At 38.7% G+C, this 144,179-nt stretch overlaps 2 protein-coding genes and 1 pseudogene across 2 annotated transcripts; all 3 read left to right on the forward strand.

Moving 5' to 3' along the window:
* The first annotated feature begins 69,641 nt into the window (after positions 1–69,641).
* Positions 69,642–80,435, forward strand: LOC140798701 (filament-like plant protein 4). Its single transcript, XM_073152705.1, has 6 exons — positions 69,642–69,915; positions 71,699–71,820; positions 73,770–73,947; positions 74,121–76,551; positions 76,718–76,772; positions 79,499–80,435. Exons 2-6 carry the CDS (start codon positions 71,713–71,715, stop codon positions 79,964–79,966), a joined length of 3,240 nt encoding a protein of 1,079 aa, XP_073008806.1. The 5' UTR covers positions 69,642–69,915; positions 71,699–71,712; the 3' UTR covers positions 79,967–80,435.
* A 12,209-nt stretch (positions 80,436–92,644) lies between these two features.
* On the forward strand, positions 92,645–113,626 carry LOC140798926 (uncharacterized; annotated as a pseudogene).
* A 14,925-nt stretch (positions 113,627–128,551) lies between these two features.
* LOC140799099 (auxin-responsive protein SAUR50-like) lies at positions 128,552–129,208 on the forward strand. Its single transcript, XM_073153246.1, has one exon. It carries the CDS (start codon positions 128,690–128,692, stop codon positions 129,008–129,010), a length of 321 nt encoding a protein of 106 aa, XP_073009347.1. The 5' UTR covers positions 128,552–128,689; the 3' UTR covers positions 129,011–129,208.
* Positions 129,209–144,179: the final 14,971 nt, after the last annotated feature.

The raw sequence follows: 144,179 nt of genomic DNA on the forward strand, positions 1-144,179 counted from the left end.
TAAATTGTATTGAGGTTTGATAAATTATATGTAGGAATAAATTAGACACAGGGGTAATTTCTAATTTTGTTTATTACTTTTTTATATATTGCTTTTGAATGTAAATACATTATGGAGGAGTGGAGATGATATGTTGCTTTACAATCATATGCAATGAGTTGCTTTTGAATATTATAAACTTTGTTTATGTGACCTATTGTTTAGCACCACTTTGTAATGGTGAGGAGTTTTAATAAGTAAAATGTAGCTTCAATGTCTTATAAAATATTTTATTATATAAAAAGATTACAAAATTTTGTAGTGTTTGATGACTTTGTTGTTAGGCACTAATTTTTCAAGAATTTTGGTATAAACTTTTTTACAATAAATATGTTTTACATACCTACCAGCTCAAAATGCATATGTATGCTGTAGTGACAAATTAAGTAACATTCGCAAGTGCATGAATCTATAGAGTAGATCGGCAAGCAAGGTATTAATCCCACGATGACTTATTTGAAAACTTGAAGTATTTAAAAATCTTAAAAATAATTAACCTAGTTGGAAAATGAGTTTAGGAGATTTATAGAGAAAGAAAACCTTCTTGCAATTTCTTTTAATTAAGTATGAGAAATAAGGTCTTGGAATCCACTTGTAGATAACACATTTATATTAGATAATATAAATCTCTTCTTTTTTTACGATTCACCAAGAAATCAATCACTAGTGGATCGGAAGATTATCTTTGAATGAACAATTTAATTTTCATAAAAATTATGTTCTTCCTTCATTTTTAGAAAATATGGAGTAAGAATTTTAAATCACTAGATGTATCCTTTTTAAGAAAAATAACTAATATCTAAATTCTAAACAACAAATTTAAAGTAGAAGAAACAAAAACCTATTTAGCAATTAAGAACACATAAGAGATTTAGAATAAAAGAAATATGTTCTCAACAAGCTTCATCCTCAACCTTAAGAAAATTAGAAATTCATTTTAGTAATTAATAACACAACTTGAATGAAAATAAACATGAGATTTAGCACTAGAGAGTTGCAGAATACTTCTTCAAAAATAAAATCTAAATCCAAAAATAAGAGATTATGCTAAAAAAAATCAGAATATGAACTTTGCTGACTTACAAAGATTGAAACTTCTTCAAATGTGTTCTATTGTTGCTAATTGAATTGAAACAATTACAAGTTTGAATGTTGAATTTTAAACTACAACTTCTCAAAAAAAAATTTAACAGAAAATACACAAGAAAAGATATCCTCCTCTAGCTCTCAACCCCTATATTTATAGACTTCTTAGAGCATGAAAATCTGCTCCAAATCGGCTGGAAATCTGCTGTGATTGTGTTTGAAATCTGCTAAATATGTGCATGAAATCTGGTGAAAATTTGCATAAAATATGTTAGAAATCTGCTGCATTAAGTAGGAAATTTGCTTGGCTGGAATTGCTGCTCAAATAGGAATTTAAAATTTGTTTACTGCTGCAATTATTGCTGAAATTTTGCTTGAATTGGAGATGAAAATCTATTGTATTAGGTGAAGATTTATTGTTAAAATTCTACAACTTAATAGAGATTTGATTACTCAAAATATGTTACTTGATAAAAATAAAAGGAATTTTGACTCATTCTGATTTAGATAAGGAAGAAAGTGATTAGTAGATCATGGTTTGACTTAAGCATGACTTGAAAGATGAGAGGTAGATTTAGTTGGTTAGTAGTGACTAAGCCTAATTCTGGCTTGAGCCCAAATTTGACCATTTTTAGTGATTAAATGAGATTTAATTGATCGAAGGTCTACATATAACTAAAATACATTAGTTAGTTAAAATAAAATATTAATATTTAATAATTTGGGCATAACAAATATTATAATTATGAATTTAACATATGCTCCCACCATAGTAATGGGGACTGGTAGGGGTAAAGCATGATAATACTTGATATTGTTTAGCAACAGTAATATATTACATATCTACCAGTGCATAATGCATATGTACGCTATCACCATAGTAATGAGTGCTCGTAAATACGTAAAGCATGATAATGCTTAATATTACTTGCCAAAGGTAATGCATTACATACATATGGGTACCCATTATATATGTACGCTCCTACCATAGTAATGGGCGCTAGTAGATTAGTAAATCATAGTAATGCTTAATATTGCTTGCCAAAAAGTAAATGCATTACATATGTACTAGCGCATAATGCATATGTACGTAATGGGCGCTTAATGCTTGATATTGCTTGCCAAAAGGTAAATACATTTATTACATACATACTAGCGCCCATTGCATATTTATGCTCCCACCATAGTAATGGGTGCTTGTAGATAGGTAAAGAATGGTAATACTTCATATTGCTTATCAAAAGGTGATGCATTACCTACGTATCAGCACCTATTATATACGTACGCTCCCACCAAAGTAATGTATGCTGTTAAGTGCGTAAAGCATAATTATGCATGATAATACAATATTTTAGGCATGCATTGCATAACTATAATAGTATAAGCTTCTCTCCCTCTATCCCATCAATCTATTTTACATCAAATCTAAGGGTATTATAGTAATTTTCCCTATCATTTCATTCACTTTATATCACATCAACAATAATTATTATACCTTTATTCCAGAATGCAGGTAAACATAGGAATAACTATTCCGAGAATACAACCATCATTTTAGGAATAACAAATTAGGTTTTGCTATTCCTATTCTTCCTTATTTGAGATGTGAAAAAGGCCTAAAATTTTTCACTTAAATTATTATTAGAGTTCTATGTTTTTGTTTCTATTATGCAATGAAGATTTTCTAGTTTGTAAAGATTTGTGGGGCCATTTATTGAGAAAACCTTCTTAATTTTGTGATACCATTGTTTTCTTAGAGAATATAAGAAGATATGAATAGTTGTGATGTAATGTTGATGCTGCTTTCTTAATTAAATTACCAAAGTTTATTTAGAAAATTCATACTTATTGACAAAATTCGTCTTTGTTGTTATTTTGGTTTCACAGTATATTGAGAAAATTCGACGCGAGGTTGTTAATTAGGTTTCGTAGTTTATTGACAAAATTAATTCTTGTTGTTATTTAGGTTTCATAGTTTATTAACAAAATTTGTCCTTGTTGTTATTTAGGTTTCATAGTTTATTAACAAAATTCGTCTTTTTTATTTTAGTTTTTGCAGTTTATTTTTAAAATTCATACTTATTGTTATTTAGGTTTCGTAGTTTATTAACAACATATATCATTATTATTTTTAGTTCACATTTTATTGATAGCATTCATCTTTATTATTATGGTTTCAAAGTTGTTATTTTAGTTTCGTAGTTTATTGACAATATCTATAGTTATTATTTGGATTTTAATTATCATAATTATACATATATTTTGTGTGTCGTACACTTAAATACTTGCTAGCTGTTTGAAATATTATGTTCTTATGATTTGTGCAGATAATTTGAATAAATCTAATGACAGAGACTAGGAAGAGAGATTCCGCTAATCGAGGTGAATTGAAGGAACTTCAACCAAGTCAGACCCTTCTATCGAAGAGGAAGAGGGACTCTAATGATAATTTTTAAATCGGTTAGACCCCTCCATCAAAGAAGAAGATTGATAAGGTCATAGAGGGATCTAATTCTGAGAGTTGATAGAGAAAGTATAGGCTCTTTAAATCATGTCTGATTACTTCACAATGTTATATAAGTAAAATAAAGGAGATGTTCAAGTTCATTCGTGATCAACATATAGAGATTGCTTCCAAAAACACCTTTCAAGTATTTATTTGACTTTCCTAATGTCACACAAGATACACCACTCCTTCGAGAGGTAATTAAGGGATGGAGTGGATTAACATTTATTTTTGGAAAATTTAAGCTTTAGTTGAAGGCAATGGAAACTGCCGTAATTCTTAGATTACCTTTAAATAGTGAAAAGATAGTCTTCGACATGAGCAATCCGAAAGGAGGAAAAGTGAATGAGGAATGATACGACATTCCTTTTGTAAAGAGACACTTCATTCGTGGAATGGTAAAAATGAGAAAGCAAATGGAGATTGTGTTGTGGAAGTTGTCACTTTTGGATGATAAAGAGAGTGTCATTGATTTTGTTAAAGCGTGCATTTTGTTAATTTTTAATATTATTTTATTTCAGCGTAGTAATTATTCTTGCCCATCAGAGCTTATCCCGTATATTGAAAATCTTCAATATATTTGTAAATATAATTGGAGATTGGCTGTTCATGAGTTCCTCTTCCATTCCCTCCAATTTACAATTGAGAAGGTCAACTCCACGATGGCAACGGGGTGTGTGGCAAATGAAGTGTTCATGAATGGATGTACCGTTGTCTTGACGATAATCATGATTATATTGATGATTATAAACCTTTTTTACTTTGGATTTTTTAAATTATCTTTACTTTCCTCATCAAAAATTTGGTTCCTAGAGTGTTGCCAAAATTTAAAACCCAATTTCCCTAATATGACTCCTAGAATATTTCGATGGGCTGGTGTTATCAAGTTCCGGAAAGACACTCTCACAACTCTTATACCTCCATTGAGTGCTAAGAAGATAGGTCTAATTAGAAAGTTATTTATCACAGAGTTATTTAATTATGTCCATGATATGCTTATGTAAACTATATGTTTTGTAGATCCTTCCTCCCATTTAGCTTACTAAAGAGGAAAAAAAATGGTTAAAAGATTGGATCACGGCTTAGGTGAAATTCTAATGAGAATAAAATTTGTACGTGTTGAGAAAAGAAAAAGATACAGTCAAGTATAGATTGAGTTGTACACTTAATTATTTTTATTAGATTAGCAATAAGTTTATATATATGCCAACTTTATTTTCTTTAAGATAAATATATGTTATGACTCCCTTATGAGCAGGAATTATCCATCTACACAAGCCAAATGGAACAAGAATCATCCATCAGCAATTTATGTGTAGTTGTGGATAATTTGACGAGACGGATAAGCCAAATGAAACAAGAAATTATCGAATTGAAGGCTGAAAATGTCCAATTCAGGAGACGATTTTAGAAGATAAAAAATGAGGAGGCAGCTGGGACACTTATGAGTGGACTAGTTCGTATAGTGTGACATTTGTGGTAGACCTAAATGAGATGTTCAGATTTTGAAGAAGTCCTTACATGCTTCGTAGTAGATCCAACATTACTGAGCTGCCTAATGATCGTTTTATGTTAGTGGAAGATAGAGAAGAAGAAGAGTATGATGGTGAACGACATAAGGAAGATGAAGAGAAGGAAGACGAAGAGAAGGAACAGAAAAAAGGGGAAGAGGAGAAAGATGAAGAGAAGAAAGGGGAAGAGGAGAAAGAGACAGAAAAGAATGAAGGGGAAGGAGAAGAGGAGAAAGATAAGGATGATAATGGAGGGGAAGAGGAGATAGAATAGCTTGATCAACCATTCGTGGACCTAGAATATGGTGGCACAGTGAGGATAGTCGATGACATGTGCAAACTAGATCAATTACTTATTACCAAACTACTTAATTCGATAGAGAACATTCTCTCCGACAAATAGGAAATTCTTTTGGGAGACAAAGATGGCAAGAAAATAAAAGTCTATTTGAAAGGAAAAAAAGAAAAGTGTCACATTTGATTATCCTACAACACAATTGCTGATGGAAAAAGATAAACGTTTTATTTAATGGATGCTTTCATTTCCTAATACAGAGGTCCCTGTATGGAAAGATGATCACTAAGTGTTAACTTCTACTTCTATTAAGTAATTATGAACTAATTGATGATGAAGTGATTAATTATTTTAGCAGAATTTGTTTCTATCAACAATTAGAGGATCCTAGTTCGTACATCTATTGCATATTTTCATTGACATTTCTTGATCAAGGGGTTCAAATGCAAAATGACTCGATGGTTGTTGGATTGACTGAAAATTATTCTTTAAAATTTAATAATGCAAAGTTCTAATTTATCCCTCTTCATACTTACAACTATCAGCATCGTTTAGTGGTTGACATAAAGAACCAAAAGGGCATTCATTACAATTCTCTACTGAACCCTAAATATTTACAGGCTGCAAAGAAAATGGTAAATATTTTTTTACACGACATCATTTACTTAAGTGTTTGTAGTGAGATATGTGAATAAGTCAATTATATATGTAGATGAGATGGGTCAACAGATGGCTGCGTACATTTGCACTGCAAATATATGGTATCTTGCTTGGAGAGGTATTGAAGGAAGGAAATCGCACGAGGGACATAAAGCCGTTCAAAGCCAATTGCTCGAAATAGGTTGATTCGTAAGTCCATTTAGTAAATATGATGTAAGTTATTTTTGAATTTGTAACTAATTCATATTGCATTCTTATGCTGATTGTGCAATATTTATAATGTTATATATTGACTATATCCACAGAGGGCTGCATTTGATTTTCAACAGAAAGATATGTGCAGACTTAAGGCTTTCATGTGCGTTTCAATTATTAGGGACAGAATTTCCAGGGTGCTGTTAGTACTAAAATATTTAATTAAGTAAGAATCTCTCTCCATGATTCTTATTTGATCCTATCTGAATTGTAATAGTGGAGTTTGTGAATTCTACAGTGAATATTTGTGACAGCAGTTAATATTGTTTTGGAAATTATTAATATAGTTCTGAAAGTTATTAATATGTCATTAATAAAAGTTATTATTATATTTGCCAATGTTATGCAAGGAAAGTTGTTTATATAACTAGGCATTTTAAGGCAAGTTATTATTATATCTGCGAATATTGGTATATAATTACAAAATTTGTTTATATATTTGCAAAAGTTGTTACTATATTTGCAACATTTATTAATATAATTTCGAAAATTGTTAATATGTCACTAATGAAATTTGTTATTTATATTTGCAAAAATTTTTATATAACTATGAAATTTATTATTATATTTGTAAAATTTGTTATTATGACTAGCAGTTTTAAGGCAAGATATTATATTTGCGAACATTGGTATATAACTACAAAATTTCTTTATATATTTGTGAAAGTTGTTATTATATTGCGACAGTTATTAATATAGTTTAAAAAATTATTAATATATCATTAATAAAAGTTGTTATTAAAATTACTAACGTTGTTATATAACTACGAAAGTTATTATTATCTTTGTGAAATATGTTATTATGACTAGCCGTTTTAAGGCAAGTTGTTATTATATTTGCGAACGTTATTATATAATTACAAAATTTATTTATATATTTGCGAAAGTTATTATTATATTTGCGAAATATATTATTATCACTACTCGTTTTAAGGTAAGTTGTTATTATATTTGTGAAAGTTGTTATATAACTACGAAATTTGTTTATATGTTTGCAAAAGTTATTATCATATTTGCAATAGTTATTCATATAATTTAAAAAATTATTAATATAGTTTTAAAAGTTGTTAATATGTCATTAATGAAAGTTGCTATTATATTCGCGACAACAAAATACTCTATATTTATATTTTTAATGAATCATATAAGTATATAATTTATAGAGAGAAGAGAAATCACATTACGCATGTGGTCTATCAATGGGACTTGGAATATTAAGCCAAGGTAGTACATTATGCCTGGTCTGAATGGGAGTAATATCCGAATAATGGTCCTCGGATAGAGGGGCTACAACTTCCATAACTGAAGTCGCCAAAATAAGAAACGATTCAATAGTTATCTCTTCTGAAATCAGGTTATGTCATGCTGGAGATTCCTACTCTGAAATTGAGTTAGCCATTTTGGGCAACTCGATCCCATGCAGAAGCTCCGGCATGAACTCCTGAAATTATTGGATTAGAAAATATGGTTGGTAAAGGGGAAGTAGAATACCTTGCTCTACTTCAATCTTCTCTAACCCAATCGACAAGGCATTATTCCTGGCAAGATTTGAATGTTTATAATTTTCGTAGGTCTCCTTTCTCCAAAGAGACCAATCAATAGTGACATCATCTGACCAGGGAAGTTCGGGCTTCATAGAGCCCTTAATCCATCCTTGAATGGTTATGTCAATAGAAAACATATACCCACCAAATGATGATAATACCTTCTTAGAAATATTTTGGATAGATGAACAAGATATAATTGCACTGATGTATGATGAATTTCTACTCCATAATGCAGCAAAGCTGAAGACTTCCACACGACCAAAATGACTAACTATTTTCCTAATTGATCTCTCATTGCAACAAAAAAAGAACATTTGTAAGAAGGATCCAAACGTAGTATTGTAGTTCAGATTTCACTACATTATCACTCTTAAGATACCAAGACTTCAAGATGTAGGAGCCTCTAATCATCGAATAGCAGCCTTTTATGGCAGCATCAATGCTGCTATTGTAGGCGATGTTGTAAGACCACTCCGCTCATGGTAAGAACTCCAGCCATCATCTCAGTATCTCTCTAACAAAGCATCTCAAGTACTAGCCAATGCCTCGATTGACCACCTCGATTTGGCTGTCCATTTGTGGATAGTAGGCTGAACTGAAGTTCAATCGAGTCCCCTATAATCTCAAAAACTCCATCCAAAAGTTGCTCATAAATACACGATCACAATCGAAGACAATCGTGCATGGAATGCTATATAACCAAACAACATCTCTAACAAAAATTTTAGCTACTGACATGACTAAAAATGGATGTGACAATGTAGAAAAGTGCGCATAGTTGCTCAACATGTCAACGACCACAAAAATAACTAAATAACCACGTACCAGTAGAAGACCCTCTATGAAATTCATAAAAATATCTTCCAAAATATGGTCCAGTATTGGTAGAGGCTGTAGTAATCTGACCAGTTTCAATGTGGTTGCCTTAGCCCTTTGACAGACTTCAAAAGCACGAACAAAACTACTCACCTCTCGCCTCAATCCTGGCCACGTGCAACTCTAAGATATCCTCCTATAAGTCCTCAAGACATTCTCATGACCAGCCTCTAGAGTTTGGTGGAAGTGTTCTAACAATTTCTGCCGCAAGCCATCATTTGTGGGCACCCTAATTCATCCGCGGTCCAACAGCAAACCGCCTCGATTCTCCAACTCTGAATGGCGCTCTGGATCATTCAACACCTCCTATAACAATCTCAAAACATCGGGGTCAAATGTACATGCATACCTTAGCTCATCAAGAAAAGGAAAAGTGGGAGAAGAATAGGCTGCAAGCTCGACAGTATTGGGTTGGCAGGAAAGTGCATCCGCCGCTCTATTTTCCGTTCCTTTCTTATATTGAATTTCATAATCATACCCTAACAATTTTGTGACCCATCTCTGTTGTGCCAGAGTGTGAATACGTTGTCCCATAAAGTATGGAAGGCTCCTTTAATCGGTTCAGATAATAAATTGCCTACTGATCAAATAAGGCCTCCACTTTGTCACCGCATGCAGAATTGCCAACATTTCTCTCTCTCGTAAGTCAACAATTGCTGAGATTTTTGTGATAAAGCCATACTAAGAAAGACTATGGGACATCCTCCTTGCATTAGTACAACTCTTATGCCAACTCCCGATGCATCACATTTCACAAAGAACTCTTTTGTGAAGTCCGGTAGCAATAGAACGGGAGCCATTGTCATTGTTGTTTTTAGTTTTTTAAAGGCCGTAATGGCTTTATCCGTCCATCTAAACGAGTCCTTCTTCAATAAAAAAGTGAGAGGAGCACAGATCTTGCCATACCTAGCGATGAAGCGACGATAATATCCAGTCAGCCCCAAGAATTCTCGCAATCCTATGGTGGTAGTAGGAATCGGCCAATACTCCACTTGTGGTACTCCCCATAGGCACTTGGACTTCTTAATCTTCAGCTGGTTTTTCTTTAGTAAATTCAGCACATCCTCCAAATGCCGCCAATGCTCCATTTTAGTCCTGCTATACACCAAAATGTCGTCAAAGAATACCAATACATACCTTCACAGTAGAGGCCAAAAAATATCATTCATGAGGCTTTGAAAAGTAGCTGGAGCATTGGTGAGACCAAAAAGCATCACCTAGAACCCATAATGCCCGTTCGGAGTCCGAAATACACTCTTGTAAACATCCGCCGAGTGAACTCTAATTTGATGATACTTGGACCTCATGTCAAGCTTGTTGGATAGGGTCACCCTTGCAAGCTCATCCAGCAGCTCCTTTATAACCGGAATGGGATACCGGTACTTTATGGTAATAGCATTTAGTGCTCGATAGTCGACACAAAAACACCATGTCCCGTTGGAGATAGTTGACACAAAAGCATGGGCGATGAGTAAGAGCTATGACTTGGTTGTATGAGGTCTTGCTCCAAAATCTCGGCTACCATCTTGGAGATAACTTCCTTTTGCACATGTGGATACCGATATGGCCTCACATTCGTCGGTGCAGCCCCAAGCATAATCTCTATGCGATGGTCCGTCGTTCGCCTTGGTGGCAACTCCTTTGGTTCCGCAAACAGTCCAGCAAATTTGTCTAATAAATTAGACAACTCGACGATAGTATCTGGACTCATTTGAGGCTCGTCTCCTATTGGTCCTAACTAAAGAAGATAGGCCAAATCACTCGCACATGGCAACTCTACCATCGGTTGCATTGCTGGAATCGACAGAGAACGAATGCCATCAAGCCGCACCTCTTTGTTTACTTGGTTAAATTTCATCCACATGCTCCAAAAATTAAAAGTGACGGGTCCCAAGCTTTATAACCATTGTGTGCCTAAGACAATGTTAGCTTCTCACAGTGCCAACGGATACAAGTCCACTATGATGTCGTGTCCTTGCACCCTTATACCAACCTAGCGACACAAGCTCTCCACCTTAAGCTTGGTGTCGTCTCCAATAGCAACATCAAATACCGTGGTCGGTTTGGAATCCAAACCCAATCTCCTCACTAACCTCTCGTCTAGAAAGTTGTGTATACTCCCTGAATCGATAAAGATATGCACACAATGCTTTCTAACGAGTCTGCCTACCCGTAACATCCCTGGCGTGGAAGTATTCGAATATGCATGCATCGATATTTTAGCTTGGATATCTTCCTCCACGCCCTCCTCAATGGCCTACTCATGGACCTCCTCTGAACACTCTCCATCACCAACAACCTCATCATCCTCTTTGAGATCGTCGATGGGCATCACACTCCCGATCGATTTGGAACACCGATGACTCGAGGTGAAATGTTCATCACATCGAAAGCAAAGGCCCTTCGCTCTTCGCTCCTCCACCTAGGCAAGTATGAGAGTTCAAACCGAGGTGGGGGGGCTCTTGTGCCTCCTCTAACATCGAAAGAAGGTCTCAAAGGTGGTCATGGTCTCATACTAGCAGCCGCTATCTTTGAACTCGTAGAATTTCCAGTTGACATTCTAGGCACAAATAGCCCATCTCGGTTGCCCCAACTTGTTTTCACTGCCATCTTGAGAGCCTTATGCTTTTGCTCCATCCTCACGGTCTTCTTAGGGCCTCCTCAAGAGTGGTAAGACAAAGAGTACGAACATCCGCCTGTATCTCATCCCGCAGCCCTAAAATGAATGTGCTCATCAATATCAGTTCGGACCAAGATGGCTCACAATGACTACTAACTCTTTCAAATTCACCTTGATACTCCAAAATGGTCATCTTCTGAACCATCTTGCTTAAAGTGGCAGCAAAATCTTCATATGTCGTTGTCCCAAATCTCCGTGAAATCCTCCTACAAAATTTAGCCCAACCGATAAATCCTTCACCACGAATAGCTGATCTATTCCAATGCAATACCATTCCTTAGATGTGAAAGCTTGCCATTTGGACCTTTGACAATCAAAGTATTCTTCAACTTGAAGCACCCAATATGTCGGATCACTACCTTAGAATTTTAAGAAGTCCAAGCACTCGTCTCTCGGGTTCCACCACTGCCGGTCTTGTGTTTTATAACGGAGGTGGGGGAATGATGTGTAGGGATAGGTAAAAGAGGATCATTGACACTAACATGTCACACCTGGACCTATTTGGTATCGGTTCAGTGTGGTCCCATCGCTGGTCCTTCTTGAGGCATCGATCTTCGTCGAGGAGATGACGAAGCAGATCAGTTCATGACATATTCCTTTAAAGCATTATGATCATTTGCATTGCATCTACCTATGCTGCAATGTTTGGAATATGCCCCTAAGTTCATCCGCCAAGCCTATGTTCACACCCCACGACGTTGGTTGACTCGGTCTTATCGTGGTCACTCCAAAGGAATTAGCCTCACGGTTAGGGTTATCATGGATTGAGTCTTCCCTTGGCGGTATGCTCTCCATTGGTCTTCTTGTCGATGTCATCTTCCTTGTTTCAACTATTAATGGAGGTCTGAGGTTCGCCTGGCTTTGATACTAATGATAGGCTACGGAACAATTCTTTTAAGATCTGGATTTATTGTAGGAAGCAGTCTGCGTAACTGAGGGAAAATATTCACCAATTATTTTTTTGTAGTTAGAAAATTACGAAACTAAGGGAATCAATCTGTAACTTCCTGATCTATCTTTTTTGTATATGCCCTTCATAGATTTGAACTACAACTAAGACCAAAACACAATATAGTGTGGATGAAGGTGGTGGTGACGGGTGGAGTGGATGTTAGGGTTATGGAAGATAATGAAGATGAGAGTGGACGGTAGATGTTGTTTAAGTGATAAAGACGAAGGGAAAGAAGTGGTTGAGATGGCAAGGAAGAGGGAGATTAGAAGTTAGGAGAGACCTTACCAACGGTAAAGGTGGTAGGTTGGTGAAGAGGACTGAGGAAAATTAGGGTAGAGAGAAAATAGAGAGGCAAGAAAGCAGTAATAATTTTGGCTGCCATCCACACCTTTATAGAGGCTAGCCAACAAGCCAACATAACAATTATTAATCCTGATTCTAGAGAATTATCGTCGATTGCGTTCGAACGCACAAAAGGTGTTCTCTGTCGATGCGAACACGATGCAGGCATTCAAATGCCGTGTTTGAACACGCCCTCTTGCGTTCGAATGCGCATTTCACGTTCTCTATTTTTGCAAACCTGATGCAGGCGTTCACAAAGATTTTTTAACGCGGCCCCTTTCACATTCGAACGTGACCTACAGAAAAATTATTTTAATAAAAATAAATAACTAATACAATAAGAAAAGACCCTAAATAAGTGTATCATAGAATTTGGGTTGAATTTCAAGAGGGTGGAAGGAAGAGGGAGAAGATGGCTCAAGCCTAGATGAAAACAAATTCCAATGTCCAATAATCTAAACAGGTTACTTTTCTATATATTTGGACGCTAGCCAATCATCCAAAAATCCTAAATAAATCCTATTACGACTCAAGTTATCCATCGCGTGTTTGAACACACCCCTATCACGTTCGAACAGAAAAGACGTGTTTTCTGTATGTAGGAACGCGAGATCAGGCATTTGAATGACCCAAGCCCATTCTTTGTATGTGCGAAAGCAAATTAGGCGTTTGAACTCTATCCATTTGTGCTCAAATACACCTACTAGAAACTATCTTATTTTCTCAAAATATAAACAAAAATTGATACAAATTGAAGCGATTTAATCATGTTCACTATGCACCTAAATCAAGAACCACAATAATCCACCACGCTTCCCTCACATTGTCCTCAAGTTGCAAAGTGAGAAAAATGATCAATCAATTCATCCTCCAACTCCCATGTCGCCTCATAAGTGAGTCGACCCATCCACTCCACCAAAACCTCTGTCTCTAAGATCCTGTCATGTCGCTGCCTATGCTTGGCCAAGATCCGAACTGGCTCATTAATTTTCTGTTCTATAATCGACTCGAGCAAGTTAGTCCCCACTATGATATCAAGTCCAATCTTCATCTTCAAACTTGACAAATGAAACACCGGATGAACTCGTGTCCCCTCGGATAAGTCTAGTAACTATGCAATGGTCCCAACCCCGTGCCTTGGCCCTATAGCGTCCAAAATACTAAAAAGATAGCTTTTGGTTCATTATGAGCCTTATAGTAATCTGTCGATAAAGTTGTGCCCATATGTAAACCAAATAGTCCATAGCAAACTCTCGCTAGCAATGTCCTTAGTCAAAAACCTATTTCATGTGGTTTTGAGCTGCTGTGCGATGCTCCTTTAATCTCTTCAATGTCTCATCCCTATCAATCAACTCCAAGTCTACCTCCAATCGATATGCTATCGTCACTCTATCATATGTCTGCAATGTCGGCGCCATCCAACCATACACTGCCTCAAAAGGTGTCATCTGAATGGAATGATAGTATGCGATGTTATAGGACCACTCCGCCCATGGAAGATACCTCAACCACTTCTTTGGCATTTCCGCTACAAAACAACTCAAATACTGCTCCAACCCATGATTAACAACTTTCGTTTGGCCGTCGGTCTGCGATTGAAAGCCGAACTGAGTATCAACCGTGTACTCTACAATCTGCAAAATTATGACCAGAATTCACTGATGAAGATACGATCTTTGTCGAATACATTCGTCTTTGGCATCCCATATAATTTAGCAACATTCTGAATAAAAATTTTAGCAACCCTATTTACTAAGACGATCCACCACTACCAACACCACAGAATATCATTTAATTGGAAGTCCCTCAATGAAAACCATAGATATGTCCTCCCAAATCTGCTTTGGAATTGGAAGAGGTTGGAGTAGTCCAGCAGGTTTCATGGCTTCGGTTTTGGTGTGTTGGCAAATTTGGCATTCATTGACGTAGCGTCTCACTTCAACATTCATTCTTGCCAAGTGCAACTTTGGGACAGCTGCTTGTATGTTCTCAACACTCCTTCATATCCAATTGTAGTAGTGTCATCGAAGTACTCCAATAATCACCGTTGGAGCTCGGTATCGGCAGATACAAGAATGCGACCTAGAAAAATCAATAACCCTTCTCTCTCTTCGGTCTCTACATGTTGCCTTGGATCCACCTTTATTTCTTGTAACTTTGTCACATATGCAGGGTCAGCAATACCTACAAGTCTCAACTCTTCTAAAAATAGAAAAATAGGTGCAAAGTATGCCAGCAACTCTGCTAGTTTGGGGTTGCACAATAGGGCATCAGCGACGCTATTTTCTGTCCCCTTCTTCTACACCATTTCATAGTCATATCCCATGAGTTTTGACACCCATCTTTGATGCCGTGTTTATGTACTCACTGTTTCAAGAAGTAGAGTAAGCTTTGCTAGTCCATCCAGATCAAAAAGCGTCGACCAATGAGGTAAGGTCGCCACTTGGTGATCGCATGCAAAATTGCCAAAGTATCACGCTCATACGTCGACAAATGCCTCGAGCTATTGAATACGACCTTCCTAAGATAAGTAATAGGCCATCCCACCTGCATTAACACTGCTCCTACGCCAACCCTTGAAGTATCATATTGACCAAAAACTATTTGGTGAAGTCAGGCAATGGGAGTATGGGAGCTGAGGTCATGGCAGTCTTGAAGGCTTCAAAGTCTTCGTGGCCTTATCACTTCAGATGAAGCCGTCCTTTCTCAACAATGTGATCAATGGGGCAGCAATCTTTTCATAACCTGCTAAAAATGGTATGTTGTATCTTGTCAAACCCAAAAATTCTCACAGTTCCTTAGGGTTCTTTGGCGTCGGCCACTCTATCATGCAAGCTATCTTCCCTAGGTTAGCTGCAACGCCTTGGGCTGAATGATATGCCCAAGGTACTCCACTTGTTAACCCCGCCCTCCTCCCCTCTCCCCATAGATATTTGGATAGCTTGACCTTTAACTCATGTTGATGCAAATAAATTCAAGAGCTCTTTCAAGTGCTATAGATGATCCAGCCAAGTTTTGCTATAAACCAATATGTCATCAAAAAAATCAAGCACATACCAATGGAGGAGTGGTTGGAACACATTATTCATCAAGCCTTGGAACAGCAATGGAGCATTCGTCAAGCGAAAAGGGATAACCCATAACTCATAGTGGCCATCATAAGTCCGGAAGGCGATCTTGTGCACGTCTACCGAGCTCGAATTTGATGGTAGCCCACGTGTAAGTCGAGCTTGCTGAAAAATGTAGCCCTTACTAGCTCATCAAGAAACTCCTCAATAATTGAAATAGGATATCAGTCCTTGACAATAATGGTGTTCCGTGTCCTATAATCGACACAGAATCTCCAACTACCATCCTTCTTCTACACCAATAGAACGGGGGAAGAATATGCGCTGCGGTTAGGCTATATAATCCCTTGTGTAAGCATCTATTTTACCATTCATGTAATCTGCTCCTTTTGTATGTCCTATAAGGCCTCTCATTCTGTAACGCCCCCGTCCGGCATGGGCACGTGCACGCTCATGCACCCACACAACACGCGCGACGCACGCGACAGGTCAGACGGGGTCCGTCATGCACAGATACACTCCTGTGCTCAACATAATCCATCTCAGAGATAAATTATACTATTAACCAAATAAACCTGTTAACATATCAATATCTCAATCCACAACAACCATACTAGACAGCTACATAAATTGACAGGTTATAATCTGGCAGGGCCTACACAGGCTACAACAAACCATCAAGATACAACTTATAACTACTAAAACACGAGTATAATATAATCCGACCTATATTATATAAATAATTATCTAATACAATAGAGTACAAATATCTAATAATGGTACAACTCAATTTTTATATAAATTATCATCTATACCGTCTTGCATCTACAGCTCACCCTATCATTGCTCTAAATATCTTCTCAAGATATATCAAATCGTAATTATTTGAGAAGGTTAGAAAAGAAAATAAAGAGAGTCATGAGCAAAAGGCTCGGTTAATAAATCTTACTCAGATCAATAATGTCAAACAAAGAGTAAATCATGTACTAAATAATATGAATCACATAGGAGCATTATGTCATGAATGAGTATATGAATGTATCCTCAATAATATATAAATAAAATGTAGATATCATGTCATAGCTTATCAAAGTATATCATTCTCAATAATGTATAAACAAATCTCAATATCATACTATCATCATAACTCTCTCTCAAATATGACACATATGATGCATGCTGACTATGACCATGCTATGATATTAAATGTAATCACATTTGATATATATTGACAACTCGATAATCAAGTATATCAAATGATAATAAAATCATATGCATTTCTCAACATCACAATCATCAACAACATCTCAATATAATATCATTATACTAGACCGCTGTGCATAGTCAACACCCGATACCCGGTCTCATAAACATACTCAAAGGCTCAGAGCATACCGTGTCATCCATAAAGGGTATCTCAATTATAATCATACCCTGCCATCTGCAAAAGGTATCAATATCCATCCAGATCGAGCAACCTTCTAGTTGATAGAAACACATAAGGACAACTTGCCACATATGCCCTAGCGAATGATATGTGTCTGAATGTCTGCTGCATACACAGACTTACGACCTTAGACATAAGGCCACAGTTATCACGACTATGTTGAGCGATCAATCATCCACCAAGCGCATCCTAACCCTTGCACCCACTCTGGTATCCTCACGCTTTCTACCAACTATCCTATCAATCAGATTTTATGCTTTCTTTCTAAATGACATATCGTATGCATTTTATCCAGTATTATAACAAGTCAAGAATATTAGGAATTTGGTGGAAGAGGAGTTAAAAGAGATATAATGCAATGTAATCTTGAATCATACATCTATAGTATGCATACTCATACTAGTCTATCATATACATACTATGATACCCAACTCTAAACACGTGCATGGCACGAGCCCACACGGCACGTGCGTAGCACCTAACTATTTGGTTAGATACTAACAATCAAATAAACCTGTAGCAACATCATAATTTTATCCACAACCTCTAAATTAAGAATAACTCAAGTCTCACTGTCAACAGCATACAAATAACCCTACATGGGCCCTACATAGGCCACAACACATCATCAAGAGCTTTTCACAACTATATCTACACAACAGTAGTATATACATAATTATACAAGTACAATGTCACCTGCTAAAATATAAGGCAAGGATACAGATACACTTTGGAGGATGTCCACTAGTACATCGGATAAGATAACTCATTTGGCATATAACAATAATCCCACTCTACTCGACACTCACTAGCAAGACCTCTAAGGGAGTATCCTGCTCCTCTCGTTCACTTGGGTTTTTGGAAAGGAGAAAAATAAGAGTCATGAGCTAAAGGCTCAGTGAATAGACCTTACCCCGAATCAATGATGCCAAATAGAGAGTAAATCAAGTACTGAATAATATGAATCAGAAAGAGTATCATGTCATGAATGAGTAAATGAATGTGTCATCAATAATACATAAATGAAATATAGATAACATGTCTTAACTGATAAGAATACATAATCCTCCACAATGAGTAAATAGGTCACCACGTCATATGATCCTCATAACTCTCTCTCAAATATGATATATGATGCATGCCGACCATGACAATGCTATGATATCAAATGCACTCATATGTGATGTATATTGACCACTCAATAATCAGGTATGTCAGATAATAATGAAATCATATGCATTTCTCAACATCACGATCATCATCGACATCTCAATATAATATCATCATACTAGACCACTATGCACAGTCAATACCCGGTATCCGGTCTCAACATCATGTCCAAAGGCTCAGAGTATACTTTGCCACTCGCAAGAGTATCTCTAATATAACCATACCCCACCACCCGCTAAGGTATCAACATCCATCCAGACCGGGCACCCCCATAGTTGATAGAAACCTCGTGAGGATAACTCGCCATATATGCCCTGACGAACGGCATGTGTCCGAATGTCTGCTGCGCACACAGACTAACGACCTTAGACATAAGGCCAACAGGATCGCGACTACGTCAAGCGATCAATCATCTCCAAGCACGCCCTAACCCTCGCTCCCACTCGGGTATCCTTACGCTTTTTATCAACTATCCTATCAATCACATTTCATGCTTTCCTTCTAAATGACAAATCAAATGCATATATCCAGTACGATAACAATTCAATGCATAATAGAAATTTAGGTGGAATAGGAATCAAGAGAAAATGATGCAATGTAGTCTCCAACTGTATCGTCAACACATGCATACTCATGCTAATCTATCACATGCATACTCGTGCTACATATCAACTCGGTAAACAATCATAACAGTAGAATCATCTCTAATCATCTATATATATATCACCAATGTACTCATATCCTAAATCAGCATAATCGAATGCATGATAAAATATGCTCGACTGTAATCATCTTTATATAAAATCATATAATCATGCTGGAGGCCAAAACATGCGTGTACATAAGATATAATATATCATAATTTGAGAAAGGCATCTATGGGATAAGACTACTCACACCACTATAAATACCAAACCACCACTTATTCACGCTGCTACGATAACGATTAGGCCTCAATAGCTAGGTCCACAGGGTCTTGAACAGGGGGGTCGGGATCTGAAATTATTTATAACAAATATGTCAGTCTTTCTATTAATTAAAATTAACCCGACAAAAGGATAGTTTCTTATTGTAATTATGTACTCTTCATTTCTATATTTGTTTTCGTTATTTATTAATCATAATTATATTATTTAATTGTGTATTTAAAATATATTTTATCTGTCTATTATTCTCTTTGATAATTAAGAAAATAAGAATTAAGTTACTGCAATTAATTATGTAAGAATATATGTACATAACCCTAATAATTACTATTACCTACATAGGATTAAAATAATAATTTATATTGCAGGTATTTTGCTAAACATGATATAATTAGAATTATATACTAACTATGATACAATTATATTTAATTTGTATAACTTAAATACATTAAATTAACTAAGCTAAACTAATTGTGCATATATATATATATATATATATATAATATATAAATGTATATAGTGCTGGGCTCAGCCCAGCACCATGTACAGCAAGGCGCTAGGCCGAGCCCAGCGCCTGGTTCTGCAAGGGCGCTGGGCCAAGCCCAGCACCCCTTGCAGAGTGCAGCCAGGGAGAGAAGGGAAGAAGGAGGAGGAGAGGAAGAAGAAAGAGAAGAAGAAGAAGAAGAAGAAGAAGAAGGAGAAAATAAGAAGGTTGGGCCATGGGGGAGGGGTGCGGCCGCTAGTGGCCACTCAGCGGCCGGCCTCTCGCCAACGGCTCAACCCTCCGGCGGTCCGAGAGAAAGCCGACAAAGAGAGAAAGAGAGGTAGAGAGAGAGAGGGAGAGAGAGAGAGAGAGAAGGAGAAGGAGGGAAGCTCACCGGCATTAGTGGATGTGGTGGTGGTAGTTGGTAGAGAGAGAAGGAGTGTTAGAGAGAGAGAGAGAGAAAAAAAGAGAGGAAGATGAGAATGAATCCGAGAGAAAGAGAGAGAGAGAGAGAGAGAGAGAGAGAGAAACGGTGGAAAGGGGGCTGCAGCGGCGACGGCAGGGCCCACCGTGCTAGCTGGCTCGGCCAGGTTGGCCGAGCCGGCGCTTGGGGCGCGTGGTGCCCATCATCGCTACTGCATGGCACGAGTCGTGCCATGCAGTGCAGTTTTCAGCTTTTTTTTTCTTTTTCTTTTTTTTCTTTTTTTTTAACTTGGGCTTGGGTTATTACACATACTCATACTAGTCCATCACATGCATACTCATGGTATGGATCATCTCCAATCATCTCGATATATCACCAGCATACTTATATCCAAAATTAGCCTAATCGAATGAATGATAAAATATGCTCAATTGAAATTATCTCTAAATAAAGATCATATAAAACATGTTAGAGGCCAAAACATGCATATACATAAAAATATAATATATCCTAATTTGAGAAAGACGTCTAGTGAATAAGACTACTCACCATCTAATCAGAAGATACAAAACATGTATCCCTTATATCCGCCAACCCTCGAGGGTTAACTCATCGTTAACAGGGTCCACGGGGTCTCACATAAGGGTATCGAGATCTAAAAATATTTAGATAACATAAATTTAGTTGTTTATCTAATTAATTTTAAACCTAATAAAATATCATATTTTAATAGTGATAATATTAATATGCTATTACCATAATTTATAGTTATTTACTAAAAATCATAGTTTTTTAATTATAGAATAAGTAATAAGTACATAATAATTTATCTCCTTTTTGTAAATAACCAACAACGACTATATATATATATGATTTAATAAAAATATAATTATAAAAATAATATTGTTAATAATTATTTTGTAATGCCTACTCTTATTTAAAATATAAATATAATTATAATTATAAGATTATTATAAGACTACATATATTAATCTAATAAATAATAACTAAACCATAAATAAATTTATAGGCAATATTTATAATTATAATTAATAAATTATTATACTAAAAATACTTAGTAAAATCATATTCCTTTAGATTAGTGTGATCCTTTTGTATTGCATTAATTCTATGCTGCAATGTTTGGAACAAGCCCTTAAGTTCATCCGCCAAGCCTTTATTCACACCCATGGACGTTGGTTAACTTGGTCTTACCGTGGTCGCTCCAAAGAAATCGGCATCACAGTTAGGATTGTCGTGGGTTGAGTCTTCCCTTGTCGGTGTGCTCTCCATTGGTTTTCTTGTTGATGTCATCTTCCTTATTTTCACTATTAATAGAGGTCTGAGGTTCGCCTAGCTCTGATTCCAAATTGATGGGTTCTAGTACGAAAACATTACGATCTAAATTCATTATAGAAATCAGTCCGCGCAACTATAGAAAAATATTCATCAAATATTCTCTTGTAGTCAGAAAATTACCAGACTAAGTGGATTAGATTTATAATTTCCTAATCTACAAATTTTTTATTTACGTTCTTCACAGATTAAAACTGAAACTGGGACTAAAATATAGAATAACGTAGGTGATGGTGGTGGTGACGGGTGGAGTGGAAGTTAGGGTTATGGATGCGTATGAAGATGAGGGTGGATGGTGGATGTGATTAAGGGATATAGATGAAGGGAATGAAGTGGTGAGATCCAAAAGAAGAGGGGTGGCTCGACAGTCGAGGGAGATTAAAAGTTAGGAGAAGCCTTGCCAACGGTAGAGGTGGAAGGTTGGTGAAGAGGGAGGAGGGAGGGAGATTAGGCAGATAGATGATAGAGAGGCAAGATATTAGGGCGTTCGAACTCACCTAACCGCGTTCAAATGCACTTTTTGCATTCTCTATATTTGCGAACCTGATGCAGGCGTTCGAACGCTTCCCCCCATGTTGCCCTCAAGGTGAAAAGTCGGGGAAATGCTCCAAAATATCAGTCTCGAACTCCCATGTCACCTCATCGGATGGCTTGCCAAGCCACTCAACTAGAATCTCCATCTCTAATCTGGTACCATAACGTTGTTGGTGCCTAGCAGTATAAAAACTGGCTCTACGATCCCTATCTCTTCTAATGACTCTCGACCCCTCCGGCAGCTCCAAACAATATGCAACGAGACCAATAGACTCTAATACCTGAAATGGACCAAAGTAGTGAAGAGCTAACTTTTGGTTACGCATCGGACGTAAGGTCACCTGTCGATACAGTTGCACCCTCACAAACACCCAATTGTCGATGTCAAACTCCTATTCACAACCATGGACGTCGGTTGACTCGGTCCTGCCATGCTCGCTCGAAAGAAATCGGCCTCGCAGTTAGGATTGTTGTGAGTTGAGTCTTCCCTTGTCGGTGTGCTCTCCATTGGTCTTCTTGTTGACGTCATCTTCCTTATTTCCACCATTAATGGAGGTTTAAGGTTCGCCTGGCTCTCATACCAAATTGATGGGTTCTTGTACCAAAAGATATGCTACAGAATAATTTCTTAGGAGCTGAATTTATTATAGAAAGCAGTCTGCGCAATCGTGGAAAAATATTCGTCAAATATTCTTCTATAGTCAAAAACTTACTAGACTAAGTGGATTAGATTTATAACTTCCAGATATACAACTTTTGTATTTGCGTTCTTCACAGATTCGAACTACAACTGGGACTAAAACACGGAATAATGTGGGTGATGGTGCTGGTGACCGATGGAGTGGATGTTAGGGTTATGGATGGGTATGGAGATGAAGGTGGATGGTGGATGTGATTAAGGGATATAGACGAAGGGAACGAAGTGGTTAAGATCGCAAAGAAGAGGGGTGGCTCGATAGTTGAGGGAGATTAGAAGTTAGGAGAAACCTTGCCAACGGTAGAGGTGGAAGGTTGGCGAAGAGGGAGGAGGGAGAGAGATTAGAGAGATGATAGGAGGCAAAAAATTAATAATCAAATAGCATAATAAATTTGGCTGCTATCCACATATTTATAGAGGCTAGCCAATAAGTCCTAAAATAATAAGTAACCCTAATTCTAGAGGATTCCCGCCAATCGCATTCGAACGCACAAAATACGTTCTTTGTATGTGCGAACGCGATGTAGGTGTTCGAACACGGGCGTTCAAACTCGCTTGACCACGTTCGAACGCACTTTTCACGTTCTCTGTATTTGCGAACCTAATGTAGACATTCGCCAGGGTGTTCGAACGTGACCCCTCCTTTGTTCGAACGCGACCTACGGGAATTTTATTTTAATAAAAATAAATAACTAATGCAATAATAAAAGATCCTAACTAACTATATCACGAACACTGTTGCAGCAATAGAAGGAGAAGGAACCGGGAAGGGAGAAGAAGAAGAAAGAAAGAAGAAGGAAGGAGGAAGAAGAAAGAAGGAAGAAGAAGAAAGGAAGGCATCGACCGCTACTGGCCAGCCAGCGGCCGGCCTCTCCCCGGCGGTTCGACTCTGGTGAGCCCAAGCTTGGGTTTGTGCGAGAGAGAGAGAGAGAGAGAGAGAGAGAGAGAGAGAGAGAGAGAGAGAGATTTAGCGAGAGAGAGAGGCGGTTAAGGATCGAAAAGCAGCAATGCTGAGGCCCACCATAGCCAACTAACCTGGCCCAATTGGCTGGGCCAGTGGTTGTGGGCATACGTGGCGCCCTCAGTGTGTGCCCACCACCTGCATGGCACGAGCTCATGCCATGCAACACTAATTTTTTTAATTAACTTTTTTTTCTTTCTTTCTTTTTGTCTCTTTTTTTAATTTAATTTAATTTACTTTTTTAGATCTGGGTTATTACACGTTCGCTGGACCTGCTCCTGGTATAATCTCAATGTAGTGATCTACATCTCGTACCAACGGCAATCCCTTCAGCTCTTCAAAAATAGCCGCAAATTCCTACAACAAACCCCGCAATTTAGTTGGAGCACTCAATATTTGCAACTCGGATGGTTCAATAGGGGCAACTTGCATCATAAAAGCGCCATCATTGCGGCTAGGCAACCCCAAGAGAGGTTGCAAGGTGGCACTTGCTATGGACACGCTCCATCTAATCGTACCCATCTACCATTGTTCTTGAAGGTGAGGCATATCTCATAGAAATCAAAGGTCACGGGCACAAAAATCTACAACCATTATGTCCCTAATACGACGTCTGCACCGCGAAGTGCAATCGGATACAAATCCATGACAAAGGTATGGCCCTGAACTCGAATCTGAACTGTATAGCATATGTCGTCGGCTCTAAGTGTCATACCATATCCAATATTGATGTCAAACCCCACCGTCGACTTAGAAGTGAGTCCAATCTTCCTAACTAGCCACTCGTCAAGTAAGTTGTGCGTGCTCCATGTGTCAATGAGGATACGCACTATATGCTTCCTTATCAAACTGTCCACATGAAGAGTCTTCGGAGGTGTTGCAGATCCAGAGTAGGCGTGGAGAGAAATTCCCGCTCTAATCTCCTCAGCCTTAGTCTCCTCCACCTCGATTTGCTGCTGCTCATTTATCATGTCCTCCACAACACCCTCATCATTAATCGGATCGTCTTCCTCAACCTCCCCATCTATAAGCATCACTGATCCGGTTTGTCGTACACAGCGATGTCCCAGCGTGAACTTCTCATCGCAAACCCTAGGTCCTTCGCTGCTCCACCTAGGCAAGTGTGAGAGTCCATACAGGGGCTTTGTTACGGACTAGATCTGGAACGATCCATCCATTTGATGATTATGAAATTTTGTGGAGGTAGCCTTGTGAGTTAGGATTCTAATGGCTCTAGTTTCACCTAAATCAGAGGTCGGAATGAAAAGATAAAAATAAAATAGTGGAGATAGATCAGAGAGGGCAGAACGGTAATTTTCAACGTTGTGGCGGTCGTTGGAGGGTGGTGGATGGCCAAGGGTGGTGGTGGACGGCTGTGTGGTAGGGTGGCTGCTAGAGGTAGGAGGTGGCTAGGGTTTGAAAGCTTGAAGGGGATCTACGGTTATGATCTACTCTTATGAAGATAAAGGCAATCCAATGGTTAATGTAAAAAGATAAGGACGAGAATAATAACTGGCTAAACTCAGAATTCTCTCAATGATGATTTCATTCATAAAATTATCAATACATGTCCACTCCTATTTATAGAAGTAAAAATTCATAGCGGATCGGATCCACATGCGAATTATCCGATTTATTTGAAATTCAAACAACAAGATAAAGCTAGCTAACTAACTAAAGCAGCCGTCTTTATCTTCCACGGATTAATCCTTCGTTTCGCAATAGATAGATTCTGAATCTAGAGAAGTCATGAATACCAAAGTTGTAGATCTGGAGATTGGAGATCTTATCTAGCTGGTTTGATATTATTTTGACTTCTGTAGAATATTTCTGTGATTATTTTACCGAAATTGCGCATAGCTAGATTTATCTAATTAAATAAAATCCTAACCTTCTAACTAAACCAAATAAGCAAATAGGATAACTAGACTCAATCCATTGAGCCCAATCTCTCCTTGATGTGATCCGATCTGACCCGGTTCGCATCAGGCTCTAGGAGCTACCTTCACATCTAAAGTAGTGTGAAAAGTAGGTCGTTGTCTAGTTGTACTTAGGCGGGTCCTTAGCAGGTAAACTGAGCCATTGTGGTCGCCTAGTTTCATCTGCTGCTTGTTAACCCATGGTTGCTTCATATGCCCATTGAGTGCTCGATGTTTGTCTTCTATAAGCAAGGCATCCTCCACGGGTTGCCCTATTTCACAAGTCACAAGGCATGTACATCAGCCTGAATTTCTTCTCTCAATCCAATAATAAATGTGGCTTTGAGTTGTCGTCCGTCTAAGGTGGTACACAATGACTAGACACCCGTTCGGACTCTTCTTGGTAAGCTCTCACCATCGTTGTTTGGACCATCTTCGTGAAGAAAGCATCAAAATCCTTATACCCCAATGATCTTTGTAGATCAGACGATAGAACTTCGCCCAAGTTGCTATTCCTTAGTGCATTGTCGCTGAGCGATACCACAGCAATGCTATGTCCTCCAAATGAAAAGATGCAAGGAGCACCTTTTGATTTTCTTCGGTGCCATGGAAATCAAAAAATTGTTCAATGCGGTAAAGCCAATCCAGTGGGTCACCTCTTTTAAATTTATGGAATTCCAACCACACCGTTCGCTCGCAGATACCAATATCATGGTTTGGATTGAAGAGAGCTCCTTCTCTAATTGGGGAAGATGCTCCTCGGGCCATACCATCTCTCTATGGCATCCTCTCACTACAGCCGTGACATTATCTTCTTCTTTTTCCCTCTTAATCTAGAGATCATCATCTTCTTCGTCAACAAACCGTGCTCTCTAGCGAGGCTAATCTTTCTTCAGTTCGGGCATGGTCTCCCTCCATAGTCCTTGGTCGACCGGTGGAACCACCATGGGGGTTTTGAGGGTGGAAGACTTGGGTACTTCAGGTCCTTGATTTGACCCATCTTGGATCATGGTATATTTAGTTAGGATCTTTTCTTTCTACATTAGTTGTTTATTTTTATTAAAATAAAATTCTTGTAGGTCGCGTTCGAACGCCCTTGCGAACACCTACATCAGTTTGCAAATACAAAGAACGCATATAGTGCATTCTAACGCGATCGGCGAGTTTGAACACCTACATCAGGTTCGCACATACAGAGAACGTCTTTTGTGCATTCGAATGCGATCAGCGGGAATCCTCTAGAATTAGGGTTACCTATTGTTTTAGGACTTATTGTCTAGCATATATATATATATATATATATATATATATATATATATATATGGATGGCAGCCAAATTCATTATGCTATTAGAATATTAATTTCTTGCCTCTTTATCATTAATCTACCCTACCTCTACCATTGGCAAAGTTACTCCTAACTTCTAATCTCCCTCGACTATCGAGTCACCCATCTTCTTTGAGATCTCGACCACTTCGTTCCCTTCGTCTATATCCCTTAATCACATCCACTATCCACCGCCATCTCCATATCCATCCATAACCCTAACATCCACTCCACCCGTTAGCACCACCACTCACGTTATTCTATTTTTTGTCCTAGTTGTAGTTCGAATCTACAAAGGAATAAATACAATATATCAAGAAGTTAAGAATCGAATAAACTTAGTTTTGTAATTTTCGGACTATAGGAGAATATTTGACGAATATTTTCCCACTGTCGTGCGAACTGCTTCCTGCAATAAATTCAGATCTATCTTAAGGGAATTATTTCGTAGCCGACCTTTTGGTACTAGAACCCATCAATTTGGCACAAGAGCCTATTTAATTGGTATCAGAGCCTATCAAGTTGGTATTAGAGCAGGCAAACCTCAGACCTCCATTAATAGTTAAAATAAGAAAGATGACATCAACAAAGAGACCTATGGAAACCTGTGAATATGGGCTTGGCGGATGAACTTAGGGGCATGTTTCAAATATTGCTGCATAGAGTTGATGCAATTCAAAAAGATCACAATGATTTAAATGAATATGTCATGAACCGATTGGCTTTGTCATCTCCTCGACGACGATCGATGCCTCAAGAAGGACCAGCGGAGGGACCTCATTGAACCGATACCCCATAGGTTCAGGTGCGACATGTGAGTGTCAACGATCCCCTCTGGCTACACGTCATCCCCCACCTCCATTAGAAAACCACCGGCGGTGGTGGAACTCGAGAAGCGTGCGGCACTAGTGCACTTCGTTGAAGAGGAGGATTGACACTTTGACGATGAGGTTGATCCCTTCAGAGATGGTAATGGACGTGCTCGAGGATTTAAAGAAGGAAATCAACATGCACAAAGGTTCAGACCTGAACCAAGGATCTTTCACGAACCTGACAATGTTATTCGGGAGAGAACCCCACGCTTGGAGTTTCCAAAATTTCAAGGCGGTGATCCAATGGATTGGGTGTTTCAAGTTGAACAATATTTTGATTGTCAAGGGACGGCAAAGGATGCAAAGGTCCAGATGGCAAGCTTTCACCTCCAAGGAACGACATTGCATTGGTATCAATTGGTTATTAGTGGTGGAGGATCACCTCCATGGAATATGTCATTAACCGATTGGGTTCGGCATCTCCTCGACGACGATCAGAGCTTCAAGAAGGACCAGCGATGAAACCTCATCGAACCGATACCCCCACAGGTCCAAGTGCGTCATGTGAGTGTCAATGATCCACTCTTACCTATGCCTACACATTATCCCCCACCTCTGTTACAAAACCAAAGACCGTTAGTGGTGGAACCCGAGAGGCGTGCGGAGGATTGGCACTTTGAGGATGAGGTTGCTCCCTTTGGAGATGGTGATGGACGTGCTCGAGAATTTAGAGAAGGTGATCAACATGCACAAAGGTTTAGACCTGAACCAAGGATCTTTCGCGAACCCGACAATGCTATTCGAGGGAGAACTACACGCTGGACTTTCCAAAATTCCAAGGCGGTGGTCCAACGGATTGGGTGTTTCAAGTTGAACAATACTTCGGTTATCAAAGAATAACAGAGGACACAAAAGTCCAAATGGCAAGCTTTCACCTCCAAGGAACGCTATTGCATTGGTATAGATCAGTTATTCGTGGAGAAGGATTTATTGGTTTGGCTAATTTTTGTAAGAGGTGAAAAAACCCCTAGACACAAGTATGTATCTAAATACTAGGCAATGATATCACTCGTTCGCTTAAGTAAAAGTCCGTAGAAATATTAAGAACGAAAGCAGAGATGAACGCCAAGATTTTAACGTGGAAAAACCCAAACGGGAAAAAACCACGGATCCAAACTCGGATCAAAACCAATCACTAGAATAGTAGCAGTTACAAAACTAACTCTCAAAACAACCCGTCGATCCAAACGACTTTGTTCCTCTCAGTCTTGCTCGCTAGAACCCACGATTCACCGCTTCTCGTGATTGAAGTCCAATCTCAGTAACCCTCGAGATTGTTCTTTCGTCTAGATAGCCCTTAAGATGAAATATTAAGATTTATAGATCAGTGGAACCTTGTTAGTTGAAGAACCGATGTAGCCTCAAGAAGTCTCTTTCAATAATGCTTCTTCAACTACCCTAGAGATAGGGTTTCACAATCCTTATATATGATCTCCAAGATAGAGTCAAATCCAAATCTTATCCGTACTCATGAAAGTACAAGATAGAGCCAAATCATAATCTTATCCGTACTCACGAAAGTACAAGATAGAGCCAAATCCAAATCTTATCCGTACTCACGATCTTCAAGATAGAGCCAAATCCGAGTCTTATCCGTACTCACAAAAGTCCAATATTCTTAAACTTTGTTGGTGCGTTCGAACGGGCTTGAGTGCGTTCGAACACGACAGCTTGAATTCTTCAGGTTGCGTTCGAACGCGTTTGTGAACGCTGCTCTCGGTCTGTGTGAACGCAGTGCCCGCGTTCGAACGCGTTTGTGAACGCTGCTTTCGGTCTGTGTGAACGTAGTGCCCGCGTTCGAACGCGTTTGTGAACGCGGCTCTCGGTCTGTGTGAACGCAGATTTCGCGTTCGAACTCGTTTGTGAACGCGGCTCTCTGTCTGTGTGAACGCAGATTTCGCGTTCGAACTCGTTTGTGAACGCACTGCGTTCGAACGCGTTTGTGAACGCGGCTCTCTGTCTATGTGAACGCAGATTTTGCGTTCGAACTTGTTTGTGAACGCATCGCGTTCGAACGCGTTTGTGAACGCGGCTCTCTGTCTGTGTGAACGCAGTATCCGCGTTCGAACGCGTTTGTGAACGCGGCTCTCTGTCTGTGTGAACGCAGTATCCGCGTTCGAACGCGTTTGTGAACGCGGTGTGAACTCGACGGCTTTTCTCCAATAATCTTGCAATTCTTCAAACCAGAGATATTCTAGACTTGTGTAAAGCTCATATACATGAAAAAATATACTTAGAATATTTTGTACACAATTGCCAACAAATAAAAACCTAACAAGAGGATTATACGCAGATATGGGACAGCGACATATGAAGATTTTGCTGCCATATTAAGCAAGATGATTCAGAGGACGACCGTATTAGAGTACCAAGCTGAGTTTGAAAGAGTTAGTAGTCATTGTGAGCCACCTTGGCCCGAACTAACATTGATGAGCATATTTATTTTAGGGCTGCGAGATAAGATACAGGTAGATGTTCATGCTCTATGTCCTAACACTCTTGAGAAGGCCTTTGAGAAGGCCGTGAAGATGGAGCAAAAGCATAAGGCTCTAAAGATGGCAGCGAAAACTAATTAGAGCAACCGAGATGGGCGGTTTGCACCTAGAATGTCGGCTGAAAATTCTGTAAGTTCAAAAATAGCGGCTGCGAGCACTAGACCACGACCACCTTTGAGACCTTCTTTCGATGTTAGAGGAGGCACAAGACCCCCCGTTCGAAGTCTCACACCTACATAGGTGGAGGAGTGAAGAGAGGGCCTTTGCTTTTGATGTGATGAGCATTTCACCCCCGGTCATCGGTGTTCCAAACTGATTGGGAGTGTGATGCTCATCGATGGTCTCGAGGAGGATGATGAGGTTGTTAATGATGGAGAGTGTCCAGAGAAGGTCCATGAGGAGACTGTTGAGGTGGGTGCGAAGGAAGATATCTAAGCTAAAATATCAATGCATGCATATTCGAGTACTTACGCGCCGAGGACTTTATGGGTAGACAAACTCGTTAAAAAGCATTGTGTGCACATCCTCATCGATTCGAGGAGTACACACAACTTTTTAGATGAGAGGTTAGTGAGGAAATTGGGTTTGGATGCTGAACCAACCGTGGGATATGACGTTGCTATTGGAGACGGTACGAAGCTTAAGGCGGAGAGCTTGTGTTGCTAGGTCGATATACAGGTGTAAGGATACAACATCATTATGGACTTGTATCCATTGGCACTGCGAGGAGTAGACATTGTCCTTGGCACTTAGTGGTTATAGAGTTTGGGACCCGTCACATTCAATTTTCGGAGCATGTGGATGAAATTTAAACAAGGAAACAAAGATATGCGGCTTAAAGGCGTTCGGTCTTCACCAATTCCTATGATGCAGCATATGTTGGGGCAGCCTTGTGCGTATGATTTGGCCTATCTTTTTCAGTTAAGACCAGTAGGAGATGAGCCTCAAACGAGTTCAGGTACTACCATTGGATTATCTAATTTATTAGATAACTTTTCTGGACTGTTTGAGGAGCAATAGGAGTTGCCACCGAGACGAACGACGGACCATCGCATAGAGATTGTACCCGGGGCTGCACTAGCAAACGTGAGGCCATATTGGTATCCACATGTCCAAAGAAGTTATTTCCAAGATGGTAGCCGAAATGTTGGAGCAAGGCCTCATTCAACTAAGTCATAGCTCATACTCATCCCCTATGCTATTGGTGCGAAAAATGGACAGGACATGGTGTTTTGTGTTAACTATCGGGCACTAAACGCTATTGCCGTCAAGGATCGATATCCTATTCCAGTTATAGAGGAGCCACTGGACAAGCTTGCAAGGGCAACTATATTCAGCAAGCTTGACTTGAGGGCCGGGTATCATCAAATTAGAGTTCACCTGGCAAATGTGCACAAAATTGCATTTCAAACTCCAGACGGGCATTACGAGTTCCGGGTGATGACTTTTGATCTCACCAATGCTCCAGCTACCTTTCAAGGCCTCATCAATAATATATTTTGACCTCTCTTGCGAAGGTATGTCTTAATATTTTTTGATGACATTTTGGTGTATAGCAGGACTGAATTGGAGCATTGGTGGCATTTAGATGATGTGCTAAATGTGTTGAAGCAAAATCAATTGAAAATTAAAAAGTCCAAGTGTCTATGGGGAGTACCACAAGTGAAGTATTTAGATCACATCATCTTAGTAGATGGTGTAGTGGTGGATCCTCAAAAGGTTGCATGCATGACCGCTTGGCCTATTCCTACTACTACCACCGGATTGAGAGGATTTTTGGGGCTGACCGAATATTATCGCTGCTTCATCACCGGGTATGGCAAGATCGCTGTTCCTCTCACTTCTTTGTTGAAAAAGGACTCTTTTAGATGGACGGATGAAGCCACAACAACCTTTGAAAAACTGAAAACAGCAATGACGACGGCGCCCGTTCTAGCTCTACCAGACTTCACTAAATAGTTCATTGTGGAATGTGATGCGTCAGGAGTTGGCATAGGAGCTGTACTAATGCAAGGAGGACGTCCCATTGCCTATCTTAGCAATGCTTTATCACAAAAATCTCAAAAATTATCGACTTATTAGAGAGAGATGTTGGCAATTCTGCATTCGGTGACAAAGTGGAGGCCTTATTTGATGGGTAGACGATTCATTATATGAAGCGATCAAAGGAGTCTTCCATACTTTATGGAACAGTGTATACACACTCTGGCACAGCAGAGATGGGTCACAAAATTGTTGGGGTATGATTATGAAATACAATACAAGAAGGGAATAGAAAATAGAGCGACAGATGGACTATCGTGCCAACCCGATACCGCCGAGCTTGCAGCCTATTCTGCTCCTACCTTTCCCTTCATTGACGAGCTGAGGTATGCATGTACATCTAACCCAGATGTTTTGAGATTATTGCAGGAGGTGTTGGATGATCCGAAGCGCCATCCAGAGTTGGAGAATCGAGGTGATTTGCTGCTGGACCGCAGATCCATTCGAATGCCCGCAAATGATGGATTGCGGCAAAAATTGTTGGAGCACTTCCACCAAACTCTAGAGGCTAGTCATGAGGGTGTCTTGAGGACTTATAGGAGGATATCTCAAAGTTGCACATAGCCAGGATTGAGGCGGGATGTGAGGAGTTTTGCCCGTGTTTACGAAGTCTGTCAAAGGGCTAAAGCAACCACATTGAAACCGGCCGGATTACTTTAGCCTTTACTTATACCGGACCGTGTTTGGGAAGATATTTCTATGAATTTCATAGGGGGTCTTCCGCTGATACGTGGTTATTCTATTATCTTTGTGGTGGTTGATAGATTGAGCAATTATGCACACTTTTCGGCATTGTCACATCCGTTTTCAGCCAAGTTGGTAGCTAAAATTTTTGTGAGAGATGTTGCTCGGTTACATGGTATGCCACGCACGATTGTCTCATATTGTGATTATCTATTTATGAGCGACTTTTTGACGGAGTTTTTCATATTGTAGGGGACTCGATTGAACTTCAGTTCAGCCCACCATCCACGAACAGATGACCAAACCAAGGTGGTTAATCGAGGCATTGAGCAGTATTTGAGGTGCTTTGTTGGAGAGATGCCGAGATGATGGTTGGAGTTCTTACCATAGGCGGAGTGGTCTTATAACACCGCCTACCATAACAGAATTGGCATGACTCCATTCGAGGTGGTGTATGGACACATGGCTCCGACGTTATGTTCTTATGATCTAGTGGCATCGACAGATCGGATAGAGGTAGACTTAGCATTGATGGATAGAGATGCCACATTGAGGAGGTTGCGTGCCCATCTTAAACTTGCTCAAAACCGCATAAAGCAAGTTTATGATCGTAGCCACAGGGAGCAGGAGTTCGACATCGGGAGTTGGGTGTTTGCGAGGGTTGCAACCGTATCGACCAGCAACCTTACGTCCGATGCGTAACCAAAAGTTAGCTCATCACTACTTTGGAGCGTATTGGTCCAGTTGTATATCATTTAGAGCTGCCGAAGGGGTCGAGAGTGCATCCTGTCTTCCATGTTTCATTGCTGAGGGAGCGGATTGGAGATCATGAGGTCGTTGGATCAGTTCTATGAGAGCCATTGGAGGAGATAGAGATCGTGGAGCCAGTTCGTGTACTTGTTAGGCGCCGGCGATGACATGGTATGAGATTAGAGACAGAGATTCTAGTCGAGTGGCTTCGTAAGTCATCCGATGAGGCGACATGGGAGTTGGAGACGAACATTTTGGAGCATTTCTCTAACTTTTCACCTTGAGGGCAAGGTGAGGGAAGCGTGGTGGGCTAATACATTTAGTTAGGATCTTTTCTTACTGCATTAGTTGTTTATTTTTATTAAAATAAAATTTTTGTAGGTCGCGTTCGAACGCATGAGGGGTTGCGTTTTAACGCCCTTGCGAACACCTACATCAGGTTCGCAAATATAGAGAATGCATATTGTGCGTTCGAACGTGGTCGGGCGAGTTCGAATGCCCGCGTTCGAACGCCTGCATCACGTTCGCACATACAGAGAACGTCTTTTGTGCATTCGAACGCGATCGGCAAGAATCCTCTAGAATTAGGGTTACTTATTATTTTAGGACTTGTTGACTAGCCTCTATATATATGTGGATGGCAGCCAAATTCAATATATTATTAGAATATTGATTTCTTGCCTCTCTATCATCTATCTACCATAATCTCCCTCCTCCCTCTTCACCATCCTTCCACCTCTACCATTGGCAAGGTTTCTCCTAACTTCTAATCTCCCTCGACTATCGAGTCACCCCTCTTCTTTGGGATCTCGACCACTTCATTCCCTTTCTCTATATCTCTTAATCACATCCACTATCCACCTCCATCTCCATACCTATCCATAACCTAACATCCACTCCACCCGTTACCACCACCATCACCCACGTTATTCCATATTTTCATCCCAGTTGTAATTCGAATCTACAAAGGGCGTAAATACGAAAGTTGTAGAATCAGGAAGTTATGAATTGAATTCACTTAGTTTCGTAATTTTCTAACTATAGAAGAATATTTGATGAATATATTTTCACGGTTGTGCAGACTGTTTTCTGCAATAAATTTAGATCTTAAGGGAATTGTTCCGTAGGCGACTTTTTGGTACTATAACCCATCAATTTGGTACAAGAGCTTATCGAATTGGTATCAGAGCCTATCATTGGTATCAGAGCCTATCAAATCACTAGTAATAACTCAGTGTTTTGTTGCGCTATCATATGACTCAAGGTTCCGATAGTTTGGGCAAGGATGGTGTAGAAGGTTTGTCTCAATGCTTCAATGGACCTTGATACCATCTATATGTTCAGGTCGATGATGGAAGATGGAGGCGGTAACGTTGTGTGCGCATGTTCTTCTTGCCCTTCAAAGCCCAATGATGGAGTTGTAGAATTCCACTCTCCCGTGCGTGTGGATGTCTCCCCTTCTTCTTCTCTTCTTCGAGCCGCCATGGATCTCGTGATTGACATCATTGTAGATGAATGCCAATGAAAGCTGGCTCTGATACCAACTTATTATGATTGCCTTTGGTGAAAATGAATTCTATCCAATTTGATAATCTGGACAAAAATCAGCACGGAACTTGCGAAGGTAACTTAATTCGATCCAACCGTTGGAACGATTAGAGATGTGGATGTTTCTCTATGAGTAAGGAATACAGCACAACTATAATCTCATCGATCGGCTGAGTAGATCAAAAGATATGTAGGAAACAATGACCAAAGGTCAAGAGGTAAGGGGATGGACGTGGAATACTTGGTTAGGATTATGGGAGATAATTATGGATATGGTGGATAATTTAGTGCTTTTGAACAAGATGAGCTGGGAGAAGGGAGCTTCCAAGTATGGCTGGTCGCTAGAGGGGGGAAGGAAAAGCGATGGAGCATTAACTTCAGTATTCACTACTTCTCGTGATTGAAGTCCAACCTCAGTAACCCTCGAGATTGATCTTTCGTCTAGATAACCCTTAAGACGAAATATTAACTTTTTAATAATGAGTGGAACTTTGTTAGTTGAAAACCGATGTAGCCTCAAGAAGTCTCCTTTAATAATGCTTCTTCAACCACCCTAAAGATAAGACATCACAATCCTTATATATGATCTCCAAGATAGAGCCAAATCCAAGTCTTATCCGTACTCACGAAAGTTCAATTTTATCAAACCTCATTGGTGCGTTCGAACGCGGCCCGAGTGCGTTCGAACGGACATGACTTGATCTCAGGTGCGTTCGAACGGACCCGAGTGCGTTCGAACGCGACAGCTTGAATTCTTCAGGTTGCGTTCGAACGTGTTTGTGAACGCAGCTCTCGGTCTGTGTGAACGCAGTACCCGCGTTCGAACGCGTTTGTGAACGCGGCTCTTTGTCTGTCTAAACGCAGTACTCGCGTTCGAATACGTTTGTGAACGTGGCTCTCTATCTGTGTGAACGCAATACCCGCGTTCGAACGCAATACCTGCGTTCGAACGCGTTTGTGAACGCGACTCTCTGTCTGTGTGAACGCAGATTCCGCATTCGAACGCGGTGTGAACTCAACGGCTTTTCTCCAATAATCTTGCAATTCTTCAAACCAGAGATATTCTAGACTTATGTAAAGCTCATATACATAAAAAAAAATACACTTAGAATATTTTGTACACAATTGCCAATAAATAAAAACCTAACACTTTTTAATATATATTAAGTGGGAGAAAATTCTGATGCTTAAGAGAGTGATGTAAGCAAAACAAAGAGGCAGGTAAGGCATCACTATCATGCTTCTAAGTTTTTTTTTTTTCTTTGTAATTATCTTTTTGTGAGGCTTCTTATTTCCTAGTTTTAAACTACTCATGAATCTAATCTTATATTGGATAAATATCTTCAGAGACATTTTCTTAATATATATATTTGTACACTTATTCCATTTTATTCATTCAAACAAGAAAATATTCTCTTGGATTTGTCTGCTCAACTAGATGGTACAAATTATATCGGACCATATCAAAACAAAATAAAGGGAATCTGGTGGGTATCAACAATAATTGCTTCCTAGCCACTATGATCCACTAATAAATTGCAATAATTTGGGAGCATGCATGGCCTTTACAGATGATCAAGACAAAAGTACCAGATGATAAATAAGAAAGGTTTATTAGTGTCTCATTTTATTGAATATAGTTGTGTTATTTCATTCTCTTGTCTAGGCTTCTAGTAACAAAGTTGTGTTAGATCATTTTCTCTCAAAAAAGACAAAAGTTGTCTTAGATCACTGAGTATTGTGACTTGTTATGTCATTCGATTTTTATGTGATTCGATTCTATTCTCTTGCATAGTAAAACCTCTTGATGGCCTTTGACCGAATAATCTATGAGTGCAGTACTCACTGGACATCTCGAAGGAGCACTCTAGTTAAATGTGGATCTATGAGCTAAAAATCCATAAAAATATGTTGTTTCTCATAGTGATGTTAGCTCCTAAATATTATTAGGATGATTTGTATCATAAACTAATATAATTTATATTTTTACACGCATTTCACTTTTATTTTACACTTTCATCATTTTTTTAATAAAATAACTATAACACCCTTAAACATATTTTGGTGGAGAAGTCACCATCACCTGCAATATTAAATATTATTTTTATATATTTTAATTTTTATTTATTAAGAAGAGAATTTGTACTTTAGAGAAGACATGGACAAATATAGAGAGACAATATATATTAATAATATAACTATATTTTATTTATGTTTTTCAGTTATAATAAAGAATTCTTCATCAAACTCTTTCTTTCTGTTTCACCTCTCCAATGAAAATCTTAACTAGAAATTTACCACTAGAACATTATACCTCGTAGAATAACATAGAAAATGCTATAAAAGTGAATAAGTATAAGATATTCTTTTGTTACGAAGATGGAAGTACTCGTCGTTTACACATTAAAAATATTGAATAATTGCACTTAGACCCACTAAATTATTAGTGTTTTACATATACACTCATTAAACTTTTTTATTACCCACATACACTTCCTTGAACTAAGAAAAAAAATATAGACCTCTAAACCAAAAATAATTTTGGATTAGCGAGTGTATGTGATAAAAAAAAAGTTCAAACTGTGTCTGCAAAATCCAAAGTTAGTAATATATATATATATATATATATATAATTTGGATTTAGAAACTATGGAATCTAGAGTTAGTACTTCTTATTAGTTACTATATATAGAATTGAAGTTAGAGATTTTTACAAATCGCACTCTACATTTTACTTATTTTGTGATTCACACCTCGTTTTTGTGGATTTTATAACCCTACCCGTTCTTTCACCTATAATTCTCATTTAACACACTAATATTATTTTTACTAATTAATGTCGATCAAATTATTAAAATACCCTCACCATTTGCTCTTATTTTCTATATTCCTCCACCATCTTCCCCACCTACCTCCTCTACTGTCACCGTTGTTATTGCCACCGCCGCCACCACCTTTCCTCGTCTTTCCCTCTCCCCTTCCTCTTTCTCCTCCTTTTCTTCTTCTTTCTTGGGAAGAAAAAAAGAGGATGAAGAAGACATGGGTAATTTAGGTATTGATCAATCCAACCATTGGAATGATCTAAGATTTGAATATGTTGTTCCTCTGTGAATTAGAAATCTAACGCAACTAAAATCTCAACAATCAGGTGAGTAGATCAAAAGTTATATAGGAAAAAATAACAAAAGGTCAAGAGGTAGCAGGATAGATATGGAATATATGGTTTGGGTTATAGGACATGATTATGGTATAGTGGATGAATTTGTGCTTTGAACTAGATGAGGTGGGAGAGGGAGCTTCTAAGTGTGGCTGGTCACTAAAGGGAGGAGGGAGAAGCAACGGAAGATTAACCTCGGCCGTAAACGAAAGCTCGGGTTGGATACTAATGGGGAGGAAGGAGGAGAAAGAAGTTGACTCAAGCCTAGATATAAAACAAGTTCCAATAATCAATAATTTCAAATTTGCTACTTTTCAACATATATAGAAATTAGTCAATCATCCAAAAACCCTAAATAAATCTTATTACGACTCAACTTATATGTTGCGCATTCGAATGCACTCTGATTGTGTTTGAACGCCCCAAAACAGGTCACTAAATGTGCGAATGTGAAATCAGGCATTTCGAACGTTATCCATTTACATACGAACGCACCTGCTAAAAAATATCTTATTTTCCTAAAATATAAATAAAAAGTAATATAATTTGAAGTGGTTTAATCATGTCTACTGTGCACTTAAATAAAAAACTGCAACATAATTATGACAAAAAGTAGTATGTAGCTTGATTTCTTGGGTACTATTACTTTATGGAAGAGCTATCAAGTGAGACATTGGCATTAGTTGTCTTAGCACGATAACTGTACTTGGGACAATTAGGGCTTGACTTTGATTCTCTCTTTCTTGACCTCTTATGATTGTCCTCTCTTCTTTTGACTTTGGTTATAATTTTTGCCATAATTTTCACACAAAACATATCTACATCATCTTTTGAGAATGTCATTGATGTGCAATTTTAGGATCGATTCTCATACTCTATAAATAAAATGTTGCAACTCTATAGAGAAAGATCTCATCAACATCAGAATATACTAATAAGTAAATAAATATTTTACTAGTTTATTCTTTCAACTCATATTATTTTCATGGAACTTTTTTAAATGCCCTATCTTGAGACAATCATAACTAATTAAAAGATTCTTCGCAGGGAGTTGGTGCCATAATCTGTTTACTCATTGTGCTTATAGAATATTTATAAATAATTATTAATTATGAATTCTATTAATATATTTATATATATATATATATATGAACTATAAAAATAATATCTGTAGATTCCCTAATTAAATATATGCTGAAAGTATGTACCATAAAATTTGCATCCTTTCTATATTTGGTATTATTTAATAAGTGTAGTGCATTACGCATTATGCCAAAAATTAGTAGTTATATTACCATTAATCATATATTGAAAACTAGTTTTACACCAATATTACAGATCTTGTTAGAAAATAAAAAGAACAAAAATAATCAGATTTAGAATTAGCTTATGTATTTATGTGATTCACATAAATAACCTGCATAAAGAATAATATAATATAAATACAAGACAATATTAAAAAAATTGTTTTGACCACTGTCATTGGAAATTAACACAAACAATTTCCAAATAACTAATATTTTAATAGAGACGTGTCATTTACATACGAAATCTAAGAAATACCTAGTTTTGTTTATTCATTAACCTACATAGCGATAATAAAATTATAAAACAACAAGTTTGAATAGCAATAAGTGTTAAATGTGAAAACTTTGATCTCTTTGTTTCAAATTTTCATTTGGAGGCTACTTTAATATGACAATATCTTTTTTTAGCAAAACCTAGTTTTCTTATCGACAGCGAAGGAGAAAGGAAGAGGTCAGCAATGGAGGAGATTGAGCAAGAAATAAGGGGTTTTGGAAAGGTGAGAATTTTGAGTTTTTATCAAAATTAGAAATTTTACTTGAGAAGATAACTTAGGAAAACAAAATCAAGTTATGTGAATATTTAACGCTAAAGAAAAAAGAGAAGAAAGTAAAAATAGAATGAGCACGGGTAAAAGACATAAATAATATTAGTTTATGATGTAAATTTATTATGATTGATAAACAACTATTGAAAGAGAGAGTATAATTACTTGTAAGACCTATTTACCTATTTAGGGGCTCATGAATTATAAGAACTTATGATATAATTATTAAAATTAATTAGTAAATATATATGTGTGTGTGTGTATAAACTAGATTAGAGATTTATATAAAATATAAAAAGGGTTTCATATCATTATTTTATAATATTGTAAACTAAATGATATGCATATATTGATTCTTATATTATTTTTCAACGTATGAACTATCTGAATACAAATATAAATTTGTATATCAAAACGAATAGAAAAAATCCCATCCATATTAAACTCAGATAGAAAACCGGATCTGATTAGACTTAATCCCACTTGTTTTTACGCCTAGATAGTTCAAATGCGCTTCAATTTCAACCAAAATAGATTACGACTAATTAAAAATGGTAATGAAAGTACATACATCATGAATAAGTCATCGAACTTTAAAACTTCCTTTTGGCCTATCACTGTAAACTACCCCAGGTTTGGTTGTCAAGTTGAGGTCAAATCACCTACTTACATTTAATATTTACAAGTGGGATTAGATTAATTTCTCTTTGATTGGGTTTTGTCTATTCTAAGGTGGATGACAACATAGGAGATATCCCTAAATCTATATATATCAAAACTGGAGAGTTTTGTCTCATGAGATATGTTTGATGTAGCAGTTTTTCTCCGTTTTATATTTTTATTATAAATCACTCAATTTTACTATTTGGTTTTACTTTGTTTTTCAGTGGGGACAAAAAATTTTATTTTTCATTTAATATAGTATGTAACTTAATAAGACATGATCGTCAAACATATCTACTAATTGACTGTTAGACCATAAATTATTTTGAAGGAAGAGTTTTTCATTATTATCAATAGAGGGAAGAGTTGCGACCATTGTTTAAGTTCCTCGTTCATCACTCTATCACTGTTTAAATTTTTGTCCATTATTAAAACTTTTCATCCACCTAATATTGAGCAAGGACCTCTACCTTAATCTAGTTTGCAATCATATGATGATACTGAATAAGGACCTTCAATTCTATCTAGTTTGCAAAATGTTCAATTGAGCAAGGACCTCCATCTCCATCTAGTTTGTAAAATATTGTTATTGAGAGCGAGCAAGATCCTTTTATTTAGTATCCGAAACGTCACTATCAGTCCAGATTTGAGAGACATTTCAATATAGAAAGACGCAAGTTTAATCAAATCTTCATTTCATTTAGTTTTTAAAAGACTCTAATACTAATGTTGCAGAAGACTATGATTTTATTCCTTATGATGCTCATGAGTTATCTATGAACTGTTAGTAGGAAAAAAAATCAAACCTCTACATGCATAATGGCATAGCATATCCTTAGGAGAGTAGAGATCCACTTCCAAAACGATTTCTACTTTGAAACCTAATCCTGTGGATAAAGAGTAGATTTATCACAGGAGAATCATTTGTCGGCCAATAGCTCCCAACCGTCGTCACTAGCAGTCTTCCAGTCGGTGCTGGAGAGAACGACGGCCTAGGCTCGGGTGCGAGGGTCCCGTGAAAGGGACCGGGTGTGGCGATGGGGACCGCCGGTAGGAGGCTAAGGTTTTCGGCCCTAGCTCCCATCGTGGGTGAGGAAGATGATCTCGCGGCCACTACTGCGGGTGGTTTCGATGTGGCAGCGGCGTCTAGGAGGGTCTGTAGGGTTGGAGGAGTCTCCACCGCTGCTGAAGGAGGGGTTGAGACCACGGTTTGGGTCAGCTCATCCCCTCCCTCACGGTTTGGTATTGGTGGCCGCAGCAAGCCTGGTTCAGCCGTGCCCGGTGGTGCTAGCGGTGCGAGATGGCCGTGTTGAGTCAAGAGGGCTATTGTCAAGGCTTGAATAGCCTCTGTGATGGATCTAGTGATCTCGTTAGAAAAATCTTTAAAAGTTGTCTTCGCCCACACCGGCAACTCGTCGTCAATTGTTGATGGTGGTGGTGGGGGTGCTAGATCAACTACCACAAGAACGAAGATGAGATCCTAATCCTCCATGGTCAATCCCTCCTCGTTGGTCTTGGATCTCGTGTTAACTATCTTTCGAGGAACATCGGCTCTGATACCAATATTACGAACCAAATCTGGACTGATCCGGAGGTAAGAAAATTATGAAAATTTGGAGGTAGTCTCATGAGTTAGGGTTCTAATGGCTGTAGTTTCACCTAAATCGGAGGTCGGGATGAAAAGTTAAAAATAAAGTAGTGAAGCAAGGTCAGAGAGGGCAAAATGGTAAATATCTGACATTGCGGCGGTCGTCAGAGGGTTGGGGACAGCCAAGGGTGGTGGCGGATGGCCGTATTGTAGGGTGGCTACTGAGGTAGGAGATGGTTAGGGTTTGGAAGTTTGGGATATATTTACGGCTATGATCTACTCCTAGAAAGATAAATCGATCTAACCGTTAGATAAAAGATAATAACGAAAATAATAACTTGGCTAAACTCAGATTTCTTCAATTTAATGATAATTATCAACACATGTCCACTCCTATTTATAGGAATAAAATCTCTAGCGGATCGGATCCACGTGTCGATTATCTAGTTTATTTGAAATTTAAAACAATAAGATAAAGCTAAGTAACTAACTTAACTCGACTTTAACCCATGTGGTCGAATCGTAACACCACCATGCGTCCTTTCACCTTGTCCTCAAGCTTAGTGACTAAGAGTTTTGGTGCTCTTTTAAAGAAGTCTACTTAGCTTACTAATATGTAAGAAAAGTTGCTCTTTCAAAGCGCACCAGTTTAACCGCCCATCTCTCCTCTCAACACTAAAAAAAAGTCAGAATCACAGCAATAATCCTAGTGGTCGAACCAACCCATATATGGGTGGCAGAGGGGTGCTTCATGCATTCATAGCTGTCTACGATGGTTTCCAAGTCAGTCATAGTTGTCGAAGCTTATCCTTCTTCACCCTAGTGTCAAAGATTTACGTAAGAAAACATTGATGAGCCGCCTTTATTGCGGCTTAGATGTTGCGACAAAGTCCTCCAATGGGAGTGTCACCTGAGACATGTGAAGGTAACTGAACTTGGCTAGGCAAGGTCGAGGACAAGTTGAAAGCAAGGATTGTCTGCACATGGATTTGGTGATGGTGCGTCGGAAGTTAGTGTTAGTTTCCAAAAATTACCAAACCAACATTATTATCCTAAAAAGACCATAACCCTCTACATGACTAAGAGAAGAAAGAACAAACTCTTTCTACAAAAAAAGGCAATGCTCACTTTCTAGTTGTGGAAGAAGCTAATTAGCATCCAGATTATCGAGAAGTCTCTACACCCTACCAATCTCATGCTAGGACCTTCATTTGCTTTAGTGTGGCATTTGAAATCTTGCTATTGTGGTTGTATTAGAGAATCACTTGTACCTTGTTGTCAAGGAGAAGCTAGGAGAGAACAACACTTAGAGCAAGATGATAGTTGTGATAAGGTCTTCCTATTCCTCGACAACAAAACATATTTTTAGGTTTTCGCTTTAACCTCAAGTTCTAGAGTAATAGTGCTAGCCTTAGGATAGAGGTTGGAGTAACTACCTTTCATGGACCCTAGGCTAGAAGGGCGTAAGTCAAGTCCTTTGGGTAGTTAGGCTCCAAAAAAGAGGAGGCTGGGTCATCTCAGGATTAGATGTGCGTTGTATATAGGAACGTTGAACATCTCAAATAGATTAACATAGACATTTGCAAGAGTGTGGTCGACCTTAGAACTTGTAGCCTTACCAAAAGTAACTACTTTTCAAAGAATAAGAAAGACAAGGAGATCCCTAGAGATACGCACGAGGGTGGATGTAACAACCTATCCTATAAAATAAATAAAAAATGAATCTGTGTTATGGGCACGACGTGGCCGGCCACACTCAACGGTGTGCGGCTTGGGGGTGCCACGCACCCCCTAGCGTCATCGCAGCCAACCGGCTACGGCCAGCTGGCCGCGGTGGGCCCCAGTGCTGCCGCAACCACCGCCAACCCCCACCGCCTCTCTCACTCTCTTTCTCTTCTTCTCTCTCACTCTCTTTCGGTCTCTCTCTCTCCTTCTTCCCTCAAACTCTCTCTCTCTCTCTCTCTTTCTTTCTCTCCCACTGCCAACCTGCTGCCACTGTCGTCATGCTACCGCAGGTGAGCCTCCTCCTTCTTCCTCTTCCCCTCCCCCCATCTCTCTCTCTCTATCTCTCTCTATTTTTCTTGCTTTGGGCTCGGGCTCGTCGGAGCCAAGCCGCCGACGAGAGGCCGGCAGCTGGCTAGCCACCAGCTACCGGTGCCCTCACCGCCGACCCGGATCTGCACCTCCCTCCCCTCCTCCCTTCTTCTTCTTCTTCTCCTTCTTCTTCTTCTCCTTCTTCTTCTTCTTCTTTTTCTTCTTCTTTCTTTCCTTTTCTTCCTCTTCCTCAGCTTCTTCTCTTTCTTTTTCTACACAGTGCTAGGCTCGGCCCGGCACTAATGGCAGTGTTTTAATTAATTTATTTATTAATTAGTTATTTATTTATTTTATTGGTTATTTATTTAGGTTTTTTTCTTCTTAATTAATGCAAATAGATTATTTAGACATTAATTATTTTAATAATAATATATATTCTTCAATATGATTAATATTAATTATAATTTGTATAATCAATGATTAATTAGGTATGAATATAAGTAATACTCATATTTATTTATTTATATCTCTATTAGATTAATATATAGATTTGTAAATTATAATTATCAAATTTATATACTAATATTTTTATGAGATACATTTTAAATAATTCTATTAATTTATTATGCATTATTATTTTGTAACAAATAAAATAATCGGCTTATGTATTTATTTATTATTTTATAAAGTAATGACTACATAGTCCCTAATTAATCAAGATATAATTGAATTATAATTAGATTTTAATCTATATTTATATTTTTATTTATAACTAAAAATCTAGCTAGTTATAAATATAAGTAGAAATTCTAAAATCTAATAAATCATCATATTTTACTCGAACGGATTATAATCAGATAAACAACTAACTTTATGTTCGTTAAATATTTTTAGATCCCGAACCCATTATTTGAGACCCTGTAGACCTTGCTAGTGATGTGTGACAGTTGATTGATGGACGTGAGGGATACGTGTGTTGGAGTTTTTTATTAGAAGTAAGTAGTCTTATCCCCTAGATGCCTTTCTCAAATTAGGATATATTATATATTATGTACATATATATTTTGACCTCTAGCATGATTATATGACTTTATCTAGAGATGATTTCAGTCAAGCATATTTTATCATGTATTTTATTAGACTGATCTCGGATATGAGTACATTGGTGGTATATAGAGATGATTAGAGATGATTATACTGTTATGATTTTATGTCGGGATGATCTCTATCATGAGTGTACATGTGATGGAGTAGCAAGAGTATGCATGTGTTAGATACATGGTTGGAGTCTGCATTACATTATTTTTCTCTTATCTTCTTTACCACCTAAATTCTTGAGTTACATGATCTATTGCAGTACTGGATATATACATATGATTTATCATGTATAGGGAATCATAAAAGTACATGTGTATGTGATGTGATGTGATATGATGTGATGGCTGGAACGATATCTGGTCCGGACTGGTACTAGACATACTCTTAACGTATGTCAGAATATGGTGATGGCTGATGGTTGTACTCTTAGCGTATGACAAGGTACAACTATTATTGATATACCCTTAGCATATGACAAGGTATGATTACTTTCTTCTGAGATACTCTTAGCATATGGTAGGGTATGATTTATCTACAAAGATACTCTTAGTGTATGACAGGGTATGCTCTGAGCTTGTGATATGATGTGTATCGAGTTTGGGGCCGGGTACCGTAGTCCAGCATGGTGGATGATATTCAGAGTTGAGACGGATAATTATTGTAGTGAGAGATATATTGATTATATCAGGTTCTGACATATACGATTATCTAGTGGTTAGCATGCATCATGCATCATCATTAATGTGACAAGTATCATTGGATCATAATTATTATATATAAAATGTTGTTATATTCGGTAATGTTATCTGGTAATTTCATCATGTGATATATTTTTGGTTGAGGATATAATATGCTCATTCATGAGAATTGATTTCATTCATATATATGTCATTAAATATACATATATAAATGCTCATACATGGCATCATGCTGCTTTCTTATTCATATTATCCAGTACATGATTTATTCTCTATTTGACATCACTAATTCGGAGTAAGGTCTATTCACTAAGCCTTTTGCTCATGACTCTATTTATTTTCTAACCCCAGAGATATTATGATATGTGACACCGACTTGAGATATCCTGATGAGATATTTTAGAGCAAAGATGAGGTGAGCTATAGACGTGAGGTGGTATAGAAACTAGTTTAACTAGATATTGAGTTGTATTACTTTATTGTATCAGACGATGATTTGTATAGTACATGTTAGATTATAGTGCACTCGTATATCAATTGTTTAGTTGTATCTTGATAGTTTATTGTAGCCTATGTAGATGTGGGTCCTGCCAAATTAGGTAGTGGTCTAGTGTATATTATTGTGGACTTAGATATTCATATGTTAACAGATTTATTTAGTTGATAATACGATTCATTTGGTGTTGGATTATGTGAGTATGAATATGTTAGCAGGTATTATTTGATGATATCATGATTATATATGCACAGGATGTATCTGTGCGTGATGGGCACGGGCCCCGCCCGTGCTATCGCATGCGCCGAGTGTGCCATGTGTGGAGATTAAGATAGTTGTGTATATAAAGACAAGAAGGTTTGATAGTTGTGTAAAGTGCAAAATTTATGTAAAAACAAGCTCATGAACACAAAACACTTTAAAATTTATTACATAATATAAATTTAATATAAGATTAAGATATATGACTTGTGGATGAGTGTATGTGGGAAGAAGATCGAAAAACGACTGACAAATCAAGTCAACATAACACTAGTACGCACCCTGCCAGTCAAATGTAAAATAGAAACTTTTGAATCTATTTCAAACTTGGTGTTTCTTTTGGATTCTTCTAGAATGAATTATGAATGTTTTAATACACTTATAAAAGGATGTCAGATGTTAGATGAAGCCAAAAACTCAAGTGGGTTTATAGATTAAATATTTAAGAGTTTTACTTTTCTTAAGGAGCTTGTTTTCTATCGAAGTTGAGGAGAGCTTTACTTTGTTCTTGTTTGGAGATCTATCAAATTATTGTAGCAACTAAAGGAGCATAAACGAGTCATCTACATTGAGAACCATCACCAATCTATGAAAAGCTTTGAGAAGGGATCCGTAGTGCGCATTATGAACCATACACGAAGGCAATCTAATCACGGAGTAGTTAACCAATATGGACTTCAAGCAAGAGATAGAGACTTCGAACAAGAGATGTGGACTTTTACACTTAGATGATAGATTGTCTAGAGGGTTATAAGTGCTTCTTATTTCTAGAAATGATATGATATAAATTAATCTAGTTTGAGTGAATTTGTAGTTTTTTTTCCTGTCGTTGATAAGATAAGTTTTTCACATTAAAAAGGTCACGGTTGTGTGTTAAACATGCTTTTACTTTTCCTATTCTTACTTGGCTTTTCGTATTTTACTCTTATTCTGATTTTTCACTCATTAATTTAAGTTTCGATTTTTATAATTAGAATAGTATTCAGTTTCCATTTCTACTCCATTTTGATTTTTTAAGTTTGATTATTATTTGGTTTTCTTAAACGAATTCTGATTTAGTCTTTAACTTTTGACTTTGACTTTTGATTGTCTTTTAATTTTTATATATCTAAACCTAGTAATATTAGAAATACTATGCCCTCGAAATTATAATCTATATCGAAGCATGTCATCCTCGGATTAATCAAATTAATTTGTGATTAGAAAGGATGCGATCATTATGGTGTGAACTTATTTGTTTGATTTGATTTAATGTGCATTTGTTTGCTTGTTATTTTCTAGCATTATATATGTATTTCAACCAAGTCCTAAGTATGTACCTCTAAGTTCGTGCTTGTTATCTACTAATGATTGATTCTTGTGAGATTTTCTTTTTAGATAGACAAAGTAAGAGCGAGGATGATGGGGATGACAGCATGGACTACATACAGTGCCAAAGAGTCCTACAAATTACAAAAGGCAGGAAAGATAGAGAGCTCGAAAAATAAAAATGATGAGATGAAGGATCGACAAAGTTGGCCAATAAAGCGGAGCAACTTAAAGAAGAAAAGAGAAGCTTCAATTAGATTTGGAAATTTATTTATCTCTCTTATGATGTAGCTTCCAAAAAAATTTCTTTGATCAAATTTAATTTTTAAAGGTTTATGTGCATAAATATGTAGACTCTAAGAAAAATCTAGATGAGAGAATTAAGGAATTAGAATTTGTTTTTCTTTAAAAGCTAATTAATTTCTTAAAAAATTCCCTACAAGTTTGTTGAAGATCAATCGAGAGAATAAAAGAAAGATTGAAATATCAAAAGATACATGGCTGCATTAAAAATACATCCTCAGGTATACTTTTTATATCCAAAAATTGAAGTGATGTTGTCTTTTATTCCTTTGTGAGATCCATATACAGCCATGATCATATATATACTACGAATGGAAAACAACAAAGAAATTTTTTTTCTTCATATTTGTCATAGATGTGGCATAAAAAGTTATACTAAATCTATATGTTTTCTTCCACCTCACACGTGTATGCTCACTATTTTTTATGTTAGAAAAGAAGATGTGTTATTGCGAAATCTCATATGAGTGTTCTTCATGTGAAAATATGAACAATTTTCCTGAGTAGATTTCACCGCACTCATTCGGAATAGTGCACTTGACTGATCCATTCTTAGATTATTTTAACTAGGGGGAGCTTTTTCAAATATTATTTATCCCTAGTCGTGAGTTTTTGCTATATTTTTTCATCATATATTTTGGGACATATTGAATTTCATGGACATATCATGTGGTTTATGTTTCTTTAGCACATCTTTCGTTTTGGTCCAATTGTTTGATTTTTTTTATTGGTTCTTTATCATTTTACTATACATAATGAATTTTTTTTTTTTTTTTTTTGCTTCTTTGTTGAAAAATTTGATTTCTGAAAATCTATTTTGAAATTATTATTTACTAAATTTCTGGAAATCTAAAAAATAAAAATTGCTAAAAATATGAAAAATCTAAACATCTATTTTACTGAAATTTCTATTTCTTGAATTTCTGGGAATTTGGAATCTATTTTTAAAATTTTAGAAAATTAAAATCTAAAAAGTGAAATGTATGTGGTCATACAAATCACACTCTATACTTCACCTATTTTCTAATTCACACCTCATCTTTAACGATTTTGTAATCAAACCTTTTATTTTTCTCTATAATTCTCGTTTAGCACCCTAACATTATTTTGACTAATTAATATCGACTAAATTACTAAACACTCGTACCACACCATTAGATTTGACCAATTCTTTTTTATTTTCTATTGATTTGATGGATTCACATTGATGTATTTTTTAATCGAGATTATTATTTAAGTTTGTTTCCTTTTTGCTGTGTTTATTTAATTTCTTATTTTTTTAATAGAGATAAAAATTTGTTAAAAATTAAAAATTACTAAAATTACTTTGAGCTAGAAATTATATTTTGAGGCATATTGATTATCTACCGATTTGATCATTGTACTTTGATCAAATAAATTATATATTATTGTCATAGGTAGACATTGTCATGTGACCTAAAGTGCATGCATGGTAAGTCCAAAATTCATTCAAGTTATCCTTAATTGTCTATTAGGTTGCATAATATCCTTATTTGATCATATTAGGTTGACCCGATGCCTTATTCTTATTGCATTTCAGAGAAAATTATTAAAATTGCATAGGAAATGGCTACCTTAAAAGGATAAGAATGAAAGCTACTTTGGCAGACTGTTCAAGAGAATCTTGACTTATTTTGGTTTCATAAAGTGAAGAAAACAAAATTCTTTGAAAAAATTATTTTGCATAATGCATGCTTTTAAGAAGGTTTAAGGAAAATGTTATGTTACCTTATAAGTGTAAAAGCCCTATTGTAAATCTAAATTATTTTCATGCACATGTTATAGGTTGATTTGACTTCTAAATTGATCATATGTTGACCTATATTTACATTTTATTACATGATAGGATTTTCCGATTTAGTACTTAATATTATACATAATAGAAAAATGCTTGATCTCGGGATTTTTTAATTAATTTTGACATCTCTGATTGGAGTCCAATTATTATAATCCATCCATGTTGGTCAAGTTAGTCGCGTCAAGTCTAGTTTGTTATATTTGCTTATTATTTTTAATTTTAAATTAAAGCATATGTAAGTATAATATGATGAATTGGATTTGACCCGCTATAACTCTACTCCCATAAATAGGAGAAGTAATGAGTTAATTAGGAGGTGTGGAATGAGTATTGAGTTTAGTTACTACTATTTATCTCGCAATTATCATTTATTTGTAGCCGTTGGATCATCTTAACTTTTCTAGGAGTAGATCTTAACCTTAGAACCTTTCTAAGCTTCCAAATCTTAGTCACCATCTTCCTCCATGAGCCACCCTCCCTTACCGTCATCCACCACCACCTTCTAGCTGACCACCACCCTTCGACGACTGTCGTAATGTCGAATATTTTTATTTCTATTCCATGTTGACTTATCTCCACTATTTTAGTCATAGATTTTTACCCTAACCACGGAATCATATGAAACTAGAGCCAAAAGATCCCTAACTAATGAGGCTACCACCATAAAATATTAAACTTTTTCTACAAGTCGATAATTCTAGATATGGTTTGTAATAGTGGTATTAGAGTCAACGTTCCTCATCGTAAACATGCAATCCAAAGCTAACCTATGGGAGATCGTAGCCATGAAGGGTCAAGATCTCGTCTCCATCCCTATGGAGATTTCCTTGGCACCACTAGCTATCGCCGTTGACGAACCACCCGTGTGGGCGACGGCAATACTTGAATCCGTGGAGGAATTCGTAAGATCTGCCAAGGAGAACACTACAAGACTCGAAAAGGTGATCCAAGCCTTGATGGCAACTCTCTTAGCCTAGCATGACCAACCCACTCCACTAGCGTCGTTGGCCACAACAGATCCGTCATCCGGACATTCACCATCTTCAAATTGTGAGGGAGGTAGAGAGGAGACCCAACCCGCAACTTTGGCCATGGTGGAGCACCGACCACCCCTACAGACCTAGACAACTACTCGCACTGATCCATGGCCATCGTTCATGCCAGCACTGGTCGAAAGGCTGCCATCGACAGCCCTCTTGACTGCACCAAAATTGCAACTAGCTTTCCTAACCTAATTGCCATCCAATGGTGACCGCCAGGGACAATCGCGTGGCTAAACCTGATAGCCACGCTCGCGACGATATTGCCCGGGCCAAGCCACATCGGAGTGGCTTCTGCTAGCCTCTCCATAGCTAGGACTCCACTATAGTGGGATCTTGGAACCTATCTGTGGCCATTAGGGGACGGTGGACCTGCTAACAATGCCCCATGGTCATCATTGCAACATATCTAGCCCGAGCTTTATTTTTGAATTCCACTACAATGAGGACTCGTCGGACGTCAACTGCCACTAGCCATCAACCTTGCCTAGCTGCCGCCACTGCCCATGCAGCCTATAGTGGTGCTCCTAGGCTAAAAAATATTTTTAGCCCTAGGGTTAGGGTTTGAACTATTGGGTAGGAGAGATAAAATTTACGTATCTCCATGCATGCTGGATTTTTGTGAACTAGCACGATTACCTTGCATGAACCGATTGGGTACCCATAAGCGTGACTTGAGGCCCAAGGATGAGTGGTGGAATGACCTAGTGGGCCCACAATAGGTTAATTTAGCTAGACTTGCTAGAAGCCTAAGTGCGATGCTAGCAAGGATGGATGATGGATTGTTACTAGTTACCTTGAGGACAAGGTGTCAAAAGTATGGTGCAATATTATGATTCATCCACCTGGGTTGAGTTAGTCAAGTCTAGTCGGTTATATTTGCTTATTATTTTTAATTTCAAATCAAAACGAATGTAATCCCAATAAGATGAATTAGATCCAACCAGTTATGACTCTACTTCTATAAATAGGAGAAGTCATGGGTTAATTAGAAGGTATGGAATGACTATTGAGTTAAGTTATTTTTATTTATCTCGCATTTACCATTCAGTCGTAACCATTAGATTGTCTTAACTTTTCTAAGAGTATATCTTAACCCTAGAACTCTTCCAAGCTTCAAAACCCCAGCCACCACACTTACAACCGTCCACCACTACTTTTTGGGCAACCACCACCCTCTGAAGACCATCGCAAAGTTGATATTTTCATTTCTGTCCCATTTTGATCTATCTCTACTATCTTAGTCATATCGTTTCACCCCAACCTTGAAACTCTGCCCTTCCTTTATAGAAGGCATGGGCAATTTAGGTATTATAAATTATTTCATATATTATAACGAAATATTTCTTTGCTGGTACCGTTTAAATTAACGAATGGTATTAAATAAAAATTATAAGAAAAAAGTAGAGGTCGGGTTACAAAACTCGGCTATTCTTATTATACTCTTAGATTTTCACTCACTAACGTGGTTTCAATTTTCATTATTAGAGTAATATTTGGTTTTCCATTTCATAATCAGTTTCAAATTTTAAATTTGATTCTTATTTGATTTTTCTAAATCTATTAGGATTCAATTTTCCTAAATCAATAAGAATTTGGTCCTTAACTCATAACTTTGATTTTGGGCATGATAATTTATTTTTCATATCTCTAAATCTAGTCATACATGAATTCTATCTCCTCTGAAATTTTAAGTTGTATCAAAACATAGTGTTAAGTAAATGCAACATCAATTTAAGTTGGCCAATACGTGTCCCAGAAGTAGACCACCTATGGACAAACAACTCCGCCGGTGAAACTCTTATTATTGCCTCTGTTCTGGATTCCTTCAGTTATTATTAAAAGATTAGACAAATTTAAGGTCTTAATAACAATAAAAGATCTCTTCTTTGGAAGCTGATTTAATTGTCTTATAAATTGGTAGATTGTCTATCTCCCCAAATCTTAAGGTGGCCTAGGCGTTTTATCTCATGAAATTATTGTTACTAAGAAAATTATCCGAAGCTTTTATCCCAAGGTGCCAAAAAAACCTGAGTGCATGTATTTTATATAACTATTACACATTTTAATATAATAAAATGTACATAATTTATATATATATAATATATACTAAAACTCATTACTATTAACTAAAAAATACATATAATTATTTTACAAAAGGCCAAAGTTAAATATATAGAACTGATGGTCCAAATGTGTTTCCAAGAAAAATAATATGATAATTTGAGAAATATAATTATAAAACATGATAAAATACTGTTGAAATAGTAGCTGTGCTTTTTAATATTTATTTCCACGTGCCTTTGAAAAGTTTTATTTAAGGTATTGCATGTACTGCTACATCCTTGAGAAAATCATATTAAATTCTTGCTGTCATAACTATCATCAAAACTTATAAAGTATAATATTTACCTTAGTTTCGTAAAAAAAATATCACATCTGCTATTAATATGTCTGATAGTCTATCAAGAAAGACTCTATAAAGTGAGGCAATGTCTAATCATCATTAATAATTTATAATTTGTTTTGCATATAACAGTAAAAATGAGTTAATCTTGAAAATTTGTACAGAAAGTATGCTAATTTCTTATTTTGTCACCCAAACCCGTTTTCTTTTTCCCTTACAACTTTTTCTTTTCTTTTTTCTCCCTTCTAATTTTGCTTTTTAGTACTGAGTGTCTTATTAAACGTCGCAAGCAGAGAAAACAATGTTTTTACGTAAAGGTGAAATGTTTAGATAGGATAGGAATGGAGAAAAAGCTAATTTTTCTTTTTTTTCATATCTCGGTTCTTCTAAGTTTGGATTTCTCTGTTTTATGTTATCTCACCCACCCTTCATTACATTTTTAAGAATGAAACAACTATCTAACTATAATGTAACGCGAGGGTTCTATTTCATTATAATAGTGTTATTATTTGGATAAGAAGGAGAGATTTTTATACAGTTCACAGAAGTATAAATAGAAAAATACAGTTTGTTAGAGTTAAAGTCTTAAGTTCTCTTAAATAATGTAAATCCCTCCAAGTAACTTTGAAGCCGATTTAAAGTACATATTCTCTTCGAACAACTATAATATATTTGTCGATATTTTCGAAGATAGTAATTTCTGCTAATGTATAATATGTTAGTATTATTCTATCGAGCTATGCAATTATTTGGGACAAAGAAATAGAAAATTTTGTTAGGATAAGTCGTCATGTTATACCACGGGTAAAAGACAACATACTATTTACGTATTTCATAATTACATTTACATAATACTTTGCATTTGAACTTATGCACCAAAATAACATTGCTAACTAATAAAGAACTTCGTAATTTTTGTATTTTAAGGAGAAAATCTATAATTTTGGGACCTATACCACCTCTACCGTTGGAAAGGTCTCTCATAACTTCTAATCTCCCTCGTCTGTCAAGTCCTCCCTCTTCCTTGGGATCTCGACCACTTCTTCTCCTTCGTCTTTATCCCTTAAACAACATCAACCCTCCACCCTCATCTCCATTATCATCCATAACCCTAACTTCCACTCCACTCATCACCACTACCATCATCCGCACTATATCATATTTTTATCCCAATTGTAATTCGAATCTTTGAAGGGTGTAAATACAAAAATCGCTGATCGGGGAGTTACGGATCGATTCCACTTTGTTTTGTAATTTGCTGCTAAGGGAATAATATTTGGTGAATATTTTCCCTCGGTTGTGCGAACTACTTCCTTCAATAAATTTAGATCTTGAAGGAATCATTTCATAGACTATCATTGGTATTAGAGCCAGGCAAACCTTAGGGAATGGCATTGTATTGGTATCAATCGGTTATTCGTGGTAGAGGATTTACCGATTGAGCTAACATTTGTAGGAGGATTACACAGATTTAGGACAGCGGCATATGAAGATTTTGCTGCCACATTAAGCAAGATGGTTCAGAGGACGACCATATTAGAGTACCAAGCTGAATTTGAAAGAGTTAGTAGTCGTTGTGAGCCACCTTGGCCCGAACCAACATTGATGAGCACATTCATTTTAGGGCTAGGGGAAGAGATACAAGCGGATATTCGTGCTCTTTGTCCTACCACTCTTGAGGAGGCCTTTGAGAAGGCTGTGGGGATGGAGCAAAAGCATAAGGCTCTCAAGATGGCAGCAAAAATAAGTTGGGGCAACCGAGATGGGTGGTTTACGCCTAGAACGCCAGTTGGAAATTATGCGAGTTCAAAGATAGCAGTTGCTAGTACTAGACCATGACCACCTTTGAGACCTTCTTCTGATGTTAGAGGAGGTACAAGACCCCCCGTTTGAACTCTCACACCTGCCAAGTGGAGCAATGAAGAGCGAAGAGCCTTTGTTTTCGATGCGATAAATGTTTCACCCTCGGTCATCAGTGTTCCAAACCGATCGGGAGTGTGATGCTCATCAATGATCTCGAGGAGGACAATGAGGTCGTTGCTGATGGAGAGTGTTTAAAGGAGGCCGTTGAGGAGGGTCCAGAGGAAGATATCTAAGCTGAAATATCGATGCATGCATATTCGAGTACTTTCACGCCAAAGACGTTATAGGTAGATGGACTCGTTAGAAAGCATTGTGTGCACACCCTCATCGATTCTGGGAGTACACACAACTTTCTAGATGAGAGGTTAGTGAGGAGATTGGGCTTGGATGCGAAACCGACCATAGGGTTTGACATTGCTATTGGAGACGGCACGAAGCTTAAGGCAGAGAGCTTGTGTCGTCGGGTCGGTATACGGGTGCAAGGACACGACATCATTGTGGACTTGTATCTATTAGCGTTGCGAGGAGCGGATATTGTCCTTGGCACTCAGTGGTTGCAAAGCTTGGGACCCGTCATTTTTTTATTTCCAAAGCATGTGAATAAAATTTAAGCAAGGAAACAAAAAGGTGTGGCTTGATGGCATTTGATCTTCACCGATTCCTATGATGCAGTCGATGGTGGGGCTGCTAGGTGCAAGTGATTTGTCCTATCTTCTTCAGTTAGGTACAGCAAGAGATGAGCTTCAAATGAGTCTAGATACTATTATCGAGTTGTCTAATTTATTAGACAAATTTGTTGAATTGTTTGAGGAACTAAAGAAGTTGTCATCAAGGAGAATGGCGAACCATCACACAAGAGATTGTGCCGGAGCTGCACCGGTGAATGTGAGGCTATATCGGTGTCCACATGTGCAAAAGAAATTTATCTCTAAGATGGTAGCCGAGATGTTGGAGCAAGGCCCCATACAACCAAGTCATAGCTCTTACTCATCACTCGAGCTATTGGTGCGAAAGAAAGACGGGACATGACATTTTGTGTCGACTATTGAGCACTGAACGCTATTACCGCCAAGGACCGATATCCTATTCCGGTCATAGCGGAGCTTCTAAACGAGCTTGCAAGGGTGACCATATTCAGTAAATTTGACTTGAGGGCCGAGTATCATCAAATTTGAGTTCACTTGGCGGATGTGCACAAAACTGCATTTCGTACTCCGGACGGGCACTACAAGTTCCAGGTGATGCCCTTTGGTCTCACCAATGCTCCAGCTACTTTTCAAGGCCTCATGAATGATATTTTTTGGCCTCTACTATAAAAGTATGTCTTGGTATTCTTTGACGACATTTTGGTGTATAGTAGGACTGAATTGGAGCATCGGCGGCATTTGGAGGATGTGCTGAATTTATTGAAGCAAAACTAGCTAAAGATCAAGAAGTCCAAGTGCCTATGGGGAGTACCACAAGCGGAGTATTTAGGCCACATCATCTTAGAGGAAGGTGTAGCGGTAGATTCTCAAAAGGTAGCATGCATGACTGCTTGGCCTATTCCTACTACTACCACAGAATTGCGAGGATTTTTGGGGCTGATCGGATATTATCGCTGCTTCATCACCAGGTATGGCAAGATCGCTGCTCCTCTCACTTCTTTGTTAAAGAATGACTCTTTTAAATGAACGAATAAAGCAACTATAGTCTTTGAAAAACTGAAAACAACGATGACGATGGCTCCTGTTCTAGCGCTATCGGACTTCACCAAAGAGTTCATTGTGGAATGTGATGCATTGGGAGTTGGCATAGGATTTATACTAATGTAAGGAGGATGACCCATAGCCTTTCTTAGTAAGGCTTTATCATAAAAATCTTAGCAATTAACGACTTACGAGAGAGAGATGTTGGCAATTCTACATGCAGTGACAAAGTGGAGGTCTTATTTGATCAGTAGGCGATTCATTATCCGAACCAATCAAAGAAGCCTTCTATACTTTATGGGTCAGCGTATACACACTCCGGCACAGCAGAGATGGGTCACAAAATTGCTGGGATATGATTATAAAATTTAATACAAGAAAGGAACGGAAAATACAGTGGCGGATGCACTATCATGCCAACCCAATACCGCCAAGCTTGCAGCCTATTCTTCTCTTACTCTTTCTTTTCTTGATGAGCTAAGGTATGCATGTATATCTGACCTAGTGAGATTGTTACAGGAGGTGTTGGATAATCCGGAGTGCCATCTAGAGTTGGAGAATCGAAGCAATTTGCTGCTGGACTGCGTATGCATTCGGGTGCCCACAAATAATGAATTGCGGCAAAAATTATTGAAGCAGTTCCACCAAACTCTACAGGCTGGTCATGGGGGTGTCTTGAGGACTTATAGGAGGATATATCAGAGTTGCACGTGGCCAAGATTGAGGCGGGATGTGAGGATCCGTGCTTGCGAAGTCTGTCAAAGGGCTAAGGCAACTACATTAAAACCGGCAAGATTACTACAACCTTTACCTATATCGGATCGTGTTTGGAAAGACATTTCTATGAATTTCATAAAGGGTCTTCCGCTGGTACGTAGTTATTTAGTTATTTTTGTGGTTGTTGACAAGTTGAGCAAGTATGCGCACTTTTCGACATTGTTACATCCATTTTTAGCCAAGTCAGTGGCTAAAATTTTTATGAGAGATGTTGCTCGGTTACATGGCATACCACACACGATTTCTCGCATCGTGATCGTGTATTTACGAGCGACTTTTGAATGGAGTTTTCAGATTATAGGGGACTCGATTGAACTTCAGCTCGGCCTACCATCCATAGACGAACGGCCAAATAGAGGTGGTCAATCGAGGCATTGAGCAGTACTTGAGGTGCCGAGACAATAGTTGGAGTTCTTATCGTGGGCGGAGTGGTCTTACAACACCGCCTACCATCGCAGCATTGATACGACTCCATTCGAAGTGGTGTATGAGTGCATGGCTCTGACATTACGTGCTTATGATCCAATGGCATCTACAGATCCAATGCCCATCTTAAACTTACCCAAAACCACATGAAGCAAGTTTATAATTGCAGCCATAGGAAATAAGAGTTCGACATTGGAAGTTGGTTGCTCGTGAGGGTGCAACTGTATCGTCAGTTGACCTTGCATCTAATGCAAAACTAGAAGTTAGCACATCACTACTTTGGTCTTTTTTGGGTGTTAGAGCGTATTGGTCCGGTTGCATATCGTTTAGAGCTCCGAAGGGGTCGAGAGTACATCCTGTCTTCCATGTTTCATTGCTGAGGGAGCGGATTGGAGATCATGAGGTCGTTGGATCAATTCTACCGGAGCCATTGGAGCAGACAGAGATCGTAGAGCTAGTTCGTGTATTTGCTAGGCGCTGATGACATCATGGTACTAGATTAGAGATGGAGATTCTAGTCAAGTGGCTTGCCAAGTCATCCGATAAGGCGACATGGGAGTTGGAGACGGATAGTTTGGAGCGTTTCCCCAACTTTTTACCTTGAGGATAAGGTGGGGGGAAGCGTGGTGGGCTGATACACTTAGTTAGTATCTTTTCTTATTGCATTAGTTATTTAATTTTATTAAAATAAATTTTCTGTAGGTCGCGTTCAAATGCAGTTTGCGGCATGTTCGAACGCATTTATAAACGCATGCATCAAGTTCGCAAATACAGAGAACACGAAATGTGCGTTCGAATGCCTATATCGCGCGCGTTCGAACGTGGCGTTCGAATGCCTGCATCGCGTTCGCATCGATAGAGAACGTCTTTTGTGCATTCAAACGCGATCGAGCGCTTCGAATGAGATCGGGCGCGTTTGAACGAGATCGGCGGGAATCTTCTAGAATTAGGGTTAATAATTATTATTTTGGCTTGTTGGCTAGCCTTTATAAAGGTATGGATGGAAGCTAGAATCATTATGCTATTGGATTATTAGTTTCGTGCCTCCTATCTTCTCTTTATTCTCTCTACCATAATCTCCCTCCTCCCTCTTTACCAACCTACCACCTCTGTTGTTGGCAAGGTCTCTCCTAACTTGTAATCTCCTTCGTCTATCAAGTCCTCCCTCTTCCTTGGGATCTCAGCCACTTTTTCCCCTTCGTCTTTATCCCAAAAACAACATCAACCCTTCACCCTCATCTCCATTATCATCCATAACTCTAACTTTCACTCCACCCGTCACCACCATCATCATCCGCACTATATCGTATTTTCGTCCCAATTTTAGTTCGAATCTATGAAGGGCATAAATACTAAAATCATAGATCAGGGAGTTACAGATCGATTCCACTTAGTTTTGTAATTTTCTGACTACGGGCGAATATTTTCCCTCGGTTGTGCTGATTGCTTCCTACAATAAATCCATATCTTGAAGGAATCATTTCGTAGCCTATCAGCGACCCCCGACCGAACCCAGCCGACGCCACCCCCCATGCACCCTATGGCAGCACCCCTAGGCTGAATTCCAAATTCAGCCTTAGGGTTAGGGTTAGGTTATTGGAATGAAGGAGATGAAGCGCATGCATTTCGAGGCAAGCCAAATTTTCGTGAACTAGTTTGACCGCCTCATGCGAACTAGTTTGGAATCCATGAACAAGACCCTGAGCACGAGTACGAGCCAGAGGAAGAATGGTGGAATGAACCGGTGGGTCCGCGTCATCAGATTGAGCCAAACCTACATGTAGCCCATGGGCAACATAAGCCGAACATGTGGGCCTATGACCCATGAGACTAGCCTCGACCCCAAGGTCACTTCGCCCGTGATGACAGACCACATTTTAGGATCCAAGCTCAGACCATCAAGCTTGATTTTCCAAAATTTTCTAAAGGAGACCCGCTAGACTGGACCTACCTAGTGGAGCAGTTTTATACGTACCATGGCACGCCCAACCACTAGAAGGTCCAGCTAGCCTCATTCCATTTAGAGGGAGTCGCGATTAGGTGGTACTAGTCAGCTGAGCGAACTCGACTATTCGAGTCTTGGAAGGACTTTACGGATGCAATTTGTGCTCGGTTCGACCCGACCTAGTATGAGGACTTTCAGGCCATGTTGACTAAGCTGACTCAATCAACAACAGTTCGAGCTTACTAGGAGGAGATCGAGCGGATATCCAACCGAGCCACTAACTACTTTGACTCGGCCCTAAAGAGTACTTTCATTAGTGGGCTTAAGCCTGACATTCAAGCTGAGGTCAAAGCTTTGAGGCCCACTACTTCTGATGAGGCCTTCTCCTTAGCTATACTGATGGAGTGCAAGTTGGATCAGCTGAACTAGATTTGCAAGGAGGAGAGAAGAAAGCTAGCCAAAGCCCATGGCCCACTGGAGACGGCATCTGCCCCGACTCAGCCTGCACCAATAGCTCAGCCTAACCGACAGATGATCACGCGTTGCTTTGTACCCAAAGACTTGGAAGAGCGTCGACACGTTGTATGAGTACAAGGACGTGAGAGACTAGTCACCTTGAGGACAAGGTGTCGGAAGCGTGGTGAATTGTTACGATCCGACCACATGAGTTAAGTCGAGTCAAGTCAAGTTAGCTGCTTAGCTTTATATTATTTTGAATTAAAAATAAATTGAATAATCCGCATGTGGATCCGATCCGTTAGAGATTTTACTCCTATAAATAGGGGTGGACATATGTTGATAATTATCATTAGGAGAAATATGAGTTTAACCAATTATTATTTTTGTTTTTATCTTTCTACCTTAGACGTTATATTGTCTTTATTTTCATAGGAGTAGATCTTAACCGTAGATCCCTTTCAAGCATTCAAACCCTAGCCACCTCCTAACTCCAGCAGCCACCTTACAATACAGCCGCTACAACGTCAGATATTTACTATTCTACCCACTCTGATTTATCCCCACTATTTTATTTTTAACTTTTTATCCCGATCTCCGATTTATGTGAAACCAAAGGCCATTAAAATTCTAACTCACGAGGCTATCTCCACCTAAGTTTTCATAATTTTCTTACGAATGGTTCATTCCAGATCTGGTTCATAACAACCTTAGCCATGACTAGATATCAAGCCAAGGTCAAACCCAAGGCACAATTTCAACCATGCAAGGACTAGCGGTGGCTTGAAGAAGCCTTGACGAGGAGGAAAAGGCTTATCTCCATCGACTATTGAAGATTTGGTGGAGGCAAGCACCCATCAATCGCACAAGGAAGAAGGGTTATCTTGGTAGGAAGGAAGCTAACAAAACCCTCGGTTGCAACAAAGGAGGAGAAAATACATGATGAAATAACAAAAGAGAGAGATTGAACAGCGAACGTTTAGAGAAAAGGATAAAAATAGAGAAAGAGAAGACGAGGGGATAGAGGAGAAAGATGTAGGAACACCACTCTAAGATAGGGAAAAGCGAGATCTATCCCTTCTCCTAGCCACGACTAAGAGAGAGAAGGGGAGGGAGACGCTAGCAACAGTAAGAAAGATTCTGAAAAGAGAGAAGAAAACTATGGCCAAAACCCTAATAGAGCTAGTGTCAATCACAAGAGAATTTTTTCTGTTTTTTCAAAAGAATCTTCATCCTATATTTTACTAATGGCATAATTCACAAATGGTTAAAGGGGCTCATAATGTATGACTATACCCAATAGCATCTATTTAATTGAGATTCTATTAAGTTTTGACTTCTCTAAGGTAAAAAAAAATAGTAGTTCTTTTAAGGGAAATTATATTTTAACTTGTGTGGTTATGCCTACATTTACTTCATCTACTATAGTTTTATTTATGTTATTATTTTTTATTATATCCAAATTGAACCTATTATTTTTTTTCATCATGTTTAATCATTCCACATGTTGAATTTGAAGATACTCATTAGACACAATTTTAGAGGATTAGATAAGTTTTTCAATACATGTAAAATAATATCGATAAGATTTTCAATGACAAAAATATAATAAAAAAAGATGCATTTTCAATATATTTATATCTTTATTATCTCAAGTTTGATAGCCCTCCAATGGCTAGATAGATGCTAGGTTTAGTTCTTGGTGTAAAGGGGGAGAAGGTGGTGTAGAAAATGGTGGTTAGAAGTTTGAAGAGACCGACCAAAAATTTGGGGCGGTGAAAAAAGGGGAGGAGGGAGAGGGCACCAATAGCTAGAGACAAGTAGAGAAGGAGATAAAGGTCAAAGGCAATTCAATTATCATCATCCAATTCCAATTAGAGTTTCCTCAACATATTTATAGAAGCTCACCCTAAGAACTATTCAACTAAGTTAAACAACTCCAAATAACCTTAACAAACTCTAAGAAAACTCATACTTTCGCCGCGGTGCGTTCGAACGAGCCCGATCGCGTTCGAACGTGGAATTTTCGTTCTCTGTCAATGCGAATATATGCGATCGTTCAAACGATCACGTTCGAATAGCTCAATTCCATTCGAACGCATAATTTGCGTTCTCTATTTTTGTAAACATGTGCAGGTGTTCGCACCCCCATTCAAACGCGGTCTTTGCATTCGAACGCATCCTAGCAAAAATATTTTTATTGCTTCTAACAAACTCAATTAGATAAATAGGCTCATCCCACTAAATTCAATGCCACACGTGGAACCAACATATATCGAATCGTATCAAATTCCGATAGTAAGACAGACAATAGAACATTCAATTCAGATAGTATTTCTAACTATTTTAATTTTTGCTACCGAAGAAAAAAACTATTTTAATCTGAACAGTGATATACGTTGGAGTTCTGACTAATTTAATTTTTGAACAGTAAATATTCCTTTTCCGGAGGATGTAAGCATGCGATGACTGACGAGTGATGAGACACTTCAATGGCAGAAAGGTAAAATAATCTTTTACACCCTCACGGTTAATCGGCACCGGGAAAGCTCTAAAAAGAGCCTTTCTGCTCCCACCGCGCTCGCCACGTGTCGGTCGACGAATTCCGACGGTCCAGTCATCCACGTGGGCCTGCTACAACCCCGTGCGCCTACGTGTCGCGGTGCTGGTCAGACGGATGACAACTAAGCGCCGCGAGGACGCGCCACCCCCACAAACGCCCCCCTGGTCCCGTGTGGGACCCACCCGCGAACAGAAAAAACAAAAGCCTTCGACTTACCGCCGCGGGGAAAGTGGCCGCCAGCCAACAAACTCGTGGCATGTTTTCTTGGAGATGTTGTTTCGACAACTTTACCAAACTACCCTCCTCCTTATGGTCCTTCTCATATACTCTTTTATTTTCAAATAAATATATTGTAACATTAAAAAACTAAAATTATTTTAAACATATTTTCTCTGTTTTGCTGTATAGAATGTTTCTCGTTAAATCACTATAACATATGATATATTTAAGTAAAATAATTTCTGTCCAACTAAAAAAGAGATAAAATAAGTATGGGTTAAAATGATTAAATCCAATTTTCAACATTCGGACATAGATAGCTGGTATGTCGGTGGTCGAGATGGGATTATCACTAGTAGATTGCAGCGTAGGGTTAATTTGGGCAATTCATCACATGGGGGGGGAGTGTTTCTGGATCTAATCGAAGAATGGGTGGGCCAGTATGCGTTGGAAGTTTGAAGAGCACGCATGGCATCTAATCAAACGGCAACGCCCATCTCTTGTTGTCTGGACGGAAATGCCCCTCCCCCCATCTTCTTCTCGTTCTTCGTTCTCCTAAACCCCACGCGGGAATCCGTTCCTCTCTCTCTCTCTCTCTCTCTCTCTCTCTCTCGACGAAAACAAACACCAAAACAGCAACGTTTTGTGAGCCCACCTACTCCATTATTACTCGCACTACCCAATTCCATCACGGCAACCCAAATAATGAAACCCAAACCTTGCTCAATTCGAAGGAAATCCTAGTGGCCAGGATGCAGCACGAATCTCGACGCACTTTGATGTGTCATGTACTTCACGTGTGTGGATGCAACGACGACCCTGACTCCAAAGAGCTCGTGATTTAGAAGTCCTATGTGACCCTCTCTCGATTGCTTTGTAAGGACGGCAGCTCGAGTAGGGGGAGGGGGACCATCTTTAGTTATTAGGTTATTATCTCATACTAATTAGGTATCAACTAAATATCAGTTGTTTAAAATTTGGGAGATTGAGTGCAACGAAAGGGACAAACCGCAGGATGGCTGTAAGGTTGGTTTGGTTTGGGTGGATGTTATTTTCGGTCGTTATGGTGTTATGGTTATGATGCGCACATCGCATTCCAGAATGGAATATGAAAATCTAATGCATTAGAATGAGTTGTAATTGCGGTTGCTCAATATATGCAATTGATGATGAATCACAAAAATTTCAAAGATATATATAATAGGTCCTTAAACTGGTTCAGTAACTAAATATTTTTTTTTTCTTTTTTTATATCTAATTAAGTTTACTCTTAAAAAAATCAAGACTAAAAAAATAAGATTAACTAATTGAGTTCAGGGCTTAACCTCAAATCGGAGTTAGTCTATATCTAATGTGTTGTCAGATGCACATAAGCATGCAAATCAAGCACATTTGACAGTTATAATCTCGCCCATCCAAAATATGATACACCTAAATAAATATCTCAAAAGATTAGAATAGTGGTGATTATATCTCTCTGGTGCGTGCAATTGATAAAATAGTGAATCAGATGACTGCCAAAAACTAGACAAAAACACATGGATTTGAAATTCGTGCTCTCGAATCAATAGTATTATCTAATCTTTTTTTTTTTTGTTAATGAAAGTCCGTAGAGATGTATTAATTCATAGAAATATCGCTTGATACACAATTGAGAAAGGAAATAAAACGGTGATCAATTGATACAAATCTCATATTTGGTTACACAATAAACATTACTACAATAAAAAAATATCAAGCCTAAAGGCACATATAAAAGCAACAGGAAGCATGACCTTAGATAATCATATAAGGAAAATGTTCAAAGTCTGTCTGCGGCATTATTGCAATCAAATAGTCAAGAACACAGAATCATGAGTCCTTTAAAGGATGGAGAAATGAGATCCCCAACCTATAGTAGGAATAGAAGAAGAAAGCAAAAATAGTATTATTACTTGAACAAGATAATCGGGGGCACGCCGGCTCAGAGTTGTAAAGGTGACAAAAACCCAAAACACCTCCTCACAGCCTAAAGCCAACCCATGCCCAAACACTAAGCACCACTAGCAATATCGTCATGGCTACCACGACAAGACAAGCGAGAAGCCAAAGTAGGGCCCTCCTAAACCTACATCCCACTAACTAAATCCAGTCCAACAAGAACACATGCCAAGAACAGAGAGAAGGGGAGGAAAGAAAATAACCATGACAGTGGAGGGGATGAGGTAAGGAATGGTAGTAATCGATCACTAGAAGGGATGGGGGAGGTAGCGAAGACTGGAGAGGAGGGGGAGGTAGCATTGGCTGTGTAGCTATAGCATCAATACTACAAAGGAGGAAAAAGGATATAGCCAGAGGAAGAGAGGAGGGCAACATTAGGGAGGGTAAGTGCAAATAGAGCAGGAAGATGGGGGCGAAAGGGCCAGCAAATGTAGTGGAGCTAAGTTGATATTGATGAAGAGGGAGAAAATAGGCACAGATCTATAAAAACTTGAAAAATCTAGGGCAAACCCTAATTTAAATTATGTGACCTCTTACGAGAAAGCTTAGTGATAAATAATGCATGATAAATATTGTAAGCAATGCAAACATGCAAGATTTACGTGAAAAATTTCAAAACTAGGGTAAAAACTACGGAGCATTTTCACTAGGATCAAATCAGTTACTAATAAAAAATTAAATACAATAACCACTTACAGATTACCCACTAAGTCCATAGCTATATCAGAAGATCTCTTGTTCATTAGATCCTACGATGAATTGCTTCACATGGTTGATTGCACCGATCTCTTTGAACCTTGAGATCATACAAATTTGTCTTCGTAACCCTCGAAATAATGAGTTATATTAAGAATAATGATGAAACGATCAAGAAAAATCTTTAAGCTCTCAAATCCTTTATCTTCTTGATCAATGAAGGGCTTTAATATTCGTTCTTCAATCTTCTCCACATCTTCTAGGGTCCAAGGACTTATATATATTTGCAAAATAGACAAGAAAACTAATTTAAGTCAATCTCGGACTTGTGTTTCTGTAGGGCCAATCGAACGTACGAAATCCCGTTCGAACGTCCATAATAAGTTGGACTCTACAAGCCCAACTGTTCAAATGCCTAGAGGGGTTGTTTAAATGCCTAAACGTCTGTGGGGCCGTTTGAATGACTGATTTGATAATTAAATACAAAGTGATCGTTCTTGTGCCCTTATTAAATATCTCATGACTTATCATAACTAGTGCATATGCTTATATATAAAATCTAGATACATTACATAAATAAAATTATATTTTGAAACACAATTTATCAATTATATAAGTATAAATAAAACCTAACAAGAATCAACGAAACCATAAGAAGAGGATGAGAAGGCGATAAAAGAGGAAAGACAAATAAGAAGGAAGAGAGAGAGACAGAGAGACAGAGAGAAGAGGGCAGGTCAACGACAACAGTGAGGAAGGCCCTCAAAGCGAGGGGAGAAAAATAACCGAAACCTAGAAAAAAACTCTCTACTAGGGCCTCATGTGCTTCTTGACATACAACCTTCACATAATGATAGTATAATCTAATCATACATGCACTATACAAAGATAATAGAAGATGGTCCTGCCAATGTGCTAGTTGGTGAAGTAAATCGTAGTGGGAAACCATGCAAGCGAGCATTTGGTGACATAGGCCATTGGGACATCCAGTGATGATTATTGGACGGCCTAATCGGGTCCATTTGTTAGAGCTCAGTGCCACATAATGTTAGGCATGAAAGCAATGCGACTAGGAGAATAACAACAGAAATGTTGAAGAACAGATATACAACCAAATAATATAGCCACCTTAGATTCTCAAGAGAATAATCCTTAGATTTCTTCGTGTATATATATATATATATAAAGAAATTATTGCTTTTAGTTTATTCGATTCTTCCGGTACTGCACTAGTCTGAATCGTGTAAGTAGTCAGTCTGATTTGCTCTTTGTTCCAAGAAAATGTTTTATTTTATCACTTACTACAAAGGAAAAGGTGCCTATTATATATATATATATATATATATATATATATATATATTTTAATCTAAGTTGATAGACATATTCCTACTTCGATCTCCTTTGACTCATTAAGGTGATAGGCATTCTCCAACTTCTCCTTAAATGCACCTTAAGTTAAGAGCAAACAAGTGACCGCCCTTTTAAACTTTGTTGATATAAGTCTAGAAAATGAATTGAAATCTATTCTTGTTTTTGTCGTTTGAAGGACACAATAATTAATTTAATTTAAATGAAGTGCTATTGCTAAAATTGTACGTATGAGCTCTGGATCAAATGAAGTACGGAAGAGGACAACGAGGTTTTGGATCTCCACCTTTCAGTAATAAATTCAATTCATTAGGAATTAAGATTTTTTAGGTACTAAGGCACCGTTCAACTCCCAATAAATTAATTTCACAATTAGTTTTTGGAAGAAAATATTAGCAGTTCTCGAAAAGACACTCTGGATTTTGACATAATTAGACGAACGTAAATCATATTTTCCCCAAAACTTAATAGCTTAATTAGGGATGATATGCAACATACTTTTATCTTAGCGTTAAAATAGATTAAAATAATTTTGTTTTAGTAGTAAAATATATTTCACTTTATGTACTTTAATAAAGTACCTTTTGGATTTTTGATCGGATTGCAACCGGTAAGTGTAAATTTTTTTGCCCAAATTAATCGAACCTATATTTTTATCTTATTAAATATTATAAATTTGAAAAAGGTTAATTATATTTGATGCATCAACTATTACTTTGTATCATTTTTACCTTCTTAAGAAAAAAAAAAAAGTAGACAAATACACTTAATAAATTATCTAAATGAATTATTAAGCCCTCTCATTGGAAATTCTGTTAGAAAAAATATTTCAAAATTAACTAACTAGTTAAATAGATAACAATGCTTCTACTTCTGTTGTTATTAGAAGTAATTTTGAAAGAATTAGAGAAGATTAATTTGTAGTTTAATATTTAGAGAAATTATCATGAAGACGATTAAAGAACAGGACCAAAGAATATAAAAGAAAGATAAAGGTATTTTTATTTATGTATTAAGTTAGTTATTTTTTTAAGATGATTTATATCAAATTTATAATAAAATATTGATGAAGGAGACTTAATAATATATTTAAATAGCTTAGGGGATGTGTATGTACAATTTTTTATACTTGTTGAAGCGTCAACATGTAATTAATCTTTAATTTTTTTTTATATAAGTAAGTTAAATAGAACTCTCTCCTAATCCTTATTTATTTTGATACAAAACTAAATTATTTAAGTTAATTCGTCGTTTCCGGTGACAGCGTGTATAGTTTCAACAACACTGGAACGTAGAAATCCTCTAAAACGCTTCTATTGTAATGCGTAATTACACAGCGGTCAAAGAGGTGGATTTGTCCCACATGGTCGATAGGGTGAGAGGAAAGAAAATATATATTTATTTTTTGCCAGAGGATAATACGTGTCATTAGTCTCAAAAAAAGGACACCATTTGAATACACTTAACAAAAGCGAGCATCTTTGGATCCTTTCTATCACCAAGCTTTTAAGTGGAGCAATTACTCCTACCTGCTCTCTCTCTCCACCACTTTCTTCCCACTCTATCTCTCTCCTCTCTTCTCTCTTCTCTCTCTTTCTCCGCTCTCTTTTTTATATCTACCGAACTATAAACTACTGTGGTAGATTGAAGCTAAAGCAAGCAACCAAAGGGAATAATGCCATCATTCATGCAATCCGCCTGCATCTCAATCCAGATCTGCTGCTGAAATTCCTATCCTTCCATCTGCATTCCATCTGGTAGGATGCCACCTTTCTTTCTTTCGAGTTTTGAGCCTTCTCTCGGTTCCTGATCCTCTCTTTTGCAGCTGGATTCGATAAATCGTTTGTTAAAAATCGAAATGTTGCTGAGTTTGGCGTGTTATAGCGGTTTTATTGTCAAGTTTTATTGTTTTAATGTTGTTGTGTGCTCATCGATTTGATTTATTAATGGAATTCTGAAGCGATTCCCTCTGATCAATCTATTGGATCTATTTCGGAGAGGTTTGGTAATTCTGCATTCCGATTCTTTTTTTCTGTCCGGGTTTTGCCTCTTACGATTGTTCCTGTTCTATTTTCTCGTAGTTTTGGTACTTGAAGTGGATTTGGGCATATTTGAATATTTTCACTGTCAGGTTTCTCTTCCTCTTGTTTTACTCGTCTTGCAACTCCGTACGATTAATGGTTTTCCATATGATAAATAAAGAGATTATATAAAAACGGGTTATTTCTCTAGCCAAATATATAAAAGGATCTAGCTTTGTGCTATCTGACATCTTATTCTCTCGTTTTATTGTTTTTAAATTTTATTCTTTCAAGTAGTGATTTGGATTGCAAAGGTTTGTTTCTTTTTTTGCCGTTGTTTTGACCAAGTTTATATGGCTATTGAATTCATTGGATAAAGCTTTTTCATGAAAACTGATTTAAAAATTAGAAAAAAGAAGTAGAGTTTGCATTATTCCTCTGCAAGGAGTTACTCCGTGTGGTACTTACTCTATCGGACAGGGCAATGGATGCTTCTAATTACCGTCTGTGATCATTTAATTGTTCTGTGGGTCTTGTCATTCTATGCCCCACCTATTTTAAGTCTTGCAACTACCTTACAACAGGTCTACTTTTTTTTTTGGGTACTTCTTTTATACTATTTCTTATTGTTTTCTTTTGGATTTAGTTCCCATATCAACTAAATGTTTCTTTTTGTAATGACTACTTATGCAGGTACTAGAGAAATGTAGTTAAATTGGTTGGGTAGAAATGCTTCACTTGCATGCCATTTTATCTATTTAGACTCAAATAGGTGGTTGAGATGATCTATGATCCTTTAGTTGCATCCTAGTGTTATGTCCCTAATAAGGGTTACAGATGCTGTAATCCATGTATTCATACTCAGTTTTGAACTTATATTTGATTTGCTTCAACCAGAAGTTTTGCCTTGTGTGCGATGGGCTTCACCTTTTAAGCTCTCGTCACTGGACTACAGTAGAACTATTTTTACCTTATTTATTTGTACAAGTACCTCTTTTGGTAGTAACCATGACTGCTGCAGATCACTAGATGTATCCAAGTGGTAGATGGAATGATCCTCTCATTCTAATTAAGAACACATTTGAATTTTGAACTTCCACATTGTCAATTAAGCATGTTATGCCGGAGTCCAATTCTGTTAGCATTCATTAATTTGCTTCTGTCAGATGAGGGTATCTTACAAAATTATGGAAATTATAAGTAAGTTGCAGGATTCCGACTTGCAGTTGTTTATACTTGGTCTTTTAGAAAAAGTCTGTAGTCTACTCTTTTGTAGACTACATTCAAAAATTTATCATCAGTTATTCTATTCAAATATCTTTTAACATTATTCCTGAGAACGAGAAGTTATTACTTTTATTCTCCATTTGCTAACTTATTTAGGAAATTTGCAGCTTCTTTATTATCCTTGTTCTCAACAGTGGCAGATCATACATGGTTTACTCTTATTTGTGACTTTAATCTATTTTCATTATTGTTAACATTGGCATAATTTTGATTTTTCAACATATTTCATCAGATATATAGTTTAAAATGGATAGACGAAGCTGGCCTTGGAAGAAAAAATCTTCTGAAAAAGCATCTACAGCAGATTCATCAAATGGATCTTTACCTAATTCGGGTGGCAACCAAGCTGATCAGGTTTGTTTGCATGACTTTACTTGGTCAGGCTTGCTAAACTGTTATGGCTCGAGTCCAGCTTATCCATTATTTCAAACTTGAGCCCTATCTTTTCTCATTGTTGGTCATAAGACACCCTACTTTTTGCTTGTCCTACAAAATTTAATGATATCCTTGAGTTAAGGTAATCATATTTATGAAGTTACCAACTACTGATAGTTTAGGGTAATCCAAGTCCTCTTCCTTTCTGTCTTCTTTTGGCTTGCTAATGGTGTAAGATGCAATGGTATTGGCAGCATAAGGGCAGTGGTAATTTTATCCTCCTATAAAATGACTACCTCTGGTCTGCATAGCGTCTTCTGCCACATGAGGATTTATTTATTCCAATCAGCTTAATTAGTCATTTGCCAACACCAGCACAATTTCTGGAGGCATGTTGGAATAGATCTGGAAGTCTTTTATCTCTCTAAATCACCTGCTTCTATTGTTTGTAAAATGAGGCTTCTAAACTAAAGAAACAAATGAAAAGACTTTTTTCCCCTGGCAAATGTTCTCTGGCTGTTAGTCGCCCATGTACCTGCATAGGCTTGTCAAAGTTTAGGAACACACAATGTAGTTGTAAGAGCCCAATTCATTTAGATAGCAGTACTCAGGAAGGTCATGTATTCACAGAGGTAACGAAGAAGGGAAATGATCTCATTTTCTGGGATAAAGCTTTCAGTGGATCTAAGCAAATATCAGTAGTTAAACATTCTATCCACTCGCATTTGTACCACTTAGAAATCTTGGTGTTTCTCCTTGTGGCCTGTAATGGGGCCTTTGCTTCAAAATATAAATGGTATCTATTATCTGATAAAGTACTAAAATTGAAGAATAAAAATTTTTTCCATCTTATGGTGTGCATATTGACAGTCAGGAATATTCTGCAAATTCTTGACTATAAGCATAATATACCTAGTTAGCTAAGCATGCCTCAGTACATATTGCAGAAAAAAATTGTTTTCTTCTGTGAGGGTTCTATTAGCATTTACTTAAGAAGGTGTGTGGCATAATGCAACACAGAGGTTAGGCTATTCTACTGTTCTGCAATACAAATGAAAATATCAAATGTTGTGGTGCTAATTATAGGGTACCTGCTGACAAATTACACGCCACACGCTATATAAGATTTTCTTCCATTCAAAACTCAGCCATGTATTCTATTCTCTAACTGTTTAATGCTAGTTAATCATTAGTTGTAGTATATTTCAACCTCATAAGAATGAGCTATGTAGTGCCATCATGTTATTCAGATACATGGAAGAGTTGGCTTAGAGCAAACTCTACCTACTGAGAAGATGACTTTTGTGATAGGAGGTAGGAAGGAGTTAGGAGTGGGGTTGACTTGCACTGGAGAGTAGGCAGGGGTTGTTGGAGGAGAATACAGACTGGGGAGAGTGTAGAATTGGCGGGCAGTAGTGAAGGTGAGAAAGACCAGTGGTGTGAAGGAAGGGAAGCATGGTTGGTTGAGGTTGTTAGTGACTAATGTGAATCCATTTGTGTGGGTTTTTGGGAGGGAGCGGGAGGGAGATTGTAAAAGGTGAAACAGGTATTTTAGGTATTAAACTATATAAAATTAAACTGAATTGCAAATGCTGTTCTTTATGCATTTTATTTGGCAGTATTAAGTTTAAAATTGGGGTATGTATGATGAAGAATAAGAAAAGATGGGGCTCGATATAGAAATAGTGTAAACATAGGGCTGGCCGCTATAATGAGGAGCATTATATACAATTTCTCCTAATAAAATTTTTGTATGCAAATGTAGTGAACCCCCTTTTGTTTATGCATGGATGTTTGTCATGGACATGTTCTTTCATTTGCTTTAATTTCCTATGAATTCTGTTCATAGGAAAAATTAATGATAGACATTATTCATAGTATGATTTGCCCTACTTATTCTTACATGAATCAATTTTCTTCATTTTCAGGAAAACACAAAAGTGGTAAATTATGTACAAATTTCTCCAGAAACATATGCACATTTCACTGACTTGGAAGAGGAAGTGAAAGTCCTGAATGAAAAGTTAGCCACGGCACAATCTGAGATGACCACTAAAGAAAACCTAGTAAAACAGCATGCTAAAGTCGCCGAAGAAGCAGTTTCAGGTATAATAATGTTTGTCCTTTTCTTTACTCCAGTCAGTTCTTATTAGCAAAGACCTTACTTGATTCATGAGTCTGCAGTCATATTTAGAAGTTGATCACAAGATTTAATTGTCATGGTTTCTGAAATTGCTGGTTAATAATATTCTTCTGGAATATCCTGTCATTCTCTGTAGGTTGGGAGAAAGCTGAAGCAGAAGCCTCGGTGCTCAAACATCAACTTGAATCTGTTACACTGTCAAGGCTAGCAGCTGAAGAGAGATCATCTCATCTAGATGGTGCTCTAAAGGAATGCATGAAACAGATAAGGAATGTTAAGGAAGAAAGTGAGCAAAAACTGCATGATGTGGTATTTTTAAGAACCAAAGAATGGGAAGAAGTCAAGTCTGAGCTAGAAGCAAGAATAATTGATTTTGATCAGGAGCTCCTAAAGGCTTCTGCTGACAATGCTGCACTTTCAAGATCTCTTCAAGAACGCTCAAACATGCTGATGAAAATCAGTGAAGAAAAATCTCAAGCAGATGCTGAGATTGAAGTGTTGAAGAGTGGTCTTCAATCTTGTGAAAGGGAAATAAGTTCATTGAAGTATGAAATTCATATTGTCTCAAAGGAGCTTGAAATTCGCAATGAAGAAAAGAATATGAGCTTGAGGTCAGCTGATGTGGCAAACAAGCAGCACCTTGAGGATGTCAAGAAGATAACGAAGTTGGAAGCAGAGTGCCAAAGGTTACGTGGGCTTGTACGGAAAAAGTTGCCTGGGCCTGCTGCATTGGCTCAAATGAAATTAGAAGTTGAAAATCTAGGTCGAGATTATGGTGAAAATAGATTACGACGCTCTCCTGCTAAGAATACTGCCCCTCATCATACACTGCCTCCAGCTCCTGAATTTGCCTTTGAAAACTTTCAGCCATTCCAAAAGGACAATGAAGTTCTGACTGCACGGTTATTAGCAATGGAGGAAGAAACTAAGATGATAAAAGAAGCTTTGTCAAAACGTAACAGTGAGCTACAGGCAGCAAGAAACATGTGTGCTAAGACAACAAGTAAGCTTCGCAGCATGGAAATGCAGTTTCTGGCTCTGAACCAGCAAAAGAGCCCATCACATTCGAATATGGACATCCGTTTTGATGTTACTTTAAGCCAAAATGGAAGCAATGGGCCAAGTTTGAGCTCCATGTCTGAAGATGGAATTGACGACGAAGGAAGCTGTTCTGAGTCTTGGGCTACTGCATTGATATCTGAACTCTCACAGTTCAAAAAGGGAAAAGAAGTTGACAAAGGTAAGGCCGAAAATTCTAATAATTTGGAACTAATGGATGACTTTCTAGAAATGGAGAGATTAGCTTGTTTACCAGCTGAAAACAATAATTCAGAGGGTGCGGTTGTTAACATGAAATTTGAGAATGCTGACAATAGTAAAACCTTATCTGTTGTATCTGAAAGGAATGAGAGTGGCAAAGAATCAGAGCCAGCTTTACTGTCACCTGAGAGGCCATCATATTCTGGTAACCAATCACCTCATGTGGAGTTCGCATCAAGTAAAATGGATTCTCCACTGCTGAAACTTCAATCAAGAATAGCTTCAGTATTTGATTCTCAACTTTTACCAGATGATGTGGGAAAAGTCCTAGAGAATATTAGCTATATTCTGAGAGATATACAAGAAGAGTTGCCCCAGCATTCTCTAGCTTGCATTATTGATGAACCTTCAGTGGATGTTAATTGTGATGAAAAAGAATGTCGTGATGAAGTTACAGACAATGGAACTAAATCAAAACTAGATGGTGATTTAAAGAGTGACACAAAGCATGCCCTAAATCAGGAATTATGGAATGCTATTTCTCAACTTCACAATTTTGTGAAATCAATTGGCAGAGAAGTGGAAATTCAGTGTGGGCCTTGTGACTATCATGGACTTCGTGAGAAAATAGAACTATTCTCCACATCTGTCAAGAAAGTTCCAATTAATGAGAAAAGTCTACATGACTTTATAATTGCTTTATCCTACATCTTATCTGAAACCAGTGAGATAAACTTTATGATGTCAAATGTTAAAGGCACTGATGTAGAAAACAATAATCTGGATTGCGTGGACAAGGTAACATTGTTGGAAAATAAAGTGGCTATGAATGGACCAATAGAAGCGAACTTTACAGGTCGTCATTCTGTCATATCTCATTCCTCCTCTGATCCTGAGTTTGAAGGGCCTATTAATTCTGACTTTGGATCGAAGACCGAAACACAGAAATGTTCTCTCGAGGAATATGAGCAACTGAAATCAGATAAAACAAACCTAGAGATAGAACTAGTAGAATGTAATGAAATGTTAGAACACACAAAACTTCAGTTGACTGAAGCAGAGAAGAACATGGCGGAGCTAAGATCACAATTGGCTGCCAGTCAGAAAACAAACAGCTTAGCTGAGACACAGTTGAAGTGCATGGCTGAGTCCTACAATTCACTTGAATCACACACTTTAGAATTAGAAGCTGAAATGAACTTCCTGAAGACGAAACTAGAAACTTTGAATGTGGAGCTTCTTGCAGAAAGGCAAAGTCATCAGGAGGATTTGACAAGATACAAAGAACTTCAAGAGCAGATGGAAAGGTTAGCATTGAAGTCATCTACTATATTTGCTCTCCTTGTTTTAGTTTCTGTTTTCAGGCTGGTGCTTTATTTGCCTCATTTTTCTTTTATGGTTTTTCATTTACTGCTGCTTGAAAAGATTACTATTTCCGCCCATTTGACTTCCTCATGGTTTTCCTCTTATCAGGAAAGAGAAGAGTTCAATGTGCTCGGATCCTGACACTGACATTAAAATGAAGCAGGTAAATGTTCATGACCTACAGATGAATGTATGACAATAACTTGCGAGTAATTTAGAATATTAACTTTTCATGTTCATTTCATTTTCTTCCTTGCCATTTCTAGTGTTTTGCCTGAATAATGATTGCTTATGCTTTACATCTTTTCTCGTCAATCTGTCATAGCATTTATGGCTGAAGTATGAAACTTCAGCTCTTTGATTTTGGGTCTATTCAGTAGAAGTACATTCATTCCAAATTTTGAAGTTTTTCTTTGTCCTGCCAATTTCCTGTTTTGATTACTTTTGAGGGATCATACAACAGTGAGATGGCTGCCCCTGGCTTTGCCTGAAGTCTTAGGCATGAAAGCTGTTGCCACCATAAAGATCTTGGTATCTACACACAAGGAGAAACCTGAAAATACATTGCAGAAAAAAGATTATATATGTACTATCTTATCTCCTTGTCAGGTATGAAGTTAAGTGGTATTATGCAAATTAGGTTTGCGATTGGAAGGAGAAGGCAGAGAGCCAAGGGGCTATAGATTTTGGTTAATGAGTGAAATAGGGAGAGGTAGAGAGTTAAGAGGCAAATTATTAGTTCTTTTCAGTTATGTTTGGTCTGCAAGATGATTCAAAAATGGATTTAATATATTTTATTTAACCGGTTTTGGTAGTTTCAGCCAAACCATGAAAACCGGAGAATTCATCTGGGAAAACTATCATTTGAAACCATGGAAACTGATTGAAACTATCAAGACCGCAACTAATTACCAGTTCTAGGGTGAGTTTGTTGAATATCATATGTGAGGATTTAGTTCCACATTGAAAAAAGGGAAAACATGAAAAGATTTATATAGAGGTCCTCACCTAATAGTTTTTTTAAGGTTTGTATCAAGCTTTATTTCACTTGGATCACGACACCCCCATCCCCTAGCAATTGATAGTATAGCTAATGGTTCAACGATCTTGGACTGCTTGCATGGTGGGTCTTGTGGACATGTCAGCTCTTGGAGTGAAGTCATCTAATGCTAATTAGTTGCAGCGTGATACAGCTGGTAGAGCTAGGCCTTGGGATTGGGCTCAGGTTAGGACAAAAGCGCATGGAGATGATGCATGGGCTTTGACAACTAGGACTTGCAGACTCATAAAGACCAGTTAGGGGATGGAAGAGACCGACTCTTGACACCATTAATATGAACAGAAGAGAAATTGGGACCAAGGTTTTGTTGAGTAGTAGATTGGACTTGAAAGATTGTTCAGGGTTCACTCCCATATTTGGAAAAAGGGTAAGGTGAATGGATTTATACTCTTGAATCCTCACCTAATAGGTTGCTCTTGGATTAAGTTGGAATTCAAGGTCTGTATCGTCCTTGTTCACTTAGACTAGAAGTCCCTATCCCCCAACAACATTTTGGGACAGTTGTAGCTGAAAACAATCTGTTTCAAATTGAACTAGGCTAGCTCAAGCCAAACTTGAAACCATAATCTAGTCTGGTTGGTACCTGAAGAAGCAATATGAAAAGCCATATTGGCAAACAATTTAATTGATAATTTCCTATTTTTTGTGATAAAAAAGTTATGATGAGTTAGGGATTTGATAAAAGTGAATTGTGGTTTGAGTGTTGGACAGTGAAGAATGCACTTTGACTTTAGGCACCTCCATCTACTAGAATTTTCTTATTTGCTGCTCACTGCTAGGGTCTTTGTTAATCTACAAAATCATTTTTTTCAGCTGGATATCACATATTAGATCCAAATGATAGAAAAAAAATATGAAAAACTGATAAAAAATATAAGATTTATGTGGAAAAACTTCAACCAGGGAAAGACCATGGATCAAACACTAGATTCATTTCCAAATCTAAAACCAAGAGTACAAATCCATGCACTCACACAGAACACAAATAAAATCAAAATTTCTAAAAAAGGATCTAACACTAGCCTCTTCTCCAATGGATGAACTAACTTTATTGTGGATGCTCCATCCATGTTAGCATATTTGAACGAACAAGCCAATGAATACTTTAACCCAAAGAATATGTGATAATCACTTTTTTCCTTTTAAGAATAGAACGCCTAGAAGGAAAAAGATTTTCATTTTCCTAAGTAGAACTCCTCAAAAAGAAAAAAAACCCTTCAAATTCTAGTTGGATTAGGACATCTTATGAAATGGACCAACCCTACATGGAATCAATCACATGTCTCTTAATTATATTATCACCCAACTGTTTCCCAACTAGGGCTTTCTCTTAATTATTCTTGTCTTTTTCCAATAATTCCAGGAAGACAGTAAGATCGAAGATGCTACTTTGACAGATTAGAAGAACTCTATATCTGCTACGTTTAGTCATTTATATGCTGTATCAAGTTAACTACTTTAGTCAATGGTTGGGGCCTCTTCCATACTTCTGGAAACCTCCTGTGATGAGATTCTGTTGCAATTTGATGTGTTTCAAATTATTGGTATTACTGATGGTATATTATTGTTATGGTATTTACTGGGTGCATCAAGAAATGCTCATCATATCTCCATTAATATCTGACTTGCATAAAGTATGGACTTCCTTCAATTACAATTTTGTATATTAGACAACAACTGTTGCTGATACAAACTTAAAGATAACTGGTCTAGATTCATTCAATGACTTCATTGTTGCAATTTGAAGGCCAAAATTACCTGAAAATATTTGGAATATTCATGTGTTTGATAGTACTAGTACTCTTTAATTACCTTTGAAATAATGGCAGGAGAGAGAGATAGCAACAGCAACAGAGAAGCTTGCAGAGTGTCAGGAGACGATTTTTCTTCTTGGTCGGCAGTTGCAATCTCTGCGTCCTCCAATGGAGCCCCTCAGTTCCTCCCCAAACAACAGACAACAATTTGAAGACGATCTTTTTGAAGATGAACCAGGCACAAGTGGTGATTATCCTCGAGGGGTGCACTCTCAGCAGCTCTTAGGTCAGTTTGAGTTTGAAAATGCTGCAGCTAATTTGACTGAGCGAATAGGAGCCGAATCCCCCTTCGATGGATACAACTCCCACATGAGTCCATCTGATACTGAGGCAAGCCCTTTTCCGAAATCACCTATCAGCTCAAAGCGCCAAAAGCACAGGTCGTCGAGATCAGCCTCCTCTTTCCCCTTGACTAATTCAACGCCTGAGAAACATGGACGCGGTTTCAGCCGATTTTTCTCAAAGGGAAAGAATGAACATTAGATTCTGTTTAGCTGATTTTTCTCAAAGGGAAAGAATGAACATTAGAGCATGTTTTGAGTACATATGCATGATGCAGAATGGTCTCACTGTTGTTGATCATACCAGTTACCATTTGTGAAACACCTTGACGCATCATGTGTTTTTCCATGGCTCACAATTGTTGTGGATAGAATTTGTTTGTGGTAGCAGAGGTAATCAACTTCTTTTGCTCCTTGGTTTGAAGATTTGCTTGACCAATACCTATTGCTGAGAGTCCTCATATTTGCTATTTGCCTAGATGACATTAAACCTCACTGTATATTGGCATGAAGAAGACACCTTTGGTTTTCAGTTTATTAACTTTATTTCCTTTCTCCTTGAAAGAAAGGATGGCTTGTATCTGTCTCAAATGTTTGTTCTACATGTATAGTTAACCTGTGTTACAACTCTGTTCCATTTGCAGATAATGGACTCGCAATTTTTTTAACAACTTATCTTTGTTATTTATTTATTTATTTTTTTGATCTGATGCCAACTCTATTCCACTACGTTTATTTCTTGCCTTGTTTTGCAAGAGGAAACTGATAATTAGAGAGCTAGCTGTCGTATTAATATTTCATATCCTTCAGTAATGTTTGATTGCAAAACACTCCTTACTACATTGTATTGGTGTAGATTTGGCACCACTATATGCTTTTTCGTTCTTCACATAATTGATCTACAATTTATTATTAACCACAACGAAGTAGGGGTTGAAGGATGTGTTAGATTTTTAATTATTGGCAATTGTGTATAAAATATTTTAAGTGTATTTTTACATGTATATGAGCTTTATACAAGTCTAGAATAACTATGGTTTGAAGAATTGCAAAATTATTTGAGAAAAGCTGTTGAGTTCACACTGCGTTCACAAATGTGTTCGAACGCGGTGCGTTCACAAACGCGTTCGAACGCGGGTACTTACATTCACACAAACCGAGAGCTGCGTTCACAAACGCGTTCGAACGCGGGTACTATGTTCACACAGACCCGAATAATTCAAGTTGTCGTGTTCGAACGCACTCGGGCTTGTTCGAATGCACCTAAGATCAAGTCATGCCGTTCAAACGCACCTGGGCCGCGTTTGAACGCACCAATGAAGTTTGAAAATATTGGATTCTCGTGAGTTCGGATAAGACTTGGATTTGACTTTATCTTGGAGATCATATATAAGGATTGTGATGCCCTATCTCTAGGGTGGTTGAAGAAGCATTATTGAAGGAGACTTCTTGAGGCTACATCGGTTCTTCAACTAATAAGGTTCTACTCATCTACAAAACTTAATCTTTCGTCTTAAGGGCTATCTAGACTTAATCTTATATTAAATTATTGTGAGTTCAGATAAGATTTGGATTTAGCTCTATCTTGGAGATCATATATAAGGATTGTGATGCCCTATCTCTAGGGTGGTTGAAGAAGGATTATTGAAGGATACTTCTTGAGGCTACATCGATTTTTCAACTAACAAGGTTCCACTCATCTACAAAACTTAATCTTTCGTCTTAAGGGTCAATCTCGAGGGTTACTGAGATTGGACTTCAATCACGAGAAGCAGTGAATCGTGGGTTCTAGCGAGCAAGACTGAGAGGAACAAAGTCGTTTGGATAGACGGATTGTTTTGTGAGTCAGTCTTGTAACTGCTACTATACTAGTGATTGGTTTTGATCTGAGTTTAGATCCGTGGTTTTTTCCTGTTTGGGTTTTTTCACGTTAAAATCTTGGCGTTCATCTCTGCTTTCGTTCTTAATATTTCTTCGGACTTTTACTTAAGCGAACGAGTGAAATTATTGCCTAGTATTTAGATACATACTTGTGTCTAGGGGTTTTTCAATTGGTATCAAAGCGGGTTCTCTCACCTTTTGAGAGAGATCCGATAGGCATGGATTTTCATAGAGATGGACCATCATCTATTAGACCTCTTATCCTAGATGGATCAAATTATGAATATTGGAAAGCTAGGATGAGAGCTTACTTGAAGTCTATAGATGAACGAGTATGGTTTGTCGTTGTGAACGGTTGGAGTCCACCAATGTACATGGTGGATGATAAACTTGCTGAAAAACCAATAGAGTCATTGGATAGGACAAATTATGAAAAAGTTGGATGGAATAACAAGGCAATAAATACAATTTTTAGTTGTGTTTCCTCGGAAGAATTTATAAGAATTTCTACTTGTGAGATAGCAAAACATGCTTGGATGATCTTAGAAACTACTCACGAAGGAACTATGGCTGTAAAACTTTCGAAACTTCAGAGGTTGACTACTAGTTTTGAAACGCTACGTATAGAGGAGAATGAGACATTTGATGAGTTCTATGCAAAACTGAGTGATATAGTCAACTCCAGTTTCAACCTAGGAGAGAAAATTCCTAAAAACAGAATTGTCCGTAAGATCCATAGGTCTCTTCTAGAAATGTTTCAGGCGAAAGTTACAGCTATTGAGGAAAGTAAGAACATCGATTATATGAAAGTTGAACAATTGGTAGGAAATCTACAAACATTTGAGTCCAGCCTTTCGAGACCGAGGAAGTCCAAAGGGATTGCCCTATCCACAGTTGAACAAAATATAGAGGAGTCTGAAGATGAAGGTGATTTAGATGTTGAGATGTTGGCAATGTTCGTTAAAAAGTTTAATAAATTCTTTCGGAAGCTAAACAAGTTGAATGTTGAAAAACTTGAGAAAAGCAAAGTCTTTGTGAAAAAGAAGAATACTGTGAGTTCGAATACAGGTGTGAGCAACAACAGTGTCAAACAGAAAAATAAAAATTCTGAGAATAAAGTTCGATGTTTTGAATGTTCTGGTTTTGGACACATAGCACAAGAATGCCCTAATCGCCTTAAGAAGAAGGGTAAAACTATGAAAGTTACTTGGGATGACTCAAATGAATCTGATGATGATTCTGGAAAAGACGAAGAAAACTTTGTAGCTTTTGCCTCTTCTCTACTTAATATTGATTCTGTTGTTGATACTGATAGTACAGATGATCAGGATATGTTACCAGTTGAGGAAGATGAATATGAAATTCAAAAGGCATATAATGACCTGTACCTGGAGTCATTTAAACTCAAGAAAATCAATCTTAGACTATTTCAACGACTCAAGGTAATCTAACCAGAAATAATTCAATTTGAGAAGAAGTACAAATTGGAACTTGAACGTGTCAAAGACCTTTCTGAACAACTTGAGAATGCAAAAAATAAAATGAAGGCTGATGAAATTGAACTAGAGCGATTGCATAAGGAAGTGACATTTCTTAAAGGGAAGAACAAACTCGACGAGATTCTAAAGGCTCAGATCTATGGAAAAGACATGTATGGTGTTAGATACACTAGTAATTCAAATAATAATAAAACTGTCTTCGTTTCTACAGGTATATAAAAGGAAGAATATCTGAAGTCATCAATCGCATTTACAAAGCAATCCTGGATGAATGCTTCTAAACTGAAGTTGAATCTACAGACTGGTGAATCCTCAACAGCACCAAAGGTAAACTTTAGTCACACTCTTCGACAAAAGGTGAGTAGAAAATGGTTTGTTCCGACATGCTATCATTGCGGCATTCTAGGGCATATTCGACCTCATTGCAAATTTTTGCAAAAATCTAGAAGTGCTTTCATTTATGGGATGAAAACAAAGGCCATATGGGTCAAGAAAAGTGATTTGAAATGTTATGTTGTGCAAACAGCCTTAAAAACTTTAAATTCTGATTTGTGGTATTTAGACAGTGGCTGTTCAAGACATATGTCGGGTGACAAGTCGTTATTTTCTAATCTCGAAAAACATGAAGGGGGAGTTGTGACATTTGGAGATAGTAATTCATCCAAGGTAATAGGTAAATGAAAGGTAAGTTCTCCGGGGGTTCCTATTCTAGAAAATGTTCTGTATGTTAAGGACTTGAAAACAAATCTTCTAAGTATCAGTCAATTTTGTGATGAAGATTATGAGGTAAAATTCTCCAAAAATGATTGTACTATTCTAGATCATGATGGTAATGTTATATGTTATGGATCTGGAACATATGATAATTGCTAACAGTGCCTCTTTCGACATTGCAGATCTTTGGCATCAATGTCTTGGACATGTGAATCACAAGGAATTATTTACTCTGCCCAAACAAGAAGTGGTAAGAGGAATACCTAAGATGAAAAAAATGTCAAAAAGAGTGTGTGGTTTGTGTCAAATTGGAAAACAAATTCGGATCTCATATAAGAAGGTAAATGCAGCTACCACCGACCGTGTGCTTCAATTAGTTCACATGGACTTGATGTATCCAACAAAAACAGAAAGTCTTGGAGGTAAACGCTATATATTCTTAATGGTCGATGATTACTCCAGATATACCTGGGTTGCCTTTCTACATGAGAAGTCTGAAACCTTTGAAGATTTTAAATCACTATGCTTAAAATTGCAGAATGAAAAATCTACTACCCTAGTTAGGATTCGTTCTGATCATAGTAGAGAATTTGAAAATGAAAATTTTTCTATATTTTGCGATTCTCTTAGTATTCAACATGAATTTTTAGCTTTTATAACTCCAAAATAGAACGGGATTGTGGAAAGAAAGAACTGAGTTGTGCAGGAAATGGCTAGGGTTATGCTTCACGCTAAAAATGTTACTCGTAACCAACTATGAGAGGTGGGGGAGGGGGGAGAAAGAGTCAGCGCATGCGCCAAGCGCGTGCGTTGTGGTTAGAGTGCACGCGTGAAATTTTTTATTTTATGTTTTAAAAAATGGGTTTTATAGAAATAACCTATTAACATATGAATATCAAAGTCCATAATAATATACACTAGACCATTACATAATCTGGCAGGACCTACAGAGGCCACAACAAACTATCAAGATACGACTAAAATAACTAATACAAGAGTACGCCATGATTCGACCTGTATTATACAAATCATCGTCTAATACAAAAGAGTACAAATATCAAATACTAGTACAACTCAATTTCTATATAAACTATCATCTATACCATCTCGCATCTATAGCTCACCTCATCTTTACTCTAAAATATCTCATCAGGATATCTCAAGGCGGTATCACGTACCATAATATCTATGGGGGTTAAAAAGAAAGAAATAAAGAGAGTCAAGAGCAAAAGGCTCAGTGAATAGATTTTACCCTGAATTAGTGATGACAAATAGAGAATAAATCATGTATTAGATAATATGAATCAAAAAGGGCATCATGTTATGAATGAGAGTATGAATGTAACCTCAATAATATATAATTGAAATGTAGATAACATGTCATAACTGATAAAAGCATATAATCCTCAACAATAAGTAAACAAATCTCCATGCCATGGTATTATCATAACTCTCTCTTAAATATGACACATGATGCATGTCGTCTATGGCCATGCTATGATATCAAATGCAACAATATATGATGTAAATTGACGATTTGATAATTAGGTATTTATATGAGAATAAAATCATATGCAGTTCTTAACATCACGATCATCATCGATATTTCGATATCATATCATCATACTAGACCACTGTGCACAGTTAACACCCGGTGCCTAGTCTCAACATCATGTTCGAAGGCTCAGAGCATACTCCGCGACCCGCAAGAGTATCTCAAATATAATTATACCTCGCCACCTGCTAGGGTATCAACATCCATCTAGACCGGGCACCCACATAGTTGATAGAAAATATCATGAGGATAACTCGCCACATAGGCCTTGGCGAATGGCATGTGTTTGATTGTCTGTGAGCATAGACTCAACTGACCTCGGACATGGGTCATGAGATATCGCATATCAGCGACCATAATCATCACTCCAGGCACCCCTAACCCTAGTGCCTACTCGGGTATCCTCACGCTTTCTATCAACTATCCTATCAATCACATTTCATGCTTTTCTTCTAAATGTCATATCACATGCATATATCCAGTACGATAACGAGTCAATGCATAACAAGAATTTTGGTGGAACAGGAATCAAGAGAAAAATGATGCAATGTAGACTCCAACCATGTATCTAACACATGCATACTCCTACTAGTTTATCACATGCACACTCATACTAGAAGATCATCTTCATATAAAATCATAACAGTATAATCATCTCTAATCACCTCTATTTATCATCATCATACTGATATCCAAGATTAGCCTAATTCTATGCATGACAAAAATATGCTTGACTGTAATCATCTCTAGATAAAATCATATAATCATGCTAGAGGCCAAAACATGCATATACATAATATATAATATAACCTAATTTGAGAAAGGCATCTAGAAGATAAGACTACTCACTTCTTATCAGACGACTCAACACATGTATCTCTCAGGTCCATCAATCAACTACCACTCATTGTTGGTGAGATCCCTGTGGTCTCGAATAAGAGGGTTCAGAGTCTGAAAATATTTAAGTAACATAATGTTAGTTGTTTATCTAATTATAATTCATTCGAGTAAAATATGATATTTTATTAGGTTTAACATTGATTAGATTTATAGGATAAATTTAATTGTGACAATATTAATATGCTATTTATATTTATTTAATAAAATCCTAATTTGCTAGTTATAGAATATAAGTATATAGTAATTTATCTCCTTTTTGTAAATAACCAAGACGACTATATATATATAATTTAATAAAAATATAATTATAAAATAATATTATTAATAATTATTTTGTAATACTTACTCTTATTTAACTAATCCTAAATTATACGTAAAATAATCATTATCCTTTTATATAAAACTAATCTACAAGTCTAGTATTCCATTTTATACAAACTATTAGACAATACTAATATACTAAAAATAGGCATATAGAAATATAAATTAAATATAAATATAAGATTATTATCAATAAGACTACATATATTAACTAATAAATAATAACTAAACTATAAATAAATTTATAAGCAATATTTCTAATTGTAATTAATAAATTATTATACTAAAATACTTAGTAAAATTATATTAGTGAGTATAATTTATCAAAATAATTAATTACATAAATAGACTATGTTACCTATGTTACCGACGTACCAAGAACCGTTGCTGTAATGGTGCCTCCTCGAGCACTGATACGATCTTCTCTTTGGGGCTAAGGCTCTGATACCAGCTTAATACGATCTGGCACGGAACTTTGAAATTAGATCCCAAAATATTCTGTCGTCGGATCGACGTGAGATTTTGATATGTTGTAGCCTCGTAAAAGAGCTTTCCAAAAAATCTAGTTCCAGGCGAATCGGAGTTGGGGATCTCGAGATATCGTTCATTTAGTGGACGAACGTCAGGATGCTCTGTTTTGGATTCGTGGATGTAGGCACGAGATCCTGGGTAATGGTGGATGCTGGTGGACCGGCGTTAATGTGGTGGCACCGGTGAAAAGTGATGGTGGAACGGTTGTGGTTGATGGAAGGATTAGGGCAAGTGTTGGATAGATTGGACGAAGGGGGAGAAGAGGGCCACCCCTAAGGGACTAGGGTGATTAGCCGGACGAGGGAGGTTAGAAGCGGCGTCGCCGGGGATTGAGAGAACGGGAGCGAAGAAGACGAAGGAGGCAAGGCAAACGCGCCTGTTGGTATTTGCGAACGCGATGCAGGCGTTCACAGTGCGTTCGAACGCACCGCGTTCGAATGCATAGTACATTCTCTTCACCATGTTCACAGCCCCGTTCACAAACCGCGTTCGAACTCACTCCACTCGCGTTCGAACGCGACTTACAGAAAACTTATTTTAATGGAAATTAAACACTAAAACTTGAAGCAAAAACAATCCTAAAGTGAATCCATGCTCTAGACGACGTCGGTGAAGTCCGAATCGTATCAATCCACCACGCTTCCGCAACCTTGTCCTCAAGGTTTGAAGTTCGGAAAGCGATCCATGATATCTGACTCTAGCTCCCAGGTAGACTCGTCAGTAGATTTGCCCAGCCACTCAATTAGCACTTCAGTCTCTAATCTGGTCCCATGGCGTCTTCTCCTGCGGCCTAATACTCGGACCGGATCAGTGGGGCCATCCTCCTCCATTAGTTCGAGTAAGGCCGAACCCACCACATGGTTAGGCCCGATCTGGGCCTTCAATGCTGATACATGGAAGACCGGATGTATCCTGGTTCCTTCGAGTAGGTCCAACCGGTAAGCTCTTTGGACCGATTCGTTGTAGCACTCGGTACGGACCGTAGTACTTGTAACCCAACTTTTGGTTCAAAATTGGTCTCAATGTGGATTGTCGATACGGTTGAGCTCGAACGAACACCAATTGATCCACCTCAAATTCTCGCTCACGTCGGCCTTTGTCATGAGTTTGCTTCATGCGGTTTTGGGCTGTGGCTAGGTGAGTCTTGAGCAGTCTCAATGTTTCATCTCGATCAGCAAGCTCCAAGTCAAGCTCGGTCCTATCCGCCGCGCGAGTCTATCATAGGCACGCAAGACAGGGGGAGTGCGCCCATAAACCGCCTCAAAGGGGGTCATGCCGATGCTAGAGTGATGAGCCGTATTGTATGACCACTCAGCCCATGGAAGGAATTTGACCCAATCCTTTGGTCATTCCGCCACAAAGCATCGCAAGTATTGCTCCAGTCCGCGATTCACCACCTCGGTTTGGCCATCTGTCTCGGGGTGATAAGCTGAACTCAGGTTGATTTGAGTCCCTTGCAATCTAAAGAACTCGGACCAAAACTCACTGATGAAGATGCGATCCCGGTCTGACACGATTGTCCTAGGCATCCCATGCAACCGTGCCACTTCCCGAACACGAATTTCAGCAACCCTTTTTGCTGAAAACGGGTGAGACAATGTTATGAAATGAGCATATTTGCTCAGTCTATCCACCACAACCAACACCACCGATTGTCCCCGAACCTCCGGCAGCCCCTCGATGAAGTCCATGGAGATATCCTCCCAAATACGCTCTGGTATAGGTAGTGGTTGTAGCAGCCCGCTAGGCTTGAGTGCCTCCGATTTGACTCGTTGGCAGATTTGACATTCACGCACATACTTCTTCACGTCCGTCTTCATCGCTGTCCATGTACAGTTTTGGGCCAGCCGCTTGTAGGTACGTAATACCCCTTCATGCCTTGCTATAGGAGTATTATGGAAGTGTGCCATCAATAGTCTCCGTAGCTCTTCGTTCCGGGGTACCTTGATTCGCCCGCAGTCTAGTACTAACCCATCGCGCTCCTCGTGCTCGGGGTGGCTTGAGGGGTTCTCTCTCAACTCCTCCATGAGTTGGACCAGCTCACTATCCTCTGCACTAGCTCTCCGCAGATCTGAGAAGAAAGGAAAGGTGGGCGCCGAGAAAGAAGCGAGCTCCCTTGCGACCCCTTCATTTGGAAGTTCAAGCAGCGGTTGGCTTCCATCTAGCAGCACTCTCTTGTCATTTCTCCAAAACGTCAATGTGAGGCTTGTAAAATTAAATGTCACGGGCCCCAAGCTTCGAAGCCATTGGGTCCCCAAAACAATATCGGCACCTTGCAAGGCCAACGGATAAAGATCCAATGTGAAAGTTTGGCCTTCCACTTTCAATTCTACACCTCCACAAATAAAATCTACTCGCAATGTGGTGCCATCTCCGATTGTCACATCGAACCCTTCCATGGGTTCCGACTCGAGCCTAATCTTCCTAAGGAGCCTCTTGTCAATAAAGTTGTGGGTGGACCCGGTGTCAATCAAGATTCTCACGGTGGTTTTCTTGACTACCCCATTTACCCGCAAGGTTTTTGGCGCAGCTGTCCCCGAATAGGCGTGGAGGGAGATTTCGGCTATCATGTCCTCCATGGGTTGCTCCTCAGTTTCTTCTCCTTGATGTCCAGCCACATCTGCACCTTCAGCTGCAAACTCATCCTCCGCTTCCTCCAATCCATCGATTAGCATCACCGATCCCATCGGTTTAGCGCAACGATGCCCGGGTACAATCTTCTCATCACAACGGAAGCATAGGCCCTTGGCTCTTCTTTCTTCTACTTGGGCTGGTGTGAGTGCTCGTCCCGGACCTCTAGGTGTATACTTCATATCTTGGGATGGCTTCAAGGTTGCTCGAGGAGGTACCACTGTTGCAGCAACCCTTGGTACTCCGATAGTATTTCCCGCCACTATGTTTGGTTGAGCTTGATTGCGGCTTCCTTGGCTCATCCAACTCTGTTTCAAGTGTATCTTCATGGCCCTATGTTTGTATTCCATAAGCACCGCATCTTCAAAGGCCTCCTTTAAAGTTCTAGGCCTTAAAGCCCTCACATCGGCTTGTATGCCACCTCGCAACCCGGAGATGAAGGTGCTGCGAAGTTGCTGATCCGTCCATGGTGGATGACATCGGCTACTAATCTTCTCAAATTCTTCTTGGTGTGACCCAACCGTGGTCTTTTGCACCGTCTTTGAGAGGAGAGCATCAAAGTCTTCATATCCCGATGCTCCAAATCGCCGTGTGATATCGGCGCAAAATTCAGCCCAAGTTTTGATAGCCTCAGTGGCATTGGCTGCTCGAAACCAATGAAGCGCCGCATCCTCAAGGTGGAAGCTCGCAAGCGTCACCTTGTACTCTTCCGCCGTTCCTTGGTATGCAAAGAATTGCTCCGCCCTATACAACCAATCGATCGGGTCGCCACCTTTGCTCTTGGGGAATTCGAGACGCACGACTTGTCCACGGATGCCATTGTCTCGTTCCGGATCATGTCCTTGTCTAATCGGGGGAGGATGCACCATGAAGTGTTGATGATCCCTCCTTCGGTTTTGATTAACTTGTTGTGGTTCTGGATCGTATTGACCCGCCCACGGATCTTGATCTCCAAGGCGGTCTCCATAGTGGTTCACCCGTCGGATGGGTTCACCTACAACTGGACCTGGTGTAACCATCCTTGCTTGCCTCTGCCCATAGGGTGGTGGTAGCGGTGGCTCTTGTGGTTGCAAAGGCTGAACCCGGTGGGTGGGTTCAAGGGGTGGACTCGCGTCGTGGGGTCGATGGTGCTTTCCCGTTCGCCCGTAGTTCTCGCATCATCTCCATCATCATCTGGTTGTTGATGGCCAATTGCTCTGAAATAGACCCCAACATGGCTTGAACGCTAGGTTCTTCCGTATTCTGATTAGATCGGGTGGTTCCACGGGTGGAAGTCCTTGCAATCGTTTCTCCCTCCTCTATTGCGAGAATCTCTTCTTCATCATCTCGCCGTGTAGCCATGGATCTGGTTGTCGTCATTGGAAGCGCTTGTCCGAGGAAAGGTGGCTCTGATACCAGATTGATATGATCTTCTCTTTGGGGCTAAGGCTCTGATACCAGCTTGATACGATCTGGTACGGAACTTTGAAATTAGATCCCAAAATATGCTGTCGTCGGATCGACGTGAGATTTTGATATGTTGTAGCCTCGTAAAAGATCTTTCCAACAAATCTAGTTACAGGCGAATCGGAGTGGGGGATCTCGAGATATCGTTCATTTAGTGGACGAATGTCAGGATGCTCTGTTTTGGATTCGTGGATGTAGGCACGAGATCCTGGGTAATGGTGGATGGTGGTGGACTGGCGTTAATGTGGTGGCACCGGTGAAAAGTGATGGTGGAACGGTTGTGGTTGATGGAAGGATTAGGGCAAGTGTTGGATAGATTGGACGAAGGGGGAGAAGAGGGCCACCCCTAAGGGACTAGGGTGATTAGCCGGACGAGGGAGGTTAGAAGCGGCGTCGCCGGGGATTGAGAGAACGGGAGCGAAGAAGACGAAGAAGGCAAGGCAAAACTCAATCTCAATAATCAATAATCAATTTGGTTGCCCAGCCACTCAATTAGCAGTTCAGTCTCTAATCTGGTCCCATGGCGTTTTCTCCTACGGCCTAATACTCGGACCGGTTCAGTGGGGCCATCCTCCTCCATTAGTTCGGGTAAGGCCGAACTCACCACATGGTTAGGCCCGATCTGAACCTTCAATGCTGATACATGGAAGACCGGATGTATCCTGGTTCCTTTAGGTAGGTCCAACCGGTAAGCTACTGGACCGATTCGTTGTAGCACTCGGTACGGACCGTAGTACTTGTAACCCAACTTTTGGTTCAAAATTGGTCTCAATGTGGATTGCCGATACGGTTGAGCTCGAACGAACACCAATTGATCCACCTCAAATTCTCGCTCACGAAGGAGGCAAGGCAAAACTCAATCTCAATAATCAATAATCTTCTTGGTTGCCCTACACATCCTTTTATAGGCTAACCAACAACTCACATTAACCCTAAAACACAATTTTCGCCGACCGCGTTCGAACTCGCCCGACCGCGTTCGAACGCACCGAATTAGCTCTTCTGGATTTGCGAACGCGATGCAGGCGTTCACAGTGTGTTCGAACGCACCGCGTTCGAACGCACAGTACATTCTCTTCACCACGTTCACAACCCCGTTCACAAACCGCGTTCGAACTCACTCCACCCGCGTTCGAACCCGACCTACAGAAAACTTATTTTAATGGAAATTAAACACTAAAACATGAAGCAAAAACACTCCTAAAGTGAATCCATGCTCGAGACGACGTCGGTGAAGTCCGAATCGTATCAAGCACCCCTGAAGCCATCCCAAGAAGTGAAGTACGCACCTAGAGGTCTGGGACGAGCACTCACACCTGCTCAAGTGGAGGAACGAAGAGCCAAAGGCCTATGCTTTCGCTGTGATGAGAAGTTTGTACCTGAACATCGCTACGCTAAATCGATGGGATCGGTGATGCTAATAGACAGATTAAAGGAGGGTGAGGATGAGGTTACAGCTGAAGATGAGGGTGTGGCTGGACAGCAAGGAGTAGCTGAGGAGCAACCCGTGGAGGACATGATGGCCGAAATCTCGCTCCATGCCTATTCTGGGACAACTACACCAAAAACTTTATGGGTGAACGGTGTAGTCAAGAAAACCACAGTGAGAATCTTGATCGACACTGAGTTCACCCACAACTTCATTGACAAGAGGCTTCTTAGGAAGATTGGGCTTGTGTCGGAACCCATAGACGGGTTCAATGTAACGATTGGAGATGGAACCACCTTGCGGGCATATTTATTTTCTTTAAAATAAAATTTCTGCACGTCGCATTAGAATGCAGGAGGGGTTGCGTTCGAACGCCTTTGTGAATGTTTGCATCAGGTTCACAAATACAGAGAACGCATAATGTGCATTCAAACGCGGTCGGGCGCGTTCAAATGCCTACATCGCGTTCGCAAATACAGAGAACGCCTTTTGTGTGTTTGAACGCGATTAGGCACATTTGAGTGCGATCAGCAGGAATCCTCTAGAATTAGGGTTACTTATTATTTTAGGACTTGTTAGCTAGCATCTATATATATGTGGATGGCAGCCAAATTCATTATGCTATTGGAATATTGATTTCTTGCCTCATATCTTCTCTCTAGACTCTCTCCCTCCTCCGTTTTCACCATCCTTCGAACTCTACCATTGGCAAGGTTTCTTCTAACTTCTAAACTCCCTCGACTATCGAGCCACCCCTCTTCTTTGGGATTTGGACCACTTCGTTTCGCTTGTCTATATCCCTTAATCACATCCACCATCCACCTTCATCTCCATACCCATCCATAACCCTAACATCCACTTCACCCGTCACTACCACCATTACCCACGTTATTCCGTGTTTTCATCTCTATTGTAATTTGAAGCTGAGAAGGGTGAAAATACAAAAGTTGTAGATTAGGAAGTTATGAATCTAATCCAATTGGTTTTTGAAAAATATTTTTGTCCGATTGCGCAGATTGATTCCTATAATAAATCTAGATCTTGAAGGAATCATTCTGTAATCGACCTTTGGATACAAGTACCCATCATATGCATATAATGTGGTGTGGTGTCGACATGGCCTATGGGCAGAGCTTAGTGTGAGCTTGAGTTTGAGGACTTGATAGTCCGGATTATTTGCATGGTAGGTTATTAATTGCTGATGCATTGATTTGATCATGATGCGCATATTCATATTTATTTATTGTTGCATCATTTATCGCACTACTTTTAGACTGTAGAAGTAGAAACTTGTCGGGCTTTATGCTCACCATATTTTGGTGTGTTAGGTTTTTATTTGTTGGCAATTGTGTACAAAATATTCTAAGTATATTTTTTCATGTATATGAACTTTACACAAGTCTAGAATATCTCTGGTTTGAAGAATTGCAAGATTATTGGAGAAAAGTCGTCGAGTTCACACCGCGTTCACAAACGCGTTCAAACGCGGATACTGCGTTCACACAGACAGAGAGCCGCGTTCACAAACGCGTTCGAACGCGGTGGGTTCACAAACGAGTTCGAACGCGAAATCTGCATTCACACAGACAAAGAGCCGCGTTCACAAACGCGTTCGAACGCGGATACTGCGTTCACACAGACAGAGAGCCGCGTTCACAAACGCGTTCGAACGCGGTGCATTCACAAACGAGTTCGAACGCGAAATCTGCGTTCACACAGATAGAGAGCCGCGTTCACAAACGCGTTCGAACGCAACCTGAAGAATTCAAGCTGTCGCGTTCGAACGCACTCAAGCCCGTTCGAACGCACCAATAAAGTTTAAGAATATTGGACTTTCGTGAGTACGGATAAGACTCGGATTTGGCTCTATCTTGAAGATCGTGAGTACGGATAAGATTTGAATTTGGCTCTATCTTGAAGATCATGAGTACGGATAAGATTGGGATTTGGCTCTATCTTGGAGATGATATATAAGGATTGTGAAACCCTATCTCTAGTGTGGTTGAAGAAGCATTATTGAAGGAGACTTCTTGAGGCTACATCGGTTCTTCAACTAACAAGGCTCTTCTCATCTACAAATCTTAATCTTTCGTCTTAAGGGCTATCTAGATGAAAGATCAATCTCGAGGGTTACGGAGATTGGACTTCAATCACGAGAAGCGGTGAATCGTGGGTTCTAGCGAGCAAGACTGAGAGGAACAAAGTTATTTGGATCGACGGGTTGTTTTGAGAGTTAGTCTTGTAACTGCTACTATTCTAGTGATTGGTTTTGATCCGAGTTTGGATCCGTGGTTTTTTCCCGTTTGGGTTTTTCCACGTTAAAATCTTGGCGTTCATCTTTGCTTTCATTCTTAATATTTCTACGGACTTTTACTTAAGCGAACGAGTGATATCATTGCCTAGTATTTAGATACATACTTGTGTCTAGGGGTTTTTTCAATTGGTATCAGAGCAGGTTCTCTCACCCTTTGAGAGAGATCAGATAGGCATGGATTTTCATAGAGATGGACCATCATCTATTAGACCTCCTATCCTAGACGGATCAAATTCTGGATATTGGAAAGCTAGGATGAGAGCTTACTTGAAGTCTATAGATGAACGAGTATGGTTTGCCGTTGTGAATGGTTGGAGTCCACCAATGTACATGGTGGATGATAAACTTGCTGATAAACCGATAGAGTCATGGGATAGGTCAGACTATGAAAAAGTTGGATGGAATAGCAAGGCAATAAATGCAATTTTTAGTTGTGTTTCCTCGGAAGAATTTAGAAGAATTTCTACTTGTTAGATAGCAAAAGAAGCTTGGACGATCTTAGAAACAACTCATGAAGGAACTATGGCTGTCAAACTTTCTAAACTTCAGAGGTTGACTACTAGTTTTGAAACTCTACGTATGGAGGAGAATGAAACATTTGATGAGTTCTATACAAAGCTGAGTGATATAGTCAACTCCAGTTTCAACCTAGGAGAGAAAATTCCTAAAAACAGAATTGTCTGTAAGATCCTTAGGTCTCTTCCAGAAAGGTTTCAGGCAAAAGTTACAGCCATTGAGGAAAGTAAGGATATCGATTCAATGAAAGTTGAACAATTGGTAGGAAATCTACAAACATTTGAGTCCAGTCTTTCAAAACCAAGAAAGTCTAAAGGGATGGCCCTATCCACAGTTGAACAAAATTTAGAGGAGTCTGATGATGAAGGTGATTTAGATGTTGAGATGTTGACTAAGTTTATCAAAAAGTTTAATAAATTCTTTCGGAAGCCAAACAAGTTGAATGCTGAAAAACTTGATAAAAGCAAAGCCTTTGTGAAAAAGAAGAATACTATGAGTTCAAATACAGGTGGTACCAACAACAATGTCAAACAGAAAAATAAGAATTCTGAGAATAAAGTTCAATGTTTTGAATGTTCTGGTTTTGGACACATCGCACAAGAATGCCCTAATCGCCTTAAGAAGAAGGGTAAAGCTATGAAAGTTACTTGGGATGACTCAGATGAATCTGATGATGATTCTGGAAAAGACGAAGAAAACTTTGTAGCTTTTGCCTCTTCTCTACTTAATATTGATTCCAGTATTGATACTGATAGTACAGATGATCAGGATATGTTACCAGCTGAAGAAGATGAATCTGAAATTCAAAAGGCATATAATGACCTATACCTGGAGTCGTTTAAACTCAAGAAAAGCAATCTTAGACTACATCAACGACTCAAGGTAATTGAACCAGAAAGAATTAAATTTGAGGAGAAGTACAAATTGGAGCTTGAACGTGTCAAAGACATTTCTGAACAACTTGACAATGAGAAAAATAAAATGAAGGCTGATGAAATTGAACTAGAACGATTGAATAAGGAAGTGATATTTCTAAAAGGGAAGAACAAACTTGATGAGATTCTAAAAGCTCAGATCTCTAGAAAAGATAGGTATGGTGTTGGATACACTAGTAATTCAAATAATAACAAAACTGTATTTGTTTCTGCAGGTATACAAAATGAGGAATACCTGAAGCCAACAGCCGCATTTACAAAGCAATCCTGGATGAACCCTTCTAAACAGAACTTGAATATACAAACTGGTGAATCTTTGACTGTACCAAAGGCAAACTCTAGTCACACTCCTCGACAAAAGGTGAGTAGAAAAAGGTTTGTTCCGACATGCTATCATTGCGGCATTCTAGGGCATATTCGACCTCATTGCAAACTTTTGCAAAAACCTAGAAGTGCTTTTATTTATGGGATGAAAACAAAGGCCATATGGGTCAAAAAAGGTGATTTGTTTACAAAACCTTTGGATTTACAGAGATTTGAGTATCTTCGTACTTCTTTTGGAATTTGTGCTTTGGATTGATTTTCTTTTTGTTTTGGTTTGCATGTTTCATTTTTATGAGTTTTTTTCGTTTCTTTTTAGGTTTTATTTTACTCTGAAATTTTTTTTTTTGCTTTTAGTTTCAGATTTGTCGAGAGTTTTTGCTATAAAAAAAAATAAAATAAAAATGATGCACTCCTAGATTCAATAATATATACTCTTGACATAAAAATATGATTTTTCTCTTGATTATGAGTTATTATAGTCAATTTTGTCATCTTGTAGTATATTGTTTCAATTTTGATTTTGTCACTCCCTCGACTTCTATAATAATAAAAAGTTTAATGCACTCATAACGTATGTGTATTATTGTGTGAGCATGATATCATGAATATTTTTTTAAATAGCTCACTATTAACTTTGATTTGCACAGTTTGACCTCATGCTTAGTCATAAAAAATATGTTCATAAAAGATCAATGAAAAGGGCTACAATGAGTTAGTGTGAAACCCGTCTTGTTTCGAGTCCAGTTTGACTTAGTACATTATATGCAAATTCAAAAAAAAATATATGTGAATTTCTTCTTGCACTTTGTTTGATTTGTATTACAAGAAAACGGCTACCTACTCATGTGTGAAAGTCATCATTGCACCTATATTGGTTTATGTATAAAAAATAATACAGGAAAATTCCTGTTATGTTATGGAGAATAAGTCGAAAAGTGCAAAATTTCAATACTAAGTCAGTTTGACTACTGTGTTGCTTCATTGTTTATATAGAAAAGTTTGTTTAAAAAGATTGGTTCATGTTATCTATACTCATCTTGCATATGCATATTGTTATGATCAATCAAGATTAATTTAATTTTGAGTGATGCATTAGAATTGATTATAATATGCTCTTGATGATTTGATTGATCTGTGTATGACTTATTTCATTTGATTGTCATATTCTATGTCTTGAATCTATTTTGAATTTTCTAGAAGTGCATCTCCAAAAAGATTTTTGATTTGTTTTAGTTTAAATTTAAAAAAAAAATCCAAATCCTCAAGATCTTCATCTTTTTCATCAAAATTTTCACTTCAAACCCTTTTAAAGTCTTTAGGCCGAAACTTCAAGATTTTCTTCACTTTTTGCGAGGTATGATCATTCATCAATTTTTTTTTTCAATTACGTCTCTTGATCTTGATTGATTTCGTGCGGTTTCGAGTTTTGATCATATTAAAGTTAATATCTTGATGTTTCTTGTGCGATTGAATGTGATATCTTAGCGTTTTCAAGTGAAAGATGGGTTTCAATTAGGGCCTTCATGGTTTCTTCATCGTCAGTTCCTTCCGAGTTCCTAGTCTTTGGCATTTGTGTCAAAAAGGGGGAGAGTGTTTAGTGTGTCGTGTGTGGTGCGAGCTTAAAGTTTTAGAGTTTACGTGTGTAGGGGGAGCATGGCAATAGGGGGAGTTTATTAGAGTCTTTCTGTCTTTCTAATCTTGCTTATAACTTTGCTTGGAGAAATTGTGAACTTTGTCTATTTAAGTACTTCTGAACTTATGCTCCATTGATAACTTGTGGTTGGATTGTTTATTCATTTCAAGTTATTTTCACTTGATCTTGGATTGGTATATGTTTATTTGCAGGGATTGATGTGCAAAATATTCTAGTCTTGTTGATTGCTCATTTGAAGTCTGTGTAATATCTTATAACCTAGGTGTTTTGTCACAAATTGCCAAAGGGGGAGATTGTTAGGTTTTTATTTGTTGGCAATTGTGTACAAAATATTCTAAGTATATTTTTTCATGTATATGAGCTTTACACAAGTCTAGAATATCTCTGGTTTGAAGAATTGCAAGATTATTGGAGAAAAGCCGTCGAATTCACACCGTGTTCACAAACGCGTTCGAACGCGGATACTGCGTTCACACAGACAAAGAGCCGCGTTCACAAACGCGTTCGAACGCGGTGCGTTCACAAACGAGTTCAAACGCAAAATCTGCATTCACACAGACAGAGAGCCGCGTTCACAAACGCGTTCGAACGCGGATACTGCGTTCACACAGACAGAGAGCCGCGTTCACAAACGCGTTCGAACGCGGTGCGTTCACAAACGAGTTCGAACGCGAAATCTGCGTTCACACAGACAGAGAGCCGCGTTCACAAACGCGTTCGAACGCAACCTGAAGAATTCAAGCTGTCGCGTTCGAACGCACTCGAGCCCGTTCGAACGCACCAACAAAGTTTAAGAATATTGGACTTTCGTGAGTATGGATAAGACTCGGATTTGGCTCTATCTTGAAGATCGTGAGTACGGATAAGATTTGGATTTGGCTCTATCTTGAAGATGATATATAAGGATTGTGAAACCCTATCTCTAGTGTGGTTGAAGAAGCATTATTGAAGGAGACTTCTTGAGGCTATATCGGTTCTTCAACTAATAAGGCTCTTCTCATCTACAAATCTTAATCTTTCGTCTTAAGGGCTATCTAGATGAAAGATCAATCTCGAGGGTTACGGAGATTGGACTTCAATCACGAGAAGCGGTGAATCATGGGTTCTAGCGAGCAAGACTGAGAGGAACAAAGTCATTTGGATCGACGGGTTGTTTTGAGAGTCAGTCTTGTAACTGCTACTATTCTAGTGATTGGTTTTGATCCGAGTTTGGATCCGTGGTTTTTTCCCGTTTGGGTTTTTTCACGTTAAAATCTTAGCGTTCATCTCTGCTTTCATTCTTAATATTTCTATGGACTTTTACTTAAGCGAACGAGTGATATCATTGCCTAGTATTTAGATACATATTTGTGTCTAGGGGTTTTTTCATGGTGGAAATATTTTCATATTAGTAGATGAGCCGGAGTTTGTGGCGGATCTGGAGAAGACTGGCTTGAGTCTTTTTTTTCTAATTCTTATTTTTATTCTTAGTTTATTTATAAATTAAGCTAAATTGTTTGTAGCTCCTGCATGGGCTTTATCATATTTTTTGTTATGGATATGTATTTTGGGCTTGTTGTGGCATTGGTGTCATGGTCTTCTTGTTTGTATTATTTGTGGAAATGTGGGTTTTTCGCTTGTATATTGTGTTGAAACATCGACCAGCAGGTCACGTGGTAATCATATGAGTTCTACCCACGTGAGGGGCACGTGTTTGGTGGCGGGTGTTACACAGAGGCTGCCATCCAAAATAGGCCTACATTATTCCTTAATGTGGGCGATTTCAAGTTTGGCTACTCGGAGCCTGTTAATAACTCACCGGCGAACAATAGCGCTGAGGAAGAGCTACTACTAATAGATGTGTTGATCTTCTAAGGACTCACAGGGTTAATGTTTTCTTTTTATTGGAAACTAGGGTGAAGGCCATAAGAGCTACAGCCATAGCCCGAAAACTTGGCAGTGATTGGAAGTTCTTTTGCGGTTTCAAGTCAAGGCCTCTCGGGTGGCATAATGATGTTATGGAATGCTACTGAGGTCATGACCACCATTCTCAAAATCTCATCGTAGGCAATTCATGGCATCATTATAGCTAAGTCCTCTCACAAATCTTGGCTAATTTTAGATATTTATGCCAATACACCTCGTATATCAATCGGAGAATCATTTGGAATGATTTAATAAGCATAGGTAACATTAATCTACCGTGGCTTTGTGTGGGTGATTTTAATGTTTTACTCAAGGAGGAAAGCCCTTCACCCTTGACACTAGGAGTAAGGATTTTGCTAATTGTGTTGACTCTTCGAATCTAGTGGACTTGGGTTTTTGAGCCCTCCTTTTACTTGGTCGAATAATCACCCTAATGAGGATAGAATTTGGTGCTGCCTTGATTGGGCTTTTGCAAACTCCGACTGGATTAATTCCTTTCCTAATGCTATTGTCTCTCACCTTAATAGATGTAACAACCCAATCTAAAAAACAAAAAAAAAATCCTTGCATTGGCACGACGTGGCCGGCCATAGTGTGGCTGGCCTCGTGCCCATGCAATGGGGCAGCGTAGGGGAGGTGCCACGCACCCCCCTCGCGTCGTCGCAGCCACCACCAACCCGTCCCACCGCCTCTCTTTCTCCCTCTATATATCTCTTTCTCTCGCTCTCTCTCTCTCGATCCTCTCTCTCTCATCTCTCTCTCTCTCTATATCTCTCGCCGAGGCCGGCCTATCGCCACCGCCGCCATCTTTGGAAACAGCCGCCGCCACCTCCACGAGCACCGGTGAGCTCTTTCTCTCTCTCTCTCTTCTTCTCTCTTCTTCTCTCTCTCTCTCACTATCTCTCTCTCTCTCTCTCTTTCTCTTTTTCTTACTTTGGGCTCAGGCCCGTCGGAGCCGAGCCGCCGGCGAGAGGCCAACAGCCGGCTAGCCACCAGCTGTCGGTGCCGTCCCCGCCACCCCGGGTCCACACCTCCCTCCTCTTTCTTCCCTTCTTCTCTTCTCTTCTTCTTCTGCTTCTTCCTTCTTCTTCCTTCTTCTTCCTTCTTCTTTTCTTCTTTTTCTTCCTCAGCTGCTTCTTCTCTTCTTATATTTCGAAGACTGGGCCAAGCCCAGCACTAATACTAGTGATCCATTATCCTTTTTAATTTTATTATTTATTTATTTAGGTATTTCTGTATTAATTAATACAAATAGATTTAGACATTATTTATTTTAATAATAATACATATTCATCATTATGATTATTGTTAATTAAAGTTTATTGATGATTAATTAGGTTATAAACTATTACACATAAATATAGCTAATACTTATATTTATTTATTTATTTATTTACTTATATGTATATTAGATTAATAGATAGATTTGTAAATTATAATTATTAGATTTATATTCTAATATTCTTATGATATACATTTTAAGTAATTCTATTAATTTATTATATATTGGTATTTTTGTAATAAATAAAATACTAGGCTAATGTATTTATTTATTATTTTATAAAGTAATATTTAATTAATTAAGATATAATTATAGTTAGGTTTTCATCTACATTTTTATTTTTATTTTTATCTGTAATTAAAAATCTAGCTAGTTATAAAGATAAGTAGAAATCCTAAAACCTTCTAAATCATCATATATTATATGAACGGATTTTAATCAGATAAACGGCTAACATCATACTACTTAAATAATTTCAGATTCCGACCCCCCTGTTCAGGATCCCGTGGACTTAGCTATCGAGGCTTGATCATTGTCGTAGCAATGTGAGCGAGTGGTTGTTTGGTATTTGCAGTGGTGTTAAGTAGTCTTATCTCCTAGACGCCTTTCTCAAATCAGTTTATATTATATATTATGTACATGCATGTTTTGGCCTCCAGCATGATTATATGACCTTATCTAGAGATGATTACAATCGAGCATATTTTATCATGCATCTGATTAGGTTGATCTGGGACATGAGCACATTGGTGATATATAGAGATGATGAGAGATGATTATACTATTATAATGTTATGTCTAGTTAATCTATAGCATGAGTATGCATGTAATTAATTAGCATGAGTATGCATGTGTTGACTATATGATCGGAGACTATATTATATTATTTTTCTCTTAATTCCTGTTCCACCTAAATTCCTATTATGCATTGACTTATTATCGTACTAGATATATGCATATGATTTGTCATTTAGAAGGAAAGCATAAAATGTGATTGATAGGATAGTTGATTGAAAGCGTTAGGATACCCGAGTGGGCGCGATGGTATGATCATGCCTCTGGCTATGGAGCTCTGATACCAGCTTAGAACGATCTCGCCTTTTTGGTGAAGGGTCGATCTCTTCCAATTCTTGATCTGGACTAGATCTGGCACGGAACTTTGAAATAAGATCTCGAAATATGCCGCCGTCGGATCGATGTGATGATATGTTGTAACCCCAGAAAAGAGCTTTCTAACAAATCTAGCTGCAGGCGAATCGGATGTGGGGATCTCGAGATATCGTCCGATTTGTGGACAAAGGTTAGATGGTCTGTTTTGGATCCGTGGATGGAGGCACGTGATCCTAGGTAATGGTGGTTGAAGGTGGACCAGTGTTAATGTGGTGGCACCGGTGAAAAGTGATGGTAGAAGGGTTGTGGTTGATGGAAGGATTAGGGCAAGTGTTGGATAGATTGGACGAAGGGGGAGAAGAGGGCCACCCCTAAGGGACTAGGGTGATTAGCCGGACGATGGAGGTTAGAAGCGGCGTCGCCGGGGATTGAGAGAACGGGAGCGAAGAAGACGAAGAAGGCAAGGCAAAACTCAATCTCAATAATCAATAATCAATTTGGTTGCCCAGCCACTCAATTAGCAGTTCAGTCTCTAATCTGGTCCCATGGCGTTTTCTCCTACGGCCTAATACTCGGACCGGTTCAGTGGGGCCATCCTCCTCCATTAGTTCGGGTAAGGCCGAACTCACCACATGGTTAGGCCCGATCTGAACCTTCAATGCTGATACATGGAAGACCGGATGTATCCTGGTTCCTTTAGGTAGGTCCAACCGGTAAGCTACTGGACCGATTCGTTGTAGCACTCGGTACGGACCGTAGTACTTGTAACCCAACTTTTGGTTCAAAATTGGTCTCAATGTGGATTGCCGATACGGTTGAGCTCGAACGAACACCAATTGATCCACCTCAAATTCTCGCTCACGTCGGCCTTTGTCATGAGTTTTCTTCATGCGGTTTTGGGCTGTGGCTAGGTGAGTCTTGAGTAGTCTCAATGTTTCATCTCGATCAGCAAGCTCCAAGTCAAGCTCGGTCCTATCCGCCGCTGCGAGTCTATCATAGGCACGCAAGACAGGGGGACTGCGCCCATAAACCGCCTCAAAGGGGGTCATGCCGATGCTAGAGTGATCAGCAGTATTGTATGACCACTCAGCCCATGGAAGGAATTTGACCCAATCCTTTGGTCGTTCCGCCACAAAGCATCGCAAGTATTGCTCCAGTCCGCGATTCACAACCTCGGTTTGGCCATCCGTCTCGGGGTGATAAGCTGAACTCAGGTTGATTTGAGTCCCTTGCAATCTGAAGAACTCAGACCAAAACTCACTAATGAAGATGCGATCCCGGTTTGACACGATCGTCCTAGGCATCCCATGCAAGCGTGCCACTTCTTGAACAAAAATTTCAGCAACCCTTTTTGCTGAAAACGGGTGAGACAATATTATGAAATGAGCATATTTGCTCAGTCTATCCAACACAACAAACACCACCGATTGTCCCCGAACCTCCGGCAGCCCCTCGATGAAGTCCATGGAGATATCCTCCCAAATACACTCTAGTATAGGTAGTGGTTGTAGCAGCCCGCTAGGCTTGAGTGCCTCCGATTTGACTCGTTGGCAGATTTGACATCCACAAACATACTTCTTCACGTCCGTCTTCATCGCTGTCCATGTACAGTTTTGGGCCAGCCGCTTGTAGGTACGTAATACCCCTTCATGCCCTGCTATAGGAGTATCATGGAAGTGTGCCATCAATAGTCTTCGTAGCTCTTCGTTCCGGGGTACCTTGATTCGCCCGCACTCTAGTACTAACCCATCGCGCTCCTCGTGCTCGGGGTGGCTTGAGGGGTTCTCTCTCAACTCCTCCATGAGTTGGACCAGCTCACTATCCTCTGCACTAGCTCTCCGTAGATCTGAGAAGAAAGGAAAGGTGGGTGCTGAGAAAAAAGCGAGCTCCCTTGCGACCCCTTCATTTGGAAGTTCAAGCAGCGGTTGGCTTCCATCTAGCAGCACTCTCTTGTCATTTCTCCAAAACGTCAATGTGAGGCTTGTAAAATCAAATGTCACGGGCCCCAAGCTTCGAAGCCATTGGGTCCCCAAAACAATATCGGCACCTTGCAAGGCCAACGGATAAAGATCCAATGTGAAAGTTTGGCCTTGCACCTTCAATTCTGCACCTCCACAAATAGAATCCGCTCGCAATGTGGTACCATCTCCAATCATCACATCGAACCCTTCCGTGGGTTCCGACTCGAGCCCAATCTTCCTAAGAAGCCTCTTGTCAATGAAGTTGTGGGTGGACCCGGTGTCAATCAAGATTCTCACTGTGGTTTTCTTGACTACCCCATTCACCCGCAAGGTCTTTGGCGCAGCTGTCCCCGAATAGGCGTGGAGGGAGATTTCGGCTATCATGTCCTCCACGGGTTGCTCCTCAGCTTCTTCTCCTTGATGTCCAGCCACATCTGCACCTTCAGCTGCAAACTCGTCCTCCGCTTCCCCCAATCCATCGATTAGCATCACCGATCCCATCGGTTTAGCGCAGCGATGCCCGGGTACAATCTTCTCATCACAATGGAAGCATAGGCCCTTGGCTCTTCTTTCTTCTACTTGAGCTGGTGTGAGTGCTCGTCCCGGACCTCTAGGTGCATACTTCACATCTTGGGATGGCTTCAAGGGTGCTCGAGGAGGTACCACTGTACCAGCAACCCTTGATACTCCGATAGTATTTCCCGCCGCTATGTTTGGTTGAGCTTGATTGCGGCTTCCTTGGCTCATCCAACTCTGTTTCAAGTGTATCTTCATGGCCCTATGTTTGTCTTCCATAAGCACCGCATCTTCGAAGGCCTCCTTTAAGGTTCTAGGCCTTAAAGCCTTCATATCGGCTTCAATGTCACCCCGCAGCCCAGAGATGAAGGTGCTGCGAAGTTGCTGATCCGTCCATGGTGGATGACATCGGCTACTAATCCTCTCAAATTCTTCTTGGTATGACCCAACCGAGGTCTTTTGCACCGTCTTTGAGAGGAGAGCATCAAAGTCTTCATATCCCAATGCTCCAAATCGCCGTGTGATATCGGCGCAAAATTCAGCGCAAGTTTCGATAGCCTCAGTGGCATTGGCTGCTCGAAACTAATTAAGTGTCACATCCTCAAGGTGGAAGCTCACAAGCGTCACCTTGTACTCTTCCGCCATTCCTTGGTATGCAAAGAATTGCTCCGCCCTATACAACCAATCGATCGGGTCGCCACCTTTGAACTTGGGGAATTCGAGACGCACGACTTGTCCACGAATGCCATTGTCTCATTCCGGATCATGTCCTTGTCTAACCGGGGGAGGATGCACCATGAAGGGTTGATGATCCCTCCTTCGGTTTTGATTAACTTGCCGTGGTTCCGGATCGTATTGACCCGCCCACGAATCTTGATCTCCAAGGCGGTCTCCATAGTGGTTCACCCGTTGGATGGGTTCACCTGCAACTGGACCTGGAGTAACCATCCTTGCTTGTCTCTGCCCATAGGGTGGTGGTAGCAGCGGCTCTTGTGGTTGCTAAGGCTGAACCGGTGGCGGTGGGTTCAAGGGGGTGGACTCGCGTCGTGGGGTCGATGGTGCTTTCCCGTTCGCCATTGCTTCCCTTATCACCCGTAGTTCCCGCATCATCTCCATCATCATCTAGTTGTTGATGGCCATTTGCTCTGAAAGAGACCCCAACACGCCTTGAACGCTAGGTTCTTCCGTATTCTAATTAGATCGGGCAGTTCCACGGGTGGAAGTCCCTGCAATCGTTTCTCCCTCCTCTATTGGGAGAATCTCTTCTTCATCATCTCGCCGTGCAGCCATGGTTCTGGTTGTCGTCATTGGAAGCGCTTGTCCGAGGAATGGTAGCTCTGATACCAGCTTGGTACGATCACGCCTCTGGCTATGGAGCTCTGATACCAGCTTGGTACGATCTCGCCTTTTTGGTGAAGGGTCGATCTCTTCCAATTCTTGATCTGGACGAGATCTAGCACGAAACTTTGAAATAAGATCCCGAAATATTCTGCCGTCGGATCGACGTGAAACTTTGATATGTTGTAGCCCCAGAAAAGAGCTTTCCAACAAATGTAGTTGCAGGCGAATCGGATGTGGGGATCTCGAGATATCATCCAATTTGTGGACAAATGTCAGATGGTCTATTTTGGATCCGTGGATGGAGGCACGTGATCCTAGGTAATGGTGGTTGAAGGTGGACCGGCATTAATGTGGTGGCACCGGTGAAAAGTGATGGTGGAAAGGTTGTGGTTGATGGAAGGATTAGGGCAAGTGTTGGATAGATTGGACGAAGGGGGAGAAGAGGGCCACCCCTAAGGGACTAGGGTGATTAGCCGGACGAGGGAGGTTAGAAGCGGCGTCGCCGGAGATTGAGAGAATTGTAACACCCATAAAAAAAAAAATAAAAAAAAAAGTATCATGATGTTCGCAGGTCTTTCTGGTGGCCATGACTGAAGAGGAACATAGCGGAGTTTGTATCCCGATGCTTGGCATGTCAGCAGGTAAAGATTGAGCACCAAAGACCTGTAGGGACTCTCAGACCTCTACCCATTCCTGAGTGGAAATGGGAGCATATTACTATGGATTTTGTGGTTGGACTGCCGAAGACTATTAAGAAGAAAGATTCTATATGGGTAATTGTTGATCGGTTGACCAAGACTGCTCATTTTTTTCCAGTTAACACCACAGATTCCATGGAGCAGCGGGCTACCTTATTTCGAGATGAGATCTTTCCTCGCCACGGGGCTCCCGTGTCCATCACCTCTAATAGGGACCCTAGATTTACATCTAGATTGTGGCAACAATTTGCTAAATCTCTTAGTACCAAATTGCAGTTCAGCACAGCTTATCATCCTCAGACCGACGGCCAGTCAAAGCGGACGATCCAGACATTGGAGGACATGTTACGTGCTTCAGTTGCTGATTTGGACTTAGCTGGGATAGGCATCTTCCTTTGATTGAATTTGCCTATAATAATAGTTATCACTCCAGCATCGGGATGCCCCCTTATGTGGCTTTATATGGTCGGAGATGCCGGACACCTATCAGCTGGGATGAAGTGGGGGAGCGGAAGATAGAGAGCTCAGAGTTAATCCAGGAAACCATTGACAAGGTCCGAAAGGTACGTGAACACTTGCGGGCAGCCCAGAGTCAACAAAAGAGCTATGCTGATCGTCGACGTCGAGATCTAGAATTTCAGGTTGGAGATAGAGTTTTCCTCAAAGTCTCACCTTGGAAAGGAGTTGTCCGATTTGGGAGGAAGGGCAAGTTGAGCCCTCGATACATTGGACCTTATGAGATACTGGAGCGGATAGGGTCAGTTGCATACCGTGTGGATCTGCCTTCAGAATTGTCACAAATTCACAATGTTTTCCATGTGTCAGTATTGAGAAAATATTTACACAATCCCTCCCATGTGTTGAAAGAGGAACATATTCAGCTGAAGAAGGATCTGTCTTATGAGGAGCAACCCATTCGGATCGTTGATAGATGCGTGAAGGTGCTTCGGAGAAGGAATGTACCACTGGTCATAGTTCTTTGGCGGAATCATGGAGTAGAGGAAGCTACTTGGGAGCTTGAGGAGGAGATCAGTCCACTTATCCTAACCGCAGCGCACACGCTTGGCGCGTGCGCTGACTCCTCCTTCCCTCTCCCCCACCTCTCGTAGTTAGTTGCGAGAGGTGGGAGAGAAGGGCGCCGGAGTGGAGTTAACTCCACTCCGTTGCCCTCTCCACCCCTTTTCCCTATTTAACCTCCACCCAATTTCTCCTCGAGTTCTTTCTTTTTCAAAATCTTCTCTTCTTCGCTTTTCCCCTACTCTCTCTTTCTCTCCCGAGCTGCCAAAGTTTCCGTTACGGGCAGCGAGTCACCGGAGCGCCGGCAGCCAACTAAAACCCCTCATCTCGATCGTCAGGTTAGCCTTCATCCCCTCTTTATTTCAATTTGAAAATAGCCTAGTTAAGCATGAGTAATTAGGATTTTATCTTCGACTGCTTTCACCGGAGAAATACGGCGACCGGCGACCTCGGGTCGACCACCCACCGGTTCGGAAAGTTTTCCTGTTTTTCCCCCTTGCTGTAGGTACCCAAATTGGGTACCCACGGGGCGCGAGGGAGGCGATGCCATGTCGCCTCCCACCGTCGGGTTTCTTTGGCACCTGCGGCCACCACCGACGGTGGTGGCCTCACTCGTCAACCTCGGCCGACCCACCTCTTCACTTGAAAGAGGTGGGTACTCGAGAAGAGGGCTTCGAGCCCACCTAGCTCTGAGTTGAAAACTCCATGGCCACCGGCCATGGAGTTCCTCAATTCTTCCCCCTCCGGCTGCACTAGCCGGAGGTTCTATCCACTCCTGCGCCCAAGTCGAACTAGTCAACTTGGGGAGAAGTTGCTGGAGCCGGGGGGGGGCTGCCGGTGACGAGGATTACCGGCAGCAACACCCCTCTCCTCTGTTTCTCCTTCTCTGTCAAGGAGACGAGGAGAGGGTGGAGGTTGGGCCCCCCACCGCTCTCTCTTCGTGGGTGGAGTGGGGGGCTGCGTTGCGCCCAAGTCCACATCCCCTCTTTTTTAAAGGTCTCGGTGGGTGGGCTATAGAGCCCACCCATTATCTTCGGTCCGTGTGGGCTGCGCAGTAGGTCTGCGGCCCACTCTCTCTCTCACTCTCACTTAATTTGCTGAGCCTTGAACTCAGCCCAATCTTTAACATTTTAACCCTAGTCTAATTAATTTTGAGTCTGTTATTTTTCTTAAATTCTGTTAGCTGCCTAAATTGTAATTATTATAATTTTTCTCAACCATGTTATTAATAAAATTAGGGACTATACAAAATTAAAATAGTATTTGAATCTTTTAGTCTTCTCAATTATCTTCACATTTACAATGTGAACGGCTCTAATGACCATTATTATTTTAATTAGGACAAATAATACCTCGGACCTAGAGAATCAAACTTAAATATACACAACAAGATGGTTAGTTTATAAGTCCATTAATTTTATGTCTATTTTATTTATAAATTATTAGATTCAGCATTGTGCGGGAAAGATCTTGAAATTCAAGAAGAGCCGACTGAATAGGAGAGTAAGACGGATTCCAGAAATAGCTCAGGCGAGTAGAATTTTATAATAGTCTTTAAAAATGCATGCTTATGTCATATCTTACATGTGATAGTTAAATGTCGTTTTCTTATGAATCTTATATCATCTCATAATATTTGCATTTAATTACATGTCAGTTCTTACTTGTATTATTTATCACTTAATACACATGTATGATAGACTATATGTTTGTTTATAATATCTGTTATTGTGATGATTATGTTAATTAAATAATAGAAGTCATGGCACCACGGGCACGTATCACTATTAGTCAAGTCCCAGTTAGGCAATGCCCTTTTACCTACTCAACCCGGGGTTAGGGGTAGAGTGTATATTATATAGTATCATATTAGCGGCCTACACCTGAGGTCGGTAGCAAGTGGAGCATTCAGGTGATTACACTGCCATAGTTGGAGACTTGACTAGTATGATATTAGAAAGATGATTGAGAGGAAATGATTATAGTTCTAGCGGTACCCAAGGACGTAGGGTCAGGGCGTCTATTGAGCTGTGTGCTCTTACCAGCCGTATGTGATGATTTCGCCCTGTGCAATAATTACTAGAACGGTGTTGATGGGCCTACGATTGTGGTCCTTAGTCTGATGGCCACAGACAACCGGTCATATGCTGCGTCGCCAGGCATGTATGGGCGATAATACCGCTAGTTGACTAGTCTCCCTTGATTTTTATGATGCTATGTGAGATATGTTATTGTGACTCGACTCCTGTGTGGATTTCTATGTAAAATAAGCTATAATGATGAAAACTATTAAAAGTCATAATGTACATTTTTCCTTGACATGTTATGAGTTGCATTTTTACTTATCATGTAATATTCTTAGATTATTATTAGATTTTACTTGCTGGGCCCCGTGCTCACCGCCATTTTTGGTGGAAATATTTCAGAGATGATTATAGAGGATGCGGACATCGAGGAGTAGCAGATTCATTCCTTATTTTTAGCATTTGTTTATTCTATCATTTCAGTTGGACTTAGCCCCTGCGAGGGTATTTATGTTTTAGCAAATTTGTGATGGACTTGTATTCCTAGAGGCTTGTTGAGGCCTGTGATATTATAATTTAGGATTATTATTAGATTATTATGGTATTTCTTGACTTATTCAGATACTTGGTGAGATTATTTCACTGACCGATCACGTGGGAATCACGTGGACATGCTCCACGTGAAGAACACATAAATTTTTGGAAGTGGGTGTTTCAAGAACGGGAGCGAAGAAGATGAAGGAGGCAAGGCAAAACTCAATCTCAATAATCAATAATCAATTTGGTTGCCTACCACATCCTTTTATAGTCTAACCAACAACTCAAATTAACCCTAAAAACACAATTTTCGTTGATCATGTTCGAACTCGCCTGACCGCGTTCGAACGCACCGAGTTCGCTCTTCTGGATTTGCGAACGCGATGCAGGCGTTCGAACACACGAACGAATGCGCCTGTCGGTATTTGCGAACGCGATGTAGGCATTCACAGTGCGTTCGAACGCACCACGTTCGAATGCGCAGTACATTCTCTTCACCACGTTCACAACCTCGTTCACAAACTGCGTTCGAACTCACTCCACCCGCGTTCGAACGCGACTTACAAAAAACTTATTTTAATGGAAATTAAACACTAAAACATGAAATAAAAACACTCCTAAAGTGAATCCATGCTTGAGACGACGTCGGTGAAGTCTGAATCGTATCACGCGAGGGTTAGGATGCGCTTAGTAGATGATTGATCGCTTGACATATTCGCGATCCTGTTGGCTTTACGTCTAAGGTCATTAGTATGTGTGCACAATAGACATTCGGATACATGCCGTTCGCCAAGGCATATGTGGTGATTTATCCTCATGAGGTTTTTGTCATCTAGAAGGGTGCCCGATCTGGATGGATGTTGATACCCTAGCGGGTGGCGGGGTATGGTTATATTTGAGATACTCTTACGGGTGGCGGAGTATGCTCTAAGCCTTCGAACATGATGTTGAGACCGAGTACCGGGTGTTGACTGTGCACAGTGGTCTAGTATGATGATATTATACCCAGATACCGGTGATGATTGTGATGTTGAGAAATGCATATGATTTCATTATCATTTGGTTACCTGATTATCGAGTGATCAATATGCATCATATATGGTTGCATTTGATATCATAGCATGGTCATGGTCGGCATGCATCATGTGTCATATTTCAGAGAGAGTTTTGATGATGGTATGACAAGGAGATTTATTTATATATTGTCAAGGATTATATATTTTATCAGTTAAGACATAACATGTTATCTATTTTTCATTTATGTATTATTGAGGAACATTCATATACTCTTTCATGACATGATGCTCTTTCTGATTCATATTATCTAGTATATCATTTACTCTTTGTTTGGCATCACTGATTTGGGATAAGGTCTATTCACTAAGCTTTTTGCTCATGACTCTCTTTATTTTTTTTTCTAACCCCCTCAGATATGTGGTACGTGATAGCGACTTGAGATATCTTGATAAGATATTTTAGAGCGATGATGAGGTGAGCTATAGATGTGAGACGGTATAGATGATAGTTTATATAGGAATTGAGTTGTACCAGTATTTGATATTTGTACTCTTTTGTATTAGATGATAAATTGTATAATACATGTTGAATCATAGTGTACTCTTATATTAGTCATTTTAGTTGTATCATGATGGTTTGTTGTGGCCTATGTGGGTCCTACCAGATTATGTAGTGGTTTAATGTATATTATTGTAGACTAGGATATTCATATGTTAACAGGTTTATTTGGTTAGTAGTATGATTTATCTGGTGATGGATTATGTGATCATGGATAGGTTAGCAGGTTTTATTTGATGATGTCATGATTATATGTGCACAGGAGAGTATCTGTGCATGATGGGCTCTGCCTAACTTGTCGCGTGCGCCGCGTGTGCCGTGTGGGCGCGTGGGCGTGCACGTGCCCGTGCTGGGTGAGGGCGTTACGATAGAGTTGTTTCAAATCATTCTCCTTTGCATATTAATACTAATATGTAGTCTAACTTTGCTAGAAGACCTTTCAGATTTGAACACTTCTAGTTTGATTACATCGTTGTAGATGATATTGTGAAAAATGCCTTTAATCTAGTGCCTCAGTCAAATAACCCTAATAACCTTTATGGGAAACTTGACTATGTCAAGAAGATAGTTAAGTTTTGGAATAAGCATGATTTGGGGAAACTTGAAAACCAAATTGATTACCTGAATGATCAAATTGTCCAAATGGAATTCAAGGATATGGAGGGGCAGCTGTCTTCCTCTTCGTATTCTACCCTTACCTATCTCTACAATCGTCAAGCGACCCTCCTGAGGCAACTTGAAACTAAATGGCATTCTAAATGTAGGGATAGGTAGGTTAAGCATGGTGACCGTAATTTCCATTCTAAATGTAGGGATAGGTAGGTTAAGCATGGTGACCGTAGTTTCCATTACTTCCATGTCCACTATGATTAAGAGACATCCCAATAGAATTCTATCCTTACTCCTTGAGTCTAGTGAACGTATTTCTGATTTTGAAGCTATTAAGTCTACTTTTATCAACTTTTATGCTAAACTTTGGGTCACCCCTAATGATGAAACTATTTCTGATTGGGGTGATATTGGTGAGGGTCTACCTTCTATTCCTTCCCACTGCTATGATGATATGATTGCATCTTTTTTGGATGATGAAATTAAGAAAACTTTGTGGAGCATGTCATTTGGTAAATCCCCTCGTCCTGATGGATACCATGTTAAATTTTATAGAAGGTATTGGGATGATATTGGTTCGGTTCTCAGTAAGGCTTTGAGGGACTTCCAAATCACCGGCATTTTACCGCCACTATAGAATTAGACCTTTATTGCTCTAATACCTAAAAGGCCTAATCCAGCGAGAATCACTAAATTTAGACCCATCTCCGTATGCAATGTGTCTTACCGATTATTGACCAAGCTTCTGGTTAATAGAATGAAACTTTATTAGTACAAATCATTAGCCCTGAGCAGTCTGCTTTCATGGCGGGAAGGTATATAGGAAATAACATCCTCTTAGCTAGTGAAATCTTACACTCAATCAAACGGGACAAAACTTCTGAGCCTTATATGATTATTAAGTTTGATATAGAGAAGGCTTATGATCATTTGAATAGGGAAGTTATTTTACAAACTTTGGATAAAATGAATTTTTCAACTAAATGGGTCAATTGGATTAAAAAATGTATTTCCACGGTAAAATATTCCTTCCTTATAAATGGGATTTATACTAATTGGATGTCTGGTAAATATGGCATAAGACAAGGTGATTCTTTAACCCCTTGTTTATTATTACTTCTCAAATTCTCTCCATTATGTTGAATAGCTGCATGGATAAGGGTTCATTAGCTGATTTTCCTAGTAGCAATGATTGTAGAATATGTCATCTTATGCATGCTGATGACCTGCTTATCATTACTAAAGCATCTGATGCTAGCTGTGAAGTTATTAGAGAAGCTTTTGAGAATTATAGTAGAATAACTAATCAAAAGATTAACCTAGAGAAATCTGCTTTCTATCTCCCTAGTTGGACTAACCCTACAATTTATAGGGATATAAAATGCTCATTGCCCATCAATCATGTCAAGTTTCCTTTTCGGTATTTGGGTTTTTAACTATCTCCATTTAAAATCTGCTTGAAAGATTACCAGGCTATTATTGACAAAGTGAATTGCAAGCTTACCACTTAGAGGAGGAACTCCCCCTCTCAGGCAGGTAGAATTATTTTGATCAACTCTACTATTAATGCCATTCCTTATTACATGCTTAGTAATTCTGTTATTCCCCTTGGCACTCTTGAATCTATAACCAGAGAAGCCAAAAGGTTCCTTTGGGAGTAAGGGGAGAAGAAAGGTATCCATTTAATTAATTGGGTCATTGTTACTCAGCCCAAGAGTAGGGGGCTTAAATGTTAGAGATCTTAGAAGGGTCGTATTGCCTTTATGAATCCTAAGTTTGCTTGCTTGTTGGGCGAGAAAGATAACTTGTGGGTCAAGCTCATGATTCACAAATATGGGTATGAGAAAATTTGGACTAGGAACAATAGAAAAAAGGGCGCCTTAGCTATGTATAATCGCCTTAGCTATGTATAATCGCCTTAGCTATGTATAATCATTTGCTTAATTCTGGTAGAGAGCTTCGTGATGGCTACATTAAAAGTATTAGTGATGGTAAAACCACATCTATTATGAATGACCCTTGGATTTTTCCTATGTCTCCTTCCATTAAGCCAACTTATCTCAATATGAATATAAGCTTTGGCAATAAAAAATAAGTGGCTAGATTAATTCACAAAGGTAGTTGGAACCATGACAGACTGGATCTTTGGTTTGGGCCAATTTTGAGCGTTTCCATTAAGGACATTATGCTACCTAATATCCCTCAAAGGGATGTTTGGTGTTAGTTGGGGGATTACAGAGGAGAGGCCTCTATGAAATTGGCATATGATTTCTTGGCCACCCCTCTCAAGAATTGCAACCGAGGAGGCCTCAATTGGGACAAACTCTGGAAGCTTCCTATCGCCCCTAGAGTTTTTTCCTTCCTTTGGAAACTGACTTAGAATCATCTGCCCACTAAAGACAGATTATTAAAATATGGTATGCCAATCCAACCTCTATGTGACATATGTAGTCAAGATATTGAGATAGATCAACACATTTTTCTTGAATGTGAAATTGCTACACAAATTTGGGATCTAAACATGTCTATTTTCGGCCTTCACTTCTCCTTCACCGAGGAGTGGGTCCTAGGTGAGTGGCTCAAAGAGGGTAATAGCTACCCTCCGGAAAAAATGAACTTCATTTTGGCCATTATAGCTAACTCCTTTTGGTACCTCTGGTAAAATAAAAATAGGCACAAATTCAGTAATTCTAAAGAACTTGTGTCTGCAACTTGGCGTAGTATGATAATAATGACAATGGGTTATCTAAGAATTAGCACCAAAAGAACCTCACCTGAAAATCCAACTCCTCCTCTGCTTATTGGCTGGAGCCCACCAGCAGCTAATTGGATCAAATTAAACGTCGATGGATCTTTCTATCCATTGACAAATAAAGGAGGAGGAGGATGGATTTTTAGAGACTCCGACACTGATATACTTCTTGTAGGTGGAGCACCTATCAGGTGTAGCAATGGCTTGCTCACTGAAGCCTGGGCATGGAATTTAACAACTCAAAACCTCATTATTGAGATTGACTCCCAAGTTGTACTTCACGCGATCAAAAGTGGAGAAGCCCATTGGTCTATGAAGAACATGCTCTCTAATGTAAAGAACTCCATCAACTTAATCAGAAACATAAAAGATTAAACATGTTTACAGGTAGCAGCAACCTGGATTGCAAACTATGTTAGATTAAGTTCGTCTAATTTTTTCTGGAGAGGCTCAGACTATCCTAATTTCTCTTCAATTCTATGTAACGATGCCAATGGCACCACGTATAGGTGTGGAAGCATAATATAACCTTTTTCCGGGCTTCTTGCCTAATTCTCAATGAATATTTTAATTAAAAAATTTTGGATTCGATCCGTTATGACTCTCTGCTCCCAATAGGAGTGGTCATTGTCATGAGTTAATTAGGCGAGCGATGGAATGAATATTCATTTTAGTTAATTTATTTTAGAAAAAATTGCATATAACACCTTGCTTTTATCCAAATTATAATTTTTACTATTTGCAGATCGAGCCCTATGATTTAACGAATATATGCGAAAACATCTTGACTAACATTTAAACTAACGTCGTAAAAATATTCCATTAAGTAGAGTTATCTAAAATGCCCTTATTTCTAAAATAACTAAAATGCCCTTAGTATGAATTGGTTGAGAATATTTTCAATTGTGTAGTATAGTTAACTTAACTTAAAGGTTTGGTTAAGTTTAACTAATAGATCTAATGTAACAACCCAACCTAAAAAAAAAAAAAAGATAAAAAAAGAAAAAAAAAAAGAGAAGCATGAGTTAAGTATTTTGGATGTTCTTGAAATAACTTATATTTATCGTTCTACCTGGTATTAGTGATAATATTGAGGGATAATCCATTGAGCATGTTTGGGATCGGAGTATACATTCAGTAAATTGGAGATAATTTACTAAATAGGTTGTATCATATTATCATAGGTGATTATGGCATTATGTTGTTATATGGTTGCAGTTAGTAGAATAAGTGATAGTTTTGGATAGGTTGAGGTATTTTAGAGTAGAATATGACACTTGTATTATTAAATCAGTGTACATTCTTTCTTGCAGATCAGAAGTGTTAGGAGTTGGTGAGATTGCACAATTGTCGATTTCTACTCTAAATCTGAAATGAAGTATGAGTTATAAATCTGAAAAAGTGAGATTGCACAATTGTCGATTTGATTAGAAGATAGTGGAACTAGATATGGGAATTTTCCTACAATACCAATGTGATTTAAATTTCGGGGTCGAAATTTTTATAAGGGGAAGGAAAATGTAACAACCCAACCTAAAAAAAACATTTTTGCATGGCACGACGTGGCCGGCCTCGTGCCATGTTGCTGGCGTGGGCTGGGGGTGCCACGCACTCCCAACCACTAGCTCAGCTAGCTCTAGTGGGCCTGTCGGTGCCATAGCTCTCGCTCTCCTAAACACTCTTCCTCTCTCTCTCTCTAACTACTACCACCGCCGCCCCGCCGGCCTGCCGACCGGTGCTACCTCCCGTGGAACCGCCGCCGCCATCGGTGAGGTCTTGCACTTCCCCTCTTTCCTTTTCTCTCATTCTCTCTCTCCCTTTATTTCTCTTGCCTTGGGCTCGGGCTCGTCGGAGCCGAGCTGCCAGCAAGAGGCCGGCAATTGGCTGGCCACTAGTTGCCAGTGCCCTCCCCGCCAGCCCGGGTCCGCACCTCCCTCCCCTCCTCCGTTCTTCTCCTTCTTCTTCTTCTTCTTCTCCTTCTTTCTTTCTTTTTCTTCTTCTTCCTTGGCTTCTTCTCCTTCTTTTTCTACACAGTGCTGGGCTCGGCCTAACACTATAGTAGGCAGTGCTGGGCCAAGCCCAGCACTAATGGCAGTGTTTTAATTAATTAATTAATTATTTATTTATTTATTTTATTAATGTTATTTATTTAGGTTTTTCCTTCTTAATTAATGCAAATAGATTATTTAGACATTAATTATTTTAATAATAATATATATTCTTCAATATGATTCGAATTAATTATAATTTGTATAATCAATGATTAATTAGGTATAAATATAAGTAATACTCATATTTATTTATTTATATCTCTATTAGATTAATATATAGATTTGTAAATTATAATTATCAAATTTATATACCAATATTTTTATGAGATACATTTTAAATAATTCTAATAATTTATACATTATTATTTTATAACAAATAAAATAATCAGCTTATGTATTTATTTATTATTTTATAAAGTAATGACTACATAGTCCCTAATTAATCAAGATATAATTTAATTATAATTAGGTTTTTATCTATATTTATATTTTTATTTATAATTAAAAATCTAGCTAGTTATAAAAATAAGTAGAAATTCTAAAATCTAATAAATCATCATATTTTACTCAAACGAATTATAATCAGATAAACAACTAATTTTATGTTACATAAACATTTTCAGATCCCGAACCCCATATTTGAGACTCCATGGACCTTGCTAGTGATGTGTGACGGTTGATTGATAGACGTGAGGGATATGTGTGTTGGGTTTTCTAATCAGAGGTGAATAGTCTTATCCCCTAGATGATTTTCTCAAATTAGGATATATTATATATTATGTACATGTATATTTTGGCCTCCAACATGATTATATGACTTTATCTAGAGATTTCAGTCGAGCATATATTTATCATGTATTTGATTAAGCTGATCTAAGATATGAATACATTGGTGATATATAGAGATGATTGGAGATGATATTGTTATGACTTTGTGTCGGGGTGATCTCTAGCATAAGTATGCATGTGATAGACTAGCAGTGATATACATGTGTTAGTTATTTGGTTAGAGACTGGATTGCATTATTTTCCTCTTGACTTCCTTATCACTTAAATTCCTGATATGCACAACTTGTTATAGTATGGATATATACATGTGATCTATTATATAGAAAGAAATGCATAAATCTCATTGATAGAAAAGTTGATAGAAAAAGCATGAGGGTACTAGAGTAGGCGTCAAGGTTAGGGGTGCCTCGAGTGATGATTATGGTCGCTGATATGCGATATCTCATGGCCCATGTCCGAGATTAGTTGAGTTTGTGCGCACAGACAATCGGACACCTGCCGTTCGCCAGGGCATGCGTGTGGCAAGTTACCCTCATGTGATTTCTATTAACCGGTAGGGGTACCCGATCTAGATGAATTTTGATATACCCTTAGCATATGGTAGGGTATGATTATGACTGAGATACCCTTAGCGTATGGCAGGGTATGCTTTGAGCCTATGGGTAGGATGTTGAGATCGGGTATCGGGTGTTGACTATGCACAGTGGTCTAGTATGATGATATTATACCGAGATGTCGGTGATAATCATGATATTGAGAACTGCATATGATTTTATTCTCACCTGAATACTTGATTATCAAATGGTCAATTTACATCATATATGGTTTCATTTGATATCATACTATGGTCATAAACGGTATGTATCATGTGTCATATTTGAGAGAGAGAGTTATGATGATACTATGACATGGAGATTTGTTTACTTATTGTCGAGGATTATATGATTTTATGAGTTATGACATGTTATTTATATTTCAATTATATATTATTGAGGTTACATTCATACTCTCATTCATAACATGGTGCTCTTTCTAATTCATATTATCTAGTACATGAATTACTCTTTGTTTGGCTTCACTGATTCGGGGTAAGGTCTATTCACTGAGCCTTTTGCTCATGACTCCCTTTTTTTCTTTTCTAACCCCCATAGATATTATGGTATGTGATATCGACTTGAGATATCCTAATGAGATATTTTAGAGCAAAGATGAGGTGAGCTATAAATGTGAGGTGGTATAGGAGATAGTTTAACCAAATATTGAGTTGTATCATTGTTTGTTATATTTGTACATTATTGTATCAGACGATGATTTGTATAGTACATGTCAGAGTATAGTGCACTCGTGTATCAGTTGTTTAGTTATATCTTGATAGTTTATTGTGGCCTGTGTGGGTCCTACCAGATTAGGTAGTGGTCTAGTGTATATTATTGCGGACTTGAATATTCATATGTTAACAGATTTATTTGGTTGATAATATGATTCATTTGTTGTTGGATTATATGAGCATGAATATGTTAGCAGGTATTATTTGATGATGTCATGATTATATGTGCACGGGAGTGTATGTGGGTGTGACGGGCCCTGCTTGTCCTGTCGCGTGCGCCGAGCGTGCCGTGTGGGCGCGTGGGCGTGCACGTGCCCGTGCCAGGCGGGGGCATTACATCTAACAACTAGGTGTTTTTAGCACATATTCATTAAATTATAGGGCTTGACTTATAAATAGTGAAAATGTAGATTGTAAACCACAATTTCATTATAAGACAAGATGTTATATGCAAATTTTTCTTTACTTTATCTTGCCTTTATCTTTTAACCATAGCCATTAAATTATTTTTCCCTTTTATAGGTGTAGATTTTAATCTTAGAAACTCTATCAAGCTCTCAAACCCTAATCCACACCTCCTCTCACAAGGCCCTATCCTACATCCAACCTCCACTATTTCATAGTCGTCTACCACCCTCTAACAACCGCCATAACATTTGTATTCTCATTTATGTCCCATTTCAACCTTCCTCCATTGTTTTAGCCATATCTTTTCATCTCGATCGTAGAATCACTTCATTCTAATGCCATTAGATTCATGACTTTCGATGCTACTATATAAATTTTTTATAATTTTCCTACAAATGGATCATTCTAAATCTTCACTTTCAAATATAAATCGTTGATTGACTTATATGAAAATTTTGTATGCCCTACAAAAATTGTTAAGTATGAGAAATAAATTTTCAGAGTCATTGAGTTATATTTGAGAGTTGCTAAATCAAAAAATAATTTATATTAATATTTCTTCTTGAAAGTTGGCAATTTTCTTAAAGGATTTAAAGTTTCTATATAAATTGCCGATCCAATTAACAACTTATATTTGTAGGTCATTAAGTGAGTTAGCAGTTTTTAAATGTAAATAGTCATATATTTATGTTTTAAAATATATTAAACATATAAAATAAATAATTAGAAGAGCTAATTTAGTCAAAAATTTGAAATTATCAAGATATATTCTTTATAAGAAATTAGACAAAAATCTACTTTTTTCTATCTCAAGCCTTAAGGTTCGAGTTCCACTTATCGAGCCGATTGGAGTTGTTCCACCAGAGCCAATAAGGGCTGATCCAGACGAGTCAGAAACTGAACTGAATACCTCTATTCCAGTTCGGATTGTAGCCAGAAGACGCACTCAAAGTCTAGGACGACTGGGTGACCGAGATTTTGATGGAGTGGCACGGACGCACAGTGGACGAGGTGACTTGGATGCCCGAATTCGACTTCATGGACCGCTATCCAGATCTGACACCTTGAGGGCAAAGTGAATGAAAGCGTGGTGGAGTAATATGACTTGGTCATAATAGCTCCACTTGCGATATTGAGTTCTACTGGGATAAGCCTATTTATCTAGTTAGATTTTTGCTTGAAGAAATAAAGCTTTTGGCTAGGGGTCGTTCGAACAGAATGGACTGCGTTCGAACGGGCCATGCCAACACCTGTATGTGTTCACAAAAATAGAGAACATGAGTTGCATGTTCGAACATGACCGTTTGAACGCTTGCACACTGTAATACACGTAAAAAAATAAAAAAATAAAAAAATAAAAAATAAAAAAATAAAAAAATTTGGCGCACGTGCTACGCACGTGCACCCTAACCGCAGCGCACGCGCCAAGCGCGTGCGCTGACCCCTTCTTCTCTTTCCCCCACCTCTCGCAGTTAGTTGCGAGAGGTGGGAGAGAAGATCGCCGGAGTGGAGTAACTCCACTCCGATTCTCTCTCCCCTCTCCTCTATTTAACCCCCCTTCTCCCCTAAGTTTTTTTTTTCTTTTGCGGAATCTCCCCATCTTCATTGTTTCTCTACTCTCCTTTTCTCTTCCGAGCCGCCGAGGTCTTCGTCGCGGGCAACGAGCCACCGGAACGCCGGCAGCCGACCAAAACCCTCCCTCTTCGATCGTCAGATTCAGCATTGTGCGGGAAGGATCTTGAAAATCGGGGGAGAGCCGGGCGATTAGGAGAGTAAGACAAATTCCGTAAATACACCAAAGCGAGTAGAATTCTATAATAGTCTTTAAATTGCATGCTTATGCCATATCTTACCCGTGGTAGTTAAATGATGCTTCTTACATATGAATTTTATATGACATCTCATATTTGCATTTAATTACATGTCGTTCTTTTTGTATTATTTATCACTTAATGCTCAAGTATTGATAGACCCCATGTTTGATCATGATAATCGCTATTGTAATGATTATGTTAAATAAATAATAGAAGTCATGACACCACGTGCACGTATCACTATTAGTCAAGTCTCAGTTAGGCAGTGCCCTTTTACCTACTCAACCCGGGGTTAGGGGTAGAGTGTATGTTATATGGTATTATATTAGCGGCCTACACCTGAGGTCGGTAGCAGGTGGAGCATTCAGGTGATTACACTGCCCTAATTGGAGACTAGACTAGTATGATATTAGAAAAGATGATTGAGAGATTGGGATTGTAGTTCTAGCGATACCCGAGGACACAGGGTTAGGGCGTCTATTGAGCTGTGTGCTCTTCTCAGCCGTATGTGATGGTTTCGCTCTATGCGATGATTACTAGAATGGTATTGATGGGCCTACGACTGGGGTCCTTAGTCTGATGGCCACAGACAACCAGTCATATGCAGCGTCGCCAGGCATGTATGGGCGATAATACTGCTAGTTGACTAGTCCTCCTCGATTTTTGTGATGCTGTGTGAGATATGTTATTGTGACTCGACTCCTGTGTGGATTTTTCTATGCAAGATAAGCTATGATCACCAAGTACTTTACCCTGACATGTATGAGCTGCATTTTTACTTATCACGTAATATTTCTTAGATTGTTATTAGATTCTACTTGCTGGGCCCTATGCTCACCGCCATTTTTGGTGGAATTATTTCAGAGATGATTGTAGAGGATGCGGACATTGAGGAGTAGAAGATTTAATTCCCTATTTTTCCTGCATTTGTTATTTCTATTTATTTTAGTAAACTTAGCCCCCTGCGAGGGTATTTATGTTTTAGCAAATTAGAGAAGAACTTGTAACCCTAGAGACTTGTTGAGGCCTGTGACATTATTAATTCAGGACTTTTGTTGGTTTATTATGGTATTGTTTGGTTCGTTTAAAATACTTGGTGAGAATATTTCACTGACCGGTCACGTGGGAATCACGTGGACATACCCACGTGAAGAACACGTGAGTTTTGGAAGTGGGTGTTACACACACGTTCGCAACGACAGAGAACTGCATTTGCACATTCAAACGGGATCGGGCGAGTTCAAACGCACCACGACAAAAATTGTTAGTTTGTTAGGGTTTTAACTTAGTTGTTTGGGTCCCAATGGTGAGCCCTATAGTTAGTTGGCTTTTCTCTTTTCCTTTTTCCTTAAGAAGAAATTACATGACAATTATGCCATGGTTACGATTTTATATAAGTCATTTATTAGGTCAACAATTTTTAAACACATAAAGTCTTATATTTAAGTTCTAAAATAAATTAACTATGTAAAAAGTTATGGACAAATTTAAATAGTCAAAAACTTGATATATTTTAGTAGGTTGCAATTAATACAGCAAGGGGTGTATCAGGTTCAACTCACTGGCAAATTTGTATGATTTGATTGATTCGCTATGTTTCAGTATATTTACTCTGCTTTCTAGGTTGCCCACTCGAAACCAAATATAATTGAGCTCGTGACTTGTCTTTTTTATCTTTATGCCTTTAGGATGAATTTGGAATTGAAGTATTTATGATATTTATGCCCCAGCCTATCGGTTTGATGGGTCAAAAGCCTAGGATAACATTGGGATATTTAGTAGGGGCATAACATATTTCCACCTTTTGTATAAGTATTCAATAAAAAAGAAGATTTATATATTATTAAAATTGCAAATTTATCCGTATAGAATTTTTATCAAACTAGCACTGTTTAAAATTTAATTTACCAAAATAAATTACCGCCCAAACTTATTACCAAAATGGGTCAGATTGAATGTAGCCCTACTAAAAATGCGTATAAGTTTAGCATTTTACTATATTAGGTAAAATGTTGAACTGTTCAGCGTTTTTCTTATAGGTGGAAATGCTAAACAATTAAGTGTTTATCTGTATTAACCAGATTAATAAGTTGGCTAAATGTTAGAGTTAAGCATCATAGATTGATTAACTGTAGTACTTAAAACGCTAAATATTTTGGCATTTTACCTTTGGAAACGAGATGCTGAGTAGATAAGCATTTTTCATCTAAAACGCTGAACCTATCAGCGTTTTACGTGTTTCGTAAAACGTCGAAAAGTTCAGCATTTTATATCTGACACAAAAATATTCTGAAATATCTGATACACCACAACTAATCACAAATTATCAATTCTCATAAAACGTCGAAAAGTTCAGAGTTTTATATGTGGCACAAAGAACTGTTCAACGTTTTCTATATTTTTGCAACTGCCTTCACGCGCCACGCTAGAAATTAAGCTCTCGGGTTTGAGAAATGCTGCTAAAAACGCTAAACTATTCAGCGTTTCATTTGGGTGAAATGCTGAACTGTTCAACGTTTTCTATATTTATCTCCAAAAACACTTATCTGGTCAGCGTTTCATTTAGAAAGGTAAAATGCCAAATATTTTAGCATTTTAAGTACTACAGTTAATCTAGATAGTGTTTTTTTAATGCTTAATTTCAATATTTAGGCAACTCGTTAATCTGGTTAATGTAGATAAACGCTTAACTATTCAATGTTTTCACCTGCAAGAGAAACGCTGAATATTTTATCGTTTTATCTTGAACAGTAAAACTGTAATAACCCAAATTAAAAAAAAAGAATAATAATAATAATAATATTATTATTATTATTTCTGCACTGCATGGCACGACAGCTCGTGCCATGCAGTGGCAGCCAAGGTGGGCGCCACGCGCCCCAAGCGCTGGCCCGGCCAACCTGGCCGAGCCAGCTGGCGCGGTGGGCCCCCACCGCTGCAGCCTCCCTCCCCACCGCCGCAGCCTCCCTCCCCACCGCCTCTCTTCCCCTCTTCTCTCTCTCTCTCTCTCTCTCTCTCTCTCTTTCTCTTTCGAGCTCTCGCTGACCTTTCTCTCTTCCTCTCTCTCTCCCAAACACCCTCTCTCTTTACCCACTGCTGCCGCCACCTCCTCTAGCTCCGGTGAGCCTCCCTCCCTCTCTCTCTCCCTCCCTCTCTCCCTCTCTCTCTCTCTCTCTCTCTCTCTCTCTCTCTCTCTCTCTCTCTCTCTCTCTCTCTCTCTCTCTCTCTCTCTCTCTCTCTCTCTCTCTTTCTCTTTTTCTCCTTGTCGGCTTCCTGCCTCGGAGCCGCCGGAGTATTGAGCCGTCGGGCGAGAGGTCCGGCCGCTGAGTGGCCACCAGCGGCCGCACCCCTCCCCCATGGCCCAACCCTCTTTTTTCTTCTTTTTCTTTCTTCTTCTCCTTCTTCTTCTCTTCCTTCTTCCTCTCCTCCTCCTCCTTCTTTCCTCCTCTCCTCTGTCTGCACTCTACAAGTGGCGCTGTGCATGGTGCTGGGCTGAGCCCAGCACTAAATGCAATTCTATTTTTTGTTTTTTTTTGTTTTCTCTCTCCTCTCTTTCTATATATATATATATATATATATATATATGCACAATTAGGTTAGCTTAGTTAATTTAATGTAGTTAAGTTATACAAATTAAATATAATTATATCATAGCTAGTATATAGTTCTAATTATACCATGTTTAACAAAATGCCTGCAATATAAATTACTATTTTAATCCTAAGGAATTTTAGGGTTATGTACGTATATTTTTACGTAATTAATTGCAGTAACTTAATTCTTATTTTCTTAATTATCAAAGAGAATAATAGACAGATAAAATATACTCTAAATACACAAATAAATAATATAATTATGATTGATAAATAACAAAAATAAATATTTGAAGAGTACATAATTACAATAAGAAACTATTCTTTTGTCTGGTTAATTTTAAATTAATAGAAAGACTAACATATTTGCTATAAATAATTTCAGATCCCGACCCCCCTGTTCAAGATTCCGTGGACTTAGCTATGGAGGCGTGATCGATATCGTAATAGCGTGAACGAGTGGTGGTTTGGTAATTGCAGTGGTGTGAGTAGTCTTATCCCTTATACGCCTTTCTCAAATTAGGTTATATTATATATTTGTGTATATGCATGTTTTGGCCTCCAGCATGATTATATGATTTTATCTAGAGATAATTATAGTCGAGCATATTTTATCATGCATTCGATTACGCTGATTTGGAATAAGAGTACATTGGTGATATATATAGAGATAATCAGAGATGATTCTACTGTTATGATTGTTTACCGAGTTGATCCGTAGCATGAGTATGCATGTAATAGATTAGCATGAGTATGCATGTGTTGACGATCTGCGGTTGGAGACTACATTGCATCATTTTCTCTTGATTCCTATTCCACCTAAATTCTGTTATGCATTGACTTGTTATCGTACTGGATATATGCATATGATTTGTCATTTAGAAGAAAAGCATGAAAATGTGATTGATAGGATAGTTGATAGAAAGCGTGAGGATACCCGAGTGGGCGCGAGGGTTAGGACGCGCTTGGTGGATGATTGATCGCTCGACATGGTCGCGATCCTGTTGGCCTTACGTCTGAGGTCGTTAGTCTGTGTGCGCAGCAGACATTCGGACACATGCCGTTCGCCATGGCATATGTGGCGAGTTATCCTCACGAGGTTTCTATCAACTATGTGTGTGCCCGATCTGGATGTGTGTTGATACCCTAGCAGGTGGCGGGATATGATTATATTTGAGATACTCCTTGCAGATGACAGAGTATGCTCTGAGCCTTCGGGCATGATGTTGAGACCGGGTACCAGGTATTGACTGTGCATAGTGGTCTAGTACGACGATATTATACCGAGATGTCGGTAATGATCGTGATGTTAAGAAATGCATATGATTTCATTTTTATCTGACATACCTGATTATTGAGTGGTCAATATACATCATATATAATTTTATCTGATATCATAGCATTGTCAGGGTCGGCATGCATCGTGTGTCATATTTGAGAGAGAGTTATGATGATCATATGACGTGGTGATCTATTTATTCATTGTCGAGGATTATGTATTTTTATCATTTATAACATGACATGTTATCTATATTTTATTTATGTAGTATTGAGGACACATTCATTTACTCATTCATGACATGATACTCTTTCTGATTCATATTATCCAGTACTTGATTTACTCTCTGCTTAGTATCACTGATTCGGGGTAAGGTCTATTCACTGAGCCTTTAGCTCATGACTCTCTTGTTTTCTACTTTCTAAAAACCCAGGTGATCGAGAAGAACAGAATACTCCCTTAGAGGTCTTGCTGGTGCGTGAGGAGTAGGGTGTGGTTAGTGTTGTATGCTAGTTGAGTTATCTTATCTGATGTAATAGTAGACATCCTCCAAAGTGTATCTATATCCTTGTCTTATACCTTAGCAGGTGACTTTGTACTTGTATAATTATGTATATATCTCTGTTGTGTATATGTAGTTGTGAAGAGCTCTTGATGATGTGTTGTGGCCTGTGTGGAGCCCAAGTAAGGTTATCTGTATGCTGTTGAAAGTTAGACTTGGGTTATTCTTAGTTTAGATATTGTGGAGAAAATTATGATGTTACTACGTGTTTATTTGATTGTCAGTAACAAATCGATTGGTCAGGTGCTATGCACGTGTTGTGTGGGCTCATGCTATGCACGTGTTCAGAGTGTGGGTGTCACAAAAACACTAAACTTGTAAGCGGTTTTAGTAGGACTACAGGTTAATCGACCCCTTTTGGTAATAAGTTTGGGTGGTAATTCATTCTGATAAATTAAATTTTAAACGGTGCTAGTTTGGTAAACTCCACCCTCTAGGAGAGTATTATAGATCAATTACACCTACACTCCGGAGTCATTGCGCATTTTATATAATTTATTATTTTTTCCCATATTGATTATTTAACTATCTAAAATTGATTATTTAACTATCTAAAATTTCGCATCTGCTTATCAAGACAAAAGAATTACCATCTTTTTATATGAAAATCCCTATATTAACTTTTGTTTTCTATTTTTTTCTAAAAGAAGTCCATTGACGATATTCTTATTAAATTATAGAGGACTGATACAGACTGATTAATTAAATATTAACGGAGAAAGTTTCAAAGAAACAACAGTATATGCTCTCATGATTAATTTCAAACCAAAAACGGGTAAATGTTTTTTCAAAAATATCATCTGGAGAGAAGCATTTCCAACTAATATTAATAGAAGATGAGGAATTTCAGCAGATAGAGATAATGTGAATGTCAAGTTGACGGGTATTGAGAAAATAGGGGCCATGTTTGTCCTTGAGAATTGCAACATAGATATCAAAGGGTCACACCCGACGCCTGTCCTTTCCAACTAAACACACGATGTACAGCACCAAAATCACCCATGGTCTGTCCCTCCGTCTCTCACCCCCCCACCACATGCGCTTGTTCCTTTTTCCCATTCTATAAAGTTAACCCATCACCTCTTCTCCAACTCCCCCCACCCACCAATCCTCTCACCATCTCTAATGGCGATCAAGAAGGCCGGCAAGCTATCACAAGCGACGGCATTGAAGCAGATACTCAAGAGGTGCTCAAGCTTAGGAAGGAAGCAGGGTCACATGGGAGAGGAGGAAGGCCTGCTTCAGGACGTACCAAGGGGCCACTTTGCGGTGTACGTCGGGGAGAATAGGAGCCGCTTCATCGTGCCCATCTCCTACCTTAATCACCCGGAATTCCAAACCCTTCTCCGGCGAGCCGAGGAGGAGTTCGGCTTCGATCACGACATGGGTCTCACCATCCCCTGCGAGGAAGTCGTCTTCCGCTCTCTCACTTCTATGCTCAGTTGAGATGGTGTTTCTTTTTTCTTTTTTTGTGGTTTTATCGTCTATTGACTTTTGTAATGATTCTAACACAAAACCCACGAATGAGATCGTTTGTGGGTTGGATTGTAATATCTCTGAGCCGTGAGCAGTTCCGTTGCCCTGCCAGAGTTAATTAGTTTGGAAAGGAAAGATGTTGGAGCTTCTTTCCCTTGCTCTGTATATACTTCTCTCTCTCTCTCTCTATATATATGTATATAGTAGAGCTTATTATTACAATGCAAAATGCTTGACATTGTTTAAAGCTGACAATGGAGAAAAAACAAAGTAACAAAAAAGAAAAAAAATAAGAGGAAAAGGAAAACTGAGTAGTAGTCATCTTGGTCAGTCATATTCGATTAAATCGTTTTCGCTAATCATTATCATAGTTTGCTTCCTGAAATGGTCAGTCAAGAATCTTAGCAATCATGGTGTAATCCGTATATATTATCTTATGCTGTTTTCGTACAATTCTGTATCCCATTATAAGTACCTGCTTCTTTTCCATTAATAGGACCACAATAGAACGGCTACCTGTGGTTGGTGGTCCTTATAATATATCTTAATGACTTTTGATGGCCCCTTTGCATCTCAACCACACAAGTCTGCGGAGAGGACCCACCTCTCTCTCTATAATTTATTATTTGGAAGCTCTCTCGCCAACCTCTCTTGCACTAAAACAAATACAGATCTCCTGTAAAAATAAAAAGAAAAAACAACTGGATGGCTGCTCCAAAGAACAGTTTGACCATTCCAAGCTTCATATAATATTGAGTGCTTCTATCTGCTCAGCTTTCTTTAGCTGGTATTTGTGAGATAAGAGTGGATGGGCAGAACACAAGATATCATCGATCCAATAACATAGCTTTATCCGAGAGACTAGGTAACGCGGGAGAGAACATGGAAGAATGGAATTGATTGCAATTTTGCCATTAAATAGTCCCAAGTAGACATACAAAGATATTGTTTTCTATATTCAGTTTGTTATCAATTTTATCAGATGTTCCAAGAAAGAGTTCAAGCTATGAGCTATCAATATCATTAATTAGCATTTGAGCCGAGCAACAAAGTGAAATTGGTTCGGTGTGGCCTCCCAGTGAGTAGTAGCAATTACTAGTCCCACTAAATAGAATTCAGTTAGGTAGATTAGGAGATGATTATAAAAAGATAGGAGTCTTTTTCTAATTTGATTAGGAGATGGATAGATGCTTTCGGTGGCTATATAAAGGCTTGGAAAGTTTGTTACAGAGGCACACAAATCTTGTAGTTCGTCATACAGAGTGTGAAGCCCCAGAAGATGCAGAAGATCAGAACAATAGGAGATGTAAACTTGGCAGAGGTTCTACTACCCGCTCACCACTACCTTACACCGCCATAGTCGCTGGAACAATTACCACCATCACCTTTTAGCATCAACAATGGTGAACGTGTGGAGTATCCTCCACCCCTACAAAACCCTCATGAGACGCTACCCACAATAGAACCCCTAGAGCGATGGCCCGTCCACCTTCTTCCTCGGTTGCGATGGATAATAAGGTCTAAAATCCTAATTTTCTACTTCTACTAAACAATCACCCCTAACACAAACCACTATGACAAAATCTCCCCTTAGGACCTCTACACTCGAGCCAGCCCAACGACGGACACAGGAGATGATTGACAGACTACTCAGGACTGCTCTCTCCGTTGTAGCAAATCCATGGCCGCTTCAGGGCCAGTGTTCCATTGGCTGACTACAAGCCTTGTAGGCTTCACTGAGCAATATCTCATTGGAGCACTAGTCATCAATAGTCTCACCACCGTAGCTCCACTACAATGGGGCCCTACGTACCAACCGTAGCTATCAAGAGCTTGTAGGACTGCTATTTAAGTGCCATGGCCACCCCAATAGCAAAGCAAGCCCGAGCTCAATTTTCTTTCTCCATCGCCACTTACCACCATTCTACCACCGTGATAACTTGTCTAATGCCAAATGTGTAATAGATAGCTAATAATTTAAATGTAGAAGAGATAAAGGTTCTAGCAGTCGAAAGAAACAATTTCGGGGTTGGGCATTCGAACGGCCCTTCAGGCGTTCGAATATAAATTCTCGAGAATAGAAGATTAAATGGGTGATCGAGCAACCCTATAGACGTTCAAACACATCTTTCCAAGAACCAAGAAAATAAATTGGCATTCGAATGCCTGATGACAATGAACTCCACTTTAATGGTTTTAATTAGGTGTTTTTGCTTATGTTAGGCGATAAGGTTCAAACCTGTTTGATCCTATTGTCAAGTCTAGTCGAGTCAGAGAGCCACCTATAAATAGATGTGGCGTGCATCTATTTTCATGTTGGATTATTGAAATTAATTTGAGATCGTCTCCTTTCTCCTTTTTCGACTACCTCCAAGCTTTGGAACCTTAACAATTATCTAGGATCTTCATTGCTACCTTCCTCTTCATTTGGCCAAACTCTCTTGACCTTAAGGAATGACCCTACTTTTTATCTATTCCTTTCTTGCCAACTACCTCGACTTCCACCATTGACATCTCCAACACCACACCATAATTATAATAACCTAAAAAAAGAAATGCTTGGGTTACATGGCACATACAGTGCCATGCAAACCGTGTCACTCGCTAGGAGTGCCATGGGCCCCTAGGTGACTGCTAGCCCAGCCAATTGATATCATGCCAACTGGCTGCGGCGAGCCCCATCGTCGCTGCCACTTTCCCCTCCCCATTGTCTCTCCCTTCCTTTATATTTCTCTCTCTTAAACTCTCTCTCATTCTCTCGCCCTTACTCTCTCTCTCACTCAATCTCTCTCTAGTATCACTGTGAACCATAGACTGCCGAGAAGAGCCGTCGTCAGCCCTCCTACCTGCTGTTGAGCCTCTCTCTCTCTATAACACCCTAAAATAAAAAAAGGCCCGTGCACGCGCCAAGCGCGTGCGTGCGTCCGAGCCCCTACCACCCGTCCTCTTTTCTTTCTTCTTCTTCCCCTACCGTGCACGCCACCGATGCTCCCCCACCTCACCATTTCTCCTTCCCTTACCTTCTCTCGGGTTGTTGACGCTAGAGTCGACAAAGCCTTAGACCCGGAGCCGACGAGCCAATCGTACGAGTCCCCTCGGTAAGCCTCTACCTCGCCATTAATTTCAATAAATTTACCCCTCCCCCGTCACCATCACCGGAGTCCTCGAATCCGACGATGACACATCTAGCTGCTAGTCCAAGAGCTCCGGTGGAGGGGGAGTCCTCTAGATGAGCTTCGAGCCCTTAGTAAAGGGAGGAGGGACCTCCATGGCCGCCAGCCATGGAGCGTGCCTCGCCTCCCTGCCAGCCACCCTGGCCGTAGGGCTAGCTTCTGTCGCTCCCTCCGTAGGCGGGGAGGACGGGCGACAACTCCACCGTGGCTCGGGTTACACCCGCCGCTGTAGAGCCAAGCCCTCCTCCTCCTCCTCTTTCCCTTCCCCTTCCCCTTCCCTTCGACTAGCCATCCCCTCTTGCTCGATGAGGGTTAGGGCCACCGGCCTCAAGGGCGGGCTGCCGATGGCTTGGGCCACCGGCAGCACCGAGCCTTTTCTCTCTCCCCTCTATCTCCTTCCCTTGGAAGGGGATGGCGAGGGAGAGTGGGGCTTAGACCGCAGAGCTAGATGGGCTGCGATTCAGACCGCAGCCCATGGAGCCTATGGGCTGCAGTTTGGATCGTAGCCCACGGGCTCGAGCCTAACCCAACACCCCAGCTTAGGCCCATTTGGGGTCATTTGGACCCTATAGCCCCATTTATCTATTTCACCTAATTATTAGTCTAATCACTCCCTTATAGACAAATTATTATCACCTAAATAGCGTGAATTTTAGGATAACATGGAACTCACCCTAGGGGACCCCTAACTTATGTATATGCCTAAACCTATATTCTCTAATAAGGTAACTAATTCTATTAATTCGCTAACCTTACATATGGCTTTACTTGCGTGAATTAATAGGATCGACACTGCGTGAGGAGGATTTTGGCATTCTGGGGGAGCTGGCTAGTTGAGGAGAACTAGAGTACTATGGAGACTCCCTAGGCGAGTAGAGTTTATACAAGTCTAGAATAATATAGTTGCAGCTATTATACCATCCATGATATTATAGGAATGTTAGTATTAATATATGCATCTAGTGTACTATGATATATCTTGACATATGCAATTATTGATAGTTATTTATCATAATGTTATGAGAATGTTAATGTTAGCATATGCATTAGTGTAACGATGATCTACATGTATTATGTATGAGAAACTCTTGCATAAATATCTATTGATCTATTGTGAATATAGAATGTAATGACCATGATGACTATGATATTACTTATACACCCATAGACACTACACCACTTCCACCTATCATTAGTAGTCAGGTTTGACTAGGCAGTGCCCCTGCTCGCTCAGCCCGAGGTTAAGAGTAGAGCGTATCATATATGACTTATATTATTAGCGGCTTACATCTGAGTTCGGGAGCCTAAGTGGCATTTAAGTAATTATAATGCATAGTCAGAACTAGATTATGATGATAGTAAGAACATAATTGTGAGGCGGAGATATATCTTTAGCGGTACCTGACAACACAGGGTTTGGGCGTCCACTGATGAGCTGAGGGCTCATGACTATCTCGCTGAGGGCGGTGATGATTTAGAGACAGTGAGATATGGGTCTACGACCAGGGTCCTTAGTCTGATGGCCATAGACAATCGATCATATGCAGTGTCGCCATGCATGTTTGGGTGACATTATCACTAGATGTATATATATCCCTTCTCGATGTATGTGATAGATTTTTTTTTTTTGGTGAATATCTGCATTATGTGGTAAATGGCTCGATGAGCTATGATAAAACATGATTAATGCCTTGATGAGCATGTAACGACTAAACCTCCTTGACTTCCATGAATATGAGGAAAACTACTCTTTTTACTTCTAAGCATAACATGTAAATACTATGATTGAGATTTGTATGAATAAGAGATTGTATTAAGCTTTGTACCCGTGTGGACTTATCCTGATATGATTAGGAGTTGCATGTTTTAGAATAGTGACGTGTAGTCTTTATTGATTGCATTGATTTAATAACTCATTTAAATAAGCTTATTTTATTGCTAACAACTATAGATATGCATTAGATATGCACCTGTGATTTCATTGTTATAGATTGTATGGATTTTACTTGCTAGGTTGTCTGCTCACCACCTCTTGGTGGCATCATTTTAGAGTTAGGGGAAGCAGATGCGGGTAGCGAGTAGTAGCTGCCTTTATTTCAATTATGGCTATTTCAATTAGTTGTATTGAGCCCCTACGAGGGTGTTATGTTTGGCATTGTATTTTGGACATTAGAGTTGTATTTTGGATGTGTATCTTTGAAGGCTTGTTGTGGTATGTGGAACTTATATTCAGACTCATATTTGCTTGAGATTATTTATGGTATGAACTTATACTTCTATGTGCCTGGTGGAAACATATTACTAATAGGTCATATGATGCACTGTGTTGGGGGATTTATCCACGCAGTATACACGTGTATTTGGAGGTTTGGGTGTTTTACTTTTCGTCTTTCTCTCTTTCTCTCTCTTTCTCTCTCTTTCTCTCCCTTTAGCTTTCTTCCTCTCTCGCTATTCCAACTTGGAGCTGTTAGAGGACCGAGCTGCTGAGAGGCCACCTATGACCATTTCCCTTCCTTGTGACCTAGCCTCCTCCCCCTTTCCTTCTTCTTCTTCTTCTTCTTCTTCTTCTTCTTCTTCTTCTTCTTCTTCTTCTTCTTCTTCTTCTTCTTCTTCTTCTTCTCTTTGGTCTGCTCCTTGTTGCAATAGTGCTGGATCGAGCCTAGCACTATAGCAAGATGGGTGCTGGGCTCGGCCTAGTACCTTGTAACAAGGAAGTGTTAGGCCGAGCCTAGAACTGTTTATTAGCATAATTAAATAAATTATTTAACTTATGTTCATTAGTTATTTAATTATGGTAGCTAATCTAAGTTAGTATTTTTTCATAAAATAGCCAGTTATATGTTGATAAGCAGAGTAAATATAATATAATTATTATTTTAACTATAGTCAGTATAATTATTATAAAGGTTAAATTAATTTGATTCTAAATACTTATATATTTGAACATTATTTACATAATAGTATAGAGTTTCTTTTTATACTTAAATACAAGCATACTCTTATATGTATAATTATATATAGATATTTACATTAATTTATTTAATTCTAGTATTTATCAAAAGAATAATAGTCAGATATATGTGTTGAATATTGATGTTTTTATATCAATTGCAAATCAAATTAGGAATTTATGCATTAATAATATGGCATTACAACAAGAAATTATCTTTTAGTCAGATTAATTATAATTATTAAAAATAGTAACCTTACATGTCATAAATAATTTCAAATTCCAATCCCGCTATTCAAGACCTCGTGGACCTTTCTAACGAGGACTAATCGTTATCCTAGCAAACATGAAAGAGTGGTTACTTGGTAATTATAGTTACTATGAGTAATCTTATCCCTAGATGCATTTCTCAAATTAGTTTATATTATATATTATGTATACACATATTTTAGCTTCCAGCATAATTATATGATCCTATATAAAGATGATTACAACGGAGCATGTTTTATCATTCATTTAATTAGACTAAACTTTCATATGAATATATTGATGATATACAGAGATGTTCAGAGATAAAGAGATTATCTATACTTTATGTCGAGTTGATCTATATCATGAGTATGCATGTAATGGATATATAATTGAAGACTAGGCTGCATCATATTTCCTTTGACTTTCTTATTACTTAAATTTCTGAGTTGTATGGTCGGTTAATGTACTAGAACATACATATGATCTATCTTGTATAAAGAGATCATGAAAATACATATATATGTGATGTAATGGCTGGAATAATATCTTGCCCATATTATATTAGATATATTCTTAGCTTATGACAGAATATGGTGGTAGCTGATAGTTGTACGCTTAGTGTATGATAAGATACAAATATCATTGAGATATCCTTAGCGTATGGACCCTTAATGTATGATAGAATATAATTATCTTTAGAGATACACTTAGCATATGACAGGGTATGCTTTGAGCTTGTGGCATGATGGTAGGATAAGTATCAAGTTTGATGCCGAGTATCATAGCCTAGTATGGTAGATGATATTCAGAGTTGAGACCGTTGACTCTGACAGTGAGAGATATGTGGATTGTATCTAACTGTAACATATATGATTATCGAGTGGTTGACATACATCATGCATCATTACTGATGTGACTATTATCACTAAATTATGATTGTTATATATCATATGTTGTTATATTAGGTGATGTTATATTATAATTTCATCATAAATAATATTGATTACATATATATATATATATGTTATCGAGGATACATATATATGTATTTATACATGACATCATGTTTTTTTAAGATTCATATTATTCAGTACATGATTATCTCTATTTGGTATTATTGATTTAGGATAATGTCTATTCACTGAGCCTCTGGCTCATGTCTCTATTTATTTCTCATTTTTAAAAACTCAAGTGAACAAGTGGAGTAGGATACTACATTAGAGGTCTTGCCAACGATTGAGGAGTAGAGTGTGATTAGAGTTGTATGCTAGATGAGTTATGCTATATGTTGTATCAGGTAACTTTGATATTGATATATTTATCCTTGTTGTTACTATAAACATATGACTTTGTACTTGATATATTATGTATATACAATTGTTGTGTATCTGTAATAGTAAAATACTCTTAATGATATATTGTGGCTTGTGTAGGGCCCTATTAGAGTTATCAATATGTTGTTGATATCTAGACATGAGTTATTCTTAGTTTAGATATTGTGGATAAATTATAATGTTGATACATGTTTATTTGATTGTCGATAACTAACCAAGTTGTCAAGTGCCTTGCATGTGCCATGTGGGCTTGTGCCATCCACGCATTTAGTATTTGGTTGTTATAATAACCCTAGACCGATCACCACCACACCTCTTTATCCCCCCTTTCCATAATCCATCCCGATAGATTCGTTCTCTATCCTAAATCTATCTCAATTTGAAAAGAACTCGACCATCTAACTATTTGATCTAGAGTTACCTCTTAACTTTGGAGATCCGCGATAACCTAACTTTCTCTATGTGAAACAAAATTTAGTTTCTTCTTTGGATTTGGACTCGTAGTGATCATAGGGTTAGGAAGGTGATCGTTACAATGGTATCATAACCAGGTTGAACATTGGACCACCTTGAAGCTCCATTAATGGTGAACACAAGATCTCGAAAAAGATTCGAAGAAACCATGAATATGGAGGATCATCAGACTGCCTTCAACCAAGAAGAAAAATCGAGGTATACTCTGATTGACCCTAGCCAATTGAAACTCATGATTGGCCATGATAAGTCAGAGGGTACACATGTTTCCATGGACATGCTACTTCTTTGTATGTTGGAAGAGATGAGGGCAAAAAGGGAAGTAGTAAGGGCATCACAAGAGAGGATGTACGCTTAGCAGATGCACTTGCTGTTAGGGTGACCACCTCGACACCTCCGAAACAACCTCAAGGATGCCCACAACCAAGGAATGAACTGTTGATGCTCATGCACAAGGGTGAGAAAGAGAAGTAGAAGAAGAGTTACCCGCACCACCATCGGGCGTACCAGTTAACTAGGTGAACCCAATGTCTTTTGAGGAAGACAGTGGGTGGCATGACTTTAAAGATGATGAACCACATTAGGAGGACATGAGGGGCCATCACTGAATAGACCACAGGCGTCCACTTGTGAGGCTTGTACCATGACGTCCACCAATGAAAGATCGAGGTATTCACACTAAAATGATGAATATCGACTCTTCCAAATTTAAATACAGAGACCCTATCAAATGGCTATACCATGCTAAGCAATTTTTTGGCTTCCAATGTACTGAGGAAGATGTCAAGGTATTGCTAGCAAGTTTTTATTTAGAAGGGCCTGCCCTTCATTGGTACAAGTCGGCTTCTACTAACGACAGATTGGAGCGTTGGGAGGAATTTAGTGCTGAAATTTCTTGACATTTCAGCACTAAAGGATATGAGGATTTTGATGCCTTACTCACAAAGCTTTAGTGAACTACTATTGGTGCTTACCAAGAGGAGTTCGAGAAAATTAGTAGTAGATGCAACCTAACTTAGCCAAATGCGCTTCTACGGAGCACTTTTGTATCGGGGCTACGAGGACATATCCAAGCGGACGTCAAAGTTTTGCGTCCAGCCACCTTAGACGATGCTTTTCAGTATGCTATATTAATGGAGAGGAAGCACAAAGAACTAAGGAGTAAAAGTAAAGAACCAAGGCCTAGATGGGATGAAACGACCCTGCTCGATCTACCGTTACTACAAGTGATTAGATTGTAACATTGCGACTAGCAGCATATTTTCTAGGCCCAAAGGCTCTACTCAAACCTTCAGCTGACGTGAAGGGAGACCACATGCTGTCCAAACTCTCACACCTGCATAGGATGAGGAGGGACGAGCAAAGGGCATTTGCTTTTTCTCTGACAAGTGCTTCACACTCAATCACCGGTACGCAAAGATGATGGAAAGTGTGATGTTGATAGATGGTTATGAGGATGCTAATGAGGACATGTGAGCTTTAGATGATGATGGATTGTTCTTTTACTCTATACCTTGAGGACAAGGTGGGAAAGTCTGGTGGACTATAAGAGATAGCTAATAGTTTATTTGCAGTAGAAATAAAGATTCCAACAATCAAAAGAACCCATTTTGTGCTGGGTGTTCGAACAACCCTTCGTGTGTTCGAACGTAAATTCTAGAAAGTAGAAGATTAAATGGGCGTTCAAATGCGTTTTCCTAAGAGCCAAGAAAATAATTTGACGCTCGAATGCCCGACGATCAGAAACTCTAGTTTAGGAGTTTTAATTAAGTATTTTTTCTTATGTTAGATAATAAGGTTTGAGCATGTTGGATCATATTGTCAAGTCTAGTCAAGTTACTGCGCCACCTAAAATAGATGTGGTATGCACTTGGATTTATATCTTGGATTAGTGAAGTAATTTGTAAGATCGTCTCCTTCCTCCTTGTTTGACTTTCTCTAAGCTTTAGAATCCTAACCACAATCTAGGATCTTCTGGCCGAACCCCCATAACCCTAGTTCTTATCTATCCCTTTCCTACTGACTACCTCGACTTCTACCATTGACATCTCCACCACCAAACCATAACCTTAAGCCGATCACCACCACGCCTCTTTAGTCTCCCCTTTCCATGATCCATCTCAATAGATTCATTCTCAATTCCAAAAGCACTCGACCATCTAACTGTTTGATTTTGAGTTAGCTCTTAACTTTGGAGATCCGTGGTAACCCTAATTTCTCTACTTGAGTCAAAATCTAGTTCCGTCTTTGGAATTTGGATTGATAGTGATCGTGGGGTTAGAAAGGTGATCATTATAAACTGCCACTAACTAGGGACCCTGTCCAACTGCCATCGAGGCTGCAATGACATTTGGCGGTGCCCCTAGGCCAAAACACATATCCAGCCGTAGGTTATGGCTGGGGCAAGTGGGTGGAAAGGATGAAGTGCACGTATCTTGAGATGGGCTGATTTTCACGAATCGACTCGACTACATTGCTTGATTCAGTTTCGGAATCATGAGCATGATTTGGAGCCCGAGTATGAGCACAAGAATGACCGGTGAAACAACTTGGTAGGCTTGCATTAGCTGATTGAGCAGAACTTGCATGCAAATTGAGTATGATGATAACAATCCACCGCAAAGTTTTCCACGCCCAGGAGGAGCCAATCCCAGGATTGCAAGCCTAGAAATCAAGCCCACCATACTTACTCTTCATAATAGCAACCCAAAAAGCAGAGTTATTAGAACTAAAAAAATTACCAAAAAAGGAAGATTTGGCTAATCGAAGATCTCTAATACCTAGACCACCATCAATTTTAAATTTTGTGATAGTGGCCTAGTTGATAAGATGAAGGCCTTTATGATCTTTCAGACTCCTAAAGAAAACCTCTAGCAAGCTTAGTAATATGATCAAGATTAGAGTCAGGCACCCAAGTGGACCTGAGCCAATAGTTAGGAATAGACTTAAGGATCGAATTGATTTGGACCAGCCTACCCGAGAAAGAGAAAGTGTCCCTCTTCCACTCGGCCAACTTGCAAGCCATGCGATAAGCAACTTCTACTAATTAGCGACTAGAATCTGTCTGGGCGAGATCTTGGCGCCCAAATAAACAATAGGGAATTTACTCACCTTGAGGTTAACGGAGTTATTCATGGTGTTCAAAGTACTATTGGCTATAGTGAAGCCAAAATATATGCTTGACTTGTCCACATTAACCTTCTGGTTGGTTAAGCTACAATAAGTGTTAAAAATAGACTTAATAGCTTGAGTAGATGTCGGAGTGGCTTTAGCCAAAATGAGGATGTCATCGGCAGAGAGGAGGTTAGAAAGAAATCTCAAATATCTTCAACTTATCTTTTGGCTACAAAGTCTAATTCGACCATTTTAGCTATCAACAACTTGTTGCAAGGCAAAACAAAAAAAATTGTCTAAAATCTACACATATTAAATACTTTACAAAATATTCATTATTTCAAATTATTTTAAATAGAAAAGATCATTCTCAAGCCTATAAAAGGAGGTTCATACCTAATGTTAAAAGAGGAGTGTAAAAATAAAATCAAAAGATACAAAAGAGAGTAATTTAGTTTAGCTCATATTGGAGAAGAGAAATTCGCACTTGATAAGTTTTCTTTCTCTTCTTTCCTCTTCTCATTGAGATTTCTTTTGTAAATCAAATACCTTCAGAGTTGTTACACACCTTAGTGTCTTTGTGTTTTTGATTTAATCTATGAAGAAGGTGGAAGTCTGTGGACTTCTAATTTGTGGGTGAGAGATCGAGTAAATCCATTAGAAAAAAGTCGTTGGACTTCTTAACTCAAAGCAAAGGAGAGGAGATTTTTAGGGATAAATCTCTTTTGTAAAGATTTCTAGCAACTTAATAAGCTAGTGGTGTATGCTTTTTAATATATAGTAAAACATAAGGAAGGAACCTCGAAGAGTGTAGGCATTGGCCAAACCACTATAAATCTTGGTCTTATATTTCCTCTATCTTTTCTTTTGGTTATCTCATTGAAGTTTTCATAGTATAATCTACATATAAATATAAAGTTATCTATTTACATTTTCTTAACCTGTATGGAGATTTGAATTTCTCATTATCATTACAATTTACGCTTATACTCATAGTTAACAGAACTAGACTAGACTGGGTAGTCGAACTGGTGAATCGACCACTAAATTAGTTTGATTTTGTTATTAGACTGGGCAATCGACTCGATAAAAACTGACTGACCTAGTGGTTAAGCTGGTGAACCGTGCAACCCAATTGGGTTTGGCAAACTAACCAAGTCAACTATTTTTGTAAATTTACATAATTATCCTTAATATTTAATTATTCTATTCTATATCCTGATGGTATTTTAGTCCTAAAACTTTTATGTCTATGTAAAGTTCATATTTACATGTATATTCCTCAAAGTACAAGTTTTTTTGCACATATACCTTTTAAAATCTTTATTTTTGCATTAATACTACTTGGAATAAACTACCATTAAAATTTGAACAATTTAAATATAAAAAGACAAAAGTATCATTATTCTTGTTTTCAAGTATTTCTCTTAGTTAATAGTAATTTTATCTTTTTATATTAAATAACTTAACTTGAAACTAATCATGACGGTATCTATCTAAATAACATTTGTTTTGAGAGAAAATTATACTACTTTTATAGATATATATTTATTTTTAGAATTATTTAGATCTATTTATATATTCTTTAAAAAATATTTTTAAAAAATAGCAATTTAACTGGTTGAACCAATAACCTAGTGACTCAACCCTGTTAGATTTTAATTATTGGCAATTGTGTACAAAATATTCTAAGTATATTTTTACATGTATATGAGCTTTATACAAGTCTAGAATATCTCTGGTTTGAAGAATTGCAAAATTATTGGAGAAAAGTTATTGAGTTCACGTGTTCACAAACACGTTTGAACGCGGTGCATTCACATAAACTGAGAGCTGCATTCACAAACGTGTTCGAACGCGGGTACTGCGTTCACACAGACCGAGAGCTACATTCACAAATGCGTTCGAACGCAACCTGAAGAATTCAAGTTGTCGTGTTCGAACGCACTCGGGCCTGTTCGAACACACCTGAGATCAAGTCATGCCGTTCGTACACACCCGGGTCGCGTTCGAACGCACCAACGAAGTTTGATAAAATTGGACTTTCGTGAGTACGGATAAGACATAGATTTGGCTCTATCTTGGATATCATATATAAGGATTGTGATGCCCTATCTCTAGGGAGGTTGAAGAAGCATTATTGAAGGAGACTTTTTGAGGCTACATTGGTTCTTCAACTAACAAGGTTCCACTCATCAACAAAAGTTAATCTTTCATCTTAAGGGCTATCTAGACAAAAGATCAATCTCGAGGGTTACTGAGGTTGGACTTCAACCATGAGAAGCAGTGAATCGTGGGTTCTAGCAAGCAAGACTGAGAGGAACAAAGTCGTTTGGATTGATGGGTTGTTTTGTGAGTCAGTCTTGTAATTGCTACTATTCTAGTGATTGGTTTTTATCCGAGTTTGGATCCGTAATTTTTTCCCGTTTGAACCTTGTTAAAATCTTGGCGTTCATCTCTGCTTTCATTCTTAATATTTCTATGGACTTTTACTTAAGCGAACGAGTGATATCATTGCCTAGTATTTAGATACATATTTGTATCTAGGGGTTTTTCAATTGGTATCAGAGCAGGTTCTCTCACTCTTTGAGAGAGATCAGATAGGCATGGATTTTCATAGAGATGGACTATCATATATTAGACCACCTATCCTTGATGGATCAAATTATGGATATTGGAACGCTAGGATGAGAGCTTATTTGAAGTCTATAGATGAACGAGTATGGTTTGCCGTTGTGAACGGTTAGAGTCCACCAATGTACATGGTAGATGATAAACTTGCTGATAAACTAATAGAGTCATGGGATAGGTCAGAGTATGAAAAAGTTGGATGGAATAGCAAGGCAATAAATGTAATTTTTAGTTGTGTTTCCTCGGAAGAATTTATAATAATTTCTACTTGTGAGATAGCAAAAGAAGCTTGGACGATCTTAGAAACTACTCACGAATGAACTATGGCTGTAAAACTTTCTAAACTTCAGAGGTTGACTACTAGTTTTGAAACTCTACGTATGGAGGAGAATGAGACATTTGATGAGTTCTATGCAAAGCTGAGTGATATAGTCAACTCTAGTTTCAACCTAGGAGATAAAATTCCTAAAAATAGAATTGTCCGTAAGATCCTTAGGTCTCTTCTAGAGAGGTTTCAGGCGAAAGTTACAGCTATTGAGGAAAGTAAGGACATCGATTCTATGAAAGTTGAACAATTGGTAGGAAATCTACAAACATTTGAGTCTAGTCTTTCAAAATCGAGGAAGTCCAAACGGATTGCTCTATCCACAGTTGAAGAAATTATAGAGGAGTCTGATGATGAAGGTGATTTAGATGTTGAGATGTTGGCCATGTTCATCAAAAAGTTTAATAAATTCTTTCGGAAGCCAAACAAGTTGAATGCTGAAAAACTTGAGAAAAGCAAAGCCTTTGTGAAAAAGAAGAATACTGCGAGTTCGAATATAGGTGTGAGCAACAATAGTGCCAAACAGAAAAATAAGAATTCTGAGAATAAAGTTCGATGTTTTGAATGTTCTGGTTTTGGACACATAGCACAAGAATGCCCTAATCGCCTTAAGAGGAAGGTTAAAGCTATAAAAGTTACTTGGGATGACTTAGATAAATTTGATGATAATTATGAAAAAGATGAAGAAAACTTTGTTGCTTTTGCCTCTTCTCTACTTAATATCGATTCTGTTGTTGATACTAATAGTACATATGATCAGGATATGTTACCAGCTGAGGAAGATGAATTTGAAATTCAAAAGGCATATAATGACCTGTACCTAGAGTCGTTTAAACTCAAGAAAAGCAATCTTAGATTACTTCAGCGACTCAAGGTAATCGAACTA

Source organism: Typha latifolia, chromosome 12 (assembly GCF_019914945.1).
Source record: "Typha latifolia isolate L0001 chromosome 12, TyphaL0001v2, whole genome shotgun sequence".
Lineage (NCBI taxonomy): Eukaryota > Viridiplantae > Streptophyta > Magnoliopsida > Poales > Typhaceae > Typha > Typha latifolia.

Bases quoted from the DNA above. Each gene is read 5' to 3' on its own strand.
- LOC140799099 (XM_073153246.1), top strand. From the start codon at position 128,690: ATGGCGATCAAGAAGGCCGGCAAGCTATCACAAGCGACGGCATTGAAG.
- LOC140798701 (XM_073152705.1), top strand. From the start codon at position 71,713: ATGGATAGACGAAGCTGGCCTTGGAAGAAAAAATCTTCTGAAAAAGCA. The intron at 71,821-73,769 runs GTTTGTTTGCAT...CTTCATTTTCAG, and splicing joins GTGGCAACCAAGCTGATCAG to GAAAACACAAAAGTGGTAAA. The intron at 76,552-76,717 runs GTTAGCATTGAA...TCCTCTTATCAG, and splicing joins CTTCAAGAGCAGATGGAAAG to GAAAGAGAAGAGTTCAATGT.